This window comes from Phacochoerus africanus, chromosome 8 (genome assembly GCF_016906955.1).
Source record: "Phacochoerus africanus isolate WHEZ1 chromosome 8, ROS_Pafr_v1, whole genome shotgun sequence".
In the NCBI taxonomy this organism is placed as follows: Eukaryota; Metazoa; Chordata; class Mammalia; order Artiodactyla; family Suidae; genus Phacochoerus; species Phacochoerus africanus.
The window spans coordinates 14,829,464-14,972,040 of record NC_062551.1 but is presented as its reverse complement, the minus strand read 5'-3'; the positions used below and the strand labels follow the sequence as shown (position 1 = coordinate 14,972,040).

Genomic DNA, 142,577 nt, shown 5'->3' with positions numbered 1-142,577 from the left:
GCTCAGTCATAACGACCCGCCGTCCATGAGGACGTGGATTCGATCCCTGGCCTCACTCAGTGGGTTAAGGATCTGGTGTTGCCGTGAGCTGACATGGTGTAGGTCACAGATGCAGCTTGGATCCTGCATTGCTGTGGCTGTGGTGTAGGCTGGCAGCTGCAGCTCCGATTCAACCCCCAGCCTAGGAATTTCCATATGCTACATGTGCAGCCCTAAAAACAGGCAAAAAAAAAAAGTCTTTCAAAAAAAATCTTTTTTAAAAAAAAAAGAATGAGGAGTTCCTGTTGTGGCTCAGTGGTTGACAAACCTGACTGGCATCCATGAGGACATGGGTTCGATCCCTGGCCTCGCTCAGTGAGTTAAGGCTCTGGCATTGCCAGGAGCTGTGGTGTAGTCCGCAGACATTGCTCGGATCCCGTGTTGCTGTGGCTATGGTGTAGGCCAGCAGCTCCAGCTCCAGTTGGACCCCTAGCCTGGGAACCTCCATATGCTGCAGGTGGGGCCCTAAAAAGACAAAAAATTAAAATTAAAAAATTAAAATTAAAATTAAAAAAAAGAATGAACATTTAGCAATTTTAATAGAGCAACTTGATAGAGTAATTTTATGTCTGAGTAATCTAGTCATTAAAAAAAGGCACGGTATTTTGTGTTTCTTTTACATTTCATTTTTCTAGTATTCATTTTATTATGTTTTATAAAAATATTAATCTGTGATGGTTTGGATATCTTAAGAAATTTCTTTACCACAGATAGTTTGGGAAATAGTCATTAAAATACTGTGACTCATCTCTACTAGTGTTCAGGTCTTATTTGCTTTATGCTAGTCTCCAGACTTCTTTCCATTTTGTACTCACTGGCATTTTCTCCGAATATGCTAAACTTAGACGGTTTTCTCTCTACCTTGCAAGCAGTAGGTATGTTAAAGCCTCGAGGCACCGCTAACATCCTCCTTTAAAGCCCTTAGCATCTGTGGGTCTGTCATGGTCATGAAGCTGAGGAAGCCCCCTGCCAGTCCCTTTAACAACATATCAAATGTGGAGTGGAAAACTTTATTCCTGTTGTTGTAACTTTGGCTCCTGGAATTGCCAAGCTAGAATAGGCTTTAGTAAATGATCCTTTCTCTGGCATGTTCTCAAAGACCATGGGGCCCTTGCAACGCTGGAGAGGTTCATCTTAATCCAACATGCCCTTCCGGTGTTACTAACCTCCACATCATCTCTGCGCAATCCAATAAATGTCGGTTCTCCACAAGTATTATTTCAAGTGAACTGATATATTGCTCATTGTTATATTTCATTTGATTCTTGCTCTGAGCAGTCAACCTGTCTCCAGGAGAACTATGTTTAACTGATTATGTCTTAACCTATGACATCATATTTTTTAAAGAACATGATTTGAAGACATTGATATCTATTGCCATTTACAGCTCCTTTTCATCCAGATTGATTATATGCTCATGACAAGGATGTGAGTGATGGAGTGGAGAAAGCAAGACCAGAATCAGGGAGACAATTTGGAAGGTTGCTGCAATGATCCAGGCAAGAAAAATAATGAGGGGCTGATCCAGGACAGTGACAGTGGTGATGGAGAAGAAAGGATAGGCCTGAGAAACATTTAGGCAGAAGGACAAGAGGATTTGGTGTCTAGTTAGATATAGGAGGTGAGAATGAGGAAAAGTTGAAGATGACCACAGTTTTTGGCTCGGGGTAGCTAGGTAGATGGTGATGAGAGGAATATAGCAGGAAGAACAAGTTTGGGGAAATAGGGGGAAAGAGCAGGTGATGGCTTCAGCTTTAAACATACTGAGTTTACCAGCCTAACATCCAGGCAGTTGGATATATGAGTCTGAAACCCAGGACAGAAGTCTGGGCTACAGATTTGGCTTTTTGAAGTCATGGGCGTATAAGTAATTAAAACCATAGAATTAAACGAGAACATAAAGATGTGTAACATTTTAAAGTGCCTTAGAGCCATTTCAGTTTTCAATTTCCCCTTAAAATTTAAGATTATAATTATGGCTTCTCTATCCCCCATGTGATAAAATAGGATAAACTAGTTATATCCTAATAGTTTACATATGGGCATTATGGGATCCTATGAAAAATAAAGTTAATCAAAGAGATCAGCTGAAATATCTCCTGAACTTAGAACCCAGTCTATCTTCTGGTGTCGTCCAGACCATCCAGCTCCCCCTCATCCATCTCTCCTCATTCACAATTAGTAAAAAGACATAAATGTATGTATTAGGATTTTATGTCTGTCAGCCCATTTGATTCAATCATCACATGACCCTCTAAGAGATATCAATAAACCCACTTATAAGATGAGAAAATGCGCTTAGATATTTTCATGTAGGGAAAGTGGCTAAAGTCACAACATTTTAGTATGAATCTCCAGCCATCTGATAATGTGCGTCACTGGACAGCAACATATTAAGAGCCCCACTCTGCCCTGGTCACCCCAAGTGCTAGTACCTCTGTCTGCCTCAATCAAATCAGACACCAAAAAATAGCCAATGTTTGAACCACAACAATTATGTGTTCAAACAGTGGCTTCTTTAGCTATACCCCCAAATACAAATGGGAGATAGTAATTGACACAGGAGAGAGAATTATTTCAAATGACTGTCTTACCATCTTTTTTGCAATAAATCTTACCAAAAGTGTATTAAGAGGCCTGGAAACGTTCATCTCTTTTCATCTAGTAACCCTGCTCCTACAAAACTATCCGAAGAAATCATCAGAGAGGTAGGCCCAAATTTCTTCATAATAAATAATTTTAGTGAGCATCTGCTAGCCTCGGACACTATGCTGAGAACTGAGAATACCACTGTCAGTAAGAAATGGTCTCAGTCCTCTAAGAGCTTGCAGTCCAAAGCATCAGGGGGATGTGGTTCCCACCATGAGAGAGGAATTGGCTGGGTATCATGAGAAAAATGGTAAAGAAAAAAAAATTACATCAAGGTCTTTGAGGAATGGACAGTTGGGTGATGTCGTACACTGTGTTCTGGAGCCTCATTTTTACTCTGTAAGTCATAGGTTCTCCCAGTGGCTCCAAAGCAGCCCCAGTTTTCTCAGAAAAGCATCAGGGGCCTTTTTCAACTGGGAGGTGGGGTGGGGCTAGGTCCAAGCTCTGAATACCGTCCCTAGTTCCCTAGGAAATTTTCCTGAAGATATTTATTTATTTATTTATTTTGTCTTTTTAGCTATTTCTTGGGCTGCTCCCTCGGCATATGGAGATTCCCAGGCTAGGGGTCCAATCGGAGCTGTAGCCACCGGCCTACGCCAGAGCCACAGCAACGCGGGATCCGAGCCGCGTCTGCAACCTACACCACAGCTCACGGCAACGCTGGATTGTTAACCCACTGAGCAAGGGCAGGGACCGAACCCGCAACCTCATGGTTCCTAGTCGCATTCGTTAACCACTGCGCCACGACGGGAACTCCTGAAGATATTTATTTTTAATTTATTTTATTTTATTTTACTTTAGCTTTTTTGGGGGGGCCGCACCCACGGGATATGGAGATTCCCAGTCTAGGGGTCCAATCAGAGCAGTAGCCGCTGGCCTACACCACAACTCACAGCAACACAGGATCCAAACCGCGTCTGCGAGCTACACCATAGCTCAGGGCAATACCAGATCCTTAACCCAATGAGCAAGGCCAGGGACTGAACCCACAACCTCATGGTTCCTAGTCTCTGTGCCACAACGGGAACTCCTACTTAAGATATTAAAAGAAGGGTTCCAAAAAATAATAATAATAATAAAAGAAGGGTTTCACTGGTGAAAAGAAAGTTTCGAAAACTTTGATGAGGAGCTGGGGGAGATCTTTAAGTAAGAGAGCAACCAGAGGTACATTTCAGGTAGATTATATTGGTGACTGTGGAGAGGATACTTCTCAGTATTTATTTATAACTATAAACAACCTAAATGTCCAATAATGAATGTGATAAAATAATAGCAATAATAAATAACTACCATGTATTGAATTCTTACTGTGGGTAGGCACAATGCTAAGTGCATATATACTCTCTAGCATTTAACCTTGATGTGGAGTTCCCATGTGGCTCAGTGGTTAACGAATCTGACTAGGAACCATGAGGTTGCGGGTTCGATCCCTAGCCTTGCTCAGTGGGTGGAGGATCTGGCATTGCTGTGAGCTGAGGTGTAGGTTGCAGATTCGGCTCCGATCCCATGTTGCTGTGGCTCTGGCGGAGGCCGGTGGCTACAGCTCCGATTAGACCCCTAGCCTGGGAGCCTCCATATGCCGCGGAAGCGGCCCCAGAAATGGCAAAAAGACCAAAAAAAAAAAAAAGAAATCATAGGATGTGACTTTTACCAATATATTGCAGATGTGAGAACTGAGGCTTAAGGAGGATAAGTTGTTGGTTTTACATCACCTAACTATTAATGGGTGGAGTGGAAATTCCAGTCTGTCCAACTTGTAAGGTCTTGCATTCTGCCTCCTGAGCCATGATTAATTCCCATGAAGGAATGTTAGTCACCACTTTAATCATATTTTCAAAGACTAATTATATGGGGAAACATCTATAGAATAATGTCAAATGGAGAAAAACTCAAGTACAAAAAAATAGAATCATTCCAATTTTATTAAACATTAAAAAGTTCAAAATATTTATCACTGGGAGTTTGCACGTAAATAAGTTTAATTTGTGTTCTCATATTTTTCTTCCAAATTGTCTAGAATGAGCATATGTTCCTTTTATCACTGGAAGCATAACAAAAAGTTTATATATATATATGTATGTATAAAACTTACTTTTATATACATATATAACTAAATATATATATATATTTTTTTAAACTTATGTGAGGTGAATTACTACACTCATTCTAACCCTAGACTCCAGAGGAGGGGTCAGTTACTTCTTTTTTTTTTTTTTTCTTTTTAGGGCCACACTCATGGCACATGGAGGTTCCTATGCTAGGGGTCAAATCAGAGCTATAGCCGCCAGCCTACGCCACAGACACAGCAACATGGGATCCGAGCCGCATCTGAGACCTGCATCACAGCTAAAGATGACACTGGATCCTTTACCCACTGAGCAAGGCCGGGAATCGAACCCGCATCCTCATGGATACTAGTCGGGTTTGTTACTGCTGAGCCATGACAAGAACTCCTCAGTTAGTTCTTTAACACATCTTTCCGAACAGCATTGCAAACTACCATGTTTCCAGAATGTAAGGGAAATTGGTCTCTGTTAATTATTAGTCATTTAAACTTAAATTCTCTGGATCTCAGTTTCTTTGCCTGGGAAATGAGAAAGTTGAGCTAGATAGTTTTTACAATTCCTAAAAACACTAAAATTCATAGGGGTCTTTTTAGGACAAATGAAAACAGATGGAGGCATTAAATAAATATATTAAATTCTTCTTGCTCTAGTTATATTTTCCTGGGCATTTAGCGTGGGTCTTTGACTGGGTCTTGGCTATCTGGTAATACAATAATATGCTCAGGTACTGAATGCATCTGAGTACTACTCCATGCTTTCATATACATTTTTCTCAGATCATTTTTACTAAAGACTTCCGAGGTGAGCATTTTATCCATATTTTTGCTGATGTAGATCGAAGAGCTAAGGAACTCACAAAAGGTCTCTGATGATGTATTGTAGTCAGATTCAGACCCAAATGCTTCTTTGTGAATTGCTAGAATTTCGTTCATTCACATGTGGAATTATTTGTTTGCTTATTTTTTGTTTGTTTTATTGTTTCACTTACCTACTACATTGGTTGTTAAAAACACAATTCCTATTTTCAAATATTTTGTATTCTAAAAGAGAGACAAGGTTCTTTTACAGAAATAATTCTGAGGTTAAAATTAAGAATTGATATGTAATGGGGACAAATGGAGGCTTTCGGCAATGTCTCTGTATCCTTTAGTGAAGAGCAAACAAAAGGACATTATTATAAAATTGCAAATGGGGGCAGAAACAGTCACTTGTCATTAGTGTCATGGTCATTTTAATGAAAATTAACCCCAGAAATGCTTGACTAAGCAGAGGAAACCTAGGCATCACTTGGACCCTGACAGAACCAGGGCGGTTAAATTTTTCCTACCTGCATATGAGCTTAAGAGAATAGATAAGTCAAAAGCCACTGGCCATGCTAATTGCTCTAATTATTATTGCAGGAAATATTAGATAATTCCTATGAAATATAAAAGATAGCCACGGCCCAGAATAATCTTGTAAACAAAGAATTTCCAGAGGAATCCACAGAGAGTGCTCACAAAACGTGGACCGGTTGGATAATAAAGCATAAAACATGTAGTTTGAAAGAGAGGAAGGATTCTATTGCATAGGGTGTAGTCTTCTCCTGGGGATGGGCCTGTTCAGTGAAAACAGAGCCCTGACAGGAAGAAATTGGGCAGGGCCTCTCAGAGAGTCATTACTGGTAGCTTAGAGATGCCTTGGCCACTGAAGGTTGCTTCTGTGTGCGCATGCACGTATGGCCTCAGGTAAAAGAACAAAAATGTCATTTGCTCATCTGTAGCCCAGCCTTATTTCTTGAAATGTGACTACTCACCTAGCATAATTATGGATTATGTCCAACTAAGAATTTCTAGGATTTCATGAGGGGATATCTATCAACTTGTTAAAATTTCCTGCTGTCCTGGGATGAAAGAGTGGCCCAAGGTGGTAAGCTTCATCCTGGAGAGTAAGTGAAAACAAGCACAGATTTACCATCTGTACACCATTCAGTGCGCAGAGAAGGGTGCGTAGTTTAGCTTGCTCAGACATTGCTTCTCCAGTTGGTTATCATCTTCTAGGTATGGAAGTAACTATTGTGAAGTAATCCAGTTCTTTGAGGAATATTGATATGTGGATAAAATGCAATGACTGAAAGAGCACTGGACCAGAAGTTTGGGGCGATGTCCTCAGCAACACCCCTGTGTCTCACACATAAGTTAATCTATATAAGGCATTAATTCTCCATTATCAAGAGCACAACTATATGTTTATTTGCATAAGTAACCCAGAAAAAATGTCAAAGCATTTAAATTTCATTGTAAGTATAACAAAATTTAAGGAGCCCTTACTATGTACAAGGTGAAGATTCTGTGGGAGACACAAACAAGATAATAGTTCATAACTTTAGAGAGCTTGGAATCTAGTGAAGTAGTGGACCAGTGCATAGACTGTAACCAGTTGAGATATAATGGATGTTGCAATCATTGCTATGAGAAGGTTTATTCAGTCATTCAGCAAGTCTTGGAAGGCACTGTGCATACTCCAAAAATAAATTACTTCTCTCTGAGATTGGGAAAGGCAACGTCAAAAGCTTTATGGCAATGAGTATTTGAACTGAAAAAAAGTTTACAATTTGTTAGCGAGAGGAGAATTAAGGCTGATTTGACAAAGGTAATGGGAGAGTAAAAGGCATGAGAAACATACAGGGTGTGTTTGGGAAATAGTGAGAGCTCTGGGTGAGCAAGTCAAAAATTATAATTAGAAAAAGAGGAAGCAGTGAGAGATATGCCTGAAAAGATGATTAGTGGCCAGATTCAAGATGACCATGTTGAGAAGCTTGCACTTTATTCTGTAGAGATCAGAGGCTTATATCTATTCTTTCGGACAATACATCCATCCATGGAGTAAAGGAGGAGAGACTGGAGGAGAGGAAACTGAGTAGCAAGAGCTCAGACAAGAGACAGCCAAACTCAGGCATAGGGGGATGGAAAGGGGAGACAGATGTAGAAGGTATGGAAGACGTAGAATCCACAGAACAAGGCACCTATTTGAACATGGGGCGAAGGAAAGGATGGAGCTAAAGACAATACGTCTCAAGAGCAGCTATTTGCCTTATTTAAGCTTCAGCGATCTCAGTGCAGTACCCCTCCACTGCTGCTAGGCCATGTGTGTTTACTTCCTTTCCTCTGTCAAAGTCTGTCATCTGGAAAGAGTATAAAATTCATCCTGCCTGGTAAGAGTTTACAGTGGTACCCTTCCCAGGTATTTGCCCTTCAACAAATTTCTAAACTTTCAGGTAGATATAGAAACTTTTAAAAAGGAAATTTCTAAGGTTAGCTAGTAATTTTCCTACTAATTAGGAAATATTTTTGTTCTCAGGTTTCATGTATTTCAGACTTTGCCTTCGTCAAGCCTTGTTTGTTGGTAAGGGTGATGTTTAAAATACTGAGTAACTCCTTACAACACAGTTACTGACTGGTCTGTGAAGAACACAATCACAAGCATCTCTCAGGGCCATATCAGAACATCCGCCTGAGTGTCAGCTTGGATACCCTTTTTATAAATAAGGATGGGTCAACAGACCTACAGTCAAGAATTACATCCGATCTTTTGAAAACTTAATTAAAACAGAATGAAAGAATAAACTATAATTCACTGCACTGCCACTGAATTTCTAAAGCCTCTTGAGGCCAGTCCACTAACTACTGATCCATAACTGTTTCTTAGGCAAAGTAGGAAGGGGTTGTGACAATTCTGTGACATGATACACTTCCTCAACCTTAACCTTCTCCCCTATGCATAGGAGTTTTTCCCCATGGCCTTTGAGATGCTTTGGAGGAAAAGAAGCAAAGCGGCCCTTTGTTCCTTGCCCTGCTGCATTCCACTCTTCATTCTGCATCCTAGAGCAGCAGAGTGCTGGCCCAGCGAGGCTGTGTGTCATGACAGGCTAGCATGCCTCTTATTATCCACTCAAGATTATTCACTCCCTCTTGTATTTGAAAGAGCCAGATAATTTTAAATACCACCCATAAGGCTACAGCTGTCCCCGGAAAGGAGTTCTGATTAAATTCCTACTGCTCCTTTAAGAGCCAACTTAAATGTCACCTCTAAATAATAACTGCTGACATTTACTCAGTGCTTACTCTGAGCCAGGCACTTTGCTAAGGGCTTCTAATGGATTTTCTTATTCCATCCTCAGAATAAACCTCTAGGGTAAGTATTAGTATTATCCCCATTATACAGATGTGGAAACTGATGAGAGGTTAAATAACTTACCCAAGGTCTCGTAATTAGTAAGCAGGAGAGCCAGCAGTCCAACACCTGGGCCCGCAGTGCTAGTGCACAGTAGGCAGTCAGTAAATGACCCAAATGGTGGACAGTCTCTGCTTCCCTTGGCAGTGTTCTCAGCCTGTCCTCTACACATCCCTCACATTTGCAGTGACTTTTTCATGCTTGTCTTTCCAAACTCAACAATGCCGCCATTATGTCCCCTGAAAACCTGGCACCGTGCCTGGCATGTTGTGGGTGTGCAATAAATATTTGTGGAAGGAGAAGATAAAGGGAAGAAGAAAGAAAAGAACAAAAAGCCTTTCTAGTTTGAGGGTTGAAAAACACAGTGACCCAGTACATACTTTTGAATGAAAAGAAGCTGTGTCACTGCGGGCTACACGGGGCTTAAATTTAAAACACCAGGGTTGCAAACCCACCTCGGCCATTTTCTGACCAGGCATAGAACTTTACTTTGAGCCTCAGTTTCTACATCTTGTAAATCAGTTTTTTTCTCTGAAGATATTAAAGTTAAATGAAATCACGTTTGTGAATGAGGCCTGCAAAGTGCCTGCTCCTCAGTAATCTTTGGTCGGGTTGTTAAATAAGACGTACATGGAAGGGACTGGCATATTTCACATCATATAGCAGAGCATGTAGTCATCATTGATTCATAACACATTGCAGGAGACCAGTAACCGTTTGGAGTGATTAGGCCACAGGGCCCTATGTCTAAACATTAAAATATGATATACGCAAGTATCCTCAGAAACATCTATTTTACGTCTCAATGCCGTCTTTACCGATGTGGATCTGTTTATATTTATAATGCAAATGCATTGTGCTCTTCCTGGTCAGAATAGTTCTGCCTGTTTTTCCTCCCCCGCCCTTCCTGCCTCCCAAGCAAGCGTGTATTCCTTCCTCAAGCTCTCCCTCCAACACCCTTCATCTGCCTGTCACTTTTCAAAGACAAGCTCCTCAGAAAGAAATCTCTGCTTTCTTTGTTTTCCTGGTTTCCATTTTGTATCCTAAAATATTCACTTCAAGTTCCGCTTGACAGACGTCCCTAATCTAATCTCCACGTCTGCTTTCTAATTTTCACAGTCAGGATAAAACAAATAGGTTGGAGTTAATTGCCGGAGCAGCGGGCCGGAGCTCTGAGCTGTGATTTATGAGCTGAGTGCAGGCGCGCTGCAACACATTTTTCTTAATTTATTTTTAATGAGTCTCTCAATTAATTTTCTTGGAAACATCTTAATGATGTTGGAGGCGGGTGTTAATGAGGTCTGCACCAGCACCTAATTTTGCATATTTTAAAGTGCCTAATGTCATCTTGTACCCTTTCTTTCCATTTTAAGAAGAGTTGGGGTGGGGGTGAGATTATTGTTGAATGGAGAATTTTCACTCTTCATGCCTCAGTCTTTGCTTAACCTTTCAGACTTTATGGGTTTATGGTGTGTCTCAGAACAGTCGCACGCTTCCTGCTTCCCTCCCCCACCAGCTTGTAGCTTGTTGAGTCTGAGCAGCCACTGCAGGAAAAGGAGAAAAGACAATCCTTAGAAAACTGGGAGTTCCGAATAACCCTCAGTAGCCCTTAGTGAGGACATCCAGAGGGTACTTTTACTAGGTGATCTAACCTTTCCTAAAGCAGACAGTGAATAGGGGAAAATACCAGTAGAAAAAAGAACTCAAGCGGTGTCTTATTAGCATTTGACCATTTGTTCAGAGACCCTGGCCCCCAAATATCTCTGCAAAGCTGCGGCACCCAGAGTCACCTCTGCATCCTGCAAGGCACAGAGCAAGGTGCCTGAGCACTATCTCTGAGCCCTTGCTGATAGCTTTCAGTTCCGCAGGCAGTCTCCACTAAGTTCTCATTAATGGTTCTTCATTCTGTATTTGCTCGTGAGAACTTATTTTTCTGATTAAATTGTCATTAAATGCTTATGATAGAAAATTTGGTAAATGTGAATGAATAGATCAAATAAGAAAAACCAAGTTCTAGTGCCAAAAAACAGCCACTGTTAAAATTGTGGTATTTCCTTCTAGACATTGTTCTTTTTCTGTTCATGGGCTTTTGGTTTTATTTTGTGCAACTGTGATGATACTGAATATCATTCACCAGTTAACATCAGAACATAAGTAACAGACTTCTCTCAAACATAGCTTTTAATGGCTGTTTAATATTCCATCTAGCAGATTTGTCATAATTTACCAAACCATTCCACTGTAACTGGGCATCTAAGCTAATTCTTAAACTATTATCACAAATGTTATTGTGATGAACATCTTTGTATAGAAAGCTTTTCTAAATTAGGGATCATTTCCTCTGGAATCACCTGAGGATATAATCCTTTTTAAGATTCTTGATAAATATTTCCAAACTACTTTCCAAAGAGTTATGCCAGTTTACTGTTAACAGTAATACATAAGTGTATCTCTTTCTTCAGTCTTCCCAAAGCATAGAGTATTACAGTTTTTAGAAATCCTGTCTTATCTGGCAGATTTAAATGCATTTCTTTAATTTCTCCACCAAGTGTGTTCTTGGGGAAATGTTTTGGTTAAACTGAAGGCTGCTTTTACTAGGGAACTTCCTGGACCATTAGCTCCACTATGACCAGGAACCAAGTTCTTCTCATGACATGTAGTAAAGACTCAACAAACGTGTGTTAATTTTATTCATGAAATGGAAAGTTGAGGCTGTATCTCTCCATGTCCTACTTCCACCTGGATCTGCCCCATGGCCTCTGCAGCTCAGCTTTTACAAAACTGAATGTATATCTCCTCACTCACCTTTCCCACCCTGGATAAAAGTGGCCCCATTGAGCAGTTCCCCCAGGCTCCAGACACAGGAGCCTCCTGCAGTGCCACCGATCCTCACAGCCCCCCAACACATACACATTCAGTCAGCCAGCAAGCCCGGTGGATAGACCTCCCAGCATGTCCATGGCTGCTTATTTCCTTCAATTCCCACAGTCCTATTTCAGAGCCCTGTCTCTCACCTAGGCTGGGACAAAATCCTTCCAACTGTCTTCTGCCTCTTGTTTTCCATCTATGTTTTAGCCTTTAAAATGCTAGAGTGCTGCCTTTTCGAACACTGGTGAAAACCCTGCAGAGATTCCCCCCTGGTACGTAGAACATAGTCAAAAATTATCTGTGTGTCATTAGGGTCTTTCATATAATTTGACCCCCTAGTACATTACCCAATTCTCAAATACGTCATGCATTTTGTTCAGGCCCTTTGCAAAGCCTAGAATGCCCTTTTTCCATTCTGCACTCAGCAGTTCTGTGCCCCCTCCTCCGTGAAGCCTTAGCCAACACTTTGGCTTCCACCTGTGCCTCCCTTGCACATGGTAGACACCTAGTGACTGTCTGGCGGATGAATGGAGGGATAAGGCATCTGTAGGGATGTGTTTCCTTCAAAGCTGTTACCCACTGTACTTTCTGGACTGTTTTATACTCTAGGTTAGATGTTTGTATTCGAAATTTTAAAGAACCCTTCAACTGGGGTTAGATGTTTATATTTAAACTTTTTAAGAAGTCTTCAGCCTGGGGGAAAAAAAATAGTTTCTCAAGACATTTCTGTTCTGATAGATTCCATTGATTTATAGCTAGACATTTCTTAATTTCCATTAAAGTATCTTTTGAGTGCTTTTCCCTCTGATTCTTTGTGCTTAGTGTGAGTATTGTCAGAATATTCCCTGAGAAAAGACCACAGATTCTAGCTTTAGGGGATAATTGGTCCAGATAAGATTCTGTACCCAGATGCAGACCTTACTATCTAGAGCTCTTACCGTTAAAACAGAATCTTTCAAACATTATCTTAAGCTAAAGAATTTGTTTAAGCCTTCTGACCAGTAGTAACAATTTACCTAAAACTGTGAGATTCTAGTCTTTGACCCCAAGTATTTGTCAAGTAAATTAATAATAGGTGAAGCCCTGACATCAGAAGCATTGTTTTTGAGATATTTTTAGTTCTGAATTTATACAGGGAAAGAACAGAGATCACTGGATAAAAGTCAAGATGAGCAGGCACGAGTTCTCATCATGGCTCAGTGGTAACGAACCCAACTAGTATCCACGAGGATGCGGGTTCGATCCCTGGCCTTGCTCAGTGGGTTAATGATCGGGTGTTGCTGTGAGCTATATGTAGGCTGCAGAAGCAGCTTGGATCCCACGTTGCTGTGGCTGTCGTGTAAGCCAGCAGCTACTGCTCCTGTTTGACCCCTAGCCTGGGAACTTCCATATATCACAGGTGTGGCCCAAAACAATAAAAACAAAAAAGATGAGTAGGCAAAGGTAATAGCTTTTGTTTTAAATATGATGTTGAAGATGACTGGCATTGATTATGTTACATAGCATTACTGTTATTTCTAATATTGACCACTGTATTTTAGAATTATTTTTAATACCAAAATTAAATGAATCTCTCATTTCATCTTTAATGTTGCATATTTTTAAATGTGATTATTATATTGTTAATTGTAAGTGATGTGCTTCACATCCTCTATATCAGAAAATTTATAATAAACTGAAGCACACTATGTATATTTTATAGGGAGCCCATTGTTAAACATTTACCAGCACACCACTTGCTCTTCCTGTGCTCTATTAGCTAGAACTCAATCACATGGTGATTTCAGCTAGATATAAGGGTTACAGAGTAATTAGTGTAGCTTTATATCCACAAGGGAGAGAACTGGGTATTCCTGCGCATAGCAGTCTCTCCCACTGTCTATCCTTCTAGTCATAATGTATCAGTTTCTTTCTTCTCCCCGCATGTAGAACACATTCACCTTTCTGCAAGGGCAAACAACCTGAAGTCCCATCCAGTAAATAAATACAGCCTGGCTCAAAGTCCAGGAGCTCTGGATGATGCACAGATTTCTCCATCAAGTCACATGTAACTCCTTTTTTTCTTTTTTGGCCATGCCTGTAGCACATAAAATTTCCCCAGGCCAGGGATCAGACCTGTGCCACAGCAGTGACAGTCCTGGATGCTTAACCTGCTGAGCCACCAAGGAACTCTCCAGATAAAACTCTTCTTAGCATGCAATCAATGAACCAAAAGAAAAAATTCTCCTTCCTTCCCACCTTCACCCCATATACTGTAGTGAGTCAGGAGCAAGAATTGGAATTAAAAATTCCTGGTCACCTACACTATTGGTGGGAATGTAAATTTGTACAACCACTATGAAAAACAGTATGGAGGTTCCTCAAAAAACTAAATATAGAACTACCATATGATCTAGCAATCCCACTCCTGGGCATATATCCAGGCAAAACTATAATTAAAAAAGATAATGCACCCTTATGTTCATTGCACCCCTAGTCACAACAGCTAAGACATGGAAACAACCTAAATGTCCATTGACAGATGAATGGATTATGTGGTACATATACACAAGGGAATACTACTCAGCCATTAAAAATAATGAAAAATGCCATTTGCAGCAACATGGAACTAGAGATTATCATACTAAGTGACATGAGTCAGAAAGAGGACCAAAAAATACCATATGATATCACTTATATCATGATATAAGTCTCTAAAAGAGACTCACAGACATAGGCTACAGACTTGTGGTTGCCAAGGAGGGGGAGGAGGGAGTGGGATGGATTGCAAGTTTGGAGTTAGTAGATGCTATGTATTACATTTAGAATAGATAAGCGGAGTTCCCGTCGTGGCGCAGTGGTTAACGAATCCGACTAAGAACCATGAGGTTGTGGGTTCGGTCCCTGCCCTTGCTCAGTGGGTTAAGGATCCGGCGTTGCCGTGAGCTGTGGTGTAGGTTGCAGACACGGCTCGGATCCCGAGTTGCTGTGGCTCTGGCGTAGACCAGTGGCTACAGCTCCCATTCAACCCCTAGCCTGGGAACCTCCATATGCCGCGGGAGCGGCCCAAGAAATAGCAACAACAACAACAACAACAAAAAGTAGAATAGATAAGCAATGAGGTCCTACTCTAGCACAGGGAACTGAATGCAGTTTCTTGTGATAGACCATGATGGAGGATAATATAAGAAAAGGAATATCTATCTTTCTATCCGTCTATATACACATATATATGACTGGGTCACTTTGCTGTACAGCAGGAATTGCCACACATTGTGAATCACCTATACTTTAATAAAAAAAAACTTTTTTAATTCCTGGTCAGTTGTTCCCGATGTGCCACAACAGGTTAACAATCCAGCATTGGTGTAGGTCACAGCTACTGCTTAGATTTGATATCTGGCCTGGGAACTTCCACATGCCATGGGTGTGGCCAAAAATAAATTAAATAAAGTTAAAATTCCTGGTCAGAAAAGAAGTGAAAAGGAGGTATATTAACTGCAGTTACACATTCTCTACAAATGCTGGAATCCTGTGGGGCTGGCATTGCGAAGGCGTTCTACCCTGACAAGCATTCAGTTTTGCTCTCTGGAAAGAAATCCCTTTATAGATCATATCTGAAATGAGTGTTGGGAAGTTCACCCTCCTTGAGGATCTGTTTAGATGTAATAGCCTATGGCCTGTTTTCTGCCTGGAGGTAGATGTGTTGCTGCTGCTGTTCTATGCATTGAGACTAGGAGGTGGGAGGAAGCACAGCTCTTCTGGTCACTGATTTTATCTAGTACCTGTGCCTAAGTCCCAAGCCCTTTATCCATATCACCCTCTAAATTAACTTTAGACTATGACTTCTGTTATTTACTAAATCAGTCATCTCATTTAGTCATCTGCTTCCTAACTTCCAAAAATCATAGAACACTCTTATCTGTTCACTCTTTCACTCTTTTTCTAGTGGGTTTACATCATTTTAAAAATGTGCAATCATTTTAATAAGGTTTCAGATGTAAGCAGAGATAAACACATGTAGTTAATCCACCATATTTAATCAAGAGTTCTATATGTCTTGTTTCAAGATTTTAAGATCACCTTGAGTGAGTGGAGTGCCATTTACTGAGATCTGAAAGGCTAAGCACTCTTTAGAAGAATGATCTGAGTGGGGATATTCATTACATAAAAGTGGTTCATCCCTGCCATGCGAAACCTTCATGGTTGAGTGATACAATATAGCACATATTTTGCTTGCTACTAAGACATCATGTGCAGGACAAGCTGACTGTGCCTTGACTCTCCTACTTTATGCTTGAATCTTCTTTTTATTCCAGCCACCTAAGTTGATGTTTGCATGAGCTTTTGATACCACCCTTACTGTGAAAGGAAGTGAATATTTCTTTGCTGAGTTTGTTTTACAGTGAGATTTACTTTCAATATTGCTGCCATTTTCATAAAGCACATTCTTAGAAGATAGGATGAAGTATTTAGATATCTCATGGTACCCTCTATACAAAAACTTTTGTGAGAATCAAAATATTTAACACTTCAGCCTTTAAAAGGAAGAAAATTCTGACATACGCTACAACATGGATGAACCTTGAGGACATTATGCTAAGTGAAATAAGCCAGTCACAAAAAGATAAATATTGTATGATTCCACTTATATGAGGTACTTAGAGTAGTCAAAATCACAGAGACAGAAAGTAGAATGGTGGTTGCCAGGGGCTGGAGGGAGGGGAATGAGGAGCAGCTGTCTAAGGGAGTTTCAGTTTTACAAGATTGAAAAAAGCTCTGTAGATGGATGCTAGTGATGGTAGCACAACGCTATGAATTTATGTAATGCCACTAAACTCTACACTTAAAAATAGTTAAGATATAAATTTTATATGTTTTATGACAAAAAAATTGGAAAAATATTTAACGCTGTTTTATATCATTACTAAATTCATTCAATAAACACTGATTGAGTACCTACTATGTAGCAAGAACCATGGTACGCACTAAAGAGTCCACAACTAATGAAACAGACACAATCTCTTCCCTCCTGGAGCTTAAGAAAAATATATGATAAACTAAGTATTGAAAATGAAACAAGGTAAAGGAGATGAGTGGCAAGAGTGCTATTCTTTAGAGTAATCAGGGAAATCCTCTCTGATTATGTGGCACTTAAGCAGAGACCTGAGTGATTTTTATGCCTTTCACCATTTCTAAAGAGGATCTATAATTGTGGTTCAGCCCCTTGTCCTTATGGTTGATATTTTCACTGAGTATTCATCTATGCATTCTCTTCTGCTTTTAGCCCACATGATTTCATTGTTTCCACTCACATTAATAAAGTACTATTTCCTGACATAGACTGAACTTTTCATCCAAAGAAGTCTATTTGCTTGACTTGATTATCTCTCACCGATAAGGATTAAGCATTATATTCATTTTATTTATAAGGAAATTGAGACACAGAGACCTAAAATCTCTTAAAAATTTCTGGTGAAACCACACATAAACTCAAGCCATCTAGCTCCAAGTCCAGTTTGTTTCACAAGACCTGAGTCACCATGTTGCTGTGGGGATTGAATTGACAACTTCTCTGAAAGCACTTAGCACAGTCTTAAGTGCAATGTAGAAATTATTTTTCCTTCAACATCCTTTAATGGCCCTTGGAGTATAAAACCATCCCTTGCCACCATTCTCTACCTGGAGAAGGATTTACCTAGCAAAGGATTCACTTGGCAGGCATTTTTCTTCAGTTGTTTCTAGTCTCTTCCAGCATGTGGTAGTAGATATGTCAGTAATTGGGGGTACTAGGAAGAGTTGGCTACTGGATGATTTTCGTGACAGTGGCCATGAGACTAACTTAATCAGTCCTTTGGCCTGTGAACTCCTGGAGAGCATGCTATTACTCCTGTAGTAGAAAAACAGTTCACCTCCTCAACACTTTGTTATTTGGCTTTGGTTCAACCACTGAGAGACTCGGTAGCCATGGGAGTAAAATTGTCCCTGGTTTCCTCACAGCCTTGTCAGTCTTTGTTAAATCAGAAAAGGCTGAAAAATGGATTCTTTTTTGTCCCTGTCCAAAGGCGGCAGCTGTTTAATTTCAATTAGCAAAGCTTGAAAAAGAATATTATGCCTGGATTAATTATAGCAGGAAGGGTTCCTTGCTCACCTCCACTCCCTCTCCTAATTGAGGATCTGCAGTGTCTCCCAGCAGGGCTCTGAAGTTTGGGTTCTGGGGAATTCAGGTGCCTGGGGCTTTGATGTAGCTCTCTTTTCAAAAGAGTGACAGTTCAGGATGCACAAGCTTCCAGGAAGGATTCATTTAACTTTTTAAAGTCTAAAAACTAACTGTACAAATCAGACTTGTGTATACCCAAACGCCAACTTGTTCCTGTCAAGCTCTTGCTTTTTCCTTTCTGTAAGTAGACTGTCTGCTTTCAAGGATGGTCCTCCTCTTCTGCTGGAGAAGGCTAACCCTTTTCTCATCCATGAAACACGTATTTGTTCTGGTTGACACATTAGAATCTCTACCAAGAAGCAAAGCAACCACCTACCTGCAACTCCATAAGTTTCATTGCATCAGGGTCCCAACAGGAAACAGATTTCACCCCCTCCACACACACAGTGACACAGATGAAGAGGATTTAAGGAAGGGGCTACTGACAGAGGAGGGGATGGAATTAAAAGAACAGGCAAAAAAGATGAGTTGCCCAGAGAATAACAACAGAAGGAAGCCATAACTACCCTAGGGTGGAGGGGATAAGAGAGGGACATAGCATTCCAGAGCCAGTGAGAATTAGGAGAGTGGCCCAGCAGAAACTATAGTCACAGAAGAATGTGACCTTTCCAGAGATGCTGAAGGAGGAAAGAAATCTCCTCCTGCTTCCCAGTCTCCTGCATATGCCTCCATGGCCAACCCAGTCAGGGTTGTTAACTACGGCTTCTTGTGTATGGAGCTTGTTTCCCCAGTTTGTGTATAGTCAACTGAGGGCCAAAATTAGTTCTTCCATTTGTTCTGTATCCCACAGACATTAGTCTTTTCTAGCCTCCAGACTCAGACAGAAATATCCGCTCTTCTTGGGTCTGGAGCCTGCTGGCTTTCAAATTGGAACTTATACCATCAACTCCTCTGATTTTCAGGTCTTTAGACTTGGACTTACACATCAGCATTTCTGAGTTTCCAGCCTGCCAACTACAAGTCTTGGGACTTCTTGGCTTCTAATCCTTATAATAAATCTCTTTAATTCACGTGCGCACGCACGCACACACACACACACACACACACACACACACACCTTGTCGGTTCTGTTCCTCTGGAGAACCCTAACACAGCACTATTGAAACTGTATTCTCAAGTGTCACCAGTGCTCTCCCTGTCTGGTTCTTTGGGCTGGCCTCCACCTTCACCCTTGTTGATGCTGACACTTACTATTCTGCCCACCTCTCTGTGGTCCTTTTTTCTTTTCTTTATCTCTTGGTTCTCAGTTTTCTTCTTATAACGTTCTCTAGTTCTCACTGCTGCAATTCCCATCCTCTACTAAATCAGAGCCCTGAATTGTTGTCTTCCTTTCAGCACAGTATCTCCTACCACCTATTAGCCATTGCTCCTCAGTATTCCCATCTCATCTAAAATTCAGTGTCTGAATCTTCTTTCTCTCAAAACCATCTCTTTTTCCTCCTAATTTTTACAGTGGCTGAATACCTCCGTGTCTGCTTCTCCCAGCCCAGGAACGAATAATCACCAAGTCCTATTCATTTTTCCTTTCCTCTCCAGAAACTCCTTCTTTTATTTCCCTCTGATTCAACCCTAGCCCAGCCCTCATCCCCACATGCAGTAACCTTTCCATTGGCCCCATTACCTCAGTCTCTCTCTCTTTTCCTTCACCCTGCACACCACTGACAGATAGGCTGTAGCAGAACATTAGTCATCACATCTGTCCTCCTCAGTGACCTCCACTGATTCAAAGCAAAGCCCAGACTTCTTTCCAGAGCCTCTAAATGTCTCTGTTATCTGACCTACCCTTCCAGCCTGGCTATCAGGACAAAATAGAACGCCAGGTATTGGAGCCATGTTGCATAGGACTACTCTCCTGACACACCCTGCACTCCTCCCAACACTGAAAAATATAGAAATGACTCACATTTTCCAATTCAAAATCCTCTTCCTACATGCATTTTTTAAACTTTGAGAATACATACAATCTGGGTGAAAATATGATTCATAAGAAGATCACTATAAAGCCTTTAGGGAGTTAACATTTCCTCTCCTACTTTGCAGTTGGAGCTATGAGCTACAGTCATCATTGCCATGCTACACTGAGTGAGCTGAGCAGGAGGCAATGACAATAGCATGGACTTTCAAACCAAACTCCCTGGCTTTGAATCCCAGCTCTACCACCTACAGGTTGTGTTGACTTGGGCAAGTCCCTTAACCTTTTGGGACCTCAGTTTCATCATCCACAAAATGGAAATAGCAGTAATCACACTCATAAAACTATAGTAAGTCTTTATATAAAGTGATTAGACCAGTAAATGCTCACAATAAAGGCTGATTTTTAGCATTCATCATGTTGTTGCTGATGGTGAGGTGCCAATGCTGTGCTGGAACTGCCCCATGGAAACGCCCTCCTGGAATGCCCATAGCACAGCCATGAATGAGTGGGCACCCTGATGTCCCCCAGCTTGGCTTGTCCTCAAAAGTTGTAAATAGGTGTGGGTCATAGAGACCCTGTACCTGGAGGTGCTTCTGATTCTATTTGTCTGACACTCTATGAGGACTGTTATATACGTTATCTCATTTCAGCCTCTCAACCACCCATGGGGTGAAACAGAGGCTCTCAGAGACTCAGTTATGTGCCTAAGGCTATACAGTTGAAATTTTTTTTTCCACTGCACAGCATGGGGACCAAGTTACACATACATGTATACATAATTTTTCCTCCCATTGTTGTGTTGCAATGTAAGTATCTAGACATAGTTCTCAATGCTACACAGCAGGATGTCATTGTAAATCCATTCTAAGAGCAATAGTTTGCATCCATTAACCCCAAGCTACCGATCCCTCCCACTCCTCCCTCTCTCTCCCCCCGGGGCAGCCACAAGTCTATTCTTCAAATCTATGATTTTCTTTTCTTTATGGTAGTTCATTTGTACTGTATATTAGATTGCAGTTATAAGTGATATCATATGGTATTTGTCTTTCTCTTTCTGACTTATTTCACTCAGTATGAGAGTCTCTAGTTCCATCCATGTTGCTGCAAATGGCATTATATCATTCTTTTTATGGCTGAGTAGTATTCCATTGTGTATATATACTACATCTTCCTAATCCAATCGTCTGTTGATGGACATTTAGGTTGTTTCCATGTCTTGGCTATTGTGGATAGTGCTGCAATGAACATGCGGGTGCATGTGTCTTTTTTAAGGAAAGTTTTGTCTGGATATATGCCCAAGAGTAGGATTGCTGGGTCATATGGTAGTTCTATGTATAGATTTCTAAGGTACCTCCATACTGTTCTCCATAGATTCCCAGCTTACATTTCCACCAATAGATTGTTCTCCAAGGAAGATACAGAGGCCAACAAGCACATGAAAAAAATGCTCAACATCCCTGATTATTAGAGAAATGCAAATCAAAGCTACCATGAGATACCACCTCACACCAGTAAGAATGGTCATATTAATAAGTCTACAGCTGAAATTTGAGCTCAGATCTAGATGTGCTTTTTTTTCTTGTGCCTCTGGTTTTGTCCTGCCATACCTGTCTCTGCCATACCTTCCAAATCACTTTTACTCACTACCTCAGATCCCCCAACCCCATCTACCAGTAACAAGCTGTTCGGACATTCATTCATTTTTAGTTGAGGCAAAGCAGTGAGATTTCTTTCCTGGCTCTCTGGTTGTTGTAATTGGAGCTTCTACTTTCCCAAACAGTGATCCTAGAGTGGTGGAAAAGGAAGAGACTGAAGCTCTCAGAGCACCTGATGCTTCTAAATCATTCATGCTTAAGTTATGCAGTGGGTCATCGAAGGTGATGAGCAGAGCTGCACTGCTGTGGCTACAGTTTAATTGTCCTCATGCCAGGGAGGCTCAGAGAATATAAAAGAAGGAGAAAAACATCAATGGACTTCAATGTTAAGTTATAAGTCTGAGCACAGTCTCCCTGGTAGTGCAGATGTCCTGGGAGAAGTCATCACCATGGCTTGAAGAAGGATAAATTCAGCTCTAGAAATTGTACTTACCTTTGTTTGCAGTTTAATTGCATGATTATCTCAATGATATCAAGTAGGAGGGGTGTTTGACCATTCCACACAGTGTTACCAGGTATATGGCACAGTCTGTAGAAGCCTATTTCTTATGTGCCTACAGTGGTTGTACTGTCATTACCGATTTAGTCAGGATGAGATTAGCTAAGCTGAAGTAACAAACCCTGAAATCTAGAGACTTAATACAACAAAAGCTTTTTTCTTGTTCATGCCGTCTGAACATTGGGGGTCCTCTGTGCAGTGCCTCAGGGCTCTGGCTCCCTTAGTTTGGGGGCATTGCCATCTCAACAGGAGGCTTCCAGAGTGACTGTGGCAGGAAAGGGAAGAGCACAGAGGCAGCACGTTGACTTTTTATTTATTTATTTATTTTTTGTCTTTTTGCCATTTTCTTGGGCCGCTCCCACGGTACATGGAGGTTCCCAGGCTAGGGGTCGAATCGGAGCTGTAGCCACCAGCCTACACCAGAGCCACAGCAATGCGGGATCCGAGCCGCATCTGCAACCTACACCACAGCTCACGGCAGTGCCAGATCCTTAACCCAACTGAGCAAGGCCAGGGATCGAACCCGCAACCTCATGGTTCCTAGTCGGATTCATTAACCACTGAGCCACAATGGGAACTCCGAGCACATTGACTTTAAACACCTGAGCCTGGAAGTGACATGTGTCACATTCACACATACTTTAGCGGCTAGAACTCTTCGCATGGCCCTACCTAACTGTAGATAGGCAGAGGAATGTCATCTTCCTGGGTGGTTAGGAAGGGGAGGACAACAGTATATGCAAACACCACTAGTAATCGCTACCATACTGTTTACATGGGAAACCACCAGAAACACAGAAACAGAGTTCCCCAAACTTGTCCTAATGAGAATACCCTTTTTATTTACTATTTTTAAACTATAGAAGTAATACATCTTCATGATACAAATAACTCAAAATGCACAGGAAGTTATCAGGGAAAAGAAGAATTTCCTTCCTGTCTTATTGTTGCCCTCTCCTGTCCTTCCCAGAAGTTTCTTATATATCCTTCCTGCTATTCTTCTTTATATAACTGTATGTCTTAGACAGTTTCATAGCAAAACTCATAGAGCTACCACCTTCTTTTACATGCTTGCATGGATTTAGTATAAATGGCCAAAAACCCACTTTAGTTTGTTGTTTATTTCTTGCTCTCATAAGCAATACTATCTTTGCATAGTTTAGTTGATGTAGTACATCCTAAGAGAAATTTTTAGACATGGAATGCAGAGTTAAGGGGTGTAAGCATTTTAAATCTTGAATCTACTGCCAAATTGCCCTCTCAAAAAATGATAGGTACCAATTTCTGCTTAAACAGTAAAATGGTATATCTGAAGTTTACATATTGATGACATTAAGAAATTTTTGTCAATTTTGTTAGACATGACAGTGATACTTTTTAATTTCTTCTTTGTTAAAGATAATGAAGTATTTGTGAGAAAAATGATCTGATTATTTAAATTTGCTTTTTTAAAAAGCTCAAACAAAAACAGACAGATTAATGCAACAGAATAGAGAGCCCAGAAATAAATCCATGCTTATATGGTCAATTAATCCATGATAAAAGGAGCAAGAATAGACAATGGGGAAAAAAGAACCTCTTCAATAAATAGTTCTGGGAAAACTGGACAGGTACATGCAAAAGAATCAAACTGGACTACTTTCTACACCATATAAAAATAAAATCAAAATGAATCAACAACTTAAATGTAAGACCAGAAATCATAAAACTCCTATAAGAAAACATAGTTAGTATGCTCTTTGACAGTGTTCTTAGCAATATTTTTTGGATATGTCTCCTCAAGCAAGGGAAACAAAAGCAAAAATTAACAGATGGGAGTACATCAAACTAAAAAGCTTCTGCACAGCAAAGGAAACCATTGACAAAGTGAAAGGCAGCCTACTAAAATGGAGAGGATAGTTACAAATGATATATCTGATAAGGGGTTAATATCCAAAGTACACAAAGAACACATACAACTCAACATCAAAAAAACAAACATCCAATTAAAAATTGGACAGAAAACCTCAATAGACATTTTTCCGAAGAAGGCATATGGCTGGCCAACAGACTTGTGAAAAGATGCTCAACATCACTAATCATCAGGGAAATGCAAATTAAAACCACAGTGAGTTATTACCTCACACCTGTTAGAATGCCTATTGTCAAAAAAATAATAAAAACAAGCATTGAGGAAGACATGGAGAAAAGGAAATCCTCATCACCTATGGATAAAGAAGATGCATATATAGTAAATGGAATATTATGCAGCCACTTAAAATAATGAAGTCTTGCCATTTGCAGCAACATGGATATTCTAGAAGGTATCGTCTAAGTGAAATAAATCAGACAGATAAAGACAAATATCTTATATGTGGAATCTAAAAATCAAAACAAAACAAAAACAAACTACAGATACAGAGAACAAACAGGTGGTTGCCTGAGGGGAGGAGGGCTTAGGGGCTGAGCATATATGTGAAGGGGATTAAGAGGTATAAACTTGCAATTATAAAATATATAAGCCACAGAGATGTAATGTACAACATAAGGAATATGGTCAATAATATTGTAATAACTTCATATAAGAACAGATGCTTACTAGACTTATTGGGGTGATCAGTCATTTCCTAATGTAAATGTTGAATCCCTGTATAATTCACCTACAACTAACATGATATTTTATGTCAAATGTATTTCAATTAAATAAATAAATATTTTAAAGATTGAAAAAACTCAAACCAAAAAAAAAAAAAGTGGGTTGGGAATAGATGAAACAAGAATAGAAAACTATTGATCATTGTTGAGGTGAGCGATTCATTATACTCTTTTCTGACCTTTGTGCCTATTTTACATTTTCCATTATAAAACGTTGATTCTTTAGGCTTTCTCTAAGAGAATGTGTGGGACCCTCATCATAGCACATTATCAAGTTCCTGATTAAAGCCTGATATGCCCTGGGTGAGGACACCTCTCGTGTTTTCGGTCAGCAGAAAGAACTGGAAAGAGATAGAGATTTAGGACAAAGAAGAAACTGGAGTTATAGGAAAAGAGGAGAAGGAATTTGAAGAAGGAGAAAAGAGAGAGATTGCCACCCTCTTTGTCCTCCCTTCCCTCCATGTGAACCAGACAGAAGCTCCTGCTTTTAAGAGTAGAATCGCACTTGGGCTTATAAGACTGTGCACCGCAAGGGACGGTGCATGACAGTGCCTAAGGAGAGAGGAGCAGGGTGAGCCGAGCCGGGAGAAAGAGGAAAGCAGCGCCTCCTTTGGTGAAGCCATTTACCATGACGGGGAAGGCCTGGCCTTTACATTCAGAATTTCAGATTCACATCCCTCCCTGGACCAAGCAGGTGTGCCTATCTTCCCGGAAATTCACCCCAAAGTGTTTGCAGCTCAACCAGTATCAAGCCGGTATTTACATGATTCCCCTAGTGCCACTAAATTATAGATTCACAAATTGTGGCCATGGATATTCAACTGTGTTTCTGTGTAAATCTATGTGCCCAGCAGGAAAAAGAAATTGTATATATGAGAGAATTTAGAAAGCAAAAACTCAGTTTTTTAGGTAAGAATATGAGCACTTAGCAGAGTAAAACTTAGTATGAGTGTGATTGGTGATTATATTCTCCCCTGGCAAGTTCACTGAAGAAATGACCAAGTGGCCGAAACTAGGATGTGTTGGGGTCACCATACCCACAGCAGTATAGGATGCTCACAAGGGCTTATTTCCATCCTTGACTTTCAGTGCAATTGAACACACACTTGTGGTTGCTGTAGGAGATGCCACAGGAGGAAAAAATGACTTGATGAGAAAGTGATTATCCTGTCCAAAAGGAGTCATGCATTCAGCACTGATCCACGGGAGGAGATCCACTCAACACATTGCCAAACAATTCTTCTAGCGAATGCCTGCCTCTGTACTACCCTAGCCCTGCACTACAGGAGGGCCAGAAATAGGAAGCATTATTTTTGTTTTTGTTTTTGTCTTTTTGCTTGTTTGTTTTTTATGGCTACACCTGTGGCATATGGAGGTTCCCAGGGGTAGGGGTCAAATCAGAGCTGCAGCTGAGGCCTGTGACACAGCCATAGCAACACAGGATCTGAACTGCATCTGTGACCTACGCCACAGACAATGCCAGTTCCTTAATCCACGGAGCAAGGCCAGGGATCAAACCTGCATCGTCACAGAGACAATGTTGGGTTCTTAAACCCACTGAGCCACAACAGGAACTCCCAAAACATCATTTGTTTTTAAAGAGTAAGATCACTTTTAAAAATTAGGAAGAAGTGGAGTTCCCGTCGTGGCTCAGTGGTTAACGAATCCGACTAGGAACCATGAGGTTGCAAGTTCAATCCCTGGCCTTGCTTAGTGGGTTAAGGATCCAGCCTTGCCGTGAGCTGTGGTATAGGTTGCAGACTCGGCTCGGACCCCGAGTGGCTGTGGCATAGGCCGGTGGCTACAGCTCCGATTTGACCCCTAGCCTGGGAACCTCCATATGCCGCAGAAGCAACCCCAGAAATGGCAAAAATACAAAAAAAAAAAAAAAAGAAGAAGTGTATTTGAAAGCTGGTCCCTTTTGTAGAGTCCCCCAATGAAGCATCCACTTTTCTGTCTTTCTCATAAGCTTTAAGGCCTGGTCCTCATCCAGGAAGACAAACTCCCAGCCCGTAAATAACAGAATGACATCTACACTGTACTGACCTGTTGTGACAGAATGAACAGTTAATACAGACTGGCCCGTGTGCCAGTCAGAATAGTATGTACTCTGATGTTGTACTCTCCAATACGGCAGCCACTAGCTGCCATGGCTCCTTAAAGTTGAATTAATTAAAATTAATCACGAATTTAAAATTCAGCTCTTCAGTCACACTAGACACATTTCAAATGCTCAAAAGTCACCCATGCTGAGGACCTCCACACTGGACAGTACAAATCTAGAACATTTCCATCATCGCAGAAAGTTCTATGGGGCAGCCCTAAAGCTCTGATGCCATCCTTTAAATTGGCATGGGGTCTTTGAAAAGCCCCCAAATCCTAGTGAAGGCAAATAATGGAAAATCGTAGATCAGGTGCTAGCCAAGGAGCACAGCTAGGCGGTCTTCTCCTTCCTTCTTTCATTCCTATCTTGAACATTATCATGTGTCTATATGTACAGCATACTCCCAGGCGCTGGAACTCTCAAGATCTGCCACAGCGATTCAGATTCTGCTCCTGCTCTTAAAAGACTAACAATTTGGTTCAGGAGATAAGAACTGTACATAAGTAAGGCTAATACTAGTAGAAAGTGATCATTTCACTGAAGTGTGCTGCATGCTCCTGGAGTGGGAAAGGAGTGGCTCTGAAAGCAGGAGGAATGTAGAGGTGAAGGAAGGACTGCCCTGAGCCAGAGGAAGGGCCTGGGCAGAGACACAGAGGCAGGTGGCTTCTTCCCTGGCAGAACAGTGGTCCTCCTCCCTCCCAGCCTCTAGCCTGAGGCTCTGTGAAGGACCCCTGGCGGCTGGCTGATTACCTCAGTGCACCCTGCCAAGCAGTGGTGGATGCAAGTCTCGCCTACTTGCCCTCTGTTTCGATTAAGGGTCAGTCACAGAGAAGAGAATTCTCTCTAGCAAGTTAAAGCAGGGTATTAAGTGATCTGCAAAATTACCAAGGAAGCTAAAGACGCTAGGTGGAGCTTTCGCAGGTGACTCTGAGCACCAGACCACCAAGGAAATGGCTGGCTGTTTTGTGATCAGGAAGCCACCATGATCAGGAAGCAGTACAGTCAGGAAGTAGCCACCACCAAAAACCCTGACCCTGTCACAGTGGTGCCACCAGAGAAACAGTGGCCCCAGAGAACATGGGCTCCACCCCATGCCACCTTCCGCATTTCATCCAGGGTCATCTAACTGGCAGAACCTAAATCACATTCGAAACCCATGGTGCAAAAACACCTGTTAAATACAACAGAGAATGGAAAATAATAGGCTGCTAGCTTTCCAAGCTCTGAAGCACAGGAAGAAATGTTAGAAGAAAAAGGAATCCATTCTGCCTCCAACTTGCCACACCTTCGTAGCCCCCACTGATGGAAGACTGGATGGCCAGTCATATTCCAGGTGGTTAGAGCAACTTTCCACCTGAGACCTTTGGGAAGACTGCTAAAAGCAGAAAGCAGGAGATGACACCCATTTAATCACATTAAAAATGAAAGAAAAATATGGAAAATACCTTAAGGCAGCTGGGTGTCCTTTAAAAATCGAGAGTTCCAGAACTGTGCAACCTCTTTGCTCAGATGCAGCCCCTGCGATTTCTAGGTTTTTGCAAAAAACTACAGGAACCAGTGGATGTTCCACATCCCACCCAGCCATACAGTGATTAAGACTGAGAGAGGCTATTTTTAGGGTGAATTTCCAAGTCTGAAAAATGCTAGCAGGGAGTTAGCACCCAGCTCCTGGCTTTGTCATATCAGTCCCTGCTAAGGAAAGCAAACAGCAGGTAACTGTAGAATACACCTGTCTGTAGCAGCTGTGTGATGTTAGCAGGCTTTGATTGTCAACCAAGCAATTTGCTTAGGATTTGGAAACAAAGGAAGGAGATTGTCAAGAGCCAGAGGAGCAGGTGACATGCAGCATGCCTACGAGCTCCCAGCAGTCAGGAGGAGAAGGTGAGAGCAGGAGATTGGCACCAGAGGTGGTGCACTTTGGGATGTGACAGCTTCCTACAGGGAGGTAATGGGATCTCTGCAACGAAGTGCCAACTCCCCTATTCCAATATTCCTCCATGTCACTAAAGACCATGCTGCTAGTAAACAATCCTAACGAGCATCAAGGTGGGATCTAGGGGAGGAAAAATGCATGGTTAGAGAAAAACATCAGCAAGAACTCCAGAATGATGCTAGCTAGCCAAGATCCTTCAATATTCAGCTCAAATTCCATATCATCACATTCATTCATTCATTCATTCATTCAAGGGTATCTACTCAATTTACTCTTCCTTCTGAGTACAAGATTTATAGCACACCATACTAATCAGGGGTGTCCATAGGGAGATGAGTTAAAGAGACAATCATCTCTAAAGCAATTTTGCTCTAATAGGGAGATAAGACATGAATAAATAACTCCAGTTCAAGGCAGCAGGTAAAGTAATATGAACATTTAAGGCTGAGAGAGTTAACTTTGCTTGAAGAGAAATGAGGAGAAGGATCTGGGAGATCTTCCTGGAAGAAGCAGCCTCTGTGAAAGCCCTCATGAGCACCCTGTCCTTAGGTGTTCAGACCCTCTGAACAACCAGGGTACTTGCCGCTTAGCCAGCACCTACCTTGTAAAACTAGTGGTAGGCCAATATATCTAGTCTTGTAGTTAAGCTGACCTAAATAATGAACTTTGAAAATAGTTTTAAATGAATTGAGATAATATATAGAGAGAAGGATGTTTAGCCATATAGTTGGTAAATAATAAATATTAGTCCTTTTCTGGGATGGAAATGGGCCCAGAGGGAAAGGTGAATGTTTTAGTTGAATGTAAGCTTGAAATACAGGCCAGTCCCAGGACTAACATCATTGTTAAGGATTGGCATTGGCAGCTTTCCTTTCATTCTTTATTATCACTTGTTTTAGAGCCAGTCCTTTCTGTATTCTGGAAGTGTTCACTAACATGTTGGGGAGAATTTTTCTGAAAATCATTATTTGTTTCTAACTGTAATATGCAAGGGGAAGCATACATGATTCTAATTGAATTAAAAACCAGATGTAACATGGGAAGTGTTACTTTCTAACAACTGTTGGGAATGAGGAGTATCTATAATGAAAATGTGGACATAGTTCTAATGACTTTTGCACCTCTCAAACTCCAATTTAAATTTAAATCCAAATGCCTTGTTCTAAGGGTAATTATTCGGCATAAAATTATGAACTCAAATTAGCATCTCATCACCCTCACAAGGGAAAGCCTGAGAACTGAGGACTCAAAGCCAAATGTTAGCTTTCCCATCAAACACTTCCCGGTCAGTGTTGAAGCACCGCTGGGAAAAGAGCTGGAAAAACAAATATATACTCACAACTGGGGATTCTGTGACAGTCTGGGGATCTGCCCCATGGGTAGAGCAGGGACATGGAGCTATTCAGACTGTGAAACAATCAGTGAAGGAGCAATGAGTGGACAGTCATCCAGGAGATGGCAATCCAGCTAAAACACCTGGAGATCCCACCAAGAGGGCCTGAGCTCAAATGCTGGCTTTGCCACTTACCAGTGTGTAACCTTGGGCAAGGTTCTTAGTCTCTCTGTGCCTCAGTCTGCTCATCTGTCAGATGAGGTTGTGTCTACTTGATAGGGTAATGGTGAAGACTAAGTGAACTAAAATTTGTAAAATGTTTAGAATGGTGTCTGGCACCTAAGTAAGCACCATGCAAGAGTTACTACTACCTGTTACTACTACTACTACTACTACTACTGTTTCTGTTGTTGTTGTCACCTGATTCCTATAGCAATTGAGTTTGCAACCCCTGGCCTAGAACAATGGCTCTCAACTGGGACAGTTTTGCCCACCAGGAGATATTTTTTGTTGTCATGGTTGGGGTGCTACTGGCTTCTAGTGGGTAGAGGTAAGGAATGCTGCTGAGCATCTTACAATGCACAGGACAATCCCACAACAAAGTATGATTTGGCCTAGAATGTCAACTGTACCAAAGTTGAGAAACCCTAGCCTAGATGCACCATATATGCAGTCACTCTGAGGTCTTGCCCCTCACGTAGGCGTATTGCCAGGTCTCGGAACAAGTCCCTTCTGCAGTCAGACCTCTCAGACTTCTCTCTCCTCCTCCTCTTCCCTTTCCCCCTCCTTCCCTATCATTCTTTCCAACTTTGGGGGAACCTCTTTTAGGCCCTCATCCTTCTGCCTTCATGTCTCAAGGAAGGAAGGAAGAATGGAAGGAAGACTTGATATATACATAAGTAATATCTAGCCACATTCGGATGCTTGGAGCAGCACAGGGATTTTTTTTCCCCTTCAGCCAAATAGTCATCAAGCTGGATGTTTTCATGGCGCCACTTCCATGAAGCCTCATCCCAACAGCCAGTGGTAAAACTCTGGTTTTCTATTGCTAGATAATGTATCTACCAGACATCCCTGACTCTCAACCCATCCCTGACCCTATTCCTGTACCACCAAGGACTGGGTAAGGAAGAGGGTGTGGCTGGAGCTGGGCACAGGAAGGGGTCTGTTTCTTCCATTACACAGTACCTAGAGATACAGTAGTTTGTATTTTGGCAGAGTCGATGTGACTGCATTAAAACCTCAAATGCCATGTTTGCTCTGAGTCCTGCTTCTTCTTAAGCAGAATCTTATACAGCAGGCCTTCTGCAACAAGAACTAGACCTGCCTCCTCGTTTTCCATCAGGATTCACACTTCCCAAAAGAGAAGTGTGGTTGAGTTTCCTCCGTTCCATCTGGAAAACCCTAGTGAGCAGAATCCACACCAAACTCGAGAAGCATTGGCCCCTCATGCTCAGCACACAGATGATTACCCTTTGCCCAGGCACCAGCCCCCATCCACGTCCCAGTTCTTTCCACACATAAGACAATAGCAGCTTGTGCCGGGAGGAGCCTCTTAAGGCTATTTCCCTCAGAAAGGGCAGTTGCTCTGGCCCCTAGCCTGGCCAGCACACACTGGGTGGTGGGAAGAACACTGCATCAGGTGTCCCAAGATCTAGATCTTGCCTTTACTCCGTGTGATTTTGTTCTAGCTCCAGCTCTTCTAGATCTTAATCTCTCATCGGAAAAGCATGCCCCATCTACATCATAAGGTTGTCATGTAGTTCAAGTAAGGTAATAGTTATGAAAGTACTTGGGAAAACTGTAAGAACTGTAATAATGTTATTCCTTGACTATAGATTAATGAACATAATAAAATTGCTATTGCAGGTATTAGCATAATAGCATAGATAGCCCTTCCTTTAATGAAATCCATCAGGAATAAATGCTTAGGCTTTTTCTTAACATCTTCTTGCCCTTTCTTCTGTCAGAAGCCACGAGGCTCAGGGGTCCCCAGCCGTGTACCTTTACCTATATGGGTAAAGTTTTCAGAAGGCCACTCTGCCTAAAAGGACATTGCTGAGATCCACATTAGACATCCTCCTAGAATCTTCCAAGGCTCTAATTGCCTGAGCAGCTCTAGCAAGAGGGTCAGCAAGTATTTTTAACTAGTAAATGTGGAAATGATGCTCCAGGATAAATCAAACCACTTTTCATTTGAAAATATTCAAATCTGTGGAAAACTGAACAATTTGCCAGTTACAGCAACAGTCCTACCCTTCCCAGTGAGAGGTAGCTTGACCTGGTCTAAAGTCTCTGACAGAAGCTGGAGGGTTGCCTCTACCTGCCCCGGTGGACGGGCAGGTAAGGGGTGAGGCTGTCTGGCAGAGGCCTTCCAGAGGCTGGCGCAGCAGGGCAAACAGAGCCATGTGTGCTGCCATGACCCTGATGTGCGGTTTTCTCTCTCCAGATCCAAATGTCACGTGCTGATAACAAAACTCATTGCACGGCTTCTCTTCATTTCCTCTCTGGCTTCTTTTCTCTCGAAGCCTCCATGAATACATCTATAGTTACCAAGCTCTCTTGCTTAGGGTCCGCAGCGATCACCAGCCGCTCATCCTAATTCCACGCTGCCATCACCTCTCTTCTCAATTCCTCCCCACATTCCCTTCCCCAGCACAGTGTCAGAACAATGGCTTGGTACTAGCTGAGTAAGTGATTTCCGACTACATTTCCCCCTTTTTAGAAAAACCTACCCTCTAAAGTAAGCCACTGCAGAAATTACCCTTCTTTCCCCCGCAGAAGACATTTCCAATAATCTCCCTTTATTTTTAAGTTTCCTGTTCCTCGACCGTCAACATGGACTTTCTCAGCTCTGGGCTCTGCCTTGTCTTCATTTGGCTATTAAAGCAGGTTTTCCATCTTTTTAAAAGAGATGTTTGTAAAGAGGGGAGGTTACCAGAGGAATAGGGCCACACAGACTGTCAGCCTGGAGGATGCTGCCTCCTACCTCAGAACACAGGCAGGCTGCTGACAACACCTCAGCCACGGGGAGAGGTGACCTTGAGTTGGAAAGAAGGGGCTGGACCCAGGAAGCAGGCCTCTCAGCCCCCACAACAACACAGCCACTCACCCTGGGAAGAGCGAGAATGCAGAAAACAAAGGCTCATTTGGTATCTCTGATATCATCTTTGAAAGTGAATAAGACAAATAACTTAAAAGGGGCAGGGGAGATCGATGACGCTGCTAACTTGAGACTGTCCATACGAGAGGCTCTGATTTATCAGCCCTCATAAGAGCGGATAAGCTCTCGCAATGAGTGCTCTGTGATCGGCGGCTGTACCTCCTGCTAATCTGTGTTGCTCTCCTGGTTGGGGGCGTATGTGTGGAGGGGGGAGGTGACTGTCACAGAGATTGAAAATACACACTTTGATTCCATTATTCACTGACCCACCGGTTTGCCTTATGCTGGGGCTGTTAATTGTGGCATTCCAAGGCACAACCCAGAGCTAGAGGGAATTATATTTCTGAACAGGTTTGAGGTAGGAAAAAAAAGAAAACTATTGCTGAGAGTGGAGCCCTCTCATTTTTTTTTTTTACCCGTTTTGTTATGAATGCTGTGTTCCTTGTATTAGCAGAATGGAGTCAGAGAAACTGTGCAGCCATTCGGAAAGGAGGAGGGGAGTTCTCCCCAGGGCAGGGGAACTTGCAAGACCCAGAAGGGGGAGGGAAGCTATTATTAAAAATAAGAATAAGAAAATAGAGCTGTAAAGTGGGCGAGTAACCAGATTGAATATTGGTACTGAACAGTGTCTGAGCACTGGTTGGGGCTGCCTGAGTAAGATTAAAATCTGCAGGGAAATTTTGTTCCTTAGCACTGGCAGAAATTAGGAATAAATTCAATTGCATTCTGCACAATAGCTGGAAGCGATTGAGGTTAAGTGGCCTCGCTCTCTGATGTGTTAGTATTACTGAGCACTCTCTGCCCATGTGACTCCATGCAATCTGCTCTTGGAACACGTCTCCATGGCAACTGATGATTTCTATTACAGTACATTCAAGTTCACATTCTAGGCCTGTCATATGCTTGGAAATTTCCAGTTAAAATATTTATTTATGAAAAAGAAAAAAAAAAGCCACCCCTAGACTCTTACAGGGATAGAAAACAAAAAGATGCTGCAATGCAGCATGATTTATCTATAGACGAGAGGAGGGTGTTGCATTTTCACATAGCTATTGCCACCACACAAAAAATTCCCTCCAGGGTGGCCAACTTTGTTGGGGAGGGGGAAAGTTGAAATCTTACCTACTGTGAATTCTATGCAGGTGTGATGTTAGTCTGAGTACAGAGTGACAGAAGTAGCCTGAAAAACCTGCAATCAGAGTTTCTGCTTGGCTCTCTGAGACACATGGCTCCCGTTGTAGCTTCCCACTAAGGTTCTGCATCTCTTTATCTTAGTCAGTCCCCAGCTGGGAAAAAGCTGCACTCATTCCTCAGCCATGAGGAAGGGGAGGCAGGATCCCTCATCAGGTGGGTCAATATTCTGGGATCCCCAGGGCTTCTCAAGCTGACCCAAGAGAGAAGGAGGGCAACCTGGCATCACAGGGCATACTGCGCCCTCATAGAATCCCAACCGTGTTCAAAGGTCAGTGTGGCTCTCGATATGCACCTCCCGGCACTGCCCATGGGGCCCCAGGGACCCCCAGATCTTTCAGGAAGACTTCTGTTTAGGCTTGATTATGCCCAGTGATTTCTCCCCAGAGAAAGACAATCAAGGGTTAACTAAACCTTTCCGGAAAAAGAAAGCATTGTTTCTCAGCCATGCAAAGCACAGGGAGGAGCTGCTAACAAGGCTGCCTCTACTTTTTCCCCTTAGTCAAGCACATTAAATATGTTAATAAAAGATTCCCCAATGCTTTCTCTGTCAGAAGCTTCCAGGTGGCTGTGATGACCCCAGGTGCCCAATTACCTGGTGAGGGCATCCAGTGACTCACAGATGGTTCTCTCTCTAGCTATTAAAATCTCCAGGATCTTTTTTTTTGCATTGTGGCTTCTGCTGTGTCTGATTGGAATCATATGTCAGTTCATAGCTAGAACCCACTTTGGTTAGTGGAGCAGCGTTTTTTTAACTTGATCATAAGAGTCACTGGGGTGCTTGTTCAAAATACATATTCCCAAGTGTACCTCAGATTTACTGAGTTAGAATACCCAGGGAAGAGGCCTGGGAATCTGTATTTTGCAATCAAGCAAATTTGAGCAGCATTGCACTTGGATTGTGAACATATTGGCAATATTAGGGCTATCTTTCAAAGATTATCCAGTGATATACTCCTGATGTCTATGTAAGGCAGTGGACCAGAAGTCTTCTGGGAAATTCCTAACATTACTGGCGTAAAACGTGACAAATAAAAAGTTTGGGCAATATTAGAGAAATGCAAAGAATGGATTGATAGTTGCGATTCTGGAGAGTCCCAAATGGAAGTATGAATGAATTCAGTCCTGTTGGTATCGAAGTGTTTTCTATGTAATGATGAAATACTCATCCCATGTATAAGATCTTCTTAAAACTCAGACTAAGCAATGTGCCAATCCAGCAGTTCCAAGAGGAATATTGTGCATGTACAACAAATAAGACTGTTCGGGAATGAAGGCTGAATTCTAGGATTAAATTTTTTTTTGAAGCAGTGCAAAATTTATTTAAAAGCCAGAAAATGGAGAAGCAGAAACTTAGTTCACAAATCAATTTCTCCTGGGGTTAAATGTTCAGTCCCACTCAGCAGCTTTGTCTGTGAGGATTTACAAGACAGGTGTTATGTTTACAGATTGCTGACTGCACAGGTACGAAGGTAGGGGAGGCAGCATAAAAGATGGCAGCACAAAAGCCAGAAACATAATCAGGGAGATGCATGTTCTGTGTTCAGCAGAGAAGACACCAGGCATGGAGGTAGCCCCTGCACGCTGTGCTCCGTGTCTCCCTACGCTCCTGACACAGGTGAGTGATGCCTGGGTGTGCAGCTCTGCTGAAGGGCTCTAGATGAAGACTTTGGTGTCAATACCACTCAAATTGAGAGTGCTCCCATGTTGTTCTGCTGATCCAAAAGGAAAGGTAATGATGTAAGGTGGACTGGGAGACACTTGGAGAAATTAGAGAAGACGCGCTTAGTTTCTTAATCACTTTAAGAGTTCCAGAGAACTCCTTCACACACACACACACACACACACGCACACGCACGCACGCATGCACGCCCTTCTGTAAACTGTGTGTGTGTGTGAGAGAGAGAGAGGGAATTTGACATGCTCTTCTAGAGCCTGGACTCATAGATCCGAAAATTACCTTTTCAGATTCTGGAGTAGATTAGAGACCTGTAGACCGTATTCAACCAAGGAAACAGCAGGGCCCCCAGACCAGAATGGCTCTGGCCAAGCCTAGCTCAGGCTGCCGCCCTTATGTGGGGCAGCAGCGTCACCTAGTGATCCTGTGGTTTAAGTACAAGCTCTTTTCCTGGGAACTATCCAATTTGATCAAACTGTAATGAGATCAATTATCCATATTAATGAGTGAGAGTAGTGGAATATATAATCCCAGACTGTAGGTAACCCCCAATTTTATTTCTGTTTAGCTTGGAATGTGTTGCATGACACTGAGGCATTTGGATGTTCCATCAAGTAACATAAAAGAGAGTATGGCTGAGCTTATGCCAGGTGGGTTGTGTTGGGGGAAGTTAGAGAGATTGCCAAGATTAAAGGGGGCTGTGTCCTTGTGTCAGTTCAGGTTCTCCAAGAAGCAGTTGCTTGGATAGAGGTAGATATGCAAGAGATTTAGTGGGGTTAACACCTTTTAAAGGGGAGCAAGATCACCAGGAGCCAGGGAGAGCCTTCAGACCACCAAGCAGGTCTGACATTTGTGGAAAGAAGAGGGGGAAGGAAAGAAGATGGGATAGGAAGAGCCTCAGAATGTAATGCAGAACAGAGAAGGGGTTGGCCAGCCCAACAGGGAAATGTCATGCAAAGATCCAAAAATGCCGGCCTACTACGACTGCTGTGCCTATTCATTGACCAGCAGCTGCCTTGGAGACATTCATAGCTGGAGGCTGCCAGGGAACTGCACTCATAGGGGCTGATTCTCTCTTGAAGGGACACCTAAGCAGCAAGACTCTGTGATTACCACAGACTGGAAGGGAAACTGTGCCAAAATCACATATTTGCCAGCACACCCACATGCCCTCACACAGACACTGTCAATAACAGAGAATGAAGGAGCAATGTGGACTGATGAGTCGAATTCTATGAGTCTAAAATCCAGCCCTTTTTCTCACTCCATTAATTAACATAAACTAGAAAGTAGAACTCCTGGGCAATGTTTATTAATCCCACCTTTCTAAAGGACAGGCTGCTCTACCATCTGTGGTGTGGCGCTGAAACCAAGTTCAATGTCTACAACCCAAAATATCAATAGCACTTTAGCTTCTTTGTCAAGGATAGATTTGGGTCTGAGAATGTCTGTATCCTGCCCAAAACATGAACAATGACCTCACATCTGTGCTGATTCTCTTTCCTATAAATGATCTTTGTTGCTGTTGACCATGTGACACCACCGCCCTGGTGATATGACCTGATCTCTGTATTTTAAAACACTAAGGAACTTGCTCAAGTTCAAAGATTTCCAGAAATCCAGTTTGGGTGAATTAAGAAACCCAGATAGCACTACAGGCAAGGGCACAAAGTTTTCACATCACAGTTAAGCCACAAAGGCCCAGGATGCCTTGAATAAAAAAAAAAATGCAAGGAACACTTGACAAAGAACCTTGAAATGAGCTAAAAGTAGAAGAAAGCCCACTGTGTAAATAGAGAAAGGATGAGAAAGAGCTCCCCTTCCAAAATGAACGTATGACTCTTTCTAGGGTTTGTCAAGGAAATAAAGATAAGAGCATAGGAGAAGGCAGAATGAGTTACCACCACCAAAGGGGTTAGAGGCGAGGAAAATGGGCTGAGGAGGAGGAAGCCTGGGCAATAAAGTGGCTGGACTAATAAATGAGAAAGGGAGTGAAATTAATGATGACTCTGAGTGGCAGAGATACCGAGCTGCTCCTTTAAATTGGTCTTTAACAAGAAAAATAAAGGAAGAGAGCATAGATAATTAGGAGGTAATGAAGACCTTTAAATATAGATGTTGAAATAAACCAGGTAAGGGAATACTTGAAAACATGGTATAATATGTAAATCAGCAGGTCCAGATAATGCACGTTCCCCCACCTTAAGGGAATTAGTTAATGAACTTGCAGAATACTGGCCATTATTTTCAAAGGCTCCAGGAGACTGGGGATTGTAAAATGAAAATATTTGACCAGTATTTTACTGAATTAAAAAAATGGCCTTGATAATTACTATACCTGCCACTGCACACTCTCCGCGCCTCATAGGGATGTCGTAATGACAAATGGAATTAGAAATATAGCACCTGGAGGAAAACTTGGTGGGGAGGGAAGTAGCTGTTGGTGGAACAGATGATCCAAGCTGATGGACTGGAGCTGGAACATAGGACAAGGGGGTAATACAGATATTTGAACTTTTTGTTCAAGGGAAGGCATTTAGGTCAGTTGTAGAATTATATTTTTGTCTTTAGGTGGATCTAAAATCAGTTTACATACCAGGAAGCAAGAGTGAAAAAGTCTTTGTTGTAAGTGCTGATCTATGATGTTAAACTTTCTAAGGATAATCCGCAGATGGATAATAGAGTGTAGGCAGAATCCAAGCTTTCTCTTTAATAAACAGACTGCAACACGTTATTCTTTATTTTAATCAAGATAAATAATGCATTGTTCTTATAAAAAAAAACACAGGTAAGCCACAATCATCGTTGTCTTCTTCATCATTCCCTAATACGCTTCCGCTTACGATTAACACACATCCTTCCCTCTTAAAATACTGTGCAGTTATTTAACCATAACTTTTGAATATTTAGATGATTTCTCCTTCTTTCTTTTTGCTGCCAGTAACTCCGCAGCTAACATCTTTAAACAAACATCTTTGTATACTTATTCTTCTCTTCCCTTAGAATAAAATCCTATAAGAGGAATTGCCAAGTCAGCTGAACTTTTTTTTTAAGTTTTTGTTCCATGTTGCTGTCAAGAAGGAAGGCAATTAACACTCCACACACAATAAATGAAAATGCCAGTTTCTTCATGTTTACACCAACTAGATTTAATAAATTTTTTAATCTTTCAGTTCAATAACATATTAAATATCCTACAGCCCTTGGATTTGGATCATTAAATAGATCAAAACACCTGAGGAGACTTATGTACTCTCTATGCTGGCCGTATACCATTTGGAGGGGAATTCTTTTCCTCTCTTTTCTCCCTCTCTCTCTCTCCACCTCCCTTCTTTCCTTTCCCTCTTTCCTTCTTCGCCAGTCTGCCTGCCTTTTTTTTTTTTTGTCTTTTTGTTTTTGCTATTTCTTTGGGCCGCTCCCGCGGCATATGGAGGTTCCCAGGGTAGGGGTCGAATCGGAGCTGTAGCCACCGGCCTACGCCAGAGCCACAGCAACGCAGGATCCGAGCCGCGTCTGCCACCTACACCACAGCTCACGGCAACGCCGGATCCTTAACCCACTGAGCAAGGGCAGGGACCGAACCCGCAGCCTCATGGTTCCTAGTCGGATTCGTTAACCTCTACACCACGACGGGAATTCCTGCCTTTCTTTTTCAATCATACCTGCATTGACATATTTTTCATTCAGTTGGGTAAGACATTTAAATGGCACTGTTGAGAATAACAGTCTGGCGCTTATAAAGTTAAATGTTGGCAAGTCTTTAAAGCAGGCATACACATTAGAGAAACTTGCAGTAGAGCATGATAATGCCCCAAAATGCCCACAGCAGCCCTATCTGGCGTAGCTAAGGAACTGCCAACCACCCAACTGGACATCTGTGGGAGAAGGGATGAGCAAACTGTGCCGTATTCCCACAGCAGACCCTCAGACAGCAGTGAAATGGATGGACCACAGTTCAATGCAATCACACGGATGAATCTTTGAAACAACATTGAGTGAAAATAGCAAATTCCAGGAGATTAAGTACAGTATGATACAGTTTTTATAAAGCTCTAAAGCAAGCACACTTAAATAGCTTGTTGCTTAGGGGTACATGCATAGGTGGTAAAAGCATTTTTTCATCCGGTAAGCAGTGCACACAAAATTCAGGACGGTGGTTACCTCTCAGGAGGAGACAAGGTCAGAGGAATGAAACAGAAGGAACTCTTAGATGCCATGTCAGGAACAGTTCAGCTCCCAGAGGGATCACGTGTGTTCATTTTATTGTTCTGTTTTTGTATTATAAGCATCTGAGTGTATTAACCACAGAGAGGTGGTTATGTGTTGCATACTCGCACATTAGCAGACTTCATTTGCTGATAACGTCAAATAGTGCTATGTCCCCAAAGAACATAAGCAGTTTTTCACTGCTGAAACCAGGCCCTGTACTTTACCAGCCAGGTGCCTGCCATCAAGAATACAGAACAGAACTTCTCTGCGGGATTCCATAATTCCCCAGAGGAATGACTGAGCCCTCACACCTCAAGCAGAGAATCCCCTTCGCTCTGGAGAATCGGAAGGGAGAAAAATGAGGCAGCATGTACATCAGACACAACTTCTGGAGGAATTCCCTGAGGCTCAGGGCTATGACCTTATCCATTCTCAGCTACTTTTCTAAAAATAGATCTCCAGTTCTGATAAATGGTTAGAGGAAAATAGCCAATTTTTTTACAGGAGAGGTCCTAACTAGCAAAATCATTTTGCCTAAGCAATGAGGCAAGTCACTTCTAATGAGGATGTGGCATTACTAGAAATAAGAGATATTTAAATAAATAGTCCATACATTACCCCCAATAAATCACTTGAAAAATATTCTCAAATGTAGCAAATGCATTTTTAGTGGCATGTGCCTGAACTTTCTGGAAGAAGAAAGATAAAGCTGAAACATTTTGAGAATAAACATTTATCCAAATTGATAGTCAAAACCCTAGTAAAATTTTCTTAACACTTTTAGCTATACCCTTACCACTTTTTTTAAACGCTTTTTTTCCTAACACTTTTAACTCTACCCTATGGTTCAGAAACAGGTTATTTTCTCTACTTTTAATAAAACACAGACTCTGTCTGTGAAGTAGCTGGAATATGAGAGATGAAACTTTTTTTTGATGACCCAGTGAGAAATCCTATAATGGTCCTATTACTTCAAGGCCTCAGGCAGAATGGATATAGGTATCTGCAACATTTCATAAAATGACTTGCAGTCCATAAAATGTTATTTTTTATGACTGTGTTTCCAAGTGTTTTAAAAGCACTGCCATATTCTTTTTTTAATAATATTCACAATAAAAATGTAAATAAGACCCATTTATTCATTCAGCAAACATGTTCTGAGAACCTGCTCTCTGCCCGGCATTCTGCTAGGAACACACAAGTCTTCTCTCCTCATCTCTAAAATAATGAAAATAATTGGAGTTCCCGTCGTGGCTCAGTGGTTAATGAATCCAACTAGGAACTGTGAGGTTGCGGTTTTGATCCCTGGCCTAGCTCAGTGGGTTAAGGATCTGGCGTTGCTGTGAGCTGTGGTGTAGGCTGGTGGCTACAGCTCCGATTCGACCCCTAGCCTGGGAACCTCCATATGCCGAGGGAGCAGCCCTAGAAATGGACTAAATAAAATAAAATAAAATAATGAAATTAATGGCCTGGTGTTCCTCATCTAACTTAAACTGCCTCAGCTGACACTGTGCACCCATCATCATTTCTCCACCTTCGCTTTGGAGAGATCCTTCTACTGGTTTTCCTTTTGTAGGCTCCTCAGCTGTCCTTGCCAGCTCCCCTTTCTCTCTGCCCGTCCCTCCAAGATCAGCACTTATACCCCAAACCGCAACCCCCCCCATCCTACTACAAGGGATTCTCCTCTTGTGCCATGTGTAGTCACACGTCAGTGGCTCTGGACAAGCTTGTCCTTTTGCGTGAAATGCTGAACCTGAAACTCTCATCTCACCCATTCCTCTTTTCTCCATCTGCCCAAACCTCACTTATCTCCCAGGGATTGGCTTAATGGGAAGGCAGCACGTAGTAACTGGGAGCATGGACTCTAGAGCCAGATGATGGGGGTTGAAATCCTGATTCTGCATTGACAATCTGTGTGACCTTGTCACTTAACCTTAACCTCTCTGTGCCTTTATTTCCTCAACTATGTGAATGAAGATAAATAATAATAGCATCTGCCTCCAAAGATTGTTATGAGAATTAATGAGTTAATATTTGTAAAGTCCATAGAGTAATGTCATTTGTAAATACCATGAAGGTTTATTTAAGTGGGGAAAAGTCAACTCTAAAAGTATTTTCCAAACATCCAAGCTTTAACCACCTCTTATTAGCCCACTTAGCCCCATGTGTTATATTCTTAGGTAAGTATTTCCCTGGGATATGCTGTACTCCTCTGGTCAGGGACCCTGTCCCAGTCGCCTCTGTATTTCAACCTGGCACAGGGCAGTTCTCAGGCGATACTTGTTGGGTGAGTGGAAGTTCATAAGAAATGGGTTTTCCATGGCTACTCTATCTTAAAGGCAGATCAGAGAGCATGAGCCTCGATTTTGCTTGGGAGGTATTTTGGCAGGTTGGGGTACTGTTAGGCTCCAGCGCTTTCCATCCCCACAGTTTCTTCAGCCCAGTAAACTGATCAGGTGACAAGACCCATAATGGTGCCAAGCCCAACTAACCCAAACCAGAATGGCACACACTGTTCTTTTTCTGTATCACATCCGTCAAATTTTATTTTCCATCCTTCATACCGGTTTCCTTCTCTGTGTGTAGCTAATAAGCTTTACATTTAAAACATGAAAAGCCCATAAAACATGAAAATCACAAATCAACAGTGCTTTGTTCAAGAATATTGTATTTAATCAAGAAATTTTCCCCAGTAATGCACTCAATTCAGCCACCAGGTGCCAGGTGGCAATAGATGCTGTAAGGGGAGGGCTAGGAAGAATGCAAGAGAAAAGCTGTGCTCCCTTCCATTGGGTGTGGGGGCTCATAATGCCATAAACGATTAGAACACACCATCCCCCTCCTGGGCAAGCGTCTTTAGAAATCAAAGGTGTTCCCATAACCTACTAATGCATCTATACCTTTAATTAGCCCAATCGAGCATATAACTTAGGGAAATCTCTCACCTTTTTTGCTCCTTTCAACTAATTTCTGAACATTTCATTTTCTAGTAGGCTTTCACTGCATAACAAGCAGTAATGAAATGACCGATATTAACCCATTGTTAGGTTAAACAAAGTACATCATTGGCTGATAGCATTCCATATTATTGAGGTTCGAACTGGGTCCTATCCTATGATGAAAACATTTGGTATTTGCCTAATGAGACCATTCTTGTACCTACAAAGGAAAAAAAGACATTGTATTAAAACATTTCATGTTAACGACCGCGTGCTCAGCACTTTCCGTCCCAGCCACATCTGAGGGTGAGGCAGGTTTCTTGATATTAAATGCTGCAGTTGGGCCCATATTCTTAGCGAGATCTGATTGGCTACTCCCCAAATATAACTTAAATTGGCTTAAAATAGAACAATCACATGCTAACCCAGTAGCATTAGCAACTCTATTAACAGCCAATTTCACATCCACACCAGAGGGAGTAAAAGGTAATTTGCTCATTATCAACACCCTCTGGCAGTGGAAGGAAATGACTGTTCATCAAAAAGTATTTTCCAACATAACAATAGCAGCGCCCATATGTAACCACCTCACTCTCCCTTCCCTCCACGACTTGATCACTGGAGAACAGCTACAGGAAAAGGACTTTGAAATACAAACGAGTTTGGTATAAGTAGTCTACCTGCCCCCCACCTGCCCTACCTTCATCTCACCTTCACAGCCCTTTAAGGCTACAAATGAAATGTTGGGCAGGTAATTACTCAGGCTGCAGAATGGGCACAACTGCAACAGAAATTATTTAGATCAAAAAAGGTTTCCAAGTCCTCAGTACTTCACTACTACATAAGAGTACTTGGACCAACCAATTGACTCTAGACAGATCTTGGAGCCTACTACAACCAGATCTAATCTGTAAACTCACCTAGTGACTGAAGAAAATGAACCATTCAGAAATATGATCTTGTCCCAATGGTGCGATTTTTTTTTTTTTTTTGCTTTTTTGGGGGATTGAGGCTTCACCTGCAGCATATGGAGTTTCCCAGGCTAGGGGTTGAATCGGATCTGTAGCTGCCAGGCTACACCATAGCCACAGGAACACCATATCCAAGCCGCATCTGTGACCTACACCACAGCTCACAGCAACACCAGATCCTTAACCCACTGAGTGAGGCCAGGGATAGAACCCATGTCCTCATGAATACTAGTCAGGTTCGTTACCACTGAGCCACAATAGGAACTCTTCAGTGGTACAATTTTATTTTATTTTTTGGTGCATTTTTAATGGTATTATAGTTCATTTTTAATAATGATTTTTAATTTTTCCATTATAGCTGATTTACAGTGTTCTGTCAATTTTCTGCTGCACAGCAAGATGACCCAGTCATACATACATGTATACATTCTTTTTTCTCAGATTATCAGGCTCCATCACAAGTGAACAGACATAGTTCCCAGTGCTATACAGCAGGATCCCATTGCCTATCCATTCCAAAAGCAATAGTTTACATCTATTCACCCCAAGTTTTTTGGTGCAGTTTTAAATCTCACTCACCACCAGTCTTCCTTTAGTAAATATTTCTTCAAAAATGAGATTTTTTATTTGTTTGCTTTTAATTAGTATTCAGGAAACTTCAGCATGATGTATTTATGTATGTGGATATAATATTATATTAGTATAGGAAAAAATTAAAGAAACAGATTTCTTACCTGTTGCTCTGCTCAGCTGGCTAATTTTATTTGATAATAGTCATCTGCTAATTCCTGTCTAGCTCTCTGGGGCTTCTCTTCTTCCTACTTCTATCTACCCTGTCTCCCGCACGCAATGGCCGGGCTAAACTGCCTGAAGCAACTCTTGAGGTCACTCTCCAACTCAAAAACCTTCAGTGGCTCCCTATTGCCTCTAGATAAATTCCAGACTCTGCATGCTAGCATCTAAAGCTTTTCTCAGACTTGCCTCTCCTACTCTTCCAGCTCTAGTTGGAAATTCTCATTTCTCCCTAAGATCCTAGAAAGCAGACCACCTTCCCATAACAGAATTAAATGCACAATCAGGAGTTCCCGTCGTGGCGCAGTGGTTAACAAATCCAACTAGGAACCATGAGGTTGCGGGTTCCGTCCCTGCCCTTGCTCAGTGGGTTAAGGATCCGGCGTTGCTGTGAGCTGTGGTGTAGGTTGCAGACACGGCTCGGATCCCGCGTTGCTGTGGTTCTGGCGTAGGCCAGTGGCTACAGCTCCGATTCGACCCCTAGCCTGGGAACCTCCATATGCCGCGGGAGCGGCCCAAAGAAATAGCAAAAAAAAAAGACAAAAAAAAAAGAATTAAATGCACAATCAAATGAAAGCATCTCCATAGTCTTTCTTGATTGTTCCTGTGGAAAGTGAACTACTGTACCTCAGAATGGGAGTAACCTTTTGGGATACTTTGCCACTTTGTAATGAATTACAGGGGGACTTACTCCAGAACTTGGAAATGAGAAAAACATTGTCCTACAAGAACATAACCATATCTAGAGTCACCTTAGAGACATAGCATAACTCTCATATCTGCACAACCAGTCTGTACTAGAGCAGTTTAAGGAAAGAGATTATCAGTCATCTGATGCATAAAGTGAGGCAAACATAGTCGCAGAGGGAATGATGTCTGGACCCCTCCGAGGGATGTCCAGGAGACAGAAAGCCTTGGATAATGGACCGATAATACCAGCTCCATTAATGAGACCTTTGCTAGCTGATACAGTTAGGTGATGCTATTCTAGCCCATTGCCTTCCAACATTGGACTCTTGAGGTATCGTTAGTCCTATTCTGTCAACCAGTATCCTCTTTGGTTTCTCATGTTGGTCTACCTATAGGGAGAGTGTGCTCATCATATGGTCTAAGTGTATGCCAACTCCCAAGACAGTCATTTCTCACTATGTGTTAGTTAGTTGGCTATTCATTCTTTCAATAAACATTACTGAGCATTACTGTGTGTCAGGTACTTGTTGACTCACTTGAGATGAGATGATGAACAAGACAATACAATCGAACAACTCAAATCTCAAATCTCAGAAACCAAGTACAGAAAGTATCTCTAGAAGGAGGAAGTAGCCACTGGTGTCAAGTTTGTCAAATACAGCAAAGACCAAAAACAGCCCAATGGATCTGACAACAAAAGTTTGACCCGCTGGAGTTCCCGTCGTTGCGCAGTGGAAACAAATCTGACTAGGAACCATGAGGTTGCTGGTTCGATCCCTGGCCTCACTCAGTGTGTTAAGGATCTGGTGTTGCCGTGAGCTGTGGTGTGGGTGGCAGATACGGCTCAGATCAGGTGTTGCTGTGGCTGTGGTGTAGGCTGGCAGCTGTGGCTCCGATTAGACCCCTAACCTGGAAACCTCCACATGCCATGGGTGAGGCCCTAAAGAGTGCAATAAAAAAAAGTTTGACCTTGCCAGTCAGAGCTGCTGCTGCCAGGTTGAGGGTGGCGAGGTGGGGGTGAGAGGAAGGTGGCTGAGGATCTATAAAGATGCAAACGATTCAGTTGTCTGCAAACAATACATTCATGAAGATGACTGATGAGTGGCAGAAAGGAGGGGGACCAGACAATAGAAATCAGGAGAGACTTTTTTTTTTTGAATGATAGAAGATACTTAGGCATATTAAACTGACATTATAGGTTGAATTGTGTCCCCCAAAATTCATACAGTGAAGTCCTAACCCTGAGTAACTGAAAATGTGGTCTTATTTGGAAATCAGGCCATTGCAGATGTAACTAGTTAAGATGAGGACATACTGGAGAAGGGTGCACCCCTAATTCAATATGACTAGTGTCCTTATAAAAGGGAAATTTGGAGGCAGATATGCACACGGGGAGAAGGCCATGTGAGGACAAAGGCAGAGATGGGAGGGATGAGGGAAACTACCAGCAGCTAGGCGGGAAGCATGGAACAGATTCTCCCTCACAGCTTTCAAAAGGGCCCGACCCTGCCCACAGCTTGATCTCCGTCTCTTCCAGCCTCCAGAGCTGTGAGACAATAGTTTTCTGTTGTTAAAGCCACGCAGTTTGTGGTACTTTGTTATGCCAGCCCTAGCAACCTAATATAACTGCTAATGGGACTTCCCATCATTTACCATATTAATCAGGATCTCAGCAGGAAGTAGATGGGATGCTGCAGCTGAATAAGTCATGGAATGGCTCATAAAGGACTAGGTATAAAAGGCAGGATGGGAGTTCCCCTTGTGGCACAGCGGGAAACGAATCGGATTAGGTTGCAGGTTCGATCCCTGGCCTCTCTCAGTGAGTTAAGGATCCAGCGTTGCCATGAGCTGTGGTGTAGGTTGCAGATGCGCCTCGGATCCCGAGTTACTGTGGCTCTGGTGTAGGTCAGTGGCTGCAGCTCAGATTAGACCCCTAGCCTGGGAACCTCCATATGCCGTGGGTGCAGCCCTAAAAAAAACAAAAGGACAAAAGACCAAAAAAAAAAAAAAAAGGTACGATATATAAGGAAGCTACAGGTATTGTACAGTGACCAGGTAGAGTAAGAATGGCCCTTGAGCATCCCCAGAACTCAAGGCCCAGGGGATGGAGCAGACTACATGAAAGGGGTGACAGAGCAACTGTGTGGAAGGGCCTGCATCAGCAGTGTAACTGGTCTCAGCCACTCCCGGGAATCTGCCAGAGCCAGATCCAAGGGCACACTTGCAAATATGGCACAGTCCTCCTTCCCTAAGCTCTCCTGCCAATGCTCTGTATCAGGTAAGCTGGCCGCAGGCCACAGGGTAAGGAAGCTGGTTGCTGCAGTGCCTGCAGGTCCACCTCATGGGGCAGAGAAGAGAGAGGGGTAAAGGGGAAGGGAGGGACAAACAGAAAGCTGGACCAACGCATTTTCACTTCTTGGAACCGCTTGACTACATTACATATTCAACCATATCGATTTTTTTTTTTTTCGATTTTTTAAAAAGAAGAGTCACAAGGCAGGAGAAGCTATAGTTAACTAGGCCACACAATGGGTGAGGTCCTATAAGGAGGGAAGTGGGTATTTTATGGCACAACTATTCTTGTAGTTATATTTGTCGTTCATTTTTGCTTCACCTGGTGCATGCTGAGTTCTTGGCACTTTTAAATTACTGAAAAAATTAATATTTAGAGTTTCTACTTGTCTTTTTTTGTCTTTGGAAATCTCCACTGAGAGGAACTCTTTCTACTGTTATCTAACCTCTTGACTATTTAAAGTGACTGAGATCCATCTCTCTTCTTCTAGGATACCTTTCAGATACACGAGTGACCATAAGGAGAACACGTCTGGCTTAAAGTATGGGCACATAAGAGGCAGGAACTGACTCCAAGAGAAGCAGCTGTTTATAGCATAGTCGGTAAGAATAATTTCTTATATCTATGATTATAAGCATTTATTTAACTAAAACTACTACCAAAAAACTGTATTATCTAGGATAATACATGTTGACATGGTATCATTTCTGTATGCTTCTATATGCAATTTAGCCAATGCCTTATTTCAAATAGACTCTTAATTCATTACAGAAATTAACATGATAATCATTGATAAGAATAATAAGTCTTTTATAATGAAGGGCGACATCCAGTTCATAGCAATTCATCTTTGAATTTAGCAAACTCAATAAATTTTTTTTTGTCTCTTTAGGGCCACACCTGCAGCATATGGAGGTTCCCAGGCTAGGAGTCGAATCAGAGCTGTAGCTGCCAGCCTATGCCACAGCCACAGAAACGCCAGATCCAAGCCACGACCTACACCACAGCCCACGGCAACGTGGATCCTTAACCCACCAAGCGAGGGATCCAACCTGTGTCCTCATGGATGCTAGTCAGATTCGTTTCCTCTGAGCTGCAAAGTAGGACCAGCTATGTGACAGTGTGTTGAGTCCTTGGGTTGGCTTTCCCAGGTGATATTAAGGAATTGTGTTGTGAAAATCCACCTCAGAAGTCTTCAGCTTCTCATACCATCATTAGGGCTGCAAGCCATCAGTTCCCTCCTTGAAACAGAAGGACTAAATTTGGAAGACAGTCTAATCGCTAGAATATACATGTGAATATCCACACACTGTCTTATTTATCTGTGGCAGAAAAAAAAAGGATAGGATAAAACACAGAAATTTTCATAATGAGAAGAGAAGGTTGCTCCTGGGTAAATCATTTGAGGAAAATCAGAACTGAGCTTTGACCCAATTTCTCTCTCCCATGAATAATGGGACCAAGAGGAAGAGAGAGAACAGGCCTCAGACAACATCGGTGATGTCACATGAGCAACCCAGGTGAATCAGAGACATGACCATGGTGCTGGGCTGAAGGCAACCCAGAAAAGCAGAGTTCAGAATCTTCCTGGGGGGGAAGATACCTGACAGTTGGATGACATTTTGGGAAGGAAACTACTGAAGGAATGAAGAAAAACCACGGATAGCTAAAAACTTTAATTAAAAAAAATTAAATTAAATTAAAAAGTCAAAGACAGAATGGAGAGGAGGTGTGGAGTACCCCACAGCCCAAGCTGTCTTCCACTAAAACGCACGTGTATGAATGGTCCAGACTCCTCCTAATTTTTTCAAGTCACGCCCACATGCTGCAGTGCACAGGAGTCTTTTTCTTTTTTTCCCCCTTCATTTTGGGGACAGAAATTCCCTTTGAGACCTCCTTCTTGTCAGATCTGCAGGGGTGCCGGGGTTCATCCGGACCTGGCAGCTTTCTTCCCTCGTTGCCACCTGCGCAGTTGATGCGCTCTTAGTTACAAAGCGCCGGACTGCTGCTGCCTTCAGTCAATCCGTTTAGCCGAAGGCCTCTGATTTGTTCACATTTACTACAACACATACAGAGGGCTGGAGGATTTTTTTTTTTTAAACTATTGATCTGGTGCTTTAAGAGGGGAAAAAATCTCCTTGGCTGTCTAAACACTATTGATCCCTGCTTGGGAGTCGCAGCAGAAGTGTAGAAAGGGCGTGGATGAATTGAAATTTCATTTCCGACAACTTGTTCCTGTTATTTTTACCCTTTTGGACGGGGAGAAACACGTTGCTGCGGCTTCAGTCAATGTGGTCGATAGCTCCACTGAGAAACTCAACACAGCTTCTGCCAGAGGTTTGGCAACAAGACATGATGTTGGATTTAGAATGTATGAAACTGAAGGATGCTGGTGAAAAGCACGAGGTCTTAACAGCAACCGGAAGCAGTGGCTTTGGGCTCACTGTGACCTAGTGGGCCTGTGGCTTTGGAGAAAAGAAGGCTTACGCAGACTAATGACAATCTGGTTTGGGAAGGGCCCTGAGTAGTCACACAAGAAGCTTCACTGGGTTACAGAGGCCTCACTTCTGACCCTTGGCTGGCTTTAAGTTATAGCCAAAGGAGAGATACTCTCTAGCTGAAGCTAAATTTCAAACTTCAAAGAAGAGCATTAGGTTAAGCTATTTCAGGAGGTTTCCTGGGAACTGTCCAGAAAAGGACTAATGTAGAAACTGGAGCTGCAGGCCCACAGGAAACTAGTGGACAACACTGGGCATACAAGGGCACACATCTGCCACCAGTGGCCTCAGGAAGCATGCCAAGCCCTGAGCATGCTGAGTAGATGTGGTTTGGTGCCAACAGCACCAGCTTTGTTCTTACTTTTATTGGATGTTCAAAGAACACAGGAGAGAACCAGACTCCTTCCTCCTAATGGCAACATCTGGCATTTATGCAGCCATGCACCTTTGATCCCTAAGGATCCCAAAGCCCTTTACAGCCTGCTGTAGCACTAATGGCCATAGCAAGGATCCCACGGCAAATGTACCAAATAGTCCCCATGTTGGTTCCCTTTCCTCAGTTTTGCAGTGTATCGAACAGTTCTCCATTCTGGGAGGAAAGATTCCAGTTTGGATTCCAGACACCTCATTTGTTTTCCACGTTTTTGCAAAGTTTGTCCAGTACCGCCTCCTCCCCCTTTTTTAACTAAAAGTACTTCATCACCATTCTTAATAAACAGTACTTTAGCTACATTTCCAGTTATTTTATAAGCCCGTTTCTGTCCCTGCCCCCATCCTTCCCCTTCCAGAGAAAGACAGAGATGTTCTTCTCTCCTGAGAGCCGAGAATCTGCATTGCCGATGAGATTGCAAATTCAGGCACAATAAACAGAATTAAGAAAAACGGAGCTAGCATTTGACAGAAATTGTAAAATGATACTCAGAAATGTTGCTCTTGTGGAAATTACTGATATTAAAATATAAATCAGTGTCTTGTGTTTCCCGTAGCACCAGGGGCTCTATTAGGTTATGCAGTTTGATTGCTGAGCTGAACCTAAGAGACTTGGCAGTTCAGTGCTGAAGTTATCCCAAAGTATTTAACCCCTCTCCTGCCAGAGAGCAGGCAGCCAGGCAAATGCCAGCGGATCATATCAACTCCAAAAGGCCTTGGCTTTTTCAGTGAACCCTTTGAAAACTATAAGAAGGTGGAGGGGGCTCACATGGAGAGAGAAGGTAAGGGAATGTGGAAAATCCTTTCTCAAGAAAAGAGTCTTCTTGAATAGTATCAGGAAGAAGGCTGCAGAGGGCAACTCTTGAAGAAGATTCTATGAAATTTTGTATTAGTTGTAATGGGGAAAATAGCAACTCCACAGCCACCAGCTTAAAAGTAACCAAGGTCAATATCATTGGTAAGAGACATACTGATAATGTGTAAGATGCTAACGTTGGGGAAGCTGAGGAAGGGGTATTTAGGACCGCTCTGTACTATGTTTGCAACTTTTCTGGAAATATAAAATTATTTCAGAAAGTCCTATATGTTCTTGTTTTTTCACCAGAATCAATCACCACTGCCTTTATGGAGAGACAATGCAAATCAAATAGCCGTAATAAAGGCAAATTGTGTTATGTTAAAAAGCAAGCAGATTAAATGCTGTGAAAGTGTGAGGGGTTACCTACCTGGCAGGGCTCCTGTGAAGATTAATGTTCTTTTATGTTTAGAATAGTGCCTGACATATAGTAGCTGCCATACAAGTGCTAATAGTGCATGTGGTTGGAAGGAAGATGACAGAAATGGCTGCTGAGTTGAGTCTTGAAAGTATGTGGGTTTTGGACAGACAGAAAGAAGATAACTCATAAAAATGAAAGATGTTGAGCAATCAGTGGGAGAGTTTTCAGCGTGTCAATTGATCCTAAAGGCAACCAAGATCGGATGGAGTGTGTACTTCACAAGAGGAAATTTTACTAAATGGAACAGGAATAATGATGGTGGCAATAGGAGGACTTGCTCTCTTCCCCACCCTGGATCTTCCTAATCCCGACATCAGGGAGAGAAAGATACAGAGTGAAAGCAAAAAGTTTGATTGTATCAAGACAAAATCAAGTCAAGTAAAGGAAAGGGATATTTGAGAAAAATGTTTGTAGGGTCAAAGAGTTGGTCCACAATGAAACAGAGTTTCTAAAATGTGTGATAGAAGCAGGTGGTGGAGGTGCTAGAAATGGAGAGTGGATTGTTGAGAGGTCTCTCTGAGAGGAGTACAATTAACCATACTTTATCCGTTTGCATTAGATTTAGTTGCATAAAAGAGAAAATCCAAAACAACAGTGACTTAAGATAGAAGTCAGTTAAGGTCGAAATTGCTGTCTGTCCAGGGCTAACCTGGTGGTTCCATACCACCAGGGACCTAGGTTCTGTCTCTATGAGCGTCACGTCATGTTCCAAATGGTTGCTGGAGCACCAGGGCCCAAATCAGCATCCCAAGAAAGCAGGAAGGGAGTTCCTGTGGCTCAGGGGAAATGAATCCGACTAGTATCCACGGGGACTCAGGTTCGATCCCTGGCCTCACTCAGTGGCTTAAGGGTCTGGCATTGCTGTGAGCTGAGATGTAGGTCGCAGATGCGCTTGGATCCTGTGTTGCTGTGGCTGTAGCGTAGGCTGGCAGCTGCAGCTCCGATTTGACCCCTAGCCTGGGGATTTCCATATGCTGCAGGTATGGCCCTAAAAAGCAAATTAAAAAAAAAAAAAAAGATTAAAAAAAGAAAAAAAAAAGGAAGAAGGAAAGCAGGAAGCAGGAAGGAACAAAGAGCTGTACATTTCTCTTTAAGATTTCCTGGAAGTTCCCACAATATTTCCTCTTACATCTCATTATCAACACTGAGACATACAGCCATACTTGGCTACCGAGAGAGGCTGGGATAGGAAGTCTTTTGGATGAGTACGTACACACTCCAATAAAATTCTGAGTCCGTTACTATGAAAGGTTAAAAGTATGGATATTGGAAAAGGCAACTAGCAGGGTCTGTGAAAAGTACCAGAAGAGAGGGGTTCCTGTTGTATTGCAGTGAAAACGAATCTGACTAGGAGCCATGAGGTTGCTGGTTCAATCCCTGGCCTCACTCAGTGGGTTAATGCTCTGGCATTGCCGTGAGCTGTGGTGTAGGTCGCAGACGCGGCTCAGATCTGGCATGGCTGTGGCTGTGGCTGTGGCGTAAGCCAGCAGCTGTAGCTCCGATTAGACCCCTAACCTGGGAACCTCCATATGCTGTGGGTGCGGCCCTAAAAAGACAAGAAAGAAAAGAAAAGGAAAGAGAGAGAGAGAGAAAGAAGGAAGGAAGCAAGGAAGGAAGGAAGAAAGGAAGGGAAGGAAGGAAGGAAGGAAGGAAGGAAGGAAGGAAGGAAGGAAGGAAGGAGAGGAAGGAAGGAAGGAAGGAAGGAAGGAAGAAAGAAAGAAAGAGAAAGAAAGAGAGAAAGAAAGAGAGAGATAGCCATGGAGAGAAATTTTCACCTATGGCAGTGAATCTGATAAATCCTGGGATCCCTTCACTGGATCATTTCTTCTGCTCTTCCAAAGTCTCCTTCTGGGAAGACCCACTGGCCCTGCTTCCACTCCAGAAGAACCTTAGTCCTGGGGATAGATTATGACCCAGTCAGTGACCTTGGTGTCAGGTTCCTATTCACTAAGTTTTGGTGCAGAACCCCAAATCCTGGCAAAACCACCACCTCCTAAAATCTCCTATCACATATGCACTACGTGATCAGGGATTTCTTTTCTTTTAGAACTGGATTTGAATCCAAAAAGGTAGGCTCTTCATGCCAGGCCACTGCATGCTATGGCTCTGTACATGCATTCTGGGCAGAAGTATTTATTGCACAAGGAACATTCTGTTTATTCATGGTGCTTACATATTTTTAAAAATAGAAGAAACACTGAACATCCTTTCATTGTTTCAATAATTAAGAGCCCTAGGACTCATCACCCTTTTTTCATTAGTAGGAGGTGGAACATTGGAGAAAAATATAAAACCTAGCAAGAGTAAAGGAAAGACTTTCAGCAAAGTGTAGGTAGACCTGTTAGTTCTGATTAACTCCAAAGGATAGCTTTAACATTAAACTATATAGCATCTCTTTCCATGAAAACCTAGAAACATGTTTTAAATGAGAAGAATGGATCCTTTATATGCTTCCATCCAGGTCATGAAGGGAGAGGAACAGGCGGTACTGCTATAAGGCCAGTAGTCCATCCAGATACCCAAGCAGTTTCTTGGGGAGAAAGCCAAGACCAGTAATCTGTGATTACGGCATTTGTGTAACCTAATGTGTGTTGCGGGTGTGTGGAATACTACCCTGTGTTTCCCATCCTGCTCCCGCTCAACCTGTGCCTCATTGAACCTGTTCACTTGTACCTTTTTCCTTCCTTTTCCCCAAAATAAACAAAGACTCTCTGAGTTAAGAAAGAGGAAAAAGAGGGGACTTTGAGCATACATACGAGTATTTGACTCTGGTGAGACCAATGAAATTGGCAATAGTAGGGAAAATAATATAACACCAATAGGTTTACCATTCCAGGGGCAGAAAAGACTTGTGACCAATTCCAGGAATGGGGGCCAGGGAAGTGAACAAGATCTTAAGATCCTATCCCCTTCCTCTAAACACATTTCTAGAGAATGATGGACATGATGGTATAGAAAGATGATAAAGCACGTCTAAGAGCAGAGGGCCAAAGGCCAGGCTCACATGTGCCTCTCTCTCTTTCCCCTGTAGGAGCTTCCTCAGAGGATGAAAGAGGACCAGCAGACCCAAAGCCCACAGTAACAGAAAGATCTAGTAGATGTAGCCTGATGCCCAGGACATAGACATCTCAGCACATTCCAGCTGGGAAAGTTGCCCATGACCATGGACCAGAAACCACCCCTGATGCCTGGATGCAACTTAGGACCCTAGAACTTGGGCACACTTTGAAGAGATCTTAAATAGGTGGAAGAAATCATGAAATGATTAACTTTTAACCTAAAAAGATGGACATTTCTCAGAAATAACAAAGGTTCTATTTTCTTCCATTTGGTAGAAATGTAATAATAGAAGTGAGTAATAGAAAAAAGTTACCTTTTCTCTGCACACCTGACTTCATACCTCCTACACTAGTCACCCATGTGAAATGCAGTGTTAAATGTTTCTTGGGAACCTGTAAGGTGCTCAGTGTGAGGGCTGAGGCTAACTTGAGAGGCACAAAACATTGCTAGATCCCCTGACCAACTTTTAGATTTCACTACAATTGCTTTTTTTTTTTTTTTTTTTTTTTCCTGGTCACAGCTGTCACCAAGAAAAAAGCCTGCTACAAAAGCAGATGGCAGAACTTGCAAATACAAAAAGAGCAGTCCCCTGGGCCGATATGAAAGAATTAAGAGATGCTGATGGAGGGGATGAGGCACGAGGATGTGAAGGTCTCAACAAAGATACAGGACACAGGAGCAGAGAAGATGTAGAGTAAGAGTTTGAGAAGAAGGAAGACGAGTCCTGGGCCCAGAGATAAGTACCCAGAGGCCCTCCCTCTGTGGTGAGTTCTCTCCTCTGCAAAATATTTGTCCAGCCACACTCCTCAGAGGGCATTGTGAAGCTTCCACAATCATTTTATAAGCATTTGAAGCTTCCATCTGGCAAACATTACTGTCAAATGCTTCAAAAATGTATCATATAATCATTCCCCCTTTTTCATCATAAACACTTCCAAATTGCCCACTGCTGTTGTTAATGACTCACAGAATTCCCATGTCTCCTTCATGGAACACAATTCAGCTATTTTTCCTCTGACTTATTTTACTCGATAAAGTCTGATATATTCTCATGAAAATATGAGAGCCTAAGCTTACCACTTTTCCTTCCAAATGCTCTTGGCCCTTGAAAATCTTGCTGTGTAACTCCGTAGTAAGTGAAACCATCACAATCTAGACAATCACATTTCTGTCTTTGGGACAAGATGTCATTTGATTTAAGGATCATCTCCCAACTAACCAGTAGGTCTGCCTGGAGAGGAATATTCTTCTCAAGGATGTGTTTATCCCATTCCAATCTTCATGTGATGTTTGGGCTGAATTCACAATTCCTACTAAAGAAGAATATCCATCAAGGTAGAACACTGATCCAGTACTCTAGAGCTAGGAAAGACAATAGTCTTTTTTGTTGTTGTTGTTGTTGTTGTTTTCCTTTTTATGGCCTCACCCTCAGCACATGGAGCTTCCCAGGCTAGGGGTCTAGTTGGAGCTGTAGCCGCTAGCCTACACCACAGCCACAGCAAAACCAGATCCGAGCCGAGTCTTAAGGCAATGCTGGATCCTTAACCCATTGAGCAAGGCCAGGGATCAAACCTGCAACCTCATGGTTCCTAGTCGGATTCATTTCCGCTGCACTATGACAGGAACTCCTTTTTTTTTTTTTTGGTTCCACCCATGACATGTAGAAGTTCCCAGGCCAGGGATCAAAACCATGCCATAGCAGTGACAACCCTGAGTCCTTAACCATTAGGCTACCAGGGAACTCCCTGTGCCACACCATCTTTAGTCTTCTCATTTGCCTAATGCTGCAGAGTAAATGTTTGTGTCCCTTCAAAATTCATGTGTTGAAATCTTAACTGCCAAAGCGATATTATTAGGAGGTGGACCTTTGAAAGGTAATTATTTCATAAGGAGGGAGCCATCATGAATGGGACTAGTGCCCTTATAAAACAAGCCCCAGTATTTGCTGCTGTGGCACAACAGGATGAGCATTGTCTTGGGAGTTCTGGGACACAGGTTCAGTCCCCAGCCCTGCACAGGTTGAGGATCCAGAGTTGCAGCAGCTATGGCTTAGGTTACAACTGCAGCACGGATCTAATCCCTGGCCCAGGAACTCTATATGCCGAGGGTGGCAAAGAAAGAAGGAAGGAAGGAAGGAAAAGGGGTGGGAGGAAGGAAGGAAGAAAGAGGGAGGGGTGCACCCCTGCAGTCCTGCGCTGCCAGCCTAGCGGGCAGCTGCCCACCCTACCCCACCCTACACTGGGGGCTCCTGAGTCAGCAGATTAAGCATTTTTTTTTGTCTTTTGTCTTTTGTCTTTTTTGTTGTTGTTGTTGTTGCTATTTCTTGGGCCGCTCCCGCAGCATATGGAGGTTCTTCACTCTGGCTGCGCCAGAGCCACAGCACCGCGGGATCCGAGCCGCATCTGCAACCTACACCACAGCTCACAGCAACGCCGGATCGTTAACCCACTGAGCAAGGGCAGGGACCGAACCCGCAATCTCATGGTTCCTAGTCGGATTCGTTAACCACTGCGCCACGACGGGAACTCCCAGATTAAGCATTTTATAAATTGTATTTTAAATACATGTTTTAAACCTGTGAAAAAAAAAAAAGAAAGAAAGAGAGGGAGGGAGGAAGGAAGGAAGAAATAAAGACAGAGAGACAGACACCACAGAGCTCTCCCTTACCCCTTCAGCTATGTGAAGTTACAGCAAAAAAGAAACAGCCATCTCTGAACTGTGTCCTCACCAAACACCTAATCTGCAGGCACCTTGATTATGGACTTCTCAACCTCCAGAACTGTGAGAAAAAAAAATTCTGTTGTTTATAAGATGCAGTCTATGATATTTTGTTACAGAAGCCCAACAGGCTAAGACACCTCACATGGGAGGCATTCACCAATATTTCCTTTTGGGGATTTTAAAGGAAGAAGGTAAGCGTAGCCATATGACTTGGTTTTTGGCCAATGAAATGTGAGCAGAAGTGAAGAGTGTCACTTCCACTTTAAGAACCTGTATGTGATTCACCTAGTTCCCTTTCTGCTGCCATGGCAACAGGCAACATACTAGATGATAGAGGTTCCACTAGCTGAGGACAATGGAAAGCTGAGCCCCAGCTGACTCATAAAGGACATGTAGCGCAAGTGAAAAATAAACCTTCATGGTTTTAAGTCACTGAGATTTGCAGATTGTTCGTTACTGTAACATCACTTCGCCTCCTCCCTGGGTAAGCCCCAGCTACATCACCTTTCCCATGATGCATCTCTGTGCATGAAGACATGGGAGGGTAAACAATGCAGCACAGTGGAATACCATCCCGTAAAACATTCCAAATTCTCACCAGCATTCTTTCTTCCTCTTGGCTTATATTAGGGGTGGGGTATGTGGTTCATTTCAAAGAATGAGTATTTTGATAGCTTCTCATTCTTGGAACTATTCTGCAGGTAAGTACTTGGTGGAAACTTGCTCTAGTCTTAGAGTTAAAAACGTAGTAAATTAGATCATTTTAATGAGTGTGGTGCGTTATGACCTCAAATGCATCATCTATAGTTATACACATACAGGTGCAAAAATCTTTGGTTCCTTGAGGATTTTTTTTTCCCTTGAGGCTTTTGATTTAGATAATTCTCAGCACTTTACAAGTTTCCTAACTTTACAAGCACCAACAATATAGTAACTTGATGCTGCAAAAAAATCACATCATCAGATATTTCCAAATTAATAATTAGAAATTAATGGAATCTCTCCACAAAGTAGTAAGAGAGCCTGCCTGACCTTGGGTAAGTCATTTAGCCTTTCTATGCTTCAGTGTCCTCCTCTGTTAAATGGGGACCGTAATGGTATCTGCCTCCCAGAGTTATCATGAGAATGAAGTTGGTATGCACATCCCAGCTGGTTCATGATTAGTACATAATGTTAATGATATGTCAGCTGTAGAAAACTAAAAAGGAAAGATGATTTCAGACCTTTTGCTCTCCAGGATGGATGAGTTCAGAAACTATTTAGCCCCCCAAGTGGTGGTTTTTTGAAAAGATTTAAAACCATGGTCCTATCTTCCTGGTGAAGGCTTTAATACACTTTTGAAAACACAAACATATGGGTAGGAAAGTAGACATTGCTAACAGTTTGGTAAATTTTTCCAAACTCCCTGCTGAAAGCACATATCCAGGTGGGAAAATCTTGAAAGGGTCAGGCTCATTTATACCTTTTCCATCTTAAATTTCTTGGACTTTTTCAGGTTTATAACAAAACTCAGAAAATGCTAAAGCTTAAAGGAGAATTGAGAGGTGCCAAGGAAATGAAAGATGAGGTAAGGCCCCTTACTTATCAACATACATGGAGTTGAACTTTTGTTACAAGGGACTTCTTGTTACAAGGGTTTCAAAATTCCAATAATAGGAGTTCCCATCATGGCTCAGTGGGAATGAATCTGACTGGTATCCATGAGGATGCAGGTTCGATTCCTGGCCTTGCTCAGTGGGTTAAGGACCCAGCATTGCTGTGAGCTATAGTGTAGGTCGAAGATGCGGCTCATATCCTGCGTTGCTATGGTTGTGGCTGTGGCTACAGCTCCGACTCGACCCCTAGCCCAGGAACTTCCATATGCTGGGGTGCAACCCTAAAAAAAAAATTGCAATAATAAGCATCCCAAAATATCACAGACACAGGTGGGCAGCAGAGTATAACACTTAAGAGCCCAGACTTGAGCTAGGTGGGTCTGGGACCAAATCTCAAAGCAGCGTGTTATTAGACATATCAGTAACAATGTCACTTAGACTCTCTCAGCCTCCTTTGCCATACCTAGAAAATACGAATAATGAGTACCTATTTCAAAGTCTTGCTGTGAGGGTTAAGTAAGACACTGCATGTAAAACATCAGTGCTTGGGACTTAAGAAGCCCTTAATAAATATTAAATATCATTGCCAACATTCTCTCTTTATCTGGAATGATATGAAAATGGAGTACTCCGATGAGTTTAATATTTTGTTCAAAATATGTTCATGTATGTTCCCTGACTTGTCCAAAAGGACTTAAGGGAAATATTTTAGTTAGTATACCATTGTCCCACATGACATACGATTTTTAACAGTCCTCCTACCAAGAGTACTTCTAAAAGAGATGTTTCAGCTCCCTTCCTGTTGAATGACTAGAGGGAGCCCTTCAGGATTTGCTGCAAGTTCTGCAGGAAACAAGGATCTGGTATGGATTTTTTAGAAGGGCATTTCTTCATTCCGCTGTTATCTTTGGTGCACCTGTGATGTGCCAGGCATAGTTCTAGTGGTTAAAGCAGTGAACAAAAGAGACAAAGGTCCCTGCTCTATGGAGCTTACTTTCTAGCGAAACAGTTTCCCCAAGGATATGATGGAGGAAAGTATGTAGCAATTGCCCAAGTGCCAACAAAAATTGGCCCATATTCCGTAGGTGGCAGAATTCTTCCATATGCCATGTGTACTATGTGTATCCTAAGCCTGGCACTCAAACAGTGAGCCAATTGTTAAATAATTTAGAATACAGTAAAATATACTTGTTCTTCACTATCTGGACATAATTGGTTCCAAAATTTTTGCTCACAGGCAAACCTTGTATAAATGCACATTCGTTCTCATCATAAGTAACCAAAAACTGCAATGGCTTTATATATGGAAAGGTAAACTGAGGAATCAAGTTAATAATATCAACAACAATGTTTGAAATTACTGTAGATAACCAAACTCTATTATTACACAAGTAAAATGTGAAAATTCCTGAAGCGATGTTAATTTATAATGTTTTATGCTTTTTAAAACATAACTCACTATAAACTGGTATATTTTATATGGTAGTGGTGGTTAAAGTGAGTGTCCATTGTTTACTAAAGATTTGTCCTTATCCTCCCAAAGATCATTTCCAAAGATGATGAGATTTATGGTATCATGGGTTGACTCCGGAATTACTCTAGAAACTGCCACCCAAGCTTTCTTGTTTAAAAGCCAAATCCCTGGAAATGCTACGGTCTTGAAGCTTTGTAATGCACCTGGGATCTGAGAGTATCCTTGAATCATAAGCTTCGGTTTAGCATCAGCTTCCCCCAAGAAGAAACACGAGACTGTCAATACCTTGATGCCTAGAGAAAAATTCCTTCCCATCTTTTGAAATATACGTTTGAGAAGGCATGCTCTTTGAAAAAAGACTCATTAATCAATATAGAAAATTTGCTTCAGTAAATAACCTATTTTCCAATGACTGTCATGAGTGTGGTAGCACCTGCCACTTTAGCACTCACTGTTTTCCCTATGGTTAGTAGCTGCTGCTGCTGCTGTCACATGCCTTCAGACAAGTGATCAGCTTCCAACCCCAGATAAGTAAAACTGGGTACAGGCACACCTCATTTTATTGAATTTCACTTTATTGCACTCAGCAGATACTGCATTTTTTACAAATTGAGAATTTGTGGCAACCCTGCATCAGCCAAGTCTATGGACACCATTTTTCCAATAGCATTTGCTCACTTCATGTCTCTGTGTTACATTTTGGTACTTCAGACAATATTTCAAACTTTTCCTTATTATTGTATTCATTATGATGATATGTGGTCAGAGCTCAAAAAGATTGCAGCTCTCTGAAGTTTTAGTTAGTGGTTATCATTTTTTACCAATAAGTTATTTTAAAATTAAGGCATGAACTTTTTTTAGATAAAATGCTTTTGCAAACTTATTAGACTATAGTATTGTATAAATATAATTATTTCTATATGAACTGGGAAACCAAAAAATTTGTGTGACTTGATTTATCATGATATTTGCTTTATCTCAGTCGGCTGGCACCAAGCCCATAATATCTTTGAGTTATGCCTGTGTCCAAGTGCATGGCTTATCTAAGTGAAACTCACCTAGCAGTGGAAGCTTGTGATTTCAACCATTGTTAATGACTTCAGATCTAGGACAGAATCAGATGGTGCCTGTGGGTCAGCATTATGACTCTTAGTTCATCTCATGCCTTAGTACTGGTTACAGAGCTTTGATTGATGAAATGTCAGATTAAATCAATTCCTACTGCATATTGATACTCAAAAGGCATCTGCCTGGAATTTAGCCTTCATAAAGTAGATGGGATTAGAAATAGTGTCCAGTGACCTCTGTGCATGATATTAGCGAGAAATTAAGTTTACTGGAACCCGAGAAACACTTGCCTTTCTGGAGTTCTGAGGTGAGCATAGCTTCTTCTAACAACTACCTATAGTAAAAACAATACTAATAATACATGGTTCATGGAAATAACCTTGTTACTCTCCCGGCATTTTCACTCCCGTTCTGATGAACAAAAACTCTTGTATAATTTGGCTTTTAGGAGTGAATCATTAGGTTCTGATTTCAAAAGCAAATTTCATTTGACATCCAGCAAAAAAACACATTTGTTATTCAGCTGGTTTAGGGCATCCTCAAAGAAAGGATTATTTATTCCAAACCTTTGTTTTATGAACAAAGAAATTGCCTCAGAGACTCTGAGTCAATGCTAATGTCCAAATTAGATGAGATCATCTACATTAACGATCCAATTCTGAAGTCCTAGTCGTGCCACAGAATTGGGCTAGCAGGCCTTCTGCTCAGAAGACATATAAAAATGGAAGGAGCAGTCTTTTTTAATCGGCATAAGAGAGAGGGCATTGAGCTTTTAACATGGAGAGGCTCAAGTTGTGTATCATTGGTACCTTACTAACGAGTCATCAGTGTGCCAGGCTCCTCCTTATGCAACAATCTGGTGACACTGTCCTCACCTTAGGAAGCACATATTCAGCATCAAGGCAAGCATATCGGGCATTTGGCCTTTCCATAGAGCAGGCCTAGTGTTATCACCTAACCTGCTCATAAATGCCAGAGAAAGAAAGTCTTGTGGCAAAAAAGGAGGGGATCCCTAGGGCCCCACTCCACAGTGAGTCTCTATACTCTATTCCCAGTATGGCAGCCATGACAACAGGGATTTAAAGCCCTAGGATCAAACTGCTGCTCCTGGTCAGGTCAAGGATTTTGTTTTCTAGTTAGAGAAGAGTGTACACCTTTTTTTTTTTTTTTTTTTAGCCACTCTACACATATTCTCTTAAGAGAGTCTCTGGTAATTGTCTTAATGGCAATTACGTGCTTGGGGCAGTTGACATCCACTGTTATTTTTCTGAAAGCAAGGAACAGGGGACAGGAGCAAGGGAGGAACTGGGAGAGTTTTGAGATAATGAAATCCTTTTAATGACAGAGCCATGCCGTTAACCTAATTAAACTGTAAAGTGGTAAAAAAAAAAAAAAAAAAAATCCAGGTACTAAATGGAAATGAAGGAATAAATCAGCTGAGACAGCAGCACTTCTGGGAAACCTTCTGAATTCCGCATACTCTGACATTGCGGTGTCCGATTCCCGTGGTTATCCTCCAGCCCCCCCTCGGCCTTGTGCAGAGGTCTCTTAAACTGACCTGTCCAGTAAGCCTTGATTTATGATGTCCATATCAGGTCTCCAGCTCCCTGGGAACACGTGTTATGTAGCTCATATATTTAAGAGGCCAGCACAATCAGTGATATGGTGTCAGAGCCCTGGCCACAGGGTTGGGAAAACAGGACTCTCCCCACTCTGCTGCTAACCTGTTGTGGGGCCTCAGGCGCTGTCATGTGGATCACTTTGCCATTTCTGTGCACTCATGGCTTCTGTGTGATTTTGCTCCTACAGTTGTCTTAGAAGAATTGCCCTTGGGCTCCCTTTACTTATAAGAGCAGAGAGCTGAACGTCCCTGGGAACTTATATCCCATAAGGCAGCCCTTAGCCATTGACTGACTGATGCTGAGTCTGACAGCCCAGCTTTCATTGACTTAAAATGGACTCTAAGGTGTAATTTACATCCTAGAGTTTCCTATGGGATTAGGCTGAGGCCCCTTCCACAAAACTTGGCCTGAATTTGTGCCCTTTCTTAGTTTCTGCCCCTCCCCTGTCCTGCTTCCATCACATCCTTGCTGATTTCCTTCAGGAGTATTTCTTTAATAGTTGCTGTGAATCTTCACCTGAGAGACTGCCCTGGGTCATGCAACAAAAGACAGGCATCTGCCGTAAAAGCCCCAGCCTTGGTCCAACATCTAAAACTCAGGGGTGGTAGTGCCCGTGTTACAGAAAGTCTGCACAATGGTAGGATTAAAGCACTAGATAGGTTGCCAGAGGGCTTCTTGCTAATTTCTTTTCACATGGTTGCCGCTCACAACACTGTAAGTAGAAAGTGGCGTCATAGTATGACAGAGCACCACCCTCTTCCCACAGCGGTACACCCCAACCCCACCCAAGCTGCTGTGCTCCACACTCTCTACTTTGATCTTGATCACTGATTTCCATCTGACCTAGCAATAACTAGCTAATCATTTTCACTCATAATCAAAGACAAGGATGTTATGCAATCAGCCCAGAGATTTTAATTTTATCCCCATCCATCTCCAAAGAAAAGCACTGGGTTTACAGTGAAGGAGGTCTTTGGTTTAGTGGGTGGGAGGGAAAGTGAAGAGACTTTTCAGATACCACATCAACTCCATCACTGTTTCACTATAGTCTTGACAAGTCTGTTTGACATCTCAGTATGTTCATTTCATCAATGGCAAGAACCATTCATATTTATAGACAGCCCACTAGGTGCCTGGAATTATTCAAGGCACTAACTTCCTCTGGAAAAGCAGGGCAAGTGTCTGTGATGCACCCACAGCAGTGGTTGAAGATTAATTAATGTAAATAAGTAATTGTCTGAATAATGCAGAGCACTCAGACGCATTGCAAGTGGACACCATGTAAATGTTACACAGGATGAGTAATAACAGCCAAGGGTTAATGGACAAATTTCCAGCAAATTTAAAGTCTCTGCCAACCAGTGAATGAAAAGTAAGCATTTTCTTGATGGTTCATAATTGATGCTTTTGTTTTTCTGACTGCCGAGGTGGGGGAGAGGGACAGAGAAGTGAGCAGCCTGAACAGCAAGCTCTTGAGCCTACAAGCTGACATCAAGAATCTACACGATGTCTGCAAGAGACAGGGGAAGACCTTGCAGGAAAATCAGCTCTGTGTGGAGGAGGCAATGATGAACAGCAGCCATGTAAGGGACTCAGCAGCTGCTTCCCACCTCTGCTCCCTCCTCTTCCACCTCTGCCCCTTGGGCAGGAACAATAACAGAAAGTTCTCCCACTGATCGTTCAAGAGCATTTATTGAGCAAGCAATGAGAGAGAGTTACACATACACACAAACACACACACACATAGATGCCATCCCCGCCCTCAGAATTTTTCAATCTAGCTATCTCCAAGGTCATCCATATCCGAGCCTCTGTCTTTTCCTTATCTGGGCTTTCACACCTGGATTTGCAGCACCTGAGGCCCTTTGCCCTGAAAAGACCAGATTGTAGTTATATAAAGCTTTTAATGGATTTTAGACAAACTTCTAGGTCAACCATGAAAGTAACAACCATCCCACTTGCTCCGAGGTGTCACTTCCCATCAGTGCAGAGCAGGAGCTCTTTATGACCACACCTGTAGCTCTCTTCCTACAAGCTTTTCTTCTGGATGCAGGAATCCAATCGTAGGATAAGCTCAAGGGCAAGAGAGTTAATGGCCCTGGAAACAGCCCTCAACCAGTGACTGATGGGGAGATGGTGGATTAGGTAACCTATCTCCCTTGTGATAACTCCAGGCATGCTCTTTGCTCTGTCCCAGAGTTCCTTAGTGGGACTCAGCCCCAGTTGCCCACAGAAGTAAGCAGGTTACCTTTTCAAGCCTCCTTCCCTGCCTTGTTCACTTCCCTGCACCCCTACCTGAGTTTCCTAAGATAACCTCCCACACAAACTACTACTTGACACCTGGTTCTTTGTCATAGGACTTGCTTCCACCAAAATACTCAGCAACACTTTATCCTGAGCATGTGTGAACAGAAGGACTTCCTGTTATGACCATCTTTCTTGAGATTGTGATTTTGAACTAATTCTTAGCCGTGGCATAGGCCTTTCATCAGCTGAGGCAACTTCACTTTCATCCTGAGGTTTTCTGTCTTTGGAAATTCTAGCCCTGAGCTCCTTAAACCAGTCTCTAAATTTATCTACACAAGCTGGGGAGCCAGCTGGGAGATATTTTCCCATAGCTCTCTAAACACTTTGGGTTTCCAGGAATTCCTAACATGCAGTCTTCATTTCTGCTTGGGAACTAGAGTTCCTGGAAAACATAAGGCAGGTACTAGTTGCATAGACCTGTTGCTAGACCTCCAAGTTCTCCTCTTAGCCACTGTGTCAGGATCCACCATCATCCTTAACGTTTGCAGGCAAGAATCTGTTCTTTCTTAATTCTGTCTGTCTGAGTTGTCCCAGCACTTACCACTCCCTGTGTAAACCTCACATGGTTCCTCTGCAATGCCCTAAAAACACTACCAGCAAAGCAATTCTACCTCATGTTACTGAGCCCTGCTGTCCTTTCCCCAGGAGGTCACAAATATAGAAATATCCACTGGTTTTCCTAAATGGATCCTGGAAGAATATTATCATAATTTACTTTCTTCCCACATATTAACATTTTCAGGATATTTTCACCATTGCTGTTGCAAGTTTATTTATTCCCCCAGTCAGCAAAAGCTCTGTGGCTTATAAATGTACCTGGCAACTTGGAAGGAGAAAGGTGTTAGTTGCATTTTATTATTATAATTGCCCAGAAGAAGGTCTAACAGCTTGAAACAAGCTTTAAAACAGGCTCTTTTTTTCCCCAGCACTTAGTGCCGAATATAAATTGCAGGCTATGCATACAAATACACAATTAGATATAGACTCACACTCACCCACTCACAAAATCCCTATAAGATCTGCCTCCCACAAGGAAATATAATATGAGAACAAAGGGTGAACCTGAGACTTTCTGAAATTTTGATTAATATCTGACAAGGAGCTGGAGAAATAAGTAGGAGGTCATAGTTAAGCACACAGTTATGAGGAAAAAAATTAAAATATTATATCCAATGTTATATGTAACTAAAGGAGTGGTAGGCAGGGGGTGGGTGACTTTGTAAATCAAGAATATGTTATGCTCCAAATACCAGGAACAGAGAGAGCTGGGATGGGGGTAAAATAAGTGAGATGCAAAACTCAGAGAGCACTTCCTCTTTAGGAGCCAACCCTCTACTTACTTGATCCTGAATCTGAATGCCTCCTTAAAACTTACATGTCACTTACCTCGCTCTCGTCCGGACACTGCCTGGGCATCAAAAGTGCCTCAACATGAAAAGAGAAAAGAACAACAAACACATAATAAAATGATGATCAAACCAGAAAAGGAACAGTTCGCCATGCTCCTTTAGCCTTGGTGGTGGCACGGAGGGAATACTGATATTCAGTAGAGCTCAGATTTCCAAACTCATCTTTGAAGTATATGGAGGAGGTTATTTTTAGCTTAAAACTGTGAACATTTTGGTTTCTGCAGCTGAAAGTAATTAGTCAAATATGTAAAGACTAATACATTCAATGGAAATTATCACACAAAGATACCATTTTGAATCACTGAGAATGAAAAAATGTAAGTGAAACTGCTAAGGGCAATGTGGAATCTAGGATTGGTTCCTGGGACAGGTTAAAAAAAAAACAGTAGTAGAAAAATTGATAAAATCCAAATAAAGTATGTAGTCTAGGTAATAGCAATCTACCACCATTAATTTCCTAGTTGGACAAATGTACCTAGGTTATATAAAAGGTTAACATTAGGGGAAGGTGGATGACGAATATATGGGAACATTCTGTGCCACCTGTGGAATTTTTCTGTAAATCTTTCAAAACATTCCAAAATAAAAAGAGGGTTTTTTTTTTTTAGGTGAATCTCTAATAGTCAGAGATCACCAATGAGGAAAATATCTAAACCACGAAGATGGGGTCCAAAAGAAATGCATGTCACTTAAACACTCAGTTCTACACTAATACAAGAAAGTACAAGAATGCAATTTGTAGAAGGTATAAAAAGTAGTAGATGAACCCATTCAGTGATAAAAGGCTAAGCCAGGCTTATGGGAGAAATATCTCACTTTGCACCTCGAAGATAGGGAAAGAAGTTCTGACAGTAACTGAGAAAAGATGGGACTTTTCCTCTCAAATGAAGAAAAAGAAAAATCATCAGGGAATCACTTATCAGAGCTATGCCAATCTGCAACAGAAGAGAGCACAAACTAAAAGAGAGAATAAAATGGTTTAAAAGTATTTTAAAAAGCCAGCTTTAGGCAAAGCAGCAGGGCCCGATGACTTACTTCGAAGAGTACTTATGGAATTGGCAGGTGTTATTACATAGCTGCTCGTGATTATTTTTGAGAACTCAAGAGGATAAAGAAAGTCCCTATAGACTGAAAAAAAAAGTGAATGAAGTGCTCATCTTTTTAAAAAGGGAAAAAGGACAGTCCTGGTAATTATAGACCTGTCAGCTTAACTTCAATATCAGGGAAAATAGAGAACTTAACATCAATCAATTAGCATCAGCTTGAAAAGCACAAAGTATTGGGTGGAAACCAACATGACTTATCAAAAGGTGAATCATGCCAGGCCAATTAATTTCCCCCTGTGATCAAGTGGCCACACAGGCAAGGAGGGAGCAACAACTGTAATCTCTTTGACCATAAGTAGGGCTGAAATGTAGTCTAAATATGGGAACAGGTTCCTACAGGTGGCCAAATGCTCTATCTTTTAAGACAGCTGACGCCTGGACAGAAATCTATCTGAGAAACATAGATGGACCAGATGGGCTTTGGAATCATGTCCAATTCTGGATGGTCATTTTGAGAACTAATCTTACTTCCATAAGATTATTTCCAACTTGTTCTTTTTCTCTAGATCTCAGTTTAAAGGTCAAAGCAGAATCTAATATAATATCTATGTCTTCACTAAGAAGAAAACTTAAAAAGCAAAGAAGCAATAGGAAATGCATTAATGCCTTTATAATACTGCTCTTTGGTACAAATATAAGTGATATGCAGGCATAATTCATAGCATGTCTTTTTCTATTCATTTAGAAATAAGAAAAATAATCTTTTGAACCCTTAAAGATAAATAAGTAGACATTTAATAGGTCTCAAGTAACTCTAGGCATTCCTCCAAGTCTTTGAAATTTGATCCCTTTTAAACCCATAGGTATCTACAGTGTGCAAATGATAACAATTCTCATCCAAGAAAACTCTAGTTTCTCTGCAGGTATGAGCAGTTCTTGGATCTTTATAACCAGACAAATTAGGTCAGGTGCTACTTTTGCCCTGTAGTGAAAGATTTTAGTGAACTCTCATCATCTCGTTGTTCTATCGGGTTACCTCAGGCCAAAATTAAACCCAGAAAGTTTAACATGACTTCTGAGGAAGAGAAATTATTAACAGTTCCTAGTATCACTGCCAGGTTGCTAAGCTTTACACTAGGAAAAGACCTTCTTTACCCACAGGAAGCTTTAAAGTCCAAGAACAGTTATGAACACTCCTAATTATTAATGATGTACTTGGAGGGGAAGCCTGAAGGAAGAAGTCTGGCTTCTTTTAAAAGAAGAGCATTTCTGGAGTTCCCTTTGTGGTGCAGCGGTTAAAGACTCCAACTAGGAACCATGAGGTTGTGGGTTTGGTCCCTGGCCTTGCTCAGTGGGTTAAGGACCCAGTGTTGCCATGAGTTGTGGTGTAGGTCGCAGACTCAGCTCGGATCCCACGTTGCTGTGGCTGTGGTGTAGGCCAGCAGCTACGACTCTAATGAGACCCCTAGCCTGGGAACCTCCATATGCCGAGGGAGCGGCCCTAGAAAAGACCAAAAGACAAAAAAAAAAAAGAAAGAAGAAGAAGAAGAAGAGCATTTCTCTCAATCTTTTGAGTAATGAAGAGAAAACGGGGACATGGACATAAGGGGAAGCAGAGAAGGAATACACCATGAGGAGACCAGTCGGTTTTCACCCGGGTCACACATACCCATCCGTGGAGAGGAAGGTCCACACCAACAGTTGCAAACACAAGCCCTAGCAGGACCAGGAGTCCAATTTCTTAATTTTCAGAGGTCAAGTCACCTTCAACAAAGCCAAGAGAAGCAGGATTGGGGCAAAATTTGATAAGGATTTTATTGGGTATTTTCTTCACTAAAATAAGCCCTTCTGAGATGGCTGTATCCCAGATGTTCACTCTTTTGCTTTAGTTCTACCCACAGTGAGTATTTATTCATAACTGTCTCTTTTTCCAAGTACCTCCCCACCCCACAGCTTACCTGTGAGACAGAGGACTTGGGCTCTAGGGCACATGCTTATGTGCACACTCACCACTCCCAAGTCCCTTCTCTCTGAACCTCAATCACAGGTAAGTTGTGAGAACAGCAACATTCTTATCTTGAAATGAATGAAAGCACTGAACTAAAAACCTTTAGTATAAATGTTGGCAATTATAGCCACATAGAGTAAATAAATATACAATGCACCTCTGACTGGCATAGGAAAGAAGTCTCATCAACTTCCCGCTGGCCACATGCACCAGATATTCAAGCCAAGAGCTCAGCTTGTCTTTTTCTTGGATTTCTTTTGCCTGGTGACCATCATGGCCCATTTTCTATCTTCTCTTTCAGACTGGACTGGTCCAATAAGCTGTTGTCTTTCTGGTTCTCAACTGGGTTGAGCCTCCCTTATCTTATATGTGCTGCCCCACCCACTCTCATAGAAAAGATTTTCTTTCTTTTGGGTCCCAGCGCTTACTGATTCATCTCTTTAAAACCCCGTCTTTCCAGTTACTCAGACCAAAGCCATGGAGTCAATCCACTTTGACCATTATCTCCCATCATCCCACCTCTAATGCAGAAGCAAATCCTATGGGGTCTACTTTCAAATATATCTCTAAAACCCAGCCACATTTCCCAGCTTCCACCTTGGTCCATGCTGCCGTCCCTTCTCACCTGGCTTCTTGCTGTAACCTCCTCGCTCATCTCCCTGCTTCTTCTTCTCCTCCTCCTCCTCCTCCCCTCCCCTCCCCGTCCCCCTCCTCCTCCTTTGTCTTCTTCTTCTTCTTGTCTTTTTTGGGCCGCACCTGTGGCATGTGGAGGTTCCCAGGCCAGGGGTTGAATTAGATCTGTAGCCGCTGGCCTATGCCACAGCCACAGGAATGCCAGATCCTTAACCCACTGAGCAAGGCCAGGGATCGAACCTGCGTCCTCATGGATCCTAGTCAGTTTTGTTTCTGCTGAACCACGACGGGAACTCCCTGGTCTCCCTGCTTCTATCTTTGACTCCCTACAATTCATTTTCACTAGAACAGCTAGTGTGTCCTTGGTAATATCCAAAGGTCATGTTACTTCTCCTCTCAGTGCCCTCCAATGGCCTTTCATCTCCCTAAAAGGAAAAGTTAAAGATTTTAGAAAATGGCCCTAAAGGACCTTACCTCCCTTTCCTTTCTCTCCTCCTCTGGTTCCGCTCCTCCCCACCCCCTTAATCTCTCTGCTCCAGCCAGAACAGAGTGGCTTCCCACCACTTGGCTTTAGCACTTGTTCTTACCTCTCACTGGAGTGTTCCTGTTGTAGATTCCCTCTAGGCTCCTCCCCTGTCTCCTCCAACTCCTGACTCAGCTGTCACCTTCTCAATGTGGTCCTCCCAAAACACTTAATTCAGAATTTCACCTGCCTCCTTCCTGGTATTCCTCGTCTCCCTTCCCTTCACTACGCTCCTCCATGGCACCTCTTCCTTTTAATAAACATAATTTGCTTCTTTAATCTGCTGTCTTTCTCCCTCTCATTCCCCCTCTCTCTCTCACCTTCGCCCATCCTCCAAGTAAGTGCAAACTTCAGGAAGGTAGGGCTCTGTTTTATATACTTCTGTATCCCCATTACCTAGTAGAGTGCTTGACACATAATAGGTATACTACAATCTTTGCTGAACAAATTAATTAAATGAAAATATCATATCCACATAATGGCTGCAATGTTAATTTTCATAGCAGCATTATCCATTATAGACAAAAACTGAAACAACCCAAACATCCATCAACTGGTGAACAGACAAATTATGGTATATTCATACTATTCAACCATAAAAATGAACAGAATATTGACTCTTGCTACAGCCTGGATGAACGTCAAAACCATTATGCTAAGTGAAAGAAGCCAAACACAAAATGTGCCATGTTATACAATTCCATTTATACCAAATGTATGGAAAGGGCAAATCCATAGAGGCAGAAAGTTAGTGGTTGCCGGGAGCTGGGGTAGGAATGGGAGTGACAAATGGGCATGAGGCCTTTTTTGAGGTGATGAAAATATTCTAAAGCTGGATTGCAATAATGGTTGCACATCTCTATAAACTGCTACAGCCATTGAATTGTGCCCTTACAATAGTTGAATTTTATGATATATAAAGAATACCTCAGTAAAACTGTTTTTTAAAAAAGTTAATTTTTAAAACATTTTGAAAGCACTCTGTTAATGAGGTCAAGGGGCCACAAGCTTGAATTCTTGGGAGCCAGCAAGATTGCTTATTCACTATTTTATTTCCTTCTTTCCTTCAAATTCTGGCTATGTATGAATCTCTAATCCCAGCCCTATAGGAGTAGACATGACCCCTGCCCTTCAGGAATTTATAATCTAATTAAAAGATAAGATGCACAGAGATTATTACAATGCAAGGCAGCAGGTGAAATGCCACATTAAGGACGTATCAGTAAAGTGCATGTATTGGTGCAAAGACAGCTTTGCAGGAAAAACAGGAAGGAGAGCAGGATTTGGACAGAGTTTTAAAGAGTAAGTAGAAGGATAATAAGCAGAGACAGGAGCTAAGGAATGCCCACAGGCCACCTCCTTCGTCCACCTCCCTTTCACATGTCACAGGAATGTGGGGCAAGAAAATGTAGAAGCATCAGTGCAAAGACCTCAATTGTGCTAGAATAAACAACACGAGGACAGGTCCTATCAGCAGAATATCTGACACAATATAGGTTCTCAGCATATGTTTACTTCATGAATGAAAATGTAAGAGGGGTCTAGCAGCATTTCAGCTTGATTATCCTTTGGTAAGGAATGATCTCTCTCTCTCTCTCTCTCTCTCTCTCTCTCTCTCTCTCTCTCTCTCTCTCACTCACACACACACACACACACACACTCCGCATTTGCACAGTCACATCTACCTTCAGGAGGAGACACAGTCAGTGCCCTGATGTGCCTGAACAATATCTCTGTCTCCCATTTCTCTGGCATTCCAGAACGCCACTTCCCTAAGAGTCTGTCCTTTTATCTGGGTGTTGTTCATAATCAAACTTAGTCCAAGAAGCATGGCCAGAAATCCATTTCCTTCCAGGTCAGTTGTGTGATCTTTATACACGAAGACAGAACATAAGCATATTATCGTGTGTATCATTATACCGCTCTGTAGGTCCCTTATGTGTATGGTTTTTTCTTCTGACCTAGATAATAGGAATGCTACATCTAAATAATAGGAATGAACTATGCTTTTTTCCTTCTTTTAAATCCTCCCTACAGAGCGAAAATATCGTGATGTTTCATTGTAAATAAAGTGAAATGTTTAATAAGTGCTCTGGAGATGAAAAGGTAAAAGGATGAATAGATGGATGTAAGTGGTTGAACAAGTGAAAAAAAACCAAGGAGTGAATGCCTGCGTGGTGTCATTCTAAAGCCTTTCTGTATATTTAACCTCGATTGCAGAAAAAGAAGCAAGCATTAGCATTCGAGGAGTCACACATGAAGTTTGAACCCAATAAACAGTGTCATCTGAGACAACTCCAACAGCTCAGGAAAAAGTTGCTGGCCCTTCAACAAGAACTAGAGTTTCGCACCGAGGAGTTGCAGACTTCTTACTGTTCTCTCCTGCAGTATCAGTCCGTTCTGGAGAAGCAGACTTCTGACCTCGTCATTCTCCACCATCACTGCAAAATGAAAGAAGATGAGGTATAGATAAAATAACTGTGGAAATGTCCTATATGCCTGTGTACCTACAGAAATCAGGCCACGACACTAGAAAGCAAACACTGGACTTAACAGAGGAGAGCTTCACAAGATCTTGAGCACGTTTTCTCAAACTTCTCTCTTTAATTAAGGGTTATGAGAAAGGTATAAGGCCCATTAAATCAATCATTTTTAGAAAAATCAGATTTCAGTGATATGTAAATTCCTGGCACATTTGATAAGATAACCAGACATTGAGTCTGAGTCAGTCACTGAGAATACCAAATCATTTTTTTTTTCAGACTGGAGTTTCAGATCAAATAGATTTAAGTACATTCTGGTTTTTTTGTTTTTGTCTTTTGTCTTTTTGGGGCCGCACCCATGGCATATTGAGGTTCCCAGGCTAGGGGTTGAATTGGAGCTATAGCTGCTGGCCTATACCCACAGCCACAGCAATGCAGGATCCGAGCCACATTTGTAGCCTACACCACAGCTCATGGCAACGCTGGATCCTTAACCCACTGAGCAAGGCCAGGGATCAAACCCACGTCCCCATGGATCCTAGTCAGGCTCATTAACCACTGAGCCACAACGGGAACTCCCTCAAACAGACTTAAGTATGTTCTGGACATTCATTTCTATTCATGCCCCAGGGCAGTAGTATTTTTTAAGCCAAAGAGTATCTTCCTTGTATAATCACACGTAAAGTCCCTAAGACCAAAGCTATAGAACTAAAATCAGTAGTAACAGCACTAGCAGTAGTAAAACTGTGGGTTCCAAGTAATGCAACAGGCAGCCTCCTCTAGAATTTTATTCCTCTGCCTTTAAAGATTAAATACCAAGAACTGTGTTGAATGGTACTGTTACTTAAGAACCATGATGGGCCTTAAAGCACATGGAATTTTTCAAAGGAAATATTATGGCCAATGAGAATTTGCTGGAAAGGATTGAGAGGGAAAATAAAGTTTATCCTATAAAATATAGTCAAGACAAAGCCTGTGAGCATAAACCGGGGTTTAATAAAGCTAATGCAGGGCTGTGTTAAAACTAGCTGGTTCATCATAACTTAAACATCCAGCCTGGATAAACTGACCCTGAATTACTTGGGATTCTATTTGGCTGTATGTAACAGAAAAGCCCAAAGCAATAGTTTCTTAAATAAGATAGTTATTTCTATAGCATATAAAAGAAGGTCAGAGAGAGGAGGTCTAGGACTGTGAGAGTAACTGCCTGTGTCATCAGCTCCCCAGGGTCCTGTTTTTAGGCTCCACCATCATCAGCTCAAGGCTTCCCTTTTCTGTCGTCTAAGATGGTTGCTGGAGCTCCAGCCATCACATCTTTGTTCCAAATAATCAGGATGAAGTGGGAGGTGGGGTAGGGAGAGAAGGGCACACTTCTTCCTTTTAAGGACACTTTCCAGAATCCCCAAACACTTCCACTTACATACCATTGGCCGCTATTAGTCACATGGCTACAGCAAGCAGCCGTCACTGACACACAGCCCAAACTGGGAAAGCATTGAAAAAATTACTTTATGCTTTCTGCCAAGTTCCCCCAACACTTTGGTCACAGAAGCATCAAACTTCTGTCTAATGTTGGGTTTCCCAACAGCAGACCCTAAGACAAGGAGATGAATCTAAGTACTAATTAATTCAGGAGAGGATCCCAGGAAGCATGGTGAGAGAATAGGGAAGTGAATCAAACAAGCATGGGAAGCCCCTAAAGAAAGTCGCTAAGAAGAAGATCACCCCTATTGGGAAACACAGGTTCATTCCTTCAGAGAACTCTGGGAGATATTGTCCAACGCACCTCAGACTGATCGCAGCCCATGCCCCAGTCATCGGTTGAGGTATTAACTCCCCAGTACTTGTCACTGGCCTTGTCTTGCTCCTCTGCCTGAGTGGGCTTCTGGGCCAGAGCATCTCTCAGCAGAGAAGTGAAGATGCTTGTGGTTGGAATGGGGTTAGCATGCAAAGGAATGGTGAGTGTCAAGGGGATATGAGCAGGCTTCACTGACAGCTTCTGTTACAAACATCTGAATATAAAATATTCTTCTCCTCTTTTCCTTACCTAATAAACACCTCAAACTAAGTGATCTTTTCCTAAGGTGAATCTCAAGTAGCAGGCAGCAAATAAATTAGCTTAGACCAACAGAATACATTTTATCTGAATTCTACTCAACTATTTAAACCCAAATGAAGCTTTTCTTGATGACTCTCCTGCTCTTAACTCCTGCAATACATACAATGTAAGCCATACAATTTAGCACACTCTACAGCTGTTTGCTAATTTTTAATCCTATCTCCCCCAATTCGTAAGAGTTTGTAAACTCTCTAAGGGAGGAACCTGTGTTGTATAGGTATATAGACACCTAAGCGCCCAAGACTTTGTTCATGTGCATTCAATAAATATCTGTCAGTTGGTTAACTAATTAATTGATTAGAAAGAAAAGGAAATATAAATAAGGATAGTGCAAATCCCAGAGAAACTTCAGGTCACATTCCCCCACTATCTCTAGGCAACTCTGCTGACATGGACCAGTGTTCATGAGGGGGCTCCACATTTTCTAAATTAGACCTCTAGAGGATAACTAGGAAAGAAAAAATAATGGCATTTCAAGCCCTTAAAAATTGGAGCTATACAAACTCATTGCTATTAATTAACTCGCAATTCTTTATTGAGTTAAAACTACATACCAGGTAGACCAGGAAATAGAAATGGTTCCTGCCTTTAAGAAGCTTACCACCTAAACAAGACAATCTTTTTCTTTTAATTTCTAATTATTAACATTCCTACTTTATATATTGTAGCCTCTAGATCTGTTCTGGACCTATTCTTTACATCAGGGTTTCTAGTTAAGATATAAGACTCCTGGAGTTCCCGTCGTGGCGCAGTGGTTAAAGAATCCGACTAGGAACCATGGGGTTGCGGGTTCGATCCCTGCCCTTGCTCAGTGGGTTAATGATCCGGCGTTGCCGTGAGCTGTGGTGTAGATTGCAGACGCGGCTCGGATCCTGTGTTGCTGTGGCTCTGGCGTAGGCCGGGGGCTGCAGCTCTGATTCGACTCCTAGCCTGGGAACCTCCATATGCCTCGGGAGCGGCCCAAAGAAATAGCAAAAAACAAAAAAAGATATAAGACTCCTCTGCACGGGATCTTATAGCCATGTCCTTCCTTCATTAGCTGCTTCCGTGGGTTCAGTGTGGTTTCATTCCTACACCAACAGGTGATTCTCTACGAGGAGGAAATGGAAAATCATAATGAGAACGCAGGGGAGAAGCTCCATTTGGCCCAGGAGCAACTTGCCTTGGCTGGGGATAAGATCGTCTCCCTAGAAAGGAGTTTAAACCTCTACAGAGATAAATACCAGACTTCCCTGAGCAACATCGAGTTACTGGAGTGCCAAGTGAAAATGCTGGAGGGGGAGCTCAGCGGGATCGTCGGTCAGGTAGGACTGAAACCAGACCACTCAGAGCAAGAGCTTGCAGGTAGAACTTATGACAGTCCCGGCCTCTTCACCGGAAACCCAAACCTTCAAACAGATGTCATTCTTCCTTGGAGTTTTGTAGCCCTCGGCTTGAACTTCTAGCCTTCCCACCTCTGATAAGACTGCTCCTTAGGACTTTCAAGGCTCCTTACTTAATATAAGCAGTCACCACTTCAAATAAGGCGGAAAGTCAATTACCAGATTAGCTCTCAAATCTTCCATGTTCTCATGGGGGTCTGAAGGGGAGCTCATTTAGGTCACAGGACTCATGCCGACCATGACTTCAGGATCCAATAGGAGGAAAAAGCCACAAAGCATAGGGCCAAAATGCCTGACTTTTTTCCCTTGAATTGCGTTTTTAAATTATACAAATAACCCACGATATAGGCTCTCTAGACAAAATTATGGAGATTAAATGTAAAAGTCCACCTTCAGCCTTCTCCACCCCACTCCCATCCGCTTAGGCAATCACTTGAATTGTGCTGGCAATCTTCCCCAGCCTTTTGCTATACAGTTGTATGTATAAAAGGTTATGGTTTTCTTTTTACATAAATGAGTCATTTTATGTATGTGGTTCTACACCTCACTTTTTAGATGTGAATCTTGACAACTCTTTGAGTTACTACCTTGTATTCTGTGGTGTGACTGCACCCTGTACAGTCTACTGATCTGTTTGTCTATTACAAACAAGCTATAATGAACATCCTTATTTCTATGAGGTACTTTCCTAAGTAGGATTAGTGGGTCAAAGGATATGTTTGTTTTTACCGTTAAAGATAATTCTTAATCGAGTATCAAAAACGTTCTACCAGTTTACACTTTCACCAACAATAATTTCCCCACACTCACATAGTATGTTTTCAGTATTTTTAAACTGTGCTAAACTGATGGATGGGTGGGGGGTGGTTCTCATTACCATTTTCATTTCCTTTAGTTCTAACAGTTGTGGGTTGGGTTCCCCAGGAAGCAGACTCTGAGACAGATTGGCATCCAGGACATTTTTAGAGAGAGTTCTTGATATCGACACCTGGGAAAGGAAGGGGAAAGAAGCAGGGAAGAGGGAGAAGTGTGATAGTCCCAGAAGAGGCCTCAGTCAATGCCATGGGGAGCCCTGAGGCTGGAAGGACCTTTAGAGCAATTCTGAACTGGGGAGAAGGCAGCTGGCCTCACTGCCTTCATATTGACGAGTGATTAGATGTGAGCTGTCCCTAGGAAGAGCCATGATCTTGGGCAAAAGTTTTCTTCAGCCCAAGCAATCCCCCAAAAGGTCCGACGGCTGAGAGCTATCTTAGGGCAGCACTCTCAGCAGCTGGAGGAGTAAGTTCTTCAGTGTTGAACTGGGATCCGAGAGGCATATCACAGTGCCCACCTCATAAATGAAGGACTGAGCCCTGTTCTTCAGTGTATCAGTCTGTGGACTTCTGTTTAATGATGACTTGTTTAAATCCTTAACCTACTTGTTATGGGGTTGTTAGTGTTTTTCATTTTGTCTTATAGGAGGTTCTTAATATATTGTAGGTAGTAATCTTCATTATATAAGTTGCAAATATTTTCTCCCAGTTTATAAGTTTTCATTTCACCTTACTAATGGCTATTTTTCAACATGCGAAAATTTTTTAGTTTTGATGGTATTAAACTTCTCAGTACTTATTTATAGATTCTAGGTTTTATGTATTGTTTAGAGGACCTTCACCACCCCCAAGATTGCAAAAGTTTATCTTGTATTTTCAGAAGATATACAGATGGCCAACGAGCACATGAAAAAATGCTCAACATCACTGATTATCTTGTATTTTCTTTTAGCACTTTTATAATTTTGTATTTTTATATATTTATCTTTAGTCCACTTGGAATGCCCCACCATTTCCCCACTGATTTGAAGTACCACCTAAATATACATACTGAGCGTCTTTCTGGATTCTCTGGTCTTTTGATCTACTTGCCAATTTCTGCACCAGCCTCAGAGGTTTTTTGAGAGTGGCTTTAACTGATAGTATGTCTTGGTAGCTCCTTTTAATGCAGGTCTGACTTTTCTTTACGTTCAAATATTTCTTGGCCGTTCTTGTACATCTTGGTGAAATTCGAATTCATGTTAACTTACTTTAAAGTTAGATATTTGGGAGAAATTATCATACCCTATGGAACATGACAGCTTCTACTTTTATTTTTTTATTTTTATTGAACTATAGTTATGTTAATTTCAGGTGTAGAGCAAAGTGAATCAGTTATACACATACATATATCCATTCCTTTTCAGATTCTTTTCCCACACAGGTTAGTACACACTACTGAGTAGACTGCCCTGTGCTAGACAGTAGGTCCTTGTTACTTATCTACTTTATGCATAGTAGTGTGCGTATGTTAAGCCCAACCTCCTTTCCTTGCCCTCAGTGTTTCCCCTTTGGTAATCATAAGTTTGTTTTTGAAGTCTGTAAGTTTGTTTCTATTTTATAAATAAGTTCTTTTGTATAATTTTTATTAATTCTTCATATTAGTGATCTCATATTTTTTGTCCTTTGTCCACATATACACGGGACATGTATGAATTATTTATATACTCATGGGCAGCTTTCATGCTCAGTGCATGTGAACAATTTCTAACTTTGCCTGAAAAAGCCCAATTAGGGAAATAGTTTAATGGAGAAAGGATCTACCATCCAAACTAGATTTTTGGCTCCTTTTTGCCTGTCTGCATCAGTTCACGCCATTATTAATGCAGGCCAATAAATGGGTAGTAACCTTCCTGCATGATTTCAGATGATCTAGAGAAAGACATAAAAAAATGCATTTCTACAAAATAATGCCATTTGCAGCCCCATGGATGGAACTAGAGACTCTCTTACTAAGTGAAGTAAGTCAGAAAGAGAAAGACAAATACCATATGATATCACTGATCTCTGGAATCTAATATATGGCACAAATGAATCTTTTCACAGAAAAGAAAATCATGGACTTGCAGAATAGACTTGTGGTTGCCAAGGGGGAGGGGGAGGGAGTGTGATGGACTGGGAATTTGGGATTAATAGATGCAAACTATTGCCTTTGGAATGGATAAGCAATGGGATCCTGCTGTATAGCACTGGGAACTATATCTAGTCACTTATGATGGAGCATGATAATGTGAGAAAAAAATGTACACCTATGTGTGTGACTGGGTCACCTTGCTGTACAGTAGAAAATTGACAAAACACTGTAAACCCCCTATAATGGAAAAAAATAAAAATTATTTTTAAAAATGCAGTTCTAGAAAAACACATTCATGTTGATGAGAGTGTCGATTGGTACTTTTTTAATTGAAGGACAAGTGTTCAGTATCTATCAAACTTTTAAATAGATCCTACTTAAATAGATTCCTACTTCTACAAATTTAATCTGCACATATACTAGAATAGGTACTCAAAGATTTATGTGCAAAAATATTCATTTAAGCTTCATTTTAGAAAAAACTTGGAAACAACATATATTCCTATCAGTAGGAGGCTGGATAAACACATTGAAAAGCAATTTTTTTTTTCTTTTTATAAAGATTTTTATTTTTTCCATTATAGCTGATTACAGTGTTCTGTCAATTTTCTACTGTACAGTAAGGTGACCCAGTCACACATACATGTGTACATTCTTTCTCACATTATCAGGCTCCATCACAAGTGACCAGACATAGTTCCCAGTGCTATACAGCCAGATCCCATCGTTTATCCATTCCAAAGGCAATAGTTTACATCTATTAACCCCAAATCCCCAGTCCCTCCCCCTCCCCCTTGGCAACCACAAGTCTATTCTGCAAGTCCATGATTTTCTTTTCTGTGAAAAGATTCATTTGTGCCATATATTAGATTCCAGAGATCAGTGATATCATATGGTATTTGTCTTTCTTTTTCTGACTTACTTCACTTGGTAAGAGGATCTCTAATTCCATCCATGATGCTGCACATGGCATTATTTTGTCCTTTTGATGGCTGAGTAGTATTCCATTGTGTATATATACCACATCTTCTTAATCGATGGACATTTAGGTTATTTCCATGTCTTGGCTATTGTTAATAGTGTTGCAATGAACATGTGGGTGCATGTGTCTTTTTCAAGGCAAGTTTTGTCCAGATATATGCCCAAGAGTGGGATGGCTGGGTCATATGGTAGTTCTATATATAATTTTCTAAGGTACCTCCATACTGTTGAAAAGCAATTTAAAAGAGAAGGGTGGAAACATATGTACTAACATGGGTAAATTTCTAAGATATCTTGTTGAGTGAAAAAAATAGCATATTTCAAAAAGACAAAATAATATATGTATTCTGTAATATTCATTTAAATGTATATAAGTGTATAGATAAAGTTCTAGAAGGATATGCACAAATTGTCATCTCTGGAGAATGCAGCAAGTATGGGATTAGAGGTAGTGGTCAAAGAGAAATTTAGACTTGTCTGAAATGTTACAGTGTTTTAGGAAGATTTTATATGTATGCATATATATATTGTGAAATTTGAAATTAGTTTTAAAAGAAGAATATAGATCTACAAGTAAAACAGTATATCAAATATCCTAAATAAATTGCCAAGTGAAAACACAGTGTTTAGAATAATAAGTAGAAGACTTTACTTTGGGTGGGGAAAAAAGTAGAGGGTTATATACCTATACATAGATATGTATATAAATATGCATAAATTATCCCTGGAAGGATATGCAAAAAACTGGTAACAAAGACTGTCATATAAAAGGGGACCTGAGTCGCAGAAGGTCAAGATTGACTTTTTAGTGTATTCTCTTGTAAACTCTTTGAACTTTTTACTGTGTGTGCACTTGTTAATTTTTTTCTTTTGTTAAAGAAGCAGTGATTCACATATATGAGCATAAACTTGTAGAATATAGGTCTAGAGTTTTTCAGAATGTTCATGACATTCTGAAGTTAACTCAAAAATTGTGAAACAAAACCCACTTGTTATTTTTACGTGTCCCAGGAGACCGAGAACAAGGGTGATCATTCAAAGGTGCGTATATACACTTCTCCCTGCATGATTCAAGAGCATCAGGAGACCCTGAAACGACTGTCTGAAGTCTGGCAAAAGGTCTCTGAACAGGATGATCTAATACAGGAACTTCGAAACAAGCTAGCCTGCAGTAACGCTTTGGTAAGTGTCTCCTTCTAGAACATTTCCCCAAGATGCCCAAAATAAAGTCACAAGGAAAAAGAGGAAGAGAGTCACCTAAATGTGGCCACTGATGGACTCAAGACAAATCACTGTCTATGCCTTCATGAAACTTGTTATAAGTTTGAGAACATAATTCCTTCTCCCTAATTTGTATAATATGAATTATACAATGCTGCAAAAAACTTGGGCTGAAAAGGGAACACACTACAAAAATAGCATTAGTAATAACCCCATTCCATTGATCATCCAGCATAATTGACCTGAGCTCGGTTGCAGGTTCTGGAGCGTGAAGAGGCTTTGATAAAATTACAGGCAGACTTTGCTTCCTATACAGCCACACACCGACATCCCCCTAGCTCCTCAGAAGATTGTGAAGACATCAAAAAGGTGGGAGAACTTTCGCTCATTTGTGCCTGGTGGGATTGGGTGAAGTTGGGTCTGATTCTGGGTTTTCCTGCATTTTTATATTTTTATATTTTATTTCACATTTCTGTAACCTTGGTTAGCCCTGCCACAAGGACACTGTATATAATACATGCCAAGCCCCCAGGGAGTGTGTCTGGCATGATTAGATTTTGGAAATGAATTTTGGAGTTGTGGTTCTCAACGCACATCCAACTGTACACCTAAACAAGACAGAAACTCCTGTTGGCTTGCTGGATTCAAAGGACCATCTATGGAGTTCCCGTTGTGACTCAGCGGGTTAAGAACCCAACTAGCATCCATGAGGATGCAGGTTCAATCCTTGGCCTCACTCAGTGGGTTAAGGATTTGGCCTTGCCATGAACTATGTTCCAGGTCACAGATGTGGCTCAGATCTCGCATTGCTATGGCTGTGTTATAGGCCAGCAGCTGCAGCTCTGATTCGACTCCTAGCCTGGGAACTTCCACATGCCATAGGCATGACCAAAAAAAAATTGATTCTAATAACAAATGAGCATTTAAACCCTGTAAACAGATGCCTCCTAATGCAGTAAGTAGTGCTCCGTCTCATCATAAAGCATGTAAACAGATCGAAAGATTTAACCAACTGATAGTCAAAACTAGGTTAGGTTCCCTTCTAGGAGATCTCGAGGTACAAGGCAAAGCCAGCCACATGAGGCCATGCTGAGGCTGAAATAGTGGCAAACGGGAGTGGCAGAGAGAGTCAACACTTATCAGTTCTCCAAGGGATCCTCTAGTGGGGAAGCAGAACACTTCTGTTTCCAGGACGTTCTGATCCCATGAAGTTGGAATGAACTTTGGAGTTCTTCCTTAGACGTCTGTCAATATCTATCTTAAAGGTCAGTTCCATGTTATTCATATCCTGACCTACAGCAAGATCTCATACACTCCATGGTTTGGGGTGGGGGGGGCGTCATCTGAAAATTGTCTTTATTTCCCCCTTACTTTTTAATTTTTATTGTGGTTAAAAAATGTAACATGAAATTGACCACCTTAACCATTTTTAAGTGTACATTCCGTGGTGTTAATTATATTTGCATTGTTGTGCAATACATCTCTAGAACTTTTTCGGCTTGCAAAACTGAAACTCTATATCCACTAAACATGAATTAACTCCAGTTTTTTTTAATGATGCAGACTTCCTCAAAAAGCAGATCCGCTTTCCCCCACCATTTTATATATCATACCCAAAGCCTTCATGTTATGTGAATACTCTCTTAGGACTGGAACTACCAGAGGCATGGTTAGTGCCAGCCGTCCTGTCCTCCCTCAGCTGGCCTTGAAGTCCCACATATCCAGGTCATATGGTGATGGCCTGGTATTTCTCCAACTGTCCCGCTCTGTCTTCATGCTGCAGCCCTCCCTCCCACTCAACGCTGAAATCACCTATCTCCCCAGCATTTCTTGATGCCCAGACAACAAACTGTTCCTCCTTAGCCCCTGTTCCTGTCTTCTCTGGTTTCCCCTCTCCTTCAGGATAGAAGCCAAAGTTCTTTCCAGGGACTCAGAGTCCCATGTGATGCAACTGCCCATTAACTGCCTCACCTCTCCTTCTCCTCCTCCTCTCCTCTCCCCATCACCTGCCTACTCTAACCACGTGGCCTCCTCTGTGTTCTCTCCCCTCCCCCAGAGCTTTGTCACCAGCTTGTCCCCCTGTCTGTACATCTCCTCCCTCAGGTGGCTCACCTCTTCACCTCCAGCAAGTCCCTGTTCAGAGGCCACCTTCTCAGTGAAGTCAACCCATCCACCCTATTTAAAACTGCACCCCCACACCCTTGCCCCCACCCCTTACACCACCAATCCTCTTTTGTGTTTCTTCCACAGCACTTAGCAACTTTGAACATTTTCTGTAAGTCACTACAAGTCACTACCTTATGGTCTTTGTCTGTTTCACCCCACCAGAAGGCCCACTCCCTGGGGACAAGGATTGGTGTCTGTGTCATTTGCAGCACCTAGGACAGTGCCTGGCACACAGCAGGTCCTTCTGCAGTGACACTAAGTATCGCAGGAAGGACAGGGTGGCTCCTGTGCACATTCTGTTCCTTGTGAGCATGAGAAGTCTGCCATATCCTTTTCCTAACTCCCTTTTTGTTTTTTGAAAAATTGAAATAGAATTGACATACCATGAAACTCACCACTTAAAGTGTACAATCAGTGGTTTTTAGTATCATCACAAAGCTGGGCAACATCACTACTAATTCCAGGACAGGTTCATCACTCCAAAAAGAAACCCATATCCACACGCAGTCACTCCCCATCCTCCCTCCCCCCAAGGCCTGGCAACACTTCTTTCTATCCCTGTGATTTGCCCGCTGTGGGCACTCAGCATTCTAGAAAGCCTTCTTCAGCCATGTCCTCACCCTGCGCTCTCTTCTTTGACCTTCGCAGATATTGAAGCACTTACAGGAGCAGAAAGACAGCCAGTGCCTGCACGTGGAGGAGTACCAGAACCTCGTGAAGGACTTGCGCATGGAGCTAGAAGCTGTGTCAGAACAGAAGAAAAACATCATGAAGGGTAAGCTGTGGGCCCACGGGCTGCCCTGGTGGGGAGCTAGGGAAGCTGGAGACTCCCTCAGAGCAAGAAGCACTCTGTCTCGTCCCAATGCAGACATGATGAAGCTGGAGCTGGACCTTCATGGGCTGCGGGAGGAGACATCTGCCCACGTGGAAAGGAAGGATAAGGAGGTCATCATCCTGCAACGGCGGCTGCAGGAGCTGCAGGTGCAGCTCACTGAGACCCAGAAGCTTGGTCTGAACAAAGACAAGGTAAGGTGAGGCACTCCCTGTGTGGAACTGCCAACAAGGCAAGCGTGAGGCCAGGCCTTGGCCGGAGTAGGTTCTGCAGCTGTGCACTTACCACCATTGCTGGGGGAGCATCCACATGTGTGCAGTGAGACTGCGGTGCTTCAGGCCCATGGGCACTTCTGAGCTCTTCCTTGGAATTTCTCATAGCATGTAATAAATAAATAAAATATCAGGGGCCATAATAGAGATATGGAGTCCATATTATGGAAAGCATTTTTCCCCTGCCCTGCAAGGCAGGGAGTTTGGGACACACTCCTATTGTTCCCTATGCTTTTGTTTATGCTCGGTATTAGAAATTCTATAAAATAATGTGTAGCCGTCCTTGTTGACAATGTCAAGTGAATTTCAATTTTTAAAATTACAAATATCTCATGAATATGCAAATCAGGCAGTTTGAAAATATTAGTGGAACTATGTATGCCCTAGGTGATCTGTAGTTGCCAACCTGAATCAAGCTCCTGGAAAAGCCTAAGAGTGGAACCAAGGGCAGAAATGCTCTGAAACCACTGCAAGTTGTTGTAGTCAGTACTGTTTCAACTCTCAAATTTCATCAGAGCTAGTAGAAATAATCCAGTTGATTGGCTGATCATTCAAACTTCCTGTTTAAAAGTCTGGAGGTGATTCACCAGTCAAAATAGAGGTATTTGGAGAGATGAAGCAAGCAGTCTAGAAAAGCAGTTTTAAGTCACTCATATAATCATTCAACAAATATTTCTGAGCTCCTATGATCCCCCAAGCACTCTTCCAGGCATTAGGAATATAATAAAACATGCACCGCCCCTACTTTCATGGAGCTTACCTTCTAGTCTGTAGAGACAGACAAACAACAAAATTCATATGTAATCCGTTGTTTGGGACTGATAAATTCCTCAGACAGTTTGGTGGCTGTTTTACCCAGAGTGGTCAGGGAAGGCCTCTTTGATAAGGGGACATTTGGGCAGAAATCTGAATGAAATAAGGGTATCACCCAAGCTGAGGTCTTAAAGAAAGATTCCAGGCAGAGGCAATAGCCAGGGTGAGGGCCCTCAGGTGGGAGTCAGTGCGGAATGTTCCAGGAGACCAACTGAAGCAGAGAGGGGAGGGGTGGCAAGAGGTGAGGTCAGACAGAGAGCCAAGTACCAGATTGTAAGCATCCCAGGAGGTAGTTGTAAGGACTTCGACCTTTTTCTAAGTGAGATGGACCCAGTGGAAGGTTTTGAGCAGAGGCATAACAAGATCTGACTCGCACTTTTAAAGGCCCACCTCTGGCTGGTGTCTTGGGAAGAGCCTGAGGGGTGGCAGGGAGTCCAGGCAAGAGAAGACGGTGGCCCAAGAGGGCTCAAGACCACCTCTGACTTCACCCTGTGCGGCTCAGACCCTCATCAGCTTTAACGCTTTGCTTTCCTCAGCTCCTCCAAGAGAAAGATGAAATGCTGCACGAGCTAGAGAAGGAAATGTCGCAAGTTCAGAACAACCTCGTGAAAAAGGAGATGGAGTTGGAGAAGCAGCAGTGTGTGACCAGTGAACTCGAACTCTCCATCCAGGAGGCGAAGCAGGATAAGTGCAAGGCGGAGTACGGGCACCTGCGAGCCGAGATCAAGAAGCTGAAGGACTGCCTGGAGGATGCCGAGCAGCAGCAGAGGCTGGCTGGTGAGGCTCGGGCCAGCACTGTCCCCACGCACTTCCTGCACACAGGGCCAGGAGCAGGCCCAGTGATCTCTAACTATCTCTTGACCTTGATCTCACCCTATCGCACAGCGGTTAGCACCGCCCTCTAAGCTCCTTGCCTCCCCCCTCCCTGAAACCTCCCCTTCTCTCTGCAGCCTCCTTCCCCCCCACCGCCCCCCCACAAAGCAGGTGATCTCACACGCCCGCCTTTTTCTCAGCATCTCAGCTGAAGCTCCTCTCCTTTTCTTGCCATGAGGAGGACAGGGCTGTGTACCTTGCTTCTTGGCACCACGTTGCTCTCCACCTTCTACAGGACCTCTTTCACCTCATTCCCTGCTTCCTTCCCTGGCTTTTAACTCCCTCTCTCCTCTTTTGGCCTCCAAACACATTCTCTTCTGCACAGCTTGCACTGCAGGTGGTGTCCTTGCCCCTCTGCTGAAAGTGCTTTCTCAAAGGTCACCAGTGCTTCTTGCCTTGGATATGGGGTTGCTTTGGGGGTTATAAAAAACCTCCTGGAATTAGATATTGATAGTAGATGAAGAAAGGGGGCCCCCAGGCCAAGGTCTTGAAGAAGATTCCAGGTGGAGGCAATAGCAAGGGCAAGAGTCCTCAGGTGGGAGTCAGCTGGGAATGTTTGTGAGTTTACCAGAAACTGCTGCTCTGTACCCTCTATCAATTTAATGTGAGTGACATCGATTTGAAACAAAAAAGAGGGTCCAAAGCACGTCTACCTTCCTTTAATGCTCTGTGTCCAGGCTGTTGCCCCCCGCCCCCTCCTCAACAGCTCTTTCTTCGTTTTGGAGACACAACAGGTCCCTTGTTCTTCCACAAATCTCACTCTTGTTTCCTCTTTTCCCTCCTGCCTGGCAGTGATCATCCGTCTCTAAGACGCTGCCCTCGCTGCTTTCCCGTCTCCCCCTCCACTCATTCCTCAGTGAGCACCTCCGCTCCTGTAGCAGGGTTTCTCGGCAGGTGACTCTAATGTCAGGAGCCTAACCCTGACCTTGGCACTGCTGGTCAGTCCTGTCTTCAGAGACTAGCTCCACCTGGGCAAGCCACTAACTCCACATTCCCAAGGCTGAACCTACTTTCTTCCCTAGTTTAAAAAAAAAAACCCTCCTCCCTTCTTCCGGGTGTACAATTATTTCCATAGGGACACTGTCTTTCTTCCAGTAGTCCAGACTGAAAAAATGAAGAGGATAAGTCTATTTAATGTAGAAACAATAGGAGAACCTATAGGATGTGGGGAGATAGTTGGCAGAGAGGAACTCCAGCAAGCCACTTACTGTCTTTTCCTTCATACCCAGGGGAGGCAAGGACATGGGTTGAAGGGATATTGTAAGAAGCCTTTCTCCATTCTAACCCATTCCAATTGTCCTAAAGCACTCTTTCCTTGATGGAAGGTCCCTGCTCTCAAGAACCCCTAAGTCACATCTCAACCTTTCTCTCGGGCTTTCAGCATCCTCCACGCCCCCACCCCCACCCCCGCCGCCCCGTCTGTGTGCTTACTCAATTCTCTCTCCCACCATTCCTTCTCGCTTTCCTTTCCAGTTAAACTGGTATCTTTCCATCCTCTCCCCAGGGCCTCCCCATTCCGTTCACTGCATTTACTCCAAAAATCCACCCCACCCCACCCCCTGAGAATTCCCTTCCTCCTCCTTTTTCTGAGGCCCAGCCCAGCCTCTGTTCCTCCGTCTCCATCTGTACTTACCCACATGGATCCTGACTACACTCACAAGGCCAGTCGGCCTGAGGGAAACGTGACTATGTTCTCTGTGTTGGGGGAACCAGTTACAGCCCCTCACTGGTCTCTAAACTCCATGAGGGTCAGGATTTGTCCCCAGTGACAGGATGAGTTGCAGAAGAGATATCGAGAAATTCCTACCAATTAGCTTAATTGCAGTCAAGAAGGAGTTCACGGCTGGGGGTAGTTGAAGACAGATAATTTAATAGAGCTCCTTAGGAGTGATCATGAACTGGAAAGACAGGTTGGAAATTGAGGTAGGTCACCAAATGAACGAAAGGACTTTTTTACTGGTCTTACGGGGGGGGGGGGGGGGTCGTCACACATGGACGTTGCCCCCGGGTTCTCTCCCGCCTCTGCAGCTCAGCAAGCAGTCCAGTATAAAGAAGAGGCCACACAGGCAAAGGATAACCTGGAGGAGTCCCAGAGGAAACTGCAAAGCTCCATCTTCCTGGAGAAGCAGAGGACAGAGACCATCCAGGAGCTCCAGAGAGAAATTCAGAAGCTGCAGAAGGATTCCTTGATGGTTGAGGAGGAACTCACACCCAGCAGGTACCACAGGTTCATCTCCAGACAGAGACTCTGTCGTTCAGGAGCCAGTTTAGGACCCTGTGGGCAGCTGCCCAGGAGAGAGCCCTGACAGCCAGCCCACGGTCCACCGACAAAGACCCTGAAGTCTCTCCACCTGTTTTGGCCATTGTGCTTTAGGAAACGGATAGAGGAGCTGACATTCGAACTCTCTGAGGCCTCGAGGAAGCTGGAATGTTCAGAGAAGGAAAAGAGGCAGTTTCAGAAGACAGTGACTGACCAGGATACAAAACTGAGTGAACTGCTAGATCGTATAAATATCGTTCAGCACCAGGTACGGAGGTCAAGTATTTGCTCTGTTTAAGATTAAATGCATTGGTCTTTATTGGGGGAAGATGCCGCCACCAACCCATTGCAAACTAATTGTCCAGAATCTGTGTTGGAATGCTAAGCCAGCCAGTCAGCTCCAGTTCCCACAACTAAGAATAAGCATTTTCAAGGGCTAAGCTTAAAAGCAGTCTAAGGCTGCAGTTCCCATCATCGCTCAGTGGTTAACAAATCTGACTAGCATCCATGAAGACAGAGGTTCAATCCCTCGCCTCGCTCAGTGGATTAAGGATTTGGTGTAGCTATGAGCTGTGGTGTAGCTTGCAGATGCGGCTCGGATCCCACGTTGCTGTGGCTGGTGTGGCTGTGGTATAGACTGGCAGCTACAGCTCCAATTTGATCCCTAGCCTGGGAATCTCCATATGAGGGGTGAGGCCCTAAAAAGAAAAAAAAAAAAAAAAGTCAAAGGACGAGAGGAGTTCCCATCGTGGCACAGTGGTTAACGAATCTGACTAGGAACCATGAGGTTTCGGGTTCGATCCCTGGCCTTTCTCAGTGGGTTAAGGATCCCGCGTTGCCGTGAGCTGTGGTGTAGGTTGTAGATGCTGCTCGGATCCCACGTTGCTGTGGCTCTGGTGTAGGCCGGCAGCTACAGCTCTGATTAGACCCCTAGCCTGGGAACCTCCCATATGCCACGGGAGCAGCCCAAGAAATGGTAAAAAGACAAAAAAAAAAAAAAAAAGGACGATATTGCTGTTGCTGTTTTTTTCTAAGACTCAAAATCTATCCTCAGTCAATTTAAAGTGTTTGATCTCTGAATTATTCTTTGGGAGCATTTCTAAGATTGTTTAAAAACTTTATTCAGAGTTCCTGTCATGGCACAGCAGAAACGAATCTGACTAGGAACTATGACGTTGTGGGTTCGATCCCTGGCCCAGCTCAGTGGGTTAAGGAAGGATCCAGCATTGCTGTGACTGTGGTGTAGGCCGGCAGCTGTAGCTTCAATTAGACCCCTAGCCTGGGAACCTCCATATGCCACAGGTGCAGCCCTAAAAAGACAAAAGACAAACAATAAATAAATAAAGCTTTACTCAAAGAGGTTTTTATGTTGAAAGGTTTGGTAAGTGGGAACTGGGTCCATAAATAAAATGAGTTGGTATATCTAATTGAACAAAGAAAAGTTGCTGTACCTAAGAGGAAACTTTTTATTATATAATGTTAAATTACCAAGGAGTTGTTGTCATATTTATTTCAGCCCTCCTTGTGCATAATTGTCTGGGTTGGGTTTTTTCCCAAAAAATAGAGTGTCTAAGACTGTCTCTCAGCCCAGTGTTTATTTTCGCAGAACAGGGAGCAAGCCTCCTCCAGATGCAGCCTCGAAGAACAGCTTCAGGAAGTAACCAGGTTGCTGGAGGAGAAACGGGAACATTTGAAAAAGAGCAAAGAGCAAGAGACGATATTGGAAAAAGAGCTCGAGACATTCCGACAGGAAGAAAGAAAGAAAGAAAAGACGGTGAGGAGAATGTGGGAAGACTTGGAGTGAGGAATCCAGGGCCAGACCTGAGCCCAACTGGGCCTGGAGGGATCCAGAGGCCGAGGGTGCTCAGCCCTCAAGGGAGAAGGAAAGGGAGGTGAGAGGCAAGTGGGGAAGAGGAGAAGGCCTGAGATACCGGAGCAGAGGGAGCTGCGCTGAGGACAGGAGGAGCGGCTTCTGCAGGAGTCTAAGGTCACACCTCCATTCTGGGCTTTGTTCCTTAACGGGGGAGTAGGCAAAGGAGAATCTGAGAAAGTTGGAGGAGGAAAATGAGAACCTCGCATTAAAGCTAAAGCAGTGTTCTACACAACTGGATGCTGCTCTCTGCAGAGAAAGCACCACTCAAAAAATCAACCAAGAGCTGAATAGTAAGGTGAGTAGCCAGAAACCCCTATGGGGTGAGGAATTTGAACCTTGTGACCCTTGACCTGAAATTGGCACCCAGCTCTCCTCCAACACAGAGCTGCCACTAACTGCCCAGCTCTGTGCCTCCCAGGCCACCTGAGGCTCACGTCCCTCCGGAAGCAGGACACGCCTTCCCCCCCACTTCCTAGCTGAGAAATATCTCTTCCACATGTAGAAGGTCTTACTTAATATCTGGGGGAGCCCCAGACCTTCTGGGCTTGGCATCAAGTCTTCCAGATTTGCATTTTAGACAAGAGTTGTGTGAGCCCGTAGTTGATGGTAATTTGCTAGGAAACACTTCGAAAAGTAGTCCCAAAGCACGAAAATGGGATCAAAGGAGCTGTGGTTATTTTTCATTACATAAAGACAGCAGAAAGGAGTAAATGGCATCTGACATATGTGAGGCACTGTGCTCAAATTCAGTCTTCATTTATCGACCGTCTACTTAAGTCCTTTGCATGCCTTCCATCTGCTTTATTCACCATGAGATACTGTGAACCTTGGTTTGCAGAGGAAAGAAAACTTGAGGCTCAGAATGACTAATCGGGTAAGTGATGGGATAGAGCATGTGGCTCTCACATCTAACCTCTTTTCCCCTCATCGCAAACGGCAATACTTTCCCCAGCTGAATCCACTCTGTCTTTCCGGGCAAGAAACAAATATAGCATCTTGATAAGTGGTCTCGCAAATTATAAATGAAAGACCAAGTGGCTCTGATTCCTTCATAATTAAAAAAAAAAAAAAAAAAAAAAGAAGAAAGGAGTTCCCATCGTGGCTCAGTGGTTAACGAATCCAACTAGGAACCATGAGGTTGCGGGTTCAATCCCTGGTCTTGCTCAGTGGGTTAAGGATCCGGCATTGCCGTGTGCAGTGGTGTAGGTTGCAGACTCAGCTTGGATCCCGAATTGCTGTGGCTCTGGCGTAGGCCGGTGGCCACAGCTCTGATTAGACCCCTAGCCTGGGAACCTCCATGTGCCGCGGGAGCAGCCCAAGAAATGGTAAAAAGACAAAAAAAAAAAAAAGTCCATCTTAAAATACTATGACTATTCTAAAACAGAAGAGGACAAAAAAGTAGCTTGGACATCCCATTGAGGCTCAGCGGAAACGTATCTGACGAGGATTCATGAGGACGTAGGTTCAATCCCTGGCCTCGCTCAGTGGGTTAAGGATCCAGTGTTGCCATGAGCTGTGGCGTAGGTCGCAGACACAGCTCCGATCCCACATTCCTGTGGCTGTGGCATAGGCCAGCAGCTACAGCTCCAATTTGACCCCTAGCCTGGGAACCTCCATATGCTTCGGGTGCAGCCCTAAATAGACAAAAAATAGTATGACTATTCTAAGTGTTATTCTGAATAACACTACCCAATAGAACTGCCTGTGATGATACAGAAGTTCTAATATTAGAGTTGCCTAATACTATATGCACATACTGAGTACTTGAAATATGGCTTAGTACGACTATGAAACTGAATTTAGAATTTTAATATTAACTAACTTTAGTTTTATTTATATGTAAATAGTCTCGTGGCTAGTGGCTCCCGTATTAGCCGAAGTCTGAGGCATTGACGTTTATAGAGTTTTGTCCTCCAGAGATATAAATCTCTCATCTAGTGCAATCCAGAGTTGAGATCTGAATCCCTCAAATCCCCAAGGAACTGCTCTCAATATAAGAAATACTACTTAAGTATTTAATATAGGCCTGTTAGTACCTGTTACACGAAGGGTAGTCATGTAAACGTGGCACTAACAGCAGTAATTTCAGAATTTCTTTGATGGGAATCCAGAGGCTGGAGGGGTTTGTGTGTGTGTAAGCATGTTCAATTTTTTAAAAAGCATGCTCCACATATAATTTTTTAATCAATTGAAACAGCCATTAGAAAAAGGCTTAGGGAGTTCCCGTCGTGGCGCAGTGGTTAACGAATCCAACTAGGAACCATGAGGTTGCGGGTTCGGTCCCTGCCCTTGCTCAGTGGGTTAACGATCCGGCGTTGCCGTGAGCTGTGGTGTAGGTTGCAGACTCGGCTTGGATCCCGCGTTGCTGTGGCTCTGGCGTAGGCCGGCGGCTACAGCTCCGATTCAACCCCTAGCCTGGGAACCTCCATATGCCGAGGGAGCAGCTCAAGAAATGGCAAAAAGACAAAAAAAAAAGGTTTAGTTTTAAAACAATCTAAAAAGCATTTCCTTTCATCAACAGTCCATATTTCAATTTTAAACATAATTCTGCCAGAACTATATGTTCAGTTCACCCCTAATATTGCCCAATGCAATATTTGATTCATTCCATACAAATCATTTAGTATATTTACTGAGCACCTACCTATTTTTTGCTATGCCCTGAGCTACAAGTAGTGGGGATTCAGTGACACTGAAAGTACACATGGTCCTGCTTTCAAGGAGGATCAAATCTAATGAATTATGTCAGGAATTGAGGCATAATGCACACCATTGAAATGTTGCATCATGTCTCCTAACCTAGAATTGAATTCCAGGTTAATTCTAATCCTAACCCTGCCCACAAGACAATTAACTGTTAACACAAATCATCCAGTTATAAATATAGGAGGCATGTTTGGCTGGCATGCATCTAACACTGCAGAGTCTGTGAAAGGGACTTTTCACGGTCTTGATACATCATGGCCCAGCCCTTCCAGTACTCCTTGTGTTGAGGGGACAGGCTAACTAGAAAGAAAGTGTGGGGAGAGTAGTCAGAAGAGCCTGGAAAGGCAGCTCTTCCTCTTACAACAGTGAGGGGAAGTGGGTGTTAGCACAGATAACCTGCTCAGTAGGTTAGTGCAGTGAGAAGAGAGCCCAGTCCGGGTCCATCTTCTGGGAGCACAGAGAATGCCTCTATGGCCATGAGGCATGTGCTGTTGTTGACAGTGCTGTTACCCCTCCCTAAAGATAACCACTCAGAAAGAGACCATAGAGAGTTTGCAGATTCAGCTGGACAAGGCTGCACAGAAAGAAAAGCAATGCCTCCAGACCATGGTCAGTAAAGAAGTCTATGAGGAGTTATGCCGGAAGTCAGCCACCTGCCAAGACGACCTAACACATGCCCTGGAGAAGGTAGGCTCCACTCTCTCATCTCCAGGGCTGTTTAATGTCCACGTTATCCCAGTAGCATGAGAGGTACAGCAGTTGATTTCCCGTATGACTGGCTATCACCAAAGCCATCTGCAAACACTTGCATGGCCTGGGATGTCTGTCCAGAGAAGGTCTGCTTCCCCTCAGTGAGGCTTTGGGGAGGAGGGGGATAGAAGCCAAATCCAACAAGTCTTTCTGCCTAAGGGTGACCCAAGGGCAAGGTTCTCCCAAGACCAGGGTCTTCAGGGAAGTTCATGCCCCATCCCTGTGCTGATCATGTCTGGCTGATCAGTTCATAGAACTGGAAAGAGAAGAATGGAAGAAGGGAAGGGGAGATGCAGAAAACTGACTACTGTCCCTTCTCACCCCTCTCTCAGACACCAGGCCAGGTGACCAGATGTCTGCACCACCCTGGGCAGAAGGGGATAGGGGACATGGGACTGGAAACCTTTTCCATTTAGGACTCAGCAGAGAGGGCCCGAGCACAATGACAGCCACTCTCACCCCTTTATCTTTACTAAAGCTCAATCATTCCACCTCGGAGACAAAGAGTCTGCACCGAAGCTTGACCCAGGCCCAAGACAGGAAACTTCAGTTGGAAGAAGAAATCGCTGCTTACGAGGAGAGGATGAAAAAGCTTAACGTGGAATTAAAAAAACTCCAGTGCTTCCAGCAGCAGAGTGAGATAGAGGTGAGGAGCAGCCACACACTCGGGCTGCTATCCTGTCCAGGACTCCAAGGCCCCCTCATGCCCCCAAAACTCACTGAGCCATTCCCTTTGGCCAAAGGGTTCCTTCTCTCTTGCCCGGCTCTGTGAGCGTCTGACGGCGGCGGCAACGATCAGAGCAGGAGCGCCCTCTGGTGGCTGCTGTAAATAAAACACACCCCCCCTCCCCCAGAGTCTGGAGCCAAGAAAACGCCCTACCTCCCTTGCCGTGGGTCTGAGGGGTGGGGGGCAGGGGTCTCCCTCCTCAGTGAGCGTTCCTGACCAGGTGCATGCCTTTGACAAGAAGCTGGAGGAGATGAGCAACCAGGTGATGCAGTGGCAGAAGCAGCACCAGAGCGACCTCAAGATGCTGGCTGCTAAAGAGGAGCAGCTCAGAGCGTTCCAGGAGGAAATGTCCGCCCTGAAGGAGAACCTCCTTGCGGACGAGAAGGAGGTGGGCGCTTCTCGGCTTCTGGTCACTTCCTCCCAGCCCTCCCCCACCCCCACCCCCACCCCTCGCCCCCAGCACATCCATGACCAGATGACAGAGAGCCTTTGGTGGGGGTGGGAGTGCCTGGGAGCAAGAAGAGGACACCCCCTGAATTCGGTACAAGGCAGGGTCTCTGTATTCCAGGCTCACAGCGTCTGTCTCAACCTAGCCATCTTCCTGCGACTTTGTCGATAGAGATACTGAGCAGAACAAAGGTCCCATTCCAGAGGAGAGGGAGTCCTCTCTCTGGGTCAGGTATATCAGCAGCTCCTGGCTTAAATAATCCTCTGGTTTAGTCCCTCTCCAGAGCACCTCCGGGCACTTTCAGTTACCCTGCAATAGAATGGCTAAGAAGTCTTTTGGGCATGCCCAGCCATCTGAGCAGTGACATTTGTGGCAGGAAGCTGCAGGATATCTTGGGATGGCCACAGGCCCCTTGCTCAAACTAGAAAAAAATCATCCCTTCTGCCAGAATTTTTTTTTTTCCAATCTTTTCCCCAAAAAAAGGCTTAATATATTGCTTCTTGGGAGTTCCCGTCATGGCGCAGTGGTTAACGAATCCAACTAGGAACCATGAGGTTGCAGGTTCGATCCCTGGCCTTGCTCAGTGGGTTAAGGATCCGGCGTTGCCGTGAGCTGTGGTGTAGGTCACAGACATGGCTCAGATCCCACGTTGCTCTGGCGTAGGCTGGCAGCTACAGCTCCGATATATATATATTTTGCTTCTTTAGCTTAAGTCACTTTAACACCTTCGGCCTGAAAATCATTCTTATAAATATACAAATCTACTTTGACTCTCTACTACAAATGGTGTCTGCTCAGAGATGTCACTTTGTGACACTGCAGTGCTGGAAGTGGAGTTCGGCTGTGGCAATTCCAACTCTAGCCTCAGGGCTGGACGGCAAAGTCAATGTTTCCTCTCCCAGGGAGAGAGAAGAGACCTGACTTGGGAGCAGCGAGGTGACAGGCCTGTGGTCCCCCTCCTTACTATCTCATTTATTCTTGAACCAAAGCCCTGTTGCCTGCCCCAGCGGTCTGCACCCAAAGACACGTGCAGGCTGCACCAGGAGAATGATGAGAAGATGTGCAACATGGAGCAGTGGGCAAAAGAGCAGAAGTAAGTGAGAAGAAAACAGTAAGACAGGGTCCCAAGGGCTGGGCTGAGCTGATGAATCACACATACGCCGGAGAATAGCCAAATGCACACTGCCCTCCTGGGAAACTGAGCCAGTCTCAGCTCCTACCTGAGGACTGGGAACACGATGGAGGGGCCTTGACCCTTCAGGCAGGTTCAGAAAGCCCCACCCACTTGGAAATGGAGCAGCTCCCTGATGGAAGGACTTCCTTCCCTGGGTTAGGTTTCCTCTTCCCGACCTGGCATCCACCTCCGCTGCCTGGATCCTGTGAACTCAGCTGGGATCACAGTGATTTTGCATATGAGTATGGAGAGGCCTCTTAATTGCCAGCTGCTAGGGAGGCTCTAGCTCTGGTGATGGGGGGACAATGGAGGGGGGAGGGGTCCTGGGTCCGGCAGAGGCCTTGCTGAGAACACCCAATATCCTGTTCGGCCAACTCATGCTCTGACTCACAAGGCTTTGGGTAACTCTTCTCTCTTGCAAATTGTATTATAGGATTGCCAATGAGAAACTAGGAAACAAGCTCCGTGAGCAGGTCAAATATATCGCCAAGCTGACTGGTGAAAAGGAGTAAGTCATCCCACGCCACCCTGGCCGCACCTCGGGCCCCAAGGAGAGGAGTCAGCCAGGAGCCAGGGCTGGCTTTTTCATTGGATATGTGGAGAAAGACGCTGAGTCATGAATTTGCATCTGTGTCACCTTGGGCACACCACTTGACCTCTTTGGGCCTTAGTCCCCTCACCAACAATAAAAAAGGGGGTTAATAGTGTCTATGTCCCTCCCCACTGTCACCTTCTACAGTTCTCAGAGGTCAAAATGCTGAAAAGGAAGCAGGCACTGAAAAGCAGACTATTTAGGAATTCCCTAGTGGTGCAGTGGGTTAAGGATCCGGCATTGTCACTGCTGTGGTGTGGGTTTGATCCCTGGCCAGGTAAATTCCACATGCTGTGGGTGTGGCAAAAAAAAAAAAAAAAAAAGCAGACTGGAGTTCCTGTTGTGGCGCAGCGAAAATGAGTCTGACTAGTAACCATGAGGTTGCAGGTTCGATCCCTGGCCTCGCTCAGTGGGTTGAGGATCTGGCATTGCCATGAGCTGTGGTGTAGGTTGCAGATGCAGCTTGGATCCTGCATTGCAGTGGCTGTGGTGTAGGCTGGCAGCTGTAGTTCTGATTAGACCCCTAGCCCGGGAACCTCCATATGCTGAGAGAGTGCAGCCCCAAAAGGTTAAAACAACAAACAAACAACCCAGACTGTACTATTAGTGTAGTGGCAGTACAGAGAGCACTCCAGACGAAGGATGTAGAACAGAGAAGGAATATCTCCATGAGGTGAGCAGTCCAGGTTGGTAGGGTCCTTCTGCTTGTGGTTCCCAGCAAAGCTGGGTCAGCACAGAGTGTGGTAAGAGGGGAGAATAGAGGTGGAGGTCCCGACATCTCACAGTGCGACTTCAGAGGTGGTAGAGTGACAAGCAATGACAAAGCTGTGGGACAGTGTTTCCCAACCTTTGTTAGGGAACCCTTAAAAAATGACCAGCTTTCAGAGTTTCTGTTGTGGCTTAGTGGAAAAGAATCTGACTGGCATCCATAAGGACACAGGTTTGACCCTGGCCTTGCTCAGTGGGTTAAGGATCCAGCGTTGCCGTGGACTGTGGTGTAGGCCAGTGGCTACAGCTCTGATTTAACCCCTAGCCTGGGAACCTCCATATGCTGCAGGTGTGGCCCTAAAAAGACAAAGGAAAGAAAGAGAGAAAGAGAGAAAATGACCGGTTTGCTTGGCACACTGGGAGGGTCTTGGATGGGTTTGCTTGTGACAAAGTTGGCCGACCAGTGGCTGCCCCAAACGCCCAAACCCTGCTCTGGGCGCTGAGGTTTCTCAGCACACCTGGCACCCATTTGTGCAGCCCCAGTTAGAAACATATGTTCTGAGCTTGGGCCTTAGGAGGGAAAAATCATTGGAATACAGAGGTCAAGGAATTGAGAAGCCAGGACTTGGATAAGATTTACAGGATGTTGAAGGCATCAGGAATGCTGATAAGAGTAGACCAGAGAGGGTGGCAGAGAACTAGGTAAGGAGGACAAGGCAAGGACCTCACCTCCAGGCCTGGGGCACAAAGAGCGTGGCAGCAATATGAGGTGCTGCAAGGGAAGGGGGTGTCTTTACTGCTAGCCAGGTTCTCACAGAGCAAGAGAGCAAAGCATCCGCCCACAGAAGAAGGTGAGGATGAAATCTTTGACTTCCTCTAGAAAAGACCATAGAAATGTTTCACTAGAAGAAAAACATTTTCAGAAGGGATTTAACTAAAGAAGAAATTATCAGAATCTGAAGGTAACACAGCACTTCTGGCTTTTTCTTATATTGTGCCAAGTTCCAGAAAATTCTGATTCACAAAGAACTCAAGATTCTTGAGTTTGATTGATCCTATTTGAAAGAACACCATCTTTTAGTCGTAGTAATAACAGCAGAGTTCCCATTGTGGCTCAGCAGGTGAAGAACCCAACTAGTATCCCTGAGCACGTGGGTTCGATTCCTGGCCTTGCTCATTGGATTAAGGATCTGGCATTGCTGTGAGCTATGGTGTAGGTCACAGACCCAACTCAGATCCGGCATGGCTGTGGCTGTGGCTGTGACCGACAGCTGCAGCTCCAATCCGACCCCTACCCTAGGAACTTCCCTATGCTGCAGGTATGGCCCTGAAAAGCAATAATAATAAAAGCTCAACTAATACGTGTTGCTTACCCATGTGAGGCATTGTTCTAAGTGCTTTACATTTAGAATGTGTATTCTCACTTATTTAGAAGTGTAATAACTTAGTTAATCCTCATAAGCCCTCATACATTCAGTGCAGATAAAATCCCCATTTATGGATGAAGAAAGAGAGGAATTCAGGCTACATGCTCATGACCAATAAGTGGCAGAGTCAGTATCCCAACTTGGGAAGCCTGGTTCCAGAGCCTGCTGTCACTCACTGCCTTCAATGTTGGTTTGGAAAAATAGACCATTGGTAGTAGCAGTTGCCATTTATTGAGCCACAGGAGGTTTGCTCAGTCCCTTCCCCGTCACCTGCATGGGTACCGCCATTTCATCATCCATAAGATGGGGACCAGTAAGCTGCCCAAACTCTCAGCAGAGCCGAGATCCCCATGCTCTCAGCCTTTCAGCAAAGGAAGGCAAAAGGACCCGGACTTTGGGTTCTTCTGGCTCTTCAGATCAAACCTCTCTCATTTGTCAAACTGGGATTTTTATATGAACCCCAGAAGGCAGATAAGACTCAGTTGTCCTCATCTAACAGAAAAGAAAACTAGCCCAGAGCTGACACAGTGGGTCAGGTTCTGGGTCCAACCCCTACCCCAGACTGGGCTTCATCCAGGGATACACGTGGGCTTCCATTGCCACAGGACGTGCGTGAGAGCACCGGCTCTGGAAGGAACTGGGCATCCACAGAGCTGACACAGGCCAACCACCCACCTGTCCTTCCCTCTCCCTCCCCAGCCATCTCCACAATGTAATGGTCCATCTGCAAAAGGAAAACAAGAAACTAAAGAATGAAATAGAGGAAAAGAAGCTGAAAGCCGGGCCCTCACGGGTATATACCAAAGCCCTATGCCCCAACAAAACAGACCCCACACCAAGAGGGAAAGTGTATGGCACCGTGGGCTGGAGAGGGATCACCCAGGATGTGAGCCAAAGAATGGACATCACCAAGTTTATCGGGATGCCCCACTGCTCAGGTACGTCCACCTCGTGGCTTTTGCTGCCTACTCTGATGTTGTCTTTCTTAGTCCAATGGGTCACAAAAACCTAGCATGGTATTCTTTTTTGAGAGACACTGGATTGAACATTCAAATAGGGAAAAACAAACAAACAGCATTTGCTCATCTGCTCTGGACCAGAGACCATTGTTTTCCCGTCTGTTAAGGAAGGAGGTAAATGAACTAAGGCTCATTCGGATCCAAGAACCTTTGATAATACCCACGTTCCTCCTATCTCAGACGCATCCCTTCTCTTTGACCCAGACCCTTTGGGGAAGGTGGAGATAAGAGGGGAACAGGCAAAATAGGCAGCTTCCTCCCATAATGTGTTCTGGAAACCTCACAAGAATGCCCCAGTGCCCTGCACAGCCTGGGGCTGTGGCTACCTTTTCTGCCACTTCTAGACCCCATGTTACCCCTGAGGGAAGAAGTCACCTGTAACAGAGCTGCCTGGCATGAAGCTAGTCCTTGAGGAATCCCCTCATTCATTTCTCCTCAAATCAAGACTGTCATTTCCTCCCTGTTCCCTCAGGTTCCTCATTTTGCTAGAATCAGCGCCTTGCCCTGAGCATCATTACCACGCACGTTTTTCAGAGGACAGTGAGTTCCCATTCCTCTCTCTTGACTTGGATCAGCTCTTACGGGAATATGTCAAGGTCCCAGCCTATTCTGCAAGATGCTAACGTTTTATTGAGTTTTGTCCACTTCCTGCAGTGAAGTGAGCATACTACCATCTCCAGGCCCAAACTCTAAAATAAAGACATGAGCACAGCAGTCTCAGTGAGCTCCTGGCGTCTTGCAGACACTTTTGCCCCCCTCAAGCCCCAGCAGTGTATTCATCCCTGTTTTCTCTGAATTCTAAAACATATAGGGTCCTCTTCGGGATATATAGGGTAGCTATAATTCCCAAAGCAAGCTTCTGGATTATCTGAATTAGTTTTTAAACCAAAAAGAGATAATTCTTTCTTTTTAATTCCTTCCATCTCTGTCTGGAATTTAAGAAGAAAAAAAATATATCTAAAAACCTCAGAAAGGAAAGTAATCCTGAGACCCAAAAGAAAGGAAGAAAAATAAATGATACACTTCCCAAATGGAGAAGGACAGATAGCCATCTGCTTTCTCCCTGGCCGCCATATTCCTCCTTATAACAATTTTATTCTTCTCCCCAGCCAGCTCAATACAAGTAAAATTCCATTATAGCAAACTCCAAGGACAGCTAAACTATTTTATTGTGGTTGGATTTTGTTAAACTGAGCATATGTCTAGAATTTATATTTCTCAATAGGAAATTGAGAGAAATAGCTAAAGGTAAAGAAAGAAAGAAATGAAGGAGTCTGCGTTTCTAAGTGAGGGGAAGGGAAAAGTGAAGGAGGAAAGCCACTAATTGGGAGCAATTCTTAAATATCTTGCCTTTCTCTCTTGCCAAACAAAAGCCAAGATAATTTGCTGCTGGTAGCAACTTGGTATATAGGAGTTGCTAGGACTTGGGAAGGGCAGATTCTAGAAATGTACTTTGAGGCAGAAGTGATGGGATGCCTGGTGGTTCTGGTTGTGATGGTCCTTGTCTGGTTTTTTATGCCGTTTGACTGTGTTCCTTGATTTGATTTAGAATAAGGCTATGTTTTCTAGAGAAAACATAGGATATTGAATCTGGTACTAGTGAAATGGTTTTTAGTTCTAGCCTGTGGCCCATTTATTCAAGCCAAAGTTCAGTGTCATTAAAAATCCCCAGTAGTCTACCAAAAGGGCATTTTTGTCTCTATAATTTACAGAGAGACTTCATATCTGTTGGCCAAAGTGACAATGCTGGGTATTTTGAATATTGCGCATTTTTTTCAAAGTTGTTTTCACTTCTGGAGGGGTGATTACCCCAGAGCAAATCAGGTAGCGAGGTATGGGGAGCATGAGGGCAGACGAGCCAGAGCCACATGTGTGTGAACCACCCGGCCGCCTAGCCTTTCAAGCCCACCAAGCAGGAGACCCTATTGAATGGAGGGGTTGGACTTCGAGAAACGTAGAAATACAGGAGAAAGGGCAGGGTTGCTTAGTGTTGTCTGCCTCTGATTCTTTAAGAAATAACCAAAAAAGTGAGTTCCTGAAAAGCCGACATTAGAAAGAAATGGTCTCTGTATGATGATAGGTACATTTGTCGAAACCCATAGAAGCCCACGGGTGACCCCAGTGTAGACTGTGGACTTCGGGGGGATAATGATGTGTCAGCCTAGGTTCATCAGTTGTAACAACTGAATACCTCGGCACCTCCTGCTCAGTTTTGCTGTGCCCCTCAAACCACTCTAAGAGATAACAACAACAAAAGGGAAATGATTATAAAGCTAAGATTTAGCCAAGGGGGTTTTAAAGTGCTTCAGCCACAGAGCTGGAGGATGTCACTCAGATTCTGATACCTGGGACCACAAAATCTTTTGTGGCGGATCCTCTTCTACCCGCTTTGGAGAGTAATTCTTCTTCCCCTGAGCTAAAGGAACCCAGAGCAAACCTCAGCCACCTTCTTATTAAAAGGAAGGGGGAGCTCCCCAGAGCCAGCATGTTGCCACATAGACTTAGCTTTTGAGCCTCCACACAGCCCATCTGAGGGGGAAGCTTTCTGGCACAGGCAGGGCCTAGCAAGCAAGGGCTGGAGTCCCCAGATGAGCCCCCTATCTCAGCCTGAGACCCTCAGCTGCTGAGGTTCCTAAGGTCCTCTCAACTAGGCATTAAAGTGTAGATGCACATGGCTGAGGGCAAGGCAGGGGACCCCTGGAGAGACGTGTGGTCCAACAGCCTACTGCTCCTTCACACCAAGGCTGAGAGCCAGTCTCAGGGATCCATTTCCAGGCTGTTGTCAAGAACAGCTTTTGTTTCTCTAGAAGAAGAATCAGTTATCACCTGAGAAAGAGATGGTGAGAATCAGAGTATTAAACGGAACATGAACACGGGAAGGAACTTGAAGGTGTATCTGAAGGGAAAGTGTCCATAATTAGAAAGAAAGCATTGGAGACAGAGGTGTAAACAGATTCACGGACAGAAGTCCCAAAGCCAAAACAGATTTTAGGTAGAGCCGGCAGGGGCAGGGAGTCTCCCCAGTCATCTTGTGGCACCCGTGGATGTCACATATGCCTGACTAGGTGTTCCTCACTTTTAAACTAGAAGGTTGAATTGGACTCATGGTTTTCATATCCTCTCCGGCCTCATTTTTCTTATCTAAGGGACTTGAAGGTGAGTTTGTGACCTAGGTCCGTCTTTAGTGACAAAGCCATTAAATGGAACTTCAGTCTTCTAACTGTTGTATTGCATCCTGAGCCCAAGTGTGAAAACAGCTCACATCCCTAGCTTATATCTCTCCACAGGGCAGGTAGACAGCTTCTCCTAGCCTTTGAACCCAGGGCCAAGATTAGAAGCCTCCCCAGGCAAGTGGCCGGGAAGCCCTCTCTTCACTCCAGAGCTGTGAAAGTCAGTTTCTACCTGCATTCCCAATAAAGGCAGTTGGAGATAGAAAGAATGGAAGTAGGAGGTGGTAGCTGACTGGCCAAGACTGGCTTCCAAACCCATCCATAAAATTGACTTAAATTTTAGCTTATATTGATTTATAACAGAAATTCAAATCCCAAGAATAGAGTGAGAAATGGTGAAACAGCATGATCCAGGCCCCAGGAGTTCTCACAAAGCGTTGGCCCAGAATCCGGGTGCTTCTGAGCCCCAGGCCTGTCAGGGAGTTAGCCCCAACAGGACCTCCCAATCAGCACACCTGCCAGAAGCCAGGTCCTAGGGAGGTGACCACGTATCAAATACCCAAAGCGTCGCCTCAGCAGACTGTTGAGGCAGCTAAATAAAAGACCAGTGACTCCAGTGTAAGGATCATCTTTTAGGTGAAAATCAATAAGCAACATTTTACAGTATTTTCCATTAATATACAATACATAACCATAGAAACGTCTGCCATTCTGAGCAAAAGAGCAGCCAACCCACTCGTGGCTTGAGGGCAGAGGGTGGGTAGCTGCTCAGCTTCCTACCACTTCCTGGCCACCACCATGGCCTTGCCCAGACCTGCTAGCCTCGGGAACAGCTGGGTGCCCTCAGAGCTTGACCTGCCAGGCGCTGGTGCCCCCGGCCATTGTCCTTCCCTGTCAGTTGTGTTCTACCCTGTCAACCCCTCCTCTAAGAAGCACTGCCTGGAGAAGAGAAATAAGGGCAAGCTAAGGTTCTAGGAGGATCCACCTGACAAAAGTCCGGCTGGGGTTCTGCCTGTCCTCTATACGTGATTTAGGGCAGTGAGGGGAAAAGGAAGAGTCAGAAATGCAATAACATTTTATAAACAATAAATTTATTTCCAAATCCTGTATTATAACCAAATTACAAATCCCTCTAGGTCTGTTGTGCTGCTTTACACAAGAATTTTAAAAAACACAGTCACAGCCATGTCATTTATACACCAAGTGTCCCAGACACAGTTTATTTGGATATGGTGGGTCCGGCCACCTCTCATGGTCCTGGCAGCGGCCCGCGCCTGCACTGAGGAATTCCCACTTCCTCTGTGCCAGGGCCTGGCCTCAACAGGTGCCCCCGAGGCCACGATGTTCACAGATGAAAGGGTTTTGTCAGCAGGCCCAGGGGCTCCGGCCACAGGGCTCAGGACTCAACACCTGGCTCCCCTCCTCTGCAGGGACAGCCTCAGCTCAGAGCCCAAAGCGCGCTGGGGTGCGGCGAGGGGTCATGGGTTCCCCTTGCTCTTTCCGACCTGGAGTGTAGATCTTTGTAGACCTGGAGACACAGCAGAGGGGTTAGGAATCACGCTGCTGTTCACTCCGACCAGGATACACAGTAGGAGCCCAAGGCCTCGCTGGTTCTAACAGTGTGTGAGCAGGCTTTGGGGCTGCGGGGTCTTCTCCTCTAGCACATGCCCACTCCCCTTGCCTCCCCATTTGTGATCAGGAGCAGAACAAGATATCACCTCTTTCTGATAGTCCCTGAGGCAGGCTGTGATGGACCTGGTAACAACCCCATTCAGATCCCCTAGGAGAGCCTTCAGGCAGCTGTCCCGCCACCTCACCAGGCCACTACTCCAGCTTCTGTAGGTAACTGCTAAACCCTTGGTATTTCCCAAGGGACTGGAGTGTCTCTGTTATTCACGGTGGCCCCTCAGACTACATCTGAGAGTTTATGCAAATGAAATGACTCAGGATGGTGGCCGCCCTACCAGAAAAACCACCCATGTGACGAGAGGGCTGTGCTCTGAGCCTGGTGCCATCAGCCTGGCCTCTGAAATGGGCTGGAGACTAAGTCAGCACATGGGTGCTGATTCAAGCCACATGCCTAGGAAATGGGAGCCAGTAAAACTCTGGGCCCCAAAGCTCTGGTGAGCTCCCCTGGTATGCCAGGAGGGTCCTGCGGCCCTGAGGACAATGGAAGTGACGCTCTCAGACCTCACTTTATGCGTCTCTCCCTTTGGTTGGTTCTGACTCTGTCCTTCTGCTATAAACTGTGGGAAACCCAAATCTGTAACAAGTTGGTGGGAAGTGAGGGTGACCCTGGGACTCTCCAACTTGCAGGTGATGACTGAGGTGAAGGCAGTCTTGCAGGGACTCTGCCCTTCACCCGTGCAGTCTGATCTAACCCCCGACACCGGCACAGATGCGGGAGCCCAGGGCTCTCCCCAGCTCTCTCCTAATGGTGTTCGAGCCCTGGCTTGTCGGTAAAGCTGTGAGAACCCCTCTGCTGCTCCAGCCCACCTGGGGCCCCCGACACAACACGACGACGACCAGGACTTGGAGCTGTATTACACCCCTTGAAAGTGTGCCCGGAACTCCTCCCCTGTCTCCAGATGACCACAGTCAACTTGTCACCCATTCATCTCTGCACATTTAATGTCTCCTAAAACAACCCTGCCTCAAAGCCTGGCTGGTCCAGCACGTGGGCTCCACCCCAGCCAGGGCCCCGAGGCCGAAGCTCACCTGACACTGCCCAGGGGACTGCGCTTTTCCTGCTCCTGCCGCCGGGCCCGCAGCTGCTCCTCGGCCAGCGCCATCTCCTCCTCCATGGCAGAGGCTTCTTCTTTGGCCCGTCGGCGGTTCTCCTAGAGAAGGGAGAGGTACTGGGGTCGCTGGGGACCAGCAGGTGAGGAGGTCTGGTCTGCACTCATCTCCCTGGTGCAAGCCAGGTGCTGGGTAGCCAGCGCCAGCTCCTGGGGCAGAGCCACACAGCTCCCTGCCCAAGCACCAGAGCCAAAGCTGGTTTTTCTCACAGACTCAAGACAGAGGTTGGACAATTCAGCCCTAACCCTACTGTGCATGCCTCAGGCCTCCATTTAATTCAGTATATGCTTATATGCTCATACCAAGTTCACAGCCATGCCAGGAAGTACAGGAAATAGGGAAGAAGTGACATCTGGCTGGAGAGGATGGACATGGGAAGATGTGTGCAGGCCAGTGTGGGAAGGGCCATGCTGAGAAGGGGGGAGCAGAGTCCACAACATTCTGCAACCCAAAATAATGGGTCCAGGCAGTGGCCACCAGTGGACACTAAGACCATCAGGAGACTGAGGAGTAGGTAGAGAATTTATACTGCAGGGATCAGGTGGAGCCCCTGAGCAACCTCTGCGTCATTAGAAGTGGGACCACGAGACCATAGGTGCCTCTGACAGGACCTAAAGGGAAGTTCACAGCACTACGTGCATTTACGCATCCTTGCTCAGAAGAGCTGAACCTGAATCTAACCAACGCTTTAGATTAATTTCTCATTTACACGAGGAACACGGGATAGAGGCATAATTAAACAACACCCTGAGAAAGCAATCAGCCCAAGACAGAACATGGAACATTCTACAAGATGACCAACTTGTTTTCGCCAATAAATGAGTGTCATAAAGAGTGAGGGCACAGCTTGTTCCAGAACAAAGGACTTAACATATATGACAAATTTCAATATTTGGGCCCTAATTTAATCATGTCAATTATTAATTGTCCTTGAGATAAAAAGGGAAACCAAACAGACGGCAGACTGAGGCAACATTAAAGATTAAGCCCACTGAGTAACATAACAGCATGGAGGTTATATTTTAATTTTTTTAAAGTCCTCTTAGGGATGCACATTCGAGAATCTGTGGGTGAACAGACACACTGTCTGAGACGGCCTTTAAAATATCCCAGGAAAAAAACTGATGTGCGTGGAGTGGGGGTGGGAATGAGAGCAACACGGGTGGCAGAACGCTGATGATTACGGAGGCTACATGAGGAATTCATGGCTGGTTTTTTTCCAGTTTTATGGACATTTGGACTTTTCCATAATTGTTTTTTTAAGGCTCAGCAGATCAAGCAACTGGGGTAGGTGGGAGGACATGAGACAGACCAGCCTGCTGGGTCACAGCTTGGATGTTTGAGGGAGAATAAGGGCACTCAGATGATGCTCTATCTTTGATACCAGGCCGAGGGCAAAAGGGACCCCAGAGCCAAACAGACCCTCCTGAGAAGAGTGCAGGATCCTTACCTGCCGAGACTTTCCTGCCTGCTTCACGCTGTAGAACATGGGGCCCAGCTCTGCCAGCCACTCTCCGTCCACAGCAGTCACACACTGCATGTACTCCTGCAAGCAGAAGGGCCACAGGGGGCGGTCACGGAAGGGCCACTGCTTTGAGGTGTCCCTCCCACAATCAGGATTTCTGTGGGAAGGGCCCCTGCCCCCAGCCCTGTGAGACTGAAAAAAGCAAGGAAAAGCCCTAGACACTGGAATTCTAATCCCTTCTCCCACCCAAATTCCTCCATGCTTGAGAAAAAGCTCCCTGGTATCCAAAAGAAAAGGCCCACCCCTCAGAAAACCCTTCTAACAACAGCATAAGGGGTTGCTTGTCCCAGGCAGCAAGCAGGAAACAATCCTGCCAGCACAGCCAAGGGCATTGTAATCTAGAGGATAACTCTGTATACATTTCCCCAAACAGCCAACTGAAAACCAACTCCCCTGAAAGCAATGCACGTGGCTTCAAGCCTCCTAAGCTCAAAGGTCATCACAGGAGGCAAGGGTTACAAAGGCCTGGCCCAGTCCGGTGGGCCTACGTCATGCAAGCTGCCTCGGCAAAGACTCACCTTGGTGGTCATGACCAACTCATGATAAACAATGTAGTCTGGGGTGTAGCCCATTCCAAAGAGAGAGCTGGTGGGATGCAGGTGGCAGGGCATACCTGTCCGGATATTCACATACTCCCCAATTCCCTAGGGAAGAGACCCAGCAGGTGACCGCATCAGCAAAACACCGCACACCTGGCCAGCTACCCCATCCCTTCATACTGTTTTGACACCGGCTTTTGGGGGAGCCCCAGGGTTGCAGGCTGTACAATGAGAAAGGAAGAACTCTGCCCTGGTACAAAGCATCAGGCCAGGAAGGGGCTCACCTTGAGCTTGGCTGCCTGGTGAAAATAGGCAGCACAGATACACTTCCTGACAATGTCCCAGTCGGTGCCACACGAGGCCAGGCTCATCCGCTGCTGCACCATGATGTCCTTGAGCTGAGCCCGCACCTCCCGGACCTAGAGCAGGACACAGGCGGACAAGCAGAGCCCTCCTCCCCTGCCTCCCACCCCTCGTCCTGACACCCGGTTTATCTGGGCCAGTGCCCCCACCTTCCGCATGGCCTTGGCATGGATGAAATGATCGTTACACCAGATAGTAGAGTAATTATTGTTTTTCCACTGCAAGTAAACATTCAGGTAGGTCAGATGGTCGCTCTCAGGGACGGCAAACTTCTCCCGGATTTGATCGCTCTCCTCCTCTCGGCCCTGGGGAGGAAAAAGGGCCTTTACTCCAAGCACAAGGGAGTCCAGGCCTACTGAGAAGAGCCATCCCACACTATCACCCACTCGCACACACAACTTAAAACACATCCATATGGTGCCTGACAACATAGAAAAAAATTAGTTTAAAACGAAATACTTCATCTAAAATGTGAGGGCTCTGGGACAACCATACTAGGAAAAAATGATCTGGCAAATATTTCCAAACTCTCCCTGAGAGCAACAGATCTAGCCCATCCCTTCCCCTACTGCTTAACATAAAACAGCAAATCCCTCTTTGGAAACGTTGATTCCTGCCCCTCCGTTCATCTTAATACAATACAGAGAGAAACTACTCCCCTCTCTCAACCCTTCTCAAGCCCCTAACTGCCAAGGCCTCTGGGAAGACGCGCTGGGCAGCATCTCCCACCTTGGGCCTGTAGAAGATGGCTGGGACCGAGAGCATGGAGACGATGAGCAGGATCTCAGAGCTGCAGCCCATGTCGCAGGACACAATGAGCATCTTGGACAGGGCTGGGTCCAGCGGGAACTCCACCATGAGCCGCCCAGTCGAGGTCAGACCACCTGGGACAGAGGAGCAGATCTAGCCAACTGATACGGTGCCAGAAGAGGGAGAACCCAGACACCAGAGCCCATGAGGCCTGCCCAGCTCCTGGCCGCAGCACCTGTGTTGTCCAGGGCCCCGAGGATCCAGAGCTGATACATGGAGTTGAGCATGTTGTCCTCCGGGGGCGGGTCCATGAAGTGGAACTGCAGCAGGTCCTGCACCCCCAGGGACTTGAGCAGCAGCACCACGTTGGCCAGGTTGGTCCGCTGGATCTCAGGCACCGTGGTGGTCAGGAGCTCGTTCTTGTAGGCACTCTGGGTGTAGAGCCTGCAGGGACCGACGCCATGGGCAGTGCACCCAGAGCAGCCAGTGCAGAGGAAAGCCTCCTGCCTTCCCCCACCTCCTTTTCTCTCTGAATCACAAATCTCCACCTATTAAAAACTCAGTCCTGCCAATTCACTCTCTGCTCAAGTCTCCTATGTGCTTGGCTTCATTTCTGGAACCAAGGATCCTGGGACTAGAATTATGGCTAAATTTTTTCTTTTTTTTTTTTCCCCTGTATTTTCTGAATTTCTGTAGTGAATCCATTATTTTTTAAAACCAGAACAAAAAAGAAAGACAGAGTAACTGGAGAAGTGAAAAAGAACCCATGATGTAATGTGTTCAAATGTATCTCCTGGGGGAAGAAGGCTGCAATTACTGGTCACCTGCTACAGGTACATTCTACAGAGGTCTTCCTCCAACCCAAGGCTGCTCACCCCCAGGGCTGCCTGGAGAGGTGACTTCTTCCACTCAGCAGCATAGGATGAGGGAAGCAACAAGGGGCAGGCCCTCCATGGGTCCCCAGCCTCAAGGATCAGCAGCATCTCTCAGGAGGCTCACAGTCCAAGCCTGCCCGCCCCAACTTGGGCTCCACCCCGGGAAGCAGGCAGCCCAGAACTCCTACCTGAAACACTGACCTGGGCCCGTCCTGCCAGCTCGCCCCGACCTCTGGTTGGCATTGGCCTGGCTGATGGGGTAGATCTGCAGAGCATCCATGCCAATCCTGGGGTTGAAAACCTAGGAGGGAGCAGCGAAGACGTGATTAAGCACAAAGTGAGAGGGAAAAGGGGGGCATCCTTCACACAGAGACAAACCCTGGCAGCTACACGTCACAGAGTGAAGGATCTTAGTGACGCAGGCAGCCATATTTTGGGACCAGGAACCTCAAGAAATTTCCCCTAAACACCAGCTCCATGATCCCTATTGAGTCATTTACACTGTGCACTTTGCATTATCACAAGGACCGAATGAGTTAAGCACACGGAAAGATCAGCACTCAGTAAATGTCAGCCTCTGAAACACCACTTCACAAGCAATCCTCACTGGAGGGCCGAGGACCAGGGCCTGCGCTCCCACCTCCTGGGCCGAGGTAGTTTTGAGGGAAGGGCCAGGGCTCCAGTGCCTGTGTCTCCTCTTACCTTTAACTTACAATAACCAGAATCGATGACAAACATGATACCGTCGACAGTCAGAGATGTCTCAGCAATGTTGGTGGCAACAATACACTTGCGAACGCCATCCGGAGCCTGGAGCCAGACAGGACGTGCAGGCAAGGAAGGCTGTGTTGTAGGCCCTCAGGTAGGAAGGACCATGCAAGGCGAAGGGCACACCCCAGCCCCGCCAGGAAAGAACAGCCCCTCCCTCCTGCCCTCCTGGCGAGGGAGGCTGGGGGAGCCAAAACAGACATTCTTGCTGTCACACCTTCTGGAAGATTTTGGCCTGGAGGTCAGAAGGCAGCTGGGAATAGATGGGCAGCACGGCCAAGGCAGGTGCGTTCTCCAGTTCCTCCAGGTGCTCCACAATCTGGTCTGAGGTCACCTGAGGGCAAAGAGAGAGGCCGTGAGACACCAGAGCCCCAAACCTTACATGAAGGACACACCCATCCCTCGCAGTCATGACTGAGGCACGCACCTCAATGTCCTCTTGACCAGGCATGAAGATAAGGATGTCCCCGGGGGCCCCGGACAGGTGCACCTGCAGGGACTGCTTCACTGCGGCCTCCACATAATCCTCCTGCGGGGTCTGCAAACCAGCCAGGGCCGTTAGAGAGGAGAGCTGGGGAACGTGGGCCAGGGACCCCTCCGGGGACCGAGAGCCCAGTCCCTGGGCGGGGACTAGACTCTCAGGGCTGCGGCACTTCCAGGTGGGCCTGGCAGCCCTGCCTGGACCCTATACTTCCACTCCGAAGAAATAACCAAATAAAACCTCCCCAGAGCAGAGTCCTGCATGCAAAACCTTTCCCAACCCAGTACCCCACCCACCCTCCCCAACTGGCTCCTCACCAGAGGTCAGGCCAAAAAAAAGGGCCTCAGTACCTTGCTGAAGAGAATGTCAACAGGGAAGGTACGACCAGGGATGTGGAAGATGGGGACATTGCCAAAAAAGGAAGCAAATTTCTCGGCATCCATAGTGGCCGACGTGACGATGAGTTTCAGATCTGAGCGCCGAGCCACCACCTAACAGAAGAAGTTAGTTAGAGGCTTCCCCACAGGTCTGGGACCCTTGGCTTGCACCCTCCAGTCTCATCAGCATCACAGAAGCCAAAGCTGACAAAGAGCTCATTAGATTTGTAACAATCCTGAGGACTGAATCCACGGGGCCAGAGCCAGAAGAGCCATGAGTCACTTCGTTGAGCGAGAGAGTAAAGACACCACCAGGTCTGAATTAGGCAACCAGGGGCCTCGGGGGCAACTGTGGCCTGGTCAGCGATCCCCTCAGCTTCCCCCGGGGAGGCCGCAGCCCACCTGGAGCGCCTCGGTCACAAACTCGAGCCAGTGAGCCAGCCCAGGCCCCTCAGGCGCAGCGGGGTGGACCCGCAGCCCTCACCTCCCGGAGCAGCCCGAAGAGCACGTCGGTGTTGAGGGAGCGCTCGTGGGCCTCGTCCATGATGATGGCGCTGTAGTGATCCAGGTCCGCTTCCCGGAGGGACTCTCGCAGCAGGATCCCGTCGGTCATGTACTTGATCAAGGTGCTTTCGGAAGTGCAGTCTTCAAAGCGGATGGCATAACCTACCTGGAGGCCAGAGAGACGGTGCAGAAGCTCTGGGCACGAGCTCGCCACCAGCTCCCAGTGAGCCGGGTCCAGGCCTCAGCAGATCCGCTCAAATGACAGGCCTCGCCAGGTGACAGCCCAAAGCTCAGCCCTCAGGGCCACTCACCTCCTCGCCAAGGTTTCCCCCCATCTCTTCACTGACTCTCTTGGCCACCGACATGGCGGCCACCCGGCGGGGCTGGGTGCACCCAATCATGCCATAGTCCGTGTACCCATCTTCATGCAAGTACTGGGTCAGCTGAGTGGTCTTCCCACTCCCTGTCTCCCCAACCACGATCACGATGCTGTTATCTCTGCAAGGGAGAGAAGACAAAGGGTGAATCAGCCCCAGTGGAAGGCCCCTCCCATCTGCACATCCAGCTGTCCAAGGAGCATCCCTGCTTAGAGAGGATTTCCCTGGGAAAACAGTCTCATACTAAGACAATGCCTGAAAAGTCTAGAAGATGGTGAGGTTTGAACAAGTGAACTAAAACAAATCAATGTCATCTTGCTTACTTCGTGCAGAAGAGCCCAGGGCACCCAGGTCAGGGATAAAATCCTTTCCCTTCTCCATTAGATGTCATGCCCCAGAGAAAAGCAGCTACAGAGCACACACAGGAGACAAAGGGACACCAGATTCAATATTAGAGTCCTGGCCCGTGGATGAAGTTACCTAATAATCGTGAGGAGTTCCTGCTGTACAGCAAAGATGGGCAAGTACTGCCTCTGCTCCAGAATTGACTTCTTCTTTGCAAATTCACTGCTGGCTTCACTCTTTTTCTTCATGTGATCCGCAAACTTCTGCTCTGTCCTGAGAACACACAGCAGCCTAAGTGCCCTGCTGGGTCTCCTGCCTTTTCCAGCCTGGGTTACTGCCCTCCTTCCTACACCATGAGTGAGAACTGCCTCAACTGTGCCATAAATCTTTGAGACCCTAGAGCTGCCAGGTGCTGCTCGTCTCCTCTGGGCTAAGGGACTGTCTGCGATCCATCACCCACAACCTGCTCAACGCCCCCGGGACAGACAGCTGCACTGGGCTCTGAGGACTTGCAGATCAGCAGGTGGGCAAGTCCCCTGCCCTGAAAGAGTTCAGCCAGAAGAGGAGCTGAGATGCACAGGTCATTCATTACCTTGGACAGAACAACCTCAGGCAACTTCGGCACCACACGTAAAGGGCGGAAAGAGGAGTGGTGGTTACAGTCAGGACCAAGGTCAGACTCCCTGGGCAGCAGAGACTGTAAGGCTTTATTTACAAAGAACTGTGCGAACAGTCCCACTTGACATTGACCTACAGCTTCCACGCAACACTCCAACGCTCATCCCCAGACTCCAAAGCACCAAGTAGTTTAGCCAGGCGGCGCAGCAAACAGGCACCAGCCCTGCCTTACCTACGTTACTGTACAATTTCCACCCGCCCCTTCCCCAGGGGACTCTGCCTCCACTGGATCAACCCCATACTCTGGCAAGCTTTCTAATGTCCCAGTCACTCCTTGTCAGCTAACAGTTGATACCTGTGGGATTAGGTTAACCAGAGACTAACAAGGGTGGATCAATAGCATTAACTGCTCATTTCTCACAGGATAGGGAGAATTATTAACCCAGACGACAGTTCCACAGGAGTTCAAAGGATGAGACTCAGAAGGGACATTACAGTTCAGCTACCTACACAATGAGGGAAGCCCAATAAGCAGCTACTGCCCATCTGCTTAAAAGCCCCTATGAATAGGAAAGTCACCACCCGGTAAGACAACCCCTTCTATTTTCAAACTTCTGTTAAAAATAGTTCTTCCTTATGTTGGACCAAAATCTAAGCGGGCCTAGTGCACTTTGCTGCCCCAAAAGTCTGGAAGGCACTCTAGCAGAGTGACTAAGAGCATGCATTCCGAGGCAAGCCTGCCTGGGCGTGAACCTCACTCCACCACTTACTGGCAGGGTGACTTCAAACCTGCCTGGGCCTCAACCTCCTCACAGGAAAAATGGGAATGCTAACACCTGTCCCATGAGATCGCTGTGAGCTTCCAATGATCAGCAGCTATGAGGTGTGTGGTGCTGCTCGCACAGAGGAAGCTCCTACAGCAGCAATGGGGGCAGTAAGAAGGTTATCTAGGAAATCTGAAAATGGTAGAGGAGAGAAACCAAGAGGAAGGGACCAGAGACTCAAAGTGACATCTTCATTTTCCTATTGCCAGCGACGAATCCCATCAGTTCCCCTGTGGCCCCGTCCGCAGAGGCACCCGCTGCCAACGAGACACCCACCTATAGTCCACTTTACCGTCCTCTGTCAGAGCTTTATCCGGCTCCTCTTCTTTTTTGACGCCCATTATGTCTCCCAGTTTGGTTCCAGCCAGTTCCCAGTGTTTGTGCTGAGCCTGAAAAAAACACAAAGACAGTCACTCCATCCCCGTAGTATGAATGTGGTCAACAGAAAACCAACCCCGTCTGACAACAGGCTTCAAGGAGCAGGTGGTAAGTTCCCACAGGGCAGCGGTGGCACCAAGCTGCTGTCCCCTAGTCTTCGGCCTGCTGCCCCCAAGTCACCAGGCCCTGGGCGGTCTCAGCGAGGCCCTGTGGGGGGAACTCGATGCCCTCCCCTGCAGGCTGATTCTTATCCCACAGGTGTCCTCCAACCACCAAGAGGAACCCTACCTGAGAACCCATCTTTAAAGAGAAGGAAAAAAAAGACACATGTAGAGACTCCCTGGCCCCAGGTGATAAGAAACAAACCTTTTTGCGTTCCTTTTGCTCCCTGTGCTTCCGCACCGTTTGGCTGCCTTTTCGAGCAATAATGGCCAGGTCAGAAGTGGCGTCCTTGACTGGAATCACAGGCTCAGGCTGCAGGAGGTGGAGGAAAGAGAGAAACTCCACACTGCTCATGAACTTCAACAAGAAGGTCCACTTGGCACCGGCACTAGGAAACGAAGGCTGCTACCCTACCCCGTCATCATGGGGCTTTTTCCTCCACCTTCCTTCCTCTCGCTTCCCTCCTCCACTCCAGGTCCCCCTGAGCTGTCGTCTCCCAGACCACAGAGGAGCATTACCTGCTTGGTGAAGACGATGCGCCCGTCCAGAAAGGGAGGCACCAGGTTGTGCACCATCAGATGCACTTTGGCTGCGCTGTCCTCCTCGAAGTCCTCGTCCACCTCCAGCCGGTGCACCACCCCGCTGGTGAGCATGCGGTTGGTCTCCCAGCGCTCGTTATCCTGTGAGGACACAACAGGAGGCCACACTCAGCTGCAACCGCAAGGTCATCCTGCAAGGTCCCAGGCATGGCGGTGACACCTCGGGTCCTGACAGAAGGGCCGTGGGGGTTGCAGAGATGTCACAGGTCTCTCGACCGTGGGGCTCCTAAGACAGAGCTGCGGATCCCAAGTCACCTGCGGTACTTTTTCCAAGAAGCAGCCCTTTACATCAAAGTCAGAACCTCTTATGGACACACAAACAGCGACTGTCCCAGGCCTCACTCAGGACACAAAGACCATAGAGCCGGGTCCCACCCTCCCAGTTCTCATCAACAGTCCCCCTCCAGGAAGTACTGCAAAAGAGAGAAGTTATGCTCTGGCTCGGTTTCTTTTTCTTTTTTTTTTTTTTGTTTTGTTTTCTTAGGGCCGCACCTGTGGCATATGGAGCTTTCCAGGCTAGGGGTCGAATTGGAGCTATAGCTACCAGCCTACGCCACAGCCACAGCAATGCCAGATCTGAGCTGCGTCTGTGACCTACACCACAGCTCATGGCAACACCAGATCCTTAACCCACTGAGCAAGGCCAGGGATCAAACCTGCATCCTCAGAGATACTAGTCAGATTCATTTCCTCTGAGCCACGATGGGAACTCCGGGTTGTTGTCTTAAAGCTACTGAGAAGTTCCTCACTCACTCCTCTACCTCCAAAGATAACACAACCTCTGCCACTTAGTAATGGGGAGGCGAGCTGTGCCATCAGCAGGTACAGGGGACCTGCCGCTTCTCCAGTTGAATCTACTCCACCCGCTTCGGGAGCCTCACCTCATTGATCTGTCTCCGCTGAGCCGAAATGCGCTTCTGCTTCTGTTTATGCAGATGCTGCTCCCGCCTCCTCACATAGTCCTCAGAGGAGTAGGCCAAGGGGTTGTGGAACTCATCATACCCCTCGTCCATCATGTACCAATCCCGGTCAGCTTGCTGCAGTGCAAAAGACACAGCCATGAGAACAAGGTGCAAGATGTGGCCAGAATGGGAGGGAATGCTTGGTAAGAAGTCATGGGTGCAGTGGAGCCACCCTTGTGAAAGGGGCAGCAGAGGCCACCCTGCTGGAAGGAGAGCCACCTAGAGGTGAAACTTAGTTCACAGTGCAGACCGTGACAGCACTTCTTACATTTACCACAAGGTGGCACCAGCACACAACTATAAAAGTTAGGTTGGCCCTGCATCAGGGGAGAAGTCTCAGCAGGGAGCCTCTTCCTGGAAAGATTCCAGGCTTCGGGACAGAAAGCGGCTCAGGCTTCCTGAGACCGTCCAATTCCACTAGAGTGGCACCCATGGCCCTTGTGCCATGACACCCGTCACCCACGCACCTACAGATGGCCACCACCCCTCGTTCAGGTCCTCAGAGATGCGGTTTTTACCCTCTGGTCATCCTCCCATTGCTGCCGTTCCTCTTCCGTGTCAAACGAAATTCCTTCTTCGCCATCCTCACGCCTTCCTAAGGGTGAATATGCAGAAGATCAGTCTGCTCAGGCCCAGTTTATCCCCAGTGGCCTCAGAGAGACCTGACAAGCCACACAGCCCCAGGACAGCTCTGTCCCACCCCACCAGGATGGTGACCCTGCTTCCCTGCCTCCCACTTCCATCCTGCCTTACCTCGGCCCCTGGACAGACGTGGGGTGGACCCCAGGTGTCTTCTGTCATCGGCCCACTCATTGTACTTGTAAGATGGGGTTGGCAGAGGTGTGTCATCAGAGTACCTGCTCCTCACAGACCTGGGGAACAGTGCAACCAGCCTCACCAAACCTCACTAGGCTGAGGCGTATCCACCACCTGCACCCCAGGCCCAATCACAGGCACCCTGTGCCACCCACCCAGAGGACCTGGGCTGTTCACCCCAGAATGTCACCTGTCCCTATCCCGACTGGATGGCCGGTGACTCCGCTCAGAATCCCGATAGGAAGGCGTTGGGGAGGGCGACTCCCACTGCGAGCGCCTTGAGGAGCCATAGCCACTGTCCTCTTCCTCCCAGGTAGATCTTGAAGGGGTGGCTGCATCTGCAGCACAAAAGACACATTTAACTGAGACTTGGCTCTAGAGCCACTAGACGAAAGTCATTTCTCCAAATTTCTTCCTTTTACTATTTATAAACTTGGAACTTATTTGCAATGGATAAGACGGTTTTGAGAGCTTCTAAAGATATACGAATTTTAATGGTCCAATTTTCACCTGTGTCTATAACCTTTTAAGGAATATCCAATTTATCTGTCAACATTCTTCTTGAATACACATATATCTTTGTAATAAAATCCTTCTTCTGCCTCCCCCCACCCCCACCCCCACTCCCTGTTCTCTCCTACCATTTGGAAAACGGACCATTCAGCAAACTGCCACATCACGTTAAGAGACCATATCCACCTGGACTGAGACGTCCACGGCTCTGCCAACTGAGTCTACTGACTCAGAAGCAAGTATTTCAAGAAGATCACAGTAGAATCAGGAATTCTGACCCAATCCCAATGAGGATGGAGTCTTGCACCCTGCCTCTCACATACTCGGCCCTCATAAATCAGTCAACAGGGCGGACTACCTTTAGGCCGGTGTCGGGGGCTCTCGGGCTCGTTTCTTCTGCTGCTGCGCTCTGACCCTCCATCCCGCTCTGATCTGCTGCTGTGCCTGCTTCTATCCCGCTCATCTGTCAAGAGTTACAGGCAGAGCTTAGAAAACACATGTCCTGTCCTAATTTCCACCCCTCTTTGCCCTAGAGAAAGGACAGGCCTAACCACTCACTCACAGGTGCAACCTCACTGCTCTAACGCGATCCATGGCCTCCTGAAACTCACACATGCCCATTCTTTCAAGGACAAAAATTAGTTACTCGCTAGAAAGTGTCAAACTCACAGTAACAGTTATTTCCCTGCAAGAATTCAAAAAATAGTAGTTATAAGTCTATAATGAATAACTACTTAATAGTTACAAGCCCACAAGCTATAGAGCGCAAATACTGGCTTCTCAAACATACTACCCTTTGCCCCCTTTATCATCAACTTCCACACTAAAATAGAGCAAAGGAGCTGTGTTGCAAGTAACAGCTCTTTTCTTTAACTGTCCACTAGTCTCAATACCAACCAGGCTGACAGTCTCCAAATGGAGCTCCCTAACTAATGGGCGTTATAAAAACCCCAACAACAGGGAGTTCCTGTCGTGGCGCAGTGGTTAACAAATCCAACTAGGAACCATGAGGTTGCGGGTTCGGTCCCTGCCCTTGCTCAGTGGGTTAACGATCCGGATTTGCCTTGAGCTGTGGTGTTAGGTTGAAGACGCGGCTCGGATCCTGCGTTGCTGTGGCTCTGGCGTAGGCCGGTGGCTATGGCTCCGATTCAACCCCTGGGAACCTCCATATGCCACAGGAGCGGCCCAAAGAAATAGCAAAAAGACAAAAAAAAAAAAAAAAACCCAACAACAGGAAAAGGCCGACACGTTAATTCGGGCACTTGACAAGATGCTAGGAACTCTGCCAGGCCCTTTACCTCTGTCTCTCTTGCGGTCGCCATCTCGATCCCGAGGCCTCTCCTTCTTCCGATCCTTCTCTTCTTTGGACGAAGCATAAACGCCATGTTCTCGCCGCTCCCGCTCTCTCTGCCGACTGCGTTCCCAAAACTCTTCACTCACGCCACCAGGATGCGATGGAGTCTCTACCCGAGCCGATCGATAATGTCTGAAACAGGCAGGGAAGCTGGTAAAAGGCTTGTCCAGTGAAGGAAAACCTGCCTCAAACCGTTGGCTTTGCCAAACAAGTGATCTGGCCTTTTTCATTTTCTCTCTCTGGTGCAGCAGGCTTGCATATGGTGACAATCGTAAGCATTTCTAACCTCCATCTTTTTACTCTATGGTCGCCTTGGAACAGTTCCTCCAAATCTGAAGAAAATATCAATTCCTATTTACCCTCCATGTGATATAATCAACATACAATTTAAAACATCCTAAATGTCCAACAGGAACACTGAGAAATAAACACAGAATGTTATGTTCTGGGCTCCACTCTCATTTCCTTTAGGGCAAGCCACCCTAAGGCCTTTACCTGTCTCTTCGGCTACTTCGGCCAGCCTGGTCACTGCCCTCCTCCTCAGCGTCCCTCTGGTCATCTTTGCTCTCTTCCCAGTCCTTGTAGGAAGAGATTTTGGACTTCTTCTTATCCTCTCCATCATCCTTCTCCTCTCTCTCCCTCCTTTTCAGGGAAGCCAACAAGTCCAGTCCCAGCAATGACGGGCGGGGAGCAGGGGCCTTAAAGACATGCTGCTCACTAGCTGCACTTTTGGTCTTACAGATAAGACCGCCAACCTGAGAGTCTGCATCAGTGCCTTCCAATCGGTGGATGGAGGCATCCTCGATGGTGTCCTCCATGACAGGCTCTGAGATTTCTGAAAGGAAAACAAACCATTTGGCATTAGACATAAGAAGAGGAAAGGCTTGACTGTGCTATATCCCAGAGTAACTGTAGCCACATGCATATTTGGTGCGTTGACCTCTTCTCCAGGACCAAAATTCCTTTAATTACCTCTTAACCAAGACCTGTCCATCAAGTCACTGACAATCTCAAAAGATCTTCCTAATCCCACCCCAACACACATCCACACCTGGATCCAAGAGGGCAGCATCCAGGCAAGAATAGACCTCACTAAGAGATACTTACTAAAGCATGGTGGTATCTCAAAAGGGAGTATAAGGATAACACCACTAGATTTAACATCAGAAATCTCTACTATCCAGGCCCTTGACATTTTCTGCCTGTGTGATTGTAAGCAAATAACTTTCAGTTAGGCATAATTTCCTCCCCCACTTATGGGGGGGAGAGCCCCATGTGATATGGAGTTCCCAGGCCAGGATCGACTCCAAGCCAGAGTCATAAATTACTCCACAGCTGCAGCAATGCCAGATCCTTAACTCACTGTGATGGGCCAGGGATCCAACCTGCTCCCCTGCCACTGCAGATCCCACTGCACCAAAGCATGAACTCCTAGGCATAACTTCTATATCTGCAAAGTGAAAATACTTTTTGCTCTATCTAATCCTTGGAGTTATTGTGAGAATCAAACAAGAAAGTTTAGTAAAAGCACTCTGTAACCATAAAGTTACAGAAATGTGGCTGTTACATTATTTCACTTGCTGTGCTCCTAGACACTGATTGGATCCCTCATCATTTTTTCTACGTAAGTTCTTCCTCCTCTCCCTTCTTTTAAACTACAGCTACAGTGGAGCAGAGATGTTGATAAGGCTACTATCCATGCAGTCTATACTTAAACGCATTTTCTGGGCCAGGTAAATTCAGTAGAAAAGAATTACCTCACGGCAGCTGAAATCTGTCTAATGACAATTCATGTTCTCCAAAAATGTTGATGAGAAGCATCAGGCTTGGGAATGGTACTTCTGAAAAAGTATTTAGGTAACTGTAAGATTTCCTGGCACTCAACTTGTAACAAACTCCTCTTTTTCTTCCCACTATACACCATCTACTTATAAATATTCTGAATGCTTGACTAACTTCCCTCATTCCAACAAGTCAGTGAAGCAAAGAACTATCAAGTGCTAGGGTACCACCAGAATCCAGACTGTTGTGCCCAGCTTTAATTAACATGCAGAGCTTTCTAGAAGAATATTGCCAAACAGACAACACATAGTATGGTCAAAGAAACAAGAATTTCCTTTTTTAAAAATGCCATTAGGTAGAAGGGAAAAGGGAAAGCTACCTACTGGTGATATCTGTACTCATGCGAGCAAATCCAGGAAGGTAGGACATACAGACTCTGCTCAGTAGTCTGAACTAGAAAAAATACCCCTAGTATGTCATTTTATGCAGGAGAACCTTGTCTGTCTTAATGACTACTACGCCCAGTTCCTACAACAGAACCATGTGAAGAATTAATGAATGAACAAGTTTAAACTGATTAAAGGAGATAGGGAGCCAGAAATTTCTAAAGACAGCAAGGAAAGGTACTAGGAGCACAGGAAAAAGAGTTTGACAGAACAACGAGTGGCTGAGGAGTTAATTGCTGTTTTGCGAATAAGTATTAATGGTAAAGAAGCCACAAGAGGTATAAGGAAAATAATGAAGAAAGAAACTGAATATATTCATTCAATAATCATTCACTGACTGCTTTCTGTGAGCCAATCGTTGTTCTGGGCATTAAAGACAGAGAAGAGACAAAAGTCCAGACCTTCTTGGAGTTGACATTCTAGCAGAGGATATCGCCTGATAGAGATACCACTGTGACAGAGAAGAGGAAGGCCAAAGGACCCCTACTGGACCCGGAGTCCGTCTGGGAGTGGGCTAATGCAGAGGCCTAAGGAAGGGAGCAGGTGACGCCCAGAGGGCAGCATCCCTGGACCTCAGCGGGGACGCACCAAAATGCAGGATCTGATCAGAATAAAGAGAAAGGCCGCGGCAGGCTGTCCTGCGCAATATCCCTACAGCGAATAAGGCACACTGACAAAGACAAGGATTCCCAAGTCTGGGCCCAAACCCGAAAGAGGGACCTATATCCGCTGCCTGGAGCCACCACGACTGGGTAAGAAAAGGTCGGAAAGGAAGAAGGGACACTCACTTCACCACGCCCAACTCTCGAGACCTTCTGTCCCGGATTCTGGGGCGCTGGCGCAGCCACTCCTCGCTCAGAACGTCTCAGAAAGCCAAAACCAGCACCTTGAAAGCGGCCATCGTTGTCCCATAATACTTTGCGCGGTCCCCTCTATCCGTCCAAAGATACCATCGAGATCAGCCCGGAAAACGCGAGTTCCTAGTGCGGGGCGGAAGGGGACCACGCTTGTTGCACGAGACGGTCGTCCGCTGAGGCTGGGATTAGACATTTATTACAGACACTTCCGAGTCTCCTGGCGACCAATCACGGTTAGTCTAAGAGTTGGGCCGCCCCCTAACTGGAATGCGGGGTGGGATCGGCCATGTTTAACAAGGGCGGAAGTGACCCTAAGGCTTCCGGTCGCAGCGGGGAAGATTGGCCTTGAGTAGAATAGGCCCTTCCGCTTATTGGGCTGCTGAACTGAACAGACCGCGCGTTCTTCACTGCGTTTGTGCGTTTTCTTTTTCCGTTTCCGTCCACTTAAGAGGTCGGCCGAGAGTTACTTGGCAACAGCCCCTGGGTTACTCTGGTTTAGGGTCGCCGCCGCGGTTGCGGAAGAAGAAAGGAGTCTCCGGCGTCGCGGCTTTTTGGAGAAAGTGTCAGGGTTGCCGAAAGCCTTGAAGTGCTGGCGAGGAAGATGACGTGCAAATAAAGTAAGTATCATTTTTCCCTGGCACTTGTGGGCCAGGAGTAGCCCAGCCACTGGCATCATAAAAAATAGGTATGTCGGGGATATTGGGAAAATGAAGACGTGCACCCCAGTGTGAGTAAAAGTCACTCGTAAGTTCACACGCAGTGAAAACCACTGAGGGTGTTTGAGGATATTCATTTTTAGTTATTTTCTATGTGAATATATATATTTGCATTATAGTTAGGTTTTGTACAAAAGCGGAATCACCCTTTGTATACTACTGTTTTATGATTTTTTTCTTTATTACGAGGATTTTTCAAGTATCTGAATTGTCAATCTATAACGCAATATGTAGTGGCAGTGTACGTTACGGGACTGCCATCCTTCATTTCACGATTCTCCTACCGATGGCAGTGTAAGTTGTTTCCAGTTTTTCACTGTTAAAAACGTGACAAATATCCTTTGTACATAAATCTTTCTGCGTATGTCTGGTTACTTACTAGGAAATAATTCTCAGAAATGGAGTTGTATTTCAGGTTTCTTTCTAGACAAGGTTTGTTCTCTGTATTCTAGGGGGGACTATGAAGCCTGTCCCTTCACTCACATTCTTGCCTTTATCATTTAATCTTTGCCAATTTAATGGTTTTTTAAAATATAACTTTTTTTTTCTACTTTTTGTGGCCACACCCACAGCATATGGAAGTTCTCAGGGTAGGGGTCAAATCAGAGCTACAGCTGCTGGCCTACACCAGAGCTGACGGCAACGCCAGATTCCCCCCCACCCCACTGAGAGAGGCCAGGGATCAAATCCACATCCTCATGGATGCTAGCTGGATTCATTTCCGCTGTGCCACAATGAGAACTCCTAAAATACACCTTTTAATTTGCTTTTCTTTACTTAGCATCGAAACTTTCCAAATTTTTTTTTCTCTTGTCTGTCTTCTTTCTGAATTCCTTGTTTTTATCCTTTGCTGTAGACATTTTCTTAGGTGTGATCTCAATTTCCCTTTCCTTTTTTCAACATTTATTCAATTCCACTCTCACACCCTCACCTCCCCACTCACTCTGATGACAACTTTGCTCTCCTGCCATTTCCTCCTCTTTTTATCAGTAACACACAGAAATTGCTGTTTGGTTGAATTCTAGTGGTTCGACAGATCCATCTTTTCTTTAGCTTTCCCCTTTCCCTCTCAGAATTTGTTCTGCCACTCCTGTTTGATGAAGTACCTTCTGGCAGTCAGCTTCCCTATTTAAAATATGGCTCATGACTGGAACAGTTCCATTTCTTATGCGAATTTTAGTAATTCATAGCTTAAAATGCTGCTTGTCACAGAGAGAGGGAGGGAAAGAAGTCCTCTTTTTTCATAGCATTAGACAACTTTGGAACTGAACTTAAAATACCAGGTATCTCAATGGAGTTTGTCATGGATGGATCAAAAGTAAAGCTCCTTGGAATTCCCATGTGGCTCCCAGAAGTTTAAGGATTAAGGATCTGGCATTGTCACTGCAGTGGCTCAGGTGCCTGTCCCCAGAACTTCAGCATGCCGCACGTGCAGCAAAAAACAAAAACAAAACAAAAACTCACTGATTGGGAGTTCCCCGTTGTGGCTCAGTGTTTAACGAATCCGACTAGGAACCATGAGGTTGTGGGTTTGATCCCTGGCCTCGCTCAGTGGGTTAAGCCATGACCTGTGGTGTAGGTCGCAGACGCGCTCAGATCCCGAGTTGCTACGGCTCTGGTGTAGGCCGGCGGCTACAGCTCCGATTAGACCCCTAGCTTGGGAACCTCTGTATGCCACGGGAGCGGCCTTAGAAAAGGCAAAAAGAGAAAAAGAGGGGAAAAAAATTGATTAAGGAATTTCTCAATCATAAAAATAAGACTTGTGGTAAGATATAAGTAAAAATAAGTCTGGACTAGACATTTGGCAGCATGGGTTCTAGTCCTTGTGCTTGTAGCTGGAAGTGTAAGTATGAGCAAACTGGTCTGAAAACGAGGGCCCCCATCTCTCTGTATTTTACAGTTTGATGTGTGTGTCGTTTTTACACACTCTCAGTTTGTCCGTTTGCCATGTGATGTGATATACCAAAATCTTTAAGCCAGGAGTCATGATGGTACAAATGGCCCTCAGTGAAATGCCTGACACAGCATGCTGCTATGACAAAGAATGTGTGGGTTTTCTGCTTAGAGATAAGAGAAGACCTTCATATGTGAGGTCAAGTTCAAAGTGCAGAGGAGTGGGTAGACTATGTGTGCTGGACGTCTGCCGTGTGCCCCTCCTATCCACTCTTTCCCCTTCTCTAAACTGCCCTGGACAAGGAGGCTTGTTGGCCTCTGCAGCTCCCCTACCCTCTTTGTTCCAATTGGAATCACTATTGGAAGCATTAGCAGGTGAGCAGAGGGCGGGAGGAGAGTGGCTGCATCCTTTAGCTGCAGCCTGACATCCTGGATAGCGGCCCTCTCCATTCAGCAATATCAGCCACACAGTTCTAGAACTGCTCGCACTCTCACTGTTTCTAGCCCAGGGTACTGCACTACACCTACTGGTTTCCTGTCCCCTGCCTTAATGAGAGGCTTCAGATTACCAAGTTTGAAGGTGTCCTCTCTTTCCTTCTGGAATACTGACTGCTGGAATATGCTATCTTTGGGATGAAAAGGGGAGAAAACCTAGGAACACATAGTGGTGTTTTCTTGTGAGTGTGTAACAAAACCCTGGAAGATTCTGAAGACACTAATTGAAGTAGTTACCTGGTAACTATTTACTGGGCACTGGGAGCTAGGCCACTTGAGGGGAGACAGAGGGAGATGTTGCTCGGGACTCCTTTCCTTTTTTTTTTTTTTTTTTTTTTTGCTTTTTAGGGCCACACCTGCGGCATATGGAGGTTCCCAGGCTAGGGGTCGTATCGGAGCTACAGCTGCTGGCCTACACCACAGCCACAGCAACACCAGATCCAAGCCGAGTCTGCAACCTACACCACAGCTCATGGCAACGCCAGATCCTTAACCCACTGAGTGGGGCCAAGGATCGAACCTGCAACCTCATGGTTCTTAATTGGATTCGTTTCCATTGCGCCACGACATGAACTCCAGGACTCCTTTCTATAGTCTCTTTTTAAGCAGTAGACTTGCCACCAGTTTACACATTTATGTGCTTCTTTTACTTTTTTAATATGTTGTATGAAACCTTTTTTTCTCTGGAAAAAAAATATGATACCTACTCCAATAATGAAAATAATTTAAATTGGGACTCATGCATTTTACTTTCTCTTTAAATATTACAGCTTTATTTCAGGACTGACAGTGAGGATTGATATTTGGGTTATTTCAACATGAGCTTCCTGTTACCCAAGCTGAGCAGCAAAAAGGAAGTAGACCAGGCGATAAAAAGTACTGCAGAGAAGGTGTTGGTTCTCAGGTTTGGGAGAGACGAGGATCCTGTCTGTCTGCAGCTAGATGATATTGTAAGTGAAAAAAAAAATTTTTTCTTTTTTGGTCTTTTTAGGGCAGCATAGGGAGGTTCCCGGGCTAGGAGTTGAATCTGAGCTGTATCCGCCAGCCTACGCCACAGCCACAGCAACACAGGATCTGAGCCACGTCTTTGACCTACACTGCAGGTCATGGCAATGCCGGGTTCTTAACCCACTGAGGGAGGCCAAGGATCCAGCCCACGTCCTCATGGATACTAGTCAGGTTCGTTTCTGCTGAGCCACGATGGGAACTCCTGTAAGTGAACTTTTTTAAGTAAATGGTTTTTATTAAAAGCCTATACATACATTCTCACTTCAACATTGGTAAAGTGCATGAAAGGGAGCAGGCAGGACCCGGGGATATAGCTGGTCATTTGTTATCAGACATTCACTAAGAACCACTTATTGCCTGCCCTGAGTTGACTCTCCAAACCTGTGATTGTGCCGAATCTGTCTGGCTGTCCTGCCTTACTAGCAGCTGCCGAAGCTCAGCTTCATGGACAGGACAGCAGAAGACCAAAAACGTTATTGACAAGTGTCCGTGAATGTGTCCTTATTCACTGCCCCCATAGTGGGATAACTACTTCCTCTTCCCAAGGGGCAGATGAATGCCAGGGAGGTCAGGTGACTTCCCACAGGCACAGGACCACTACATTTGCAGAGCTGGGATTTGAGCTTTTGTTTCCTCTGCCTGCAGATAAGCTTTTCTAGTTGCTGCCTCCAGTGTATAACTTGATGACAATCTCTGGTTTCTCAACACATCTTCACACTCTGGTGTAAGACAGTAATTTTATCCTTGTCTCCTCTTATTATGGAGAGAAACTTACTCAGGACTAAGACTTCACCCACTATTTCTATAGCTGTCACCCACAGTATGGGTCCAGTGTAAGAAACCCCTTTACCATAATTAAAAATGGATGCACGGAGTTCCCGTTGTGGTGCAGCGGAAACAAATCCAACTAGGAACCATGAGGTTGTGGATTCAATCTCTGGCCTCACTAAGTGGATTAAGGATCCGGCATTGCCGTGAACTGTGGTGTAGGTCACAGACGTGGCTCAGGTCCTGCATTGCTGCGGCTGTGGTGTAGGCCGGCAGCTGCAGCTCCAATTTGACCCCTAGCCTGGGAACCTCCATATCCTTGTGGGTACAGCCCTAAAAAGCAAAAAATAAATAAATAAAAATGAGTGCGTGGTGTGTTCACCTGGGGAAAAGGGGCCAGAGCATTATACCCTCAGCTTTCAGGGGTGGTCAAGAGCATAGACTTGAAGCCAATCTGTTGGAGTCCAAGTCCCAACCTTACTGCCCACTAGCTGTGTGACCAGAGGCACGATACCTTCCTGTGCCTCAGCTTCTTCGTCTGCAAAGTGGTGACTGTAGCAGTGCCTGCCTCACAAGGATGTTGCAAGGGTTAAATGAGCCAAGAAGTACAAAGCGCTTAGAGCACTTGGCACATAACAAGTGCCATGGAAGTGTATGCTTTTTTTTTTTTTTTGTCTTTTTGCTATTTCTTTGGGTCGCTTCTGCGGCATATGGAGGTTCCCAGGCTAGGGGTCTAATCGGAGCTGTAGCCACCGGCCTACGCCAGAGCCACAGCAACTCGGGATGCGAGCCGCATCTGCAACCTACACCACAGCTCACGGCAACACCGGATCGTTAACCCACTGAGCAAGGGCAGGGACCGAACCCGCAACCTCATGGTTCCTAGTCGGATTCGTTAACCACTGCGCCACGACGGGAACTCCTGCTATTTTTATTATAATTATCATTTATGGAGAAATTGGAAGGAAAGATTTGGGGGAATTTCATTGTCTGCATTGCATATTTCTTAGTTCTTTTTTATTTAAGTGAGCATGGATTTTATAAATCCATAAAAACTTCATAAAAACTTTTCACAATCAGGAGTTCCCTTTCTGGCGAAGCCAGTACAAACCTGACTGGTATCCATGAGGAGGAAGCTTCAATCCCTGGCCTCGCTCAGTGGGTCAAGGATCCAGCGTTGCTGTGAGCAGTGGTGTAGGTTGCAGACACGGCTTGGATCTGGCGTTGCTGTGGCTGTGGCGTAGGCTGACAGCTATAGCTCTGATTCTTCCCCTAATCTGGGAACTTCCATATGCCATGGGTGCAGCCCTAAAAAGAAAAAAAAACTTTACAGTAAAAAATAGGAGTTCCCAGCGTGGCTCAGTGGTAACAAACCCGCCTAGTATCCATGACGATGTGAGTTTAACCCCTGGCCTCCCTCAGTGGGACAGGGATGCTGCATTGCCATGAGCTGTGGTGTAGGTGCAGACTCCCCATGGATCCTGAGTTGCTGTGGCTATGATGTAGGCCAGCAGCTGCAGCTTCAGTTTAACCCCTAGCCTGGGAACTTCCATATACCATGGTGCGGCCCTAAAAAGAGAAAAAAGGAGAAAAAAAAAAAAAGAAACGTATTCCCACAATTTGCCCAGGGACTTCTCATAACCCTACTGACAGTGATTCAGATTCTGAATGATAAGGTTATAGTGAGTCTGCTGTGGAACTCAAACAGGCTAAATTTGGGGGGGAGAAAAAAAAAAAACAGGAATTTTTTTTCAAAGAGGAAACACTCTTCTAGTTAAAAATGCACAGAAAAGGAGTTCCCATCGTGGCTCAGTGGTTAATGAATCCGACTAGGAACCATGAGGTTGCAGGTTCGATTCCTGGCCTTGCTCAGTGGGTTAAGGATCCAGCGTTACTGTGAGCTGTGGGGTAGGTGGCTCTGGCGTAGGCCGGTGGCTACAGCTCCAGTTCGACCCCTAGCCTGGGAACCTCCATATGCCGCAGGAGTGGCTCAAGAAAAGGCAAAAAGACAAAAAAAAAAAGCACAGAAGAAACATTAGCTGCCTCTCATGTTGTAACTTACCTCTGTCTCTTCTTACGCAGCTTTCTAAAACCTCTTCTGACTTAAGCAAAATGGCTACTATATATCTGGTAGATGTGGACCAGACTCCAGTCTATACACACTATTTTGACATCAGTTACATTCCTTCTACTGTGTTTTTCTTCAATGGGCAGCATATGAAAGTGGATTATGGGTAAGTTAGATTGACGTGAAGTTATTACAGCCTTAATTAAAACTTTTTTTAATCTAGGTAGTTTCCTCACTTACTTGCATGTGATGGGGGCAACCCCATTGCAACTCATCCCTTCCACTGGGTGAGTTCTCAGCTGGTACTATGTTTCATAGTTGTTTTGTGAGTTTTATGTTGGTACTGTTTCCTCAGTTCATGCACTCTCTAATTTTTTATGGGAAACTTTGGTGCAAAATGAGAATGTTTCCAGGACGAATGGCAAATTTTAATTTACTACATAAATGTGAAAGAATAGTATAGTTTGGGCGGCATTCATCATTCTTAAGTGTAGAAAATAGAGAACTTTTTTAAAAGTTTCCCAGGAATTTAAATTAAAATAAAATATGGAAGTTCCCATGTGGCTCAGCAGTAGTGAGCCCAACTGGTATCCATGAGGTTGCAGGTTTGATCCCTGGCCCCACTCTGTGGGTTAAGGATCCAAAGCTGCTGTGAGCTATGGTGTAGATTGAAGATGAGGCTTAGATCTGGCGTTGCTGTGGCTGTGGCATAGGCCAGCAGCTGCAGTTCCAATTCAGCTTCAGCCCATGAACTTCCATACGCCAAGTGTGCAGCCCTAAAAAGGGAAAAAGAGACCAAAACATGTCATTGTTCTTAAGGTTTTGGAACACATAGACTGCATCCGTAAAAGAAGCGTTCCTTCAGCAAATTAAGACATGCTTTTCTATTGCCAAACTTCCTGTCTTCTGCCACTCAGAATTCTCAAGTCATTTTTCCACATAATCTGTCAAGAATAAGTAACATGAGGAGTTCCCGTTGTGGCTCAGTGGAAACAAATCTGACTAGCATCCATGAGGACACCGGTTCAATCCCTGCTTTGCTCTGTGGGTTATGGACAGTGTTGCCATGAGCTGTGGTGTAGGTTGCAGACGAGGCTCGGATCCTGCGTTGCTGTGGCTCTGGCGTAGGCCAGTGGCTGCAGCTCTGATTGAGGCCCTAGCCTAGCAACCTCCACATGCCACAGGTGTGGCCCTAAAAAGCAAAAAAAAAAAAAACCCAAAAAAAGAATTAGTAACATGACGTCTTTAATGCTTTCCACTCCTGTCAGCATCCCAGTACTTAATATTTATTTTGAATGTTTCCATGATAATCCTATCATTTCTGACTGTGGTCGAGGTACCACTAGTCTAGATATGTGTGCCAGCTTTGTAATCATCTGTTTGAAAGTGTGTTAAATGTCGACTCTTCTAAGGCTCTTTATTCTTCCAGAATACCATCGATGTGTGTATTAATTTGGTGAATCTTTTTAGAAGATGGTTTATGATACTACTTATCACTTTATAATCATATAAAGGAGTTCCCACTGTGGCTCGGCAGGTTAAGAACCCAACATAGTGTCCATGAGGATGCGGGTTCAATCCCTGGCAGATTGCCCAGGGGTTTAAGGATCAGTTATTGTCGCAGGCTTCGGCATAAGTTGCAGATGCAGCTCCCATTCTAGTGTTGCTGTGACTGTGGCGTAGGCCAGCAGCTCCAGTTCAGCCCCTAGCCTGGGAACTTCCAATGTTTTAGGTGTGGTCATTAAAAAAAAGGAAAAGAAAAAAAAATATGAAAGGACTATGTCATATGTTGAAAAAAACACATTACAAAATAGTTTGCATGATAGAATTTCCATGTTTGTGGGGGAAAAAAAAAAATAATGCATGCACACACTCACTTTGAAAGGACATGTACCAAAATGTGGCCTCTGGCCTCACTGGTAATTTTTTTCTAAACAATTTCTACAGTTACAACTACAGGTGTGATAAATTCATTGAGTAATAAAAAAAATTTTTTCTAATTTCTACAGTAAACATACATGATATTTGAACTAGTTAAAAAAAAAAAAAAAGGAAGGAAGAAAACAGTAATACCCACCACTCAAAAGTATAAGTGACTTGGAGTTCCCATCGTGGCTCAGTTGTTAACGAATCCGACTGGGAACCATGAGGTTGCGGGTTCGATCCCTGGCCTTGCTCAGCGGGTTAAGGATCTGGCGTTGCCATGAGCTGTGGTGTAGGTCGCAGATATGGCTCGGATCCTGCATTGCTGTGGCTCTGGTGTAGGCTGGTGGCTACAGCTCCAATTCGACCCCTAGCCTGGGAACCTCCATATGCCGAAGGATCAGCCCCAGAAAAGGCAAAAAGATAAAACAAAACAAAAAAACAGAAAAGTATAAGTGACTGGAACTCAAGAGACAGTGACTAGTTCAAGGACGTTGCACATGCCTAGCCAACAGCAGCGATGGCAAACTAAGCCCACACTGACTCCGGGGGAATTCTACTTGATGTGTTGAAAAGTGGCTAAAATAGGTTTTGAGGCAGAAGCTTTTTAGGTGGGAGGGCCTGCGTGCTCTCCCAGTGGCCCACAGCACTGTTTTTAGTCGTATATCCCATGGGCCCTGGAATCGCAAATGGAAAATCAGCATTGGGCTTTGTGTCTAAAGTCTCCCTAATCAGAAGAAAGTAACAAAGCTGCTTATTTTGTTTATCCTGAAGGTCTTACAAGTCATGCTGAAAAGTTCTGAGTGGGATTGTTTCTCTTCTATGCTATTCAGGTCCCCAGATCACACCAAGTTTGTGGGAAGTTTCAAAACCAAGCAAGACTTTATAGATTTGGTTGAAGTAATTTATCGAGGAGCAATGAGGGGAAAACTTATTGTCCAAAGTCCCATTGATCCCAAGAATATTCCCAAATACGACCTGCTCTATCAAGACATTTAGCAGGTTCACTGCTGTCAAAGTCGAAGATAAAGGCACATCCTGAAAGAGTACCTGAACCCAGCTGTGCCATTTTCCTGGAGTCCTGCGGAAGCATGGTCAGCATCCTGGCGGAGAAGAGGCTTGATATGTGTAGAGCTTACCTGTCCCCAGGTAGAAGACGTGTGGCAATGGCACTGAGGTCACATGACCAGAGACGCCAGAGTGTCTACCCCTGCGGACCTCGGCGCAGCCCCATCAGCCACGGTCAGTGGCCCCAGCGGGATCATTTCACCCTCTCTTTATATTGTGCTTTTCTTTCTTCTTTAAGGTAATACAGAATCCTTCTAAACATTGCCTGGTACAATTCGATCAACTACGTTTATCTGACACACAAGTAAAATAGAAAGTCAGTTCCCGTAAGAGCAGAAGTCCTTCTCTTCAAGATGTACGCACACCCACCCCTTCCATTATCCTCAGCCTCGCCTGTTCCTCCACACGTATCTCAAGCAGCTCACCTGTCTCCAGTCCCTGCATCCCAGTTTCTCTTGGAAAAAATAATTCTCTACTGATAATCGGGCAAGTTTGTTTATCTTCCAGCCTTTCAGGCTCAGACTTTTAAAGGTATCCTGGTTTGCTCATTTTACCAGCGTTTATGTTAATAAATTGCCCAAGAAGTGAGAACTTGAGTCTTTACCATCCAGCACTCAAATGGAGCTAAACAAAGAACTAACTACCCTCAGTGAGTAGGAGCAGATGTCTTTCAGAGACAGGAAATTGTACTTCAAGGACTCAAGCCTGGAAAGAGCTCAGAATTATGAGAAAGAAATACCATCTTTATAGGATTTGCCTGTTTTAATAATTTTATGAGGCATTCTTGTTCTTCCAGGAGACACCACTGGGGAAGTTCCTGCTCCTCTCAAAACCTCATGGGGGCTAATGGTACTGACTTCCTAGGGTAAGAGGATAGATGCAGAGGCAGAGGGCAGTGCACCAGGCAGCATGCGAGGAGCTGCTACTGGCCACCTTGCCAACAAAAGCCCAGTACTGTGCAGGGCAGCAGTGTTGCTGCAGGTCCGTCCCCCTTTGCCAAGTGCTTTCTGGGGAGCGGTGACCATGGAGCCTAGTTCTGACAGGCATGGCATAGAAGGAAGGCTGCTGGACCGACCGTGGTGGCCTTTGTTTGTAAAGGAGAGAGCCACTCCCAGAATGAGATCACAAAACCCTTTCACCACCACCTCCGTCTTTTGGCCCCCGCTTCCTGCTTTCATGGTAGTCGTGACGCATGGGCTACAGCAGCCATCTTAGGACCAGGAGGCAACCAGCCTGGGATGGACAATGAACATGCCGAGAAGACCAGTAAAAAGAGCCTGGGTCCTGGGTTCCTGTCGTGGCTCAGCGGTTAACAAACCCAACTAGGATCCGTGAGGATGTGGGTTTGATCCCCGGCCTCACTCAGTGGGTTAAGGATCTGGTGTTGCTGTGAACTGTGGTGTAGGTCACACACACACGTGGCTTGGATCTGGCGTGGCTATGGCTGTGGTGTAGGCTGGCAGCTGTAGTTCCGATTGGACCCCTAGCCTGGGAACCTCCATATGCCGTGGGTGCAACCCCAAAAAGACCAAAAAAAAAAAAAAAGAGAGAGAGAGAAAAAAGCCTGGGTCCCTACCGATGAGCCTGAGCTACTGAGCGGACTCTAGACCTGCCTCCCTCCAGACTTCTGTGAGGATAAAACGTCCTCCCTGCCCGTCACTGTAGTCTGTCCCTCGTGGCCTAAGCCACAGAGCATTTGATGTGTGGAAGGTTTTTGCTCTGATACCAGCAAAAATAATCTGTGTGTGTAAGCATCTCATCTCTTTTCTCCTGAGGGCTTTAGGGAATATTGCTCTGAAGTCATGGCTTTTGTTTTTGTTCCCATCTTAGTTGCTCTCCATTCCACAAGTTTTTATTAAGTACATACTGTGTGCCCTGTCTTAGGCCAGATGCTACATAAAAACGAGTGACTGTTGGATGGAAAAAAGGCTTCTTAGGAGAGACAGGACCTGAGCCTTAAAGGAAAGTAGGAGGTACTCCTGGAGAAAGGGGGAGGGCATTTCAGGAGAGGGCGTGGGGGTGCAGGGTGGGGGAAGGCGCAGGGGCCCGAGGCAGCAGCCTGTCGAGAGGGCTCCACAAGAGTTCAGTGTCGCTGAAGCCCAAGGCCAAGGCCAGGTGGGTGGAAGGTGCTGCTGGGGAGGGAGGCAGAGGGGATAAATGGATCGAGAAGATGCCAAAGGTTTTCTCTTACTATTTTCCTCCCGAGTGGTGAGTAGAAGCCACTTAGTATAAGCCGATTATTCTTCAAGAAAACCTAGTGCTGAAGGTACTACCACTCACTCTGATCCCTCTCACGGGTTCTAGGACATAGGTCTAGGTCCTTCACTGGCCTACCAGCTCTGACCCATAGAAAATTACTGATGGCGCTGGAAAGTGCATGTGAGAAGAACAGCACAGTGAAGGCAGAACCCTCTTGAGAGTAGTGACATCTGGTGACATTCTAAACCACGAGAAGGAGAGGCCACGATTTGGTGTGACAGAGGGAATATTGGCGAAGGGTCACTGTGCTGAACGAAGGCTTACAGCAAGAAAGAGTTCAGTGAGAGCTGCGCTTTGAAGAAGAGCTTTGTGTTCTGGGTTCTGCAACCTTTTTTTCTGGGAAACCCTTAATAGCAAGATCCTTATCTTTGTGAAATGAAAGACTCAAACAGCTTGCATCTTGACTCCTGGTAAAGGGTAGGTTTCTTCCACGTGGGAAAAGCAGCGCCCCCTGAGGAAGAGACTTCTAACTTTACCCAGTGTCCCAGGGTGATTACTTATGGGCACTGAGGGATCGTCCGGCTTAAGCCCATCATAGGAAAGTCCGGGGACCCGGTGGGCAGGGAGCTTCAGGAACTTGGCAAGTGTATTGTCCAGCTATGACCCGGACCCAGCCAGTCCAGAGATCCTCCCTTTACACCATCTTACTCTGTGGTCTAAAGAGCTGGTGTGTTGAAAGACAAACAGCCAAGTGTCGAAACACTTGTTTTCATCCCACTTTGAGCTGGCCGCTTCCTCACCAGCCTGTACTCTGTCTCCCACTTCACTCCGAAGAAGCCAAAGAAGGCAGTGGAAAGAGCTCGGGACTTGGATTCAGACAGACCTAGGTTCAAGGTTTGGCTTCACTACTTGATAGCTGTGCAACTTTAAGCAAATCGCTTAACTTCTCTGAGTCTGTTTGCTTGTCTGTAAAACGATACCAGTGACCTCCCTGAGGCCTGCCATCCCATAGGCGCCTCATTCAGTGAGCATGAGCCCCGGAGGGGACAGTGCTTGTCACCTGAGGGATTGCCAGTTGGCCTGGGGTGTCTTCTGCCCCACTCCCTGTAGTCTCTAGACCACTCCGCTGTGGCTGTACCATAAATGAGAATGAAAACAGCTCAAGGCTACAGACAGCACAGGAGGGAATCAAAGGAAGCTCTTTATTGACTGACTGACTCAGCAATGCGGGGCTGGAACCCGGCAGCTTCACACCACGTTTTCTCCCCTCCGCTCCCGTCCAGTTTTCCCTCGTCCTTTCAGGCCCAGGCTGGCGGCCTCAGTTGTCGGCTATGGTTTTCTGAATCCAGTCCAGGATGGAGGTCACCCTCACATACACACCGTACTCCGCCGCACGACAGCTCTTGTCGAAGCTCAGGATCCCGGCCGCGTACCAGGTGTCATCATCCTTGTCGTGAACAGCAAAGGCGCTGCCGGCGTCGCCGTAGCAGGTGTCTTCCTGGTACTTGGACAAGCCGGCGCAGAAGGTGTGCTCGTTCAGGATGGGCTGCACCCCCACTGGGCTCTTGGGTTTCTTCTTCTCGGGCACCGTGCTGCCTTCGTAGTACTGTACACATTTTTCTTGGTCAGCCACCGGCAGCATGACATACTTCAGATGCTCCGTAAAGTTGAGGTTGGCGTTTCGCCCCCAGCCAGACACGTAGCCCACAAGCCCCACCTTCACGTAATCTTTAGAAGGGAGGCAAATGGGCATCACCCTCTCATTAATGGGCACCTTCTGCTTGAGTTTGATGAGCCCGATATCTACCGTGGAGTTGTCAGGATGGAAAATCACATTCTCAATCTCCACCTCCTGTTTCTTTCCCACATAGAGTCTTAAAGTAGGAACAATATCTTTTGCTTTTGTATCATTTTTATGACCCAGGCGGAGATTCTTAGCCGTGGTCAGCAGCCACTGTTCATTGATGAGCGTGGCCCCCGAGGTAAGGTTATGGTGGGAGATCATCTTAGCCTGCCAGGGGAAGCTGCCTTTGGCGTCCAGCGAGCCACCCATGATCCGCTGCACCTGATCCACTGGGTTCTTGGGCTTCCCGCACACTGTCGAGGAGAGCAAGAACGTTATGGGCCGAGTGTGAGAAACTCCCAACTGGGAAAGAAGAGTAAAAGTATCGACTTGCTGCCGTCTAAACTGTCATTGTTGGAGTTCCCGTTGTGGCTCAGTGGTAATGAGTGTCCTTGAGGACTCGGGTTCAATCCCTGGCCTCGCTCAGTGGGTTAAGGATTCAGCATTGTCGTGAGCTGTGGTGTAGGTCGAAGACAGGGCTCAGATCTGGCATTGCTGTGGCTGTGGTGTAGGCTGGCAGCTACAGCTCCAGTTTGACCCCTAGCCTGGGAACCTCCATATGCTGCGGTTGCGGCCCTAAAAAGAAAGAAAAGACTAAACTGTCATTGTGCATTTATTCAGACTTAGATGTTTACATGCTCTGCCCTTACCATGTGATCCCCTCGTTCCCAGTGTTTACAGTTTGAAATGGTTCTTTTTAAAAGAATGTTTACATCACTAAGAACTCTCTTTCCTCCGTATGCCACAGGTGCAGCCATAAAAAGAAAAAAAAAAAGAATTCTATTTCCTGCTTTGCTAACACCACATCCTTAACCACTAGGCCACCAGGGAACTCCTGTATGTATGTTTAAACAGTTTGTCACAACAAAGCATCTCCATAATTCCCTGAAAATCTTTGCAAAGGCAAGGAGCTGTAATAATCCCTCTGAATAAAGAGGGATCTGAAGCAGCACTTGCTGGAACCCAGATCTTAATAGATACGGCAGTTCAAACCAGGCCATTAGCAGTTCCGAGTCTCTGGCAGCAGAAGAGTGTAGCTAAGATCCTCCCGTTCCCAGAGGGAGAGGGGAGAGCAACAGCTCCTCCTGGTGACAGGCAGGAGGTCCGCCCCGTCTCCGCCTCTCGTTATCATGCATGCTCCCATGGATTAGGGTTTTCTTAACCCCTCCCTCGACTTGTTCTTGGAACTTCCTTTACCCTTGACCCAAGCACTCCACATGGCCTAGCGGATCCTCCCTGGGCAGTGCAGTCAGCAGGTTCAGTCATGCCCCACAGGCCCAAGTGAATGAGATCCTCAGTGAACTGTATGGGAAGGCATGTCTTCTCCCCCTGTCATCCGTGGGTCTCCCTGGTCCCTCGCCTCGGCCCTTGTGTGCCCAGAGGAGACCACACAGGGAGGATACTTCTCTAGGACATTTCGGCCAGGTGTCTGCCCATGCTCCCGCCCCCCAACCCTTGTCTGCTTCCCAAGGTGCCTGCTTCCTACCTGCTTCACATTCAGGCAGTTTCTCTCCAGTGACCTTATTTGTCCACTGCTTATTACTGTCCAAGGTGTACACTCCTGAAACAAACGGAAAGAAATGAGCCTAAAGAGAAATTGTATCTGGACCTGGTGCGGGGAGAGAAGCTATTTAAAGAGCAGCAGCAGAGAAGCCGGAAGGAGAGGGGCGCTGTACTGCTGGGGACACCAGTGAAGCCCAGCAGGACAGAATTGTAGTCGCGGTAGCCCTGGAGAGTGTGCTGTCAGCATAGGGTTCAAATCCTTACTCTCCTTCTTACGGGCCCCCTGAACTTGGGCAAATTACTCAGCCTTCCTATGCCTCAGCATTATCAGCGGCAAAATGGGCATGATAATGGTACCTCCTCAGAGGGTTCTGTGAGGACCAGGCGCACAGACAGGTGCAAAGCACTGAATGGTGCCAGGAGTGAGAGCTCCGTAGGTACACGCCCCTACCGTCACTGTCACCGTCATTTGTTCCTCTCCCACATTGCCTTTTATGGGTGTAGGTTTCAGTCTGAGATGGGTGGGCCATGTGGTATCACCTCTCCTCAACAGGGGAGGAAACTTGAGGCTGAGAAAAGTTCATTTGCCCAAAAGGCCATGGCTACCGGTGACAAAATCCTTATTAGAATCTTAATCTCTTGGCTCCAGAGAGAACCCATGAACTCTCTGGCCAGTCATCCTGGCTCCAGTCATGGGAACGGTGGGATGGGAGAGGGCCCGGAGATACTCATCCAGGCCGTACCATCTCCTGCCGTGCGCAGTTTGTAGTAGGTTTGGCAGTGATAGCGAACCATGTGCTCCACGTAGCCCTTTGGGATCTCAGGGGGCTTTGGGCAGCTGTCATCTGCAAAGAAAAACAGGAGAAGATGGTTTGTATTTTGAATCTGCCCTGGAGACCCAGAAAGATGAGAAGAAGCTGCTTGGCACATCCACCTCCCTCCACCCCACGTGGAAGCCCAGGGGAGAGCACCCTCCCCTTATTTCTGGCTGTGTCCCCAGTATTCCTGCTGCTGAAAGACCAGAGCTTAGGAGGGAAGGAGCAGTTGGCTCTTCCCAAATAGGGGTAACAGATCCGACAGGGTCCGGGTGGGATCTGGCAGTGCTGGGGTGGGCCGTTCCGCCCCAACGCAGAGGCCCACCTGTGGCATCTGTGGCCTCATTGCCGGTTTCTGCTGCAAAAAGCTGCCCGCAGAGCAGGAGGGCGACGACAGCTCCCAGGGCGCTGCAGAGAAGACAGGAAGGAGTGCACAGCTGTCTCCCCGATTCGCCCCTGCCCCGCCCCGCGCCGCCACACACTCCCCTCCCATCAGGCAGCCAGCGAGAGGAGATGCATATGGAAGCGGCAGGACCAAGAAACCCTTCACCCACCCGTGTGCGCACTTGAGCACCTTCCAGCACGTTCTGTGCTGCTGCAACGCCTACGGAAGCTTCAGAGAGGAACAACCAAGATAGGAAGGCACATAGGGATTGGGCCTTGGTTTCTGGCGACGTTCAGGCAACCTCAGATTGTTAATGATATATGAGCTGTGCAGCAAAGAGAAACCTCCCCAGGCACCCTTTAGGTGCTGGGCCACAAGGATAATGCTGATGAAATACAGACAGCTCCAAGATGGGGAGGTGAGGGTTTACCATGCTATTCTCTCTACTTTTTAAAATTTTTCTGTGAGAAGTTTTTTTAACCACCAATAGGGTTGTTTCTATTATTTTGCGATCATTTGACTTCAGAAAATCAAACCCCCAAATGCCAGAAGGTTACCTGGAAGAAAACTGACTCCCTGAAAGCACTGAGGCCCAGACCACAGCCACCAGTTAACCAGCTCCCTGAAGAATGTCAACTGGTCAGAGGTTGCTTGGTTATATTGTTTCTAGTCCTGTTGTTTCCAAAATGATTTCTATTTTTTTAAAATTTTTATTTACTTTTTGTCTTTTCTAGGGCCACACCCGTGCCATATGGAGGTTCCCAGGCTAAGAGTCTAATTGAAGCTACAGCTGCCGACCTATGCCAGAGCCACAACAACTCCAGATCTGAGCCTCGTCTGTGACCTACACCATAGCTCACGGCAATGCCAGATCCTTAACCCACTGAGCAAGGCCTGGGATTGAATCTGCAACCTCATGGTTCCTAGTCGGATTTGTTAACCACTGAGCCATGTCGGAAACTCCCAAAATGAATTTTATTTTGATAAAATCTGAGTGCCTTGATTGTGTCACTCAAATGTGTCATTATTTGTCTTTCTTATCATGTGTTTTTTGTAAAGGAAAAAAATATGCTAATAAGCATATTCAAAATGCCAGGAAGCCTACCTGGCATCCCCTGCGGAGATGAAAACGTTATAACCTCAAGGAAAAAGAGCCCTTGGAGAAAGTCACATCTCGTGGGAAAGGCAGCACCGTCCTTAAGCATTCGGTTTTATGGACACAGAAGAGCAGAGGATTTATCACACCAAACCCTTCATTCACTATAATTTAGCCCATTTGCCTTATTTCTTTCTTACATTTTTGCATCTCTCCTGGAGGCCTCTCATGTACCTGGCTGTCATGGAGATAAGCGATACATGCAAAGCGAGATGAAATAGTCCAGAGTAAAGGGGGCTGGGGCAGAGCTGTGCACTCACCGCATCTTGGGTTCCTCTGCCTCTGGAAGAGCAGTGCTGTGGGGGCCCCTGCACCTGCTTTTATGCCTCCAGTATCTCACTCCACCCCCTTCGAGATTTTGTAATCCTGTGTCTCCACACTTTGGCCTTGCTAAGGTCACTCACATTTTCCAGTAATAAAGCCGCAAACAACATCCCTGTTAAGAGTTAAGCTCTTGCTTCACACCTGAGTTTCAACTGGTGTTCTTCATGCTTGAGCCAAAGAAACCTGGCCACATCATGACCCCATGTAGCTGCCAAAGTGTTTCCCTGAAATCAGCCACTGTGCAGGCTTGGGGGGAGGAACTGTCAATCTGTGTCTCTCTTTGTTTTGGATGGTTTTCAGCACTGAAAAAAGCCCTTCTTTGGGTTATTTCCCCTGGAAACACTCCTACAACCTGGCTGAGTTGGGGCTTGAAAGTAAGCATTTCCTTTTCACAGTCATTTTCCCGACCTGTGTTGCCATCTTCCTTTTGCTGCAAAGCTCTCCAACCTGAAATCTGTAAAATGTATTTATTGTGTCTTCTCTGATTGTTTTTTGTAAGAAACCACACAAAAAGTTTAAAACTATAGTGTAGACACAAGCCATACTCAGTGGCAGTGGTTGTCATGGTTTTATAGTCCAGTAATCAGTCCAAATAGGCAGATGAGAAAAATAGATATGCTTCAGTCAAATGCCTGCAGCTGGGTATCCCAAGTACTAGGCAATTGAAATTTAATAATTCATTCAAAAAAGGTTATCGGTTCTTAGAATGTACAGAATAATTCCTTTGGGATATTCAGAATAACACTGATATAATAATAACCTGAAACAGCACAAAT

At 44.8% G+C, this 142,577-nt stretch overlaps 4 protein-coding genes across 10 annotated transcripts; 2 read left to right on the top strand and 2 right to left on the bottom strand.

The window, feature by feature from the left end:
• The first annotated feature begins 59,500 nt into the window (after positions 1–59,500).
• PMFBP1 (polyamine modulated factor 1 binding protein 1) lies at positions 59,501–102,307 on the top strand. The gene is made up of 19 exons (XM_047793254.1): positions 59,501–59,584; positions 65,204–65,359; positions 73,923–74,165; positions 77,387–77,608; positions 82,604–82,774; positions 83,072–83,182; positions 85,628–85,754; positions 85,848–86,005; positions 87,433–87,688; positions 89,798–89,987; positions 90,144–90,297; positions 91,636–91,803; positions 92,060–92,197; positions 95,131–95,295; positions 95,837–96,004; positions 96,306–96,473; positions 97,523–97,626; positions 98,141–98,215; positions 101,134–102,307. Exons 1-19 carry the CDS (start codon positions 59,534–59,536, stop codon positions 101,444–101,446), a joined length of 3,138 nt encoding a protein of 1,045 aa, XP_047649210.1. The 5' UTR covers positions 59,501–59,533; the 3' UTR covers positions 101,447–102,307.
• A 3,385-nt stretch (positions 102,308–105,692) lies between these two features.
• DHX38 (DEAH-box helicase 38) lies at positions 105,693–123,715 on the bottom strand. 3 transcript variants are annotated; one of them, XM_047793699.1, is made up of 28 exons: positions 123,569–123,714; positions 122,310–122,393; positions 121,048–121,387; positions 120,497–120,684; positions 119,557–119,661; positions 118,876–119,023; positions 118,623–118,741; positions 118,388–118,464; positions 117,789–117,944; positions 116,827–116,988; positions 116,513–116,620; positions 116,045–116,157; positions 114,462–114,599; positions 113,916–114,102; positions 113,585–113,770; positions 113,074–113,214; positions 112,670–112,780; positions 112,460–112,576; positions 112,177–112,284; positions 111,663–111,775; positions 110,835–111,043; positions 110,579–110,733; positions 109,999–110,154; positions 109,771–109,905; positions 109,466–109,591; positions 108,873–108,968; positions 107,342–107,463; positions 105,693–106,151 (listed from the first exon to the last, which is right to left on the bottom strand). In XM_047793699.1, exons 3-28 carry the CDS (start codon positions 121,368–121,370, stop codon positions 106,067–106,069), a joined length of 3,684 nt encoding a protein of 1,227 aa, XP_047649655.1. In that variant the 5' UTR covers positions 121,371–121,387; positions 122,310–122,393; positions 123,569–123,714; the 3' UTR covers positions 105,693–106,066. The 3 variants fall into 3 exon arrangements, with proteins under 3 accessions (XP_047649655.1, XP_047649657.1, XP_047649656.1); XM_047793701.1 differs by lacking the exon at positions 119,557–119,661 and having other exon boundaries at positions 123,569–123,715; XM_047793700.1 differs by lacking the exon at positions 122,310–122,393.
• Positions 123,716–123,947: 232 nt separating this feature from the next.
• On the top strand, positions 123,948–135,327 carry TXNL4B (thioredoxin like 4B). Of its 3 annotated transcripts, none has more exons than XM_047793705.1 (4): positions 123,949–124,254; positions 127,512–127,691; positions 130,600–130,751; positions 133,342–135,327. In XM_047793705.1, the coding sequence occupies exons 2-4, from the start codon at positions 127,560–127,562 to the stop codon at positions 133,505–133,507; spliced, it is 450 nt and encodes a 149-aa protein (XP_047649661.1). In that variant the 5' UTR covers positions 123,949–124,254; positions 127,512–127,559; the 3' UTR covers positions 133,508–135,327. The 3 variants fall into 3 exon arrangements, with proteins under 3 accessions (XP_047649663.1, XP_047649661.1, XP_047649662.1); XM_047793706.1 differs by lacking the exon at positions 123,949–124,254 and adding an exon at positions 128,395–128,481 and having other exon boundaries at positions 127,634–127,691; XM_047793707.1 differs by lacking the exon at positions 127,512–127,691 and having other exon boundaries at positions 123,948–124,254.
• Positions 135,328–136,963: 1,636 nt separating this feature from the next.
• LOC125134414 (haptoglobin) lies at positions 136,964–141,891 on the bottom strand. Of its 3 annotated transcripts, none has more exons than XM_047793702.1 (5): positions 141,738–141,891; positions 140,262–140,344; positions 139,865–139,966; positions 139,105–139,179; positions 136,964–137,872 (listed from the first exon to the last, which is right to left on the bottom strand). In XM_047793702.1, the coding sequence occupies exons 1-5, from the start codon at positions 141,740–141,742 to the stop codon at positions 137,094–137,096; spliced, it is 1,044 nt and encodes a 347-aa protein (XP_047649658.1). In that variant the 5' UTR covers positions 141,743–141,891; the 3' UTR covers positions 136,964–137,093. The 3 variants fall into 3 exon arrangements, with proteins under 3 accessions (XP_047649658.1, XP_047649659.1, XP_047649660.1); XM_047793703.1 differs by lacking the exon at positions 141,738–141,891 and adding an exon at positions 140,491–140,563; XM_047793704.1 differs by lacking the exons at positions 139,865–139,966; positions 140,262–140,344; positions 141,738–141,891 and adding an exon at positions 139,479–139,835.
• Positions 141,892–142,577: the final 686 nt, after the last annotated feature.

Excerpts from the sequence above, each read along its gene's own strand:
- PMFBP1 (XM_047793254.1), top strand. The coding sequence starts at position 59,534 with ATGCTAAAGCTTAAAGGAGAATTGAGAGGTGCCAAGGAAATGAAAGAT. Across the intron at positions 59,585-65,203 it reads CCAAGGAAATGAAAGATGAG|GTGGGGGAGAGGGACAGAGA; the intron begins GTAAGGCCCCTT and ends CTGACTGCCGAG. Across the intron at positions 97,627-98,140 it reads CAGTGGGCAAAAGAGCAGAA|GATTGCCAATGAGAAACTAG; the intron begins GTAAGTGAGAAG and ends ATTGTATTATAG.
- DHX38 (XM_047793699.1), bottom strand. The coding sequence starts at position 121,370 with ATGGAGGACACCATCGAGGATGCCTCCATCCACCGATTGGAAGGCACT. Across the intron at positions 118,742-118,875 it reads TCCAGTCGGGATAGGGACAG|GTCTGTGAGGAGCAGGTACT; the intron begins GTGACATTCTGG and ends ACTGTTCCCCAG. Across the intron at positions 116,158-116,512 it reads AGCAAAAGGAACGCAAAAAG|GCTCAGCACAAACACTGGGA; the intron begins GTTTGTTTCTTA and ends TGTTTTTTTCAG.
- TXNL4B (XM_047793705.1), top strand. The coding sequence starts at position 127,560 with ATGAGCTTCCTGTTACCCAAGCTGAGCAGCAAAAAGGAAGTAGACCAG. Across the intron at positions 127,692-130,599 it reads GTCTGCAGCTAGATGATATT|CTTTCTAAAACCTCTTCTGA; the intron begins GTAAGTGAAAAA and ends CTTCTTACGCAG. Across the intron at positions 130,752-133,341 it reads CATATGAAAGTGGATTATGG|GTCCCCAGATCACACCAAGT; the intron begins GTAAGTTAGATT and ends TATGCTATTCAG.
- LOC125134414 (XM_047793702.1), bottom strand. Across the intron at positions 139,967-140,261 it reads TGAGGCCACAGATGCCACAG|ATGACAGCTGCCCAAAGCCC; the intron begins GTGGGCCTCTGC and ends TTTTCTTTGCAG. Across the intron at positions 137,873-139,104 it reads ACTGCCTGAATGTGAAGCAG|TGTGCGGGAAGCCCAAGAAC; the intron begins GTAGGAAGCAGG and ends TCTCCTCGACAG.